Here is a 144,179-nt window from a genome sequence, read left to right as displayed (position 1 = left end):
TTGTATTTTCAAGCTGAAAGTAGTGCAAAATCTGTTTTGATGACTCATGGGGTACTTGTGTCCTTATGTATAATTTTAATATAAACGAAATAGTGTTCTATTTTAGAAAATTATATTTAATTGAAAGACAAGCCAAAACAAATGAAAAAATACAGGACCATATATAAAACAAGATGCCTTGTTACAAGTCAGTTAGGAAATGATCTAACTAGGCATAACCTCTTTATGTGCAGGGTGTTTGATTAGTAGTTAATGACAGACTGACCTTCCTATATACTCTGGCCTGACAGACGTTAACCTGTTGACCATTGGCCAAACCAAACACATGATCTCATGAGAAAACCAACCGGGCAACACCATAACGGCGGTGCCAGGAAAATCCAGTGTTTATAGTCTGGCCACCATTTAAGTGAGGATAACGGAGAGCAGTCCAACCCTACTGAGCCTCAGAATGACATCATCTATTGAAGAGTGGTGAAACGTGTTCAGTAAAGTGCCATCTATCACTTTTGACACTCCATAAGGAGGATGGCTTTAAAACCCTAGAAGTAGATACATTTTCCCTCTTTTGCTTTGTCTAATTTTGGAAAATCTATTCTACTAAAGTCGCTTTCTTACATGGACACAGTTGAACACAGAGGACAAACCATGAGTTTGATTTTATGCAACGCGTCTAAGAAGGTCCTGACCTGCTCAGGCTCTTGAGAGCTGCAAGGCAGGCAACACAGGATAGGAAGGCGCCAACGTGTATGTTTTTCCTATCTAATCACGCCCTCTCTATGATAGAAGAGGAAATGGGGTGAAGGGAGGGTCTCTGCTCAACAAGAACAATTACAGAGGTTCGTGCTGATAGCTCCAGTGTATCCTTAGGAACTGAGCCAACTTTTTCTTGACAGAAAGGTTTACTTGCGGAACTTTGTAAACGGTAATCTGCAAAGTAAACAAGATGTTTTTGAACAAGAACAACAAGAGGCAGCTTGAGTGCAACTGGACTTCAGCAACTGTTAGACTAATGATTGGACTCTTTTGATTGGCTGATCTAGCCATTATGTAAGCAGGGTTGAGAGGATTTGTAAGGACACATTAAAACCCCCAAAGGTCGATGTCCGCGCCCCTGCGGAAATCGAATTAGCATAATTAATAAATCCCCATAAAAATATGTCAGTTTAAGCTAGAGATATGATTTATACAGGACCTCCCGCCCCAACCTACCGTCAACCAATCGTGTCAATGCGGAACTATACCGAGCTACACGGAGCCCTCTGCATTGTTACAAAAGTTGCGAGGCACACGGCATCGTTGTACAGCGCTCGATTTGGCCTCTGGAGGCTCCGCAATTGCATCACATCCTCCATACGGAGCCTTCGGACAGTATTTCCGGATCAAGCATAAATCAGCTATGAGCCTCTCTGGACAAGAGCGTCTGCTAAATTACCAAAATGTAAATGTTAAAACTGAACATTTGCAAAGCACACTGCTATTTGCATTTTGATCAAATCTGGCCTTGTTTTGGGGTGAAGGTCATTAGAATAAAACCCAGCAGTGTGTGTTGCAAGTGTTAATTTTTACATTACATTTACATTTTGGTCATTTAGCAGACACTCTTATCCAGAGCGACTTACAGTCAGCGTATTAAACTAAGGTAAATAAGAATGTACTGTACCACAGTCATAGCAAGTAAACAAATGACATTACCGTTACCGAGAATGTTGCGTGCTACTTGCAAGTATATTTGTATTAGAAAATACAAAATATATGTATTTTGATTGAACTCTTATGAAATAGGCAGTATGAATTATAGTTCAGGCCAGTGAAATACAGATTACAAAATAGGTATAGAAATACCTAGTGATGGGAAACTGAGGCTTTCTGAAGGCTTCGGTGCTTTCACCAAATTGTTCTGGAAAACGGTTAATGACTCTGTGCTTTATTATCTGTTCACAATGCACATTAGTGGTCAGCAATAAATAGCAGCATGTGATTATCAGATGTACGTTTTTTTTCTCCACTGTTTTCATGGAAACTCTGACGCAACGGTAAGTTGTTGGCTTTAGTAGACTATAATCAGTTGGAATACCAGGTTTGCATCTTACATCATGCTTCCCTATTTTGCCTTCAAGTTGACTATTTTTCAAAAACTGAATCTATGGCATTATTTAGGATGCTTAAGAAAGAAACGTACAGTATACTGAATAAAACAAATTATTTGAACAACAGTGCAGAAAGTGTGGATCACATGAAACAATTTTCAAAACAGTGCGTCTTCAATGGGATTCAACCTCATACCCTCAAGACCCTGAATGTTCCGTAGTTCCCTACTCTACTTGCTAAGCTACCTGTCAGGTGAAACTATATGTACAAAATCCTAACTATATTTGTAAGTACGGTGTCCAGTAGAGGTCGGTGTTTGAAAGCAGCTTGGAATCGAAGAAAGCACTGGAACCACGGCGAAATCAGTGGAATCTCGCATTTTGCAACACACGGTTTGAAAAAGCACGTGATCAAACAAAGCTTCGGAAGTCATTGATGACGTCCTTCTGATAAAGGGATACACACATCGGCACACTGCTTTGAAGTTAGCTGCTTAGCGATTTCAAATCATGCCTCGGAGTTCCGGTATCAAACGTAATATCACTACAAATACCTATTTCAAATACATACAACAGAAATACTGCCCGCCGTTGGCACTAGCTAAATCTGCAATATTTTACTAACCACTGTGTTTCCTGTAATGCACTGTAAATTCTAGAAATACAGCATGTTACTGTAGTCAGGTGTTCCAGTAATATGCTGTATATTTGTGTTACAGAACACTTATAGACTTAGCATCGAATGCAGCTGTGAGTCTTATTGGGTAAGGTTTTTCTAACATGTATTGACCCAGGGAGCTGAATACTTATGCTACGACTACATTTGAGTTACTTAATGTCTATTCATCTTTTTATTTTTTATTGAATCTTTCTTCCACTTTGACATTACAGAGTATTTTGTGTAGCTTGTTGACAAGAAATGACAATTAAATCAATTTTTATCTCACTTTGTAACAATAAAATGTGAAGAAATCCAAGGGGTCTGAATACATTTGCAAGGCACTGTAGCTCTCGTGTGTGGGTAACCAGAGGCATGTGTGTGTGTGTGTGTGTGTGTGTGTGTGTGTGTGTGTGTGTGTGTGTGTGTGTGTGTGTGTGTGTGTGTGTGTGTGTGTGTGTGTGTGTGTGTGTGTGTGTGTGTGTGTGTGTGTGTGTGTGCGTGTGTGTGTGTGTGTGTGTGTGTGTGTGTGAGTGTGTGAGTGTGTGTAACTACAGTCTTTGAGATAATGTATGTCCTTGAAATGGATTGCTTGGATTGCTCCCAGCTAAAACCACCCAGTGTCATCAGGAACAGAGCATTGGGTCAATTGAACATTGTGGAAAGAATATCAGATTATTCTTTCTTTTTTGTTCATCCTCTAAAAGGAAAGGGTCATTGAGACAGCCACTGAATGTACGTTGTTGAGTTAAATATGAGCTGAAGTAAAATATGATTTTCCTGGGTTTTATATGTCTTTCCTGAGGTTGGAATAATACTGTGAAATTGTGAAAATTAGCATAATACCATTTTAGTGTAAGAGCTGTTCGAAAAAAACGGTAGTTTTGCATGGGTGGGGTTTTGGACCTCCTGGTGAAGTTAATAGACCAATAACAAAGAGAGTTTCAAACCTCTCTGCCAATAACAGCTAGTTTTCAGGTTAAATACAGAACACTCCCAGACAGTCCTAGTGACATTTTTGTTTGAGAAATTGCTTTTTGCTAAGAAGCAATTTCTGTTTCTTTTTGACCATGTTAATTGAAAGAAATCACATTAATGTACTTCATTGTTACCCAGAAAGGATTTGATATTGAGATAAAAATGGCTGCATTTGACCTATAAGTGTTTCAATTGACCAAGCACATTTCAGTGAGAGAAAAAAACTACTGTGAATTATTTTGTTTAAAGCGAGAGGGATGATCAAAATATTTAAATCCACATTAACTAACATGGGTCATCCCACTTCATTTTACAGAGTTACTGACTCAGTTGTCATATAAGACTTCGCCCGAGGAAATCAGAGAGCTCATTGAGCTTGACACCCAAGGGTCTTGTTCCATTTCTTGCGTCAGTCTTTTTCCAAACAATAATTTGCAGGTCTGCGCCTCTGTGTCAGGCATCTATCGGAATATCTGGATAATCCCCCTTCGGATCTGTCAGCGAATCATATATCATTGTGTGACTTCTTCTCCCTGGGTATGTACACTGAACAAAAATATAAATGCAACATGCAACAATTTCAAAGATTTTACTGAGTTACAGTTCAGGAAATCACTCAATTGAAATAAATTCATTGGGCCCTAATTCATGGATTTCACATGACTGGGAATACAGATATGCATCTGTTGGTCACAGATGCAGTACCCTAAAAGAAAGGTAGGAGAGTGGATCAGAAAACCAGTCAGTATCTGGGTGTGACAACCATTTGCCTCATGCAGCGCGACACATCTCCTTCGCATAGAGTTGATCAGGCTGTTGATTGTAGCCTGTGGAATGTTGTCCCACTCCTCTCCAATGGCTGTGTGAAGTTGCTGGATATTGGCGGGAACTGGAATACGCTGTCGTACACGTTGATCCAGAGCATCCCAAACATGCTCAATAGTTGGTGACATGTCTGGTGAGTATGCAAGAACTGGGACATTTTCAGCTTCCAGGAATTGTGCACAAATCCTTGCGACATGGGGCCGTGAATTACCATGCTGAAACATGAGATGATGGCGGCAGATGAACGGCACGACAAGGGGCCTCTGGATCTCGTCACGGTATCTCTATGCATTCAAATTTCCATGGATTAAAAAAAATCTTTGTCCGTTGCTTATGCCTGCCCATACCTTAACCCCACTGCCACCATGGGGCACTCTGTTCACAATGTTGAAATAAGGAAACCGCTCGCCTACAGCATCTGCCCGGTACAGTTGAAACTGGGATTCATCCGTGAAGAGCACACTTCTCCAGCATGGCAGTGGCCATCAAAGGTGAGCATTTGTCCACTAAAGTCAGGTAAAGACCCTGGTGAGGACGACGAGCAAGCAGATGAGCTTCCCTGAGACGGTTTCTGACAGTTTGTCCAAAAAATTTGGGTTGTACAAACCCACAGTTTTATCAACTGTCTGGGTGGCTGGTCTCAGACGATCCCGCAGGTGAAGAAGCCGGATGTGGAGGTCCTTGGCAGGTGTGGTTACACGTGGTCTGCGGTTGTGAGGCTGGTTGGACGTACAGACAAATTCTCTGAAACAATTTTGGAGGCGGCTTATGGTAGATCAATTAACATTCAATTCTCTGGCAACAGCTCTGGTGGACATTCATGCAGACAGCATGCCAATTGCGCGCTCCCTCAAAACTTGAGATGTCTGTGGCATTGTGTTGTGTGACAAAACTGAACATTTTAGAGAGGCCTTTTATTGTCCCCAGCACAAGGTGCACCTGTGTAATGATCATGCTGTTTAATCAGCTTCTTGATATGCCACACCTGTCAGGTGGATGGATTCTCTTGGCAAAGGAGAAATGCTCACTAACAGGCATGTAAACAAATTTCTGCAGAACATTTTAGATAAATAATATTTGTGTGCAAATGGAACATTTCTGGGATCAACACTTTACATGTTGCGTTTATATTATTGTTCAGTATAAATCTTCAGGGCTTACCTGCACAGACTTGTATGCCTTGATGGGAGTGCCATCAGGTCCTTACTGTATCAGTGCAAAGTAGATTATTCCCTGATAGGTCAGAGAGCATGGTTTATTTGTCAAGTTTCACAAAGACAAGTTAAGCTTTGCTTAAGTGAAATCTATCATCATCCGCCCCTTTGGATTGTATAGTGGCACAGTTTGCAGCAATTACTCTAAGAAAACCAGGGAAGAGTCTGTAGTTGATATGTTTGCAGAGCCAGTAGACTGATGACCACTAACAATGGTAACTACTACTACTAGAGTAACTCCTCTATCAGATTAGGAAATATCTTTTCAGGTCACTCCACACTCTCAAGTAAGAGGGTCAAGAGCACTACATGCAGCCTTCCTGTGATTGTAAGAAATCACCGGCGACAGGGTTTTTGTCTTTACTTGTAGTCATCAGGCTACTTAAGTATGTCCACCCTAGGGACTCCCATAAAGGTCAATAATGTTTTGTGTATTGGCTATAGATAATATAAGCAACTGCTAATGGAAATCGACCCTGATAGAGAGTTGAAAGAGTTTCAGTTCTTCAACTGTCTAATATTGCTTTCCAATGTAATCACGTAGGCATAATCCTGATTTCAGAAGCATGTAATTCAAACTTTCATATAAATCCCAAATCAATAGGATGTGGATTAAGTGAGACCTCCCTTTCTATTGTGCTGTGAAGAGAAACTAGCGCAGTGCTTTGAAGAATTAGTTTAAACTTGGCATGCCAATGCAAATCAAACAATCCATCATTAATCAAATCATTGCTTGGATAAAGTTGGTTTATATTCTATGTTTATAAACCGACAAGTAGACAGCTGATATTTATTTAACTTAAGGTATGTTCCCTTGGACATGCCAACAACAACAAATGGGTCTAATATGCAATCTCGTGCATGTATTTAGATAAGCGCGCTCCATAAACAAGGGAGGGATTATTTACAAATGTCCCCTTGCTCCCCTGCCCTTAGCTCGGAAATTAAGGCAATTAAGATAGTAATATCAGATTAATGGGGATCACAGCGCAAATTGAGAGTGAGACTGCAGCTGTTTGTCTGCATAGAACCCTACCAAGCTTGAGGACAGACCTACCAAGCTGGAGGAGAGACCTACCAAGCTTGAACAATGGAAATTACTGAATAACGCGTCAGTTCACCTTCTCCCATAGGATATTCCAAAGGTCAGATGGTGATGCACCTTGAATCATCTTCCCCTCTAGGAAATGTTTTATGGCTTTCATTAACTTTAGTATTACATCTGATTGTGTAACAATTCCTCAATAATGCTAGAGAGATAGTGATTAACATGAAATGGGAGTCACTCAGCTGGGTTATTTTTGACCCAGCAGTTGGGTCACTTAGTTGGGTTATTGAGCTATGTATTTGAAATACGTATTTTAATTACGTCTGAGTATTTTGTAGTTTGTAATACACTGGGCTGAACTACACTCCAATGTATTTTGTAAGAAGATACTTTCGAAAGCTGTAATTTGTATTTTCAAAATACAAAATACTTTTCTATAGCATTTCTTTATAGTGGTTCACAATTTTGTAGCCTCCTTTCACCCTACACTCACCGGACAGTTTACGAAAATGGATCGCTCCTGCAGACAGTGAGTCACATGGCCGTGGCTTGCTATACAAAGTAGGCAGACAGGCATCGAAGCATTCAGTTACTGTACTGTTCGATTGAACATTAGACTTTGAGCATGGTATGATCTTCGGTGCCATGCGTGCCGGATCCAATATCTCAGAAATGGCCACCCTCCTGGGCTTTTCACACACAACAGTGTCTAGGGTTTACAGAGAACAGTTAGCGGCAGTCCTGTGGGCTAAAACACCTCTTTGATGAGAGAGGTCTAAGAAGAATGGTTACAATAGCTGCAGGCCACAAATCAACCTGGTCTCAGAGCATTTCGTATTATTCTGTATGTAAATCCGGGACCCTCCATTTGGTATGTAATGTTACGTTTCATATTTCATAATGTTACGTTTCCCTGGTTTTCAGGCTCTGTCGTAGCCGGCTGCGACCGGGAGACCCATGGGGCAGCGCACAATTGGCCCAGCGTCGTCTAGGGTAGGGGAGGGAATGGCCGGCAGGGATGTAGCTCAGTTGGTAGAGCATGGCGTTTTGCAACGGCAGGGTTGTGGGTTCGATTCCCACGGGGGGTATGAAAATAAATAAATATGTATGCACTCACTAACTGTAAGTCGCTCTGGATAAGAGCGTCTGCTAAATGACTAAAATGTAATGTAAATGTAAATATGGTATGTATTCATTTGTGGATGTCCATCACCCATTTTATATGATATGTTACAAATTACAATTTGTATATTATATTGCGAATTTGCAAAACGTACAATATGTTACAAATTCTAGCTAGGTGGCTAATGTTAGCTAGCTGGCTAACATTAGCTAGGCTAGGATTTAGAGGTTAGGCTTAAGGTTAGGGGTTCAGTTTTAGGGTTAAGGTTAGGGTTAGGTTTAGGGGAAGTGTTAGCTAAAAGGGTTAAAGTTAGGGTTAGGGGAAGGGTTAGCTGACATGCTAAGTAGTTGCAAAGTAGTTAAAATATATTAAGTAGTTGAAAAGTTGCTAATTAGCTAAAATGTTAAAGTTGTCCATGATCAGATTCAAACTCACAACCTTTTCGTTTGCTAGACGTTCACATTTTGTATGTAGTTCTGTCCTTGAGCTGTTCTTGTCTATTAATGTTCTGTATTATGTCATGTTTCATGTTTTGTGTGGACCTCAGAAAGAGTAGCTGCTGCTTTTGCAACAGCTAATGGGGATCCTAATAAAATACCAAATACCAAAATACGCCCGACCAACAACCCTACTTTTGTTTTTTCTTTTTCTGTATTATGTAACCATACCAAACGTAACATACCAGACAGATTTGAGTTTTATCGAATTTACATTAACTATGTTACGTCTAGTCTATGAGACCAGGCTGCACAAACAGACAAATAATGATCCAGTACAGCAGTGGTGTGCAAAATGGCATGTCGGAACCCTCAACTCTTCGATCCTTGCCAAGGATGGGCTATTGCAGCAGACGATTACACCGTGTTCCACTCCTATCAGCTAAAAACCAAAAAAGCGGCTCCAGTGGGCACGCGATCACTAATGCTGGATAATTGAGGAGTGTAAAAACATCACCTATTCCGACTAATCCCAGATCTTGTTGCATCATGTTGATTGCAGAGTCAAGATTTGGCGTAAGCAGCATGAGTCCATGGACCCATCCTGCCTTGTGTACATTTACATTTAAGTCATTTAGCAGACACTCTTATCCAGAGCGACTTACAAATTGGTGCATTCAATTTAGGATAGCCAGTGGGACAACCACACCCTTTTATTTTTATTTTTTTCTATGGGGGGATGGGGGAGGGGGGTAGAAGGATTACTGTTATACTATTCCAGGTATTCCTTAAAGAGGTAGGGTTTCAAGTGTCTCCGGAAGGTGGTCAGTGACTCCGCTGTCCTGGCGTCGTGGGGGAGCTTGTTCCACCATTGGGGTGCCAGAGCAGCGAATAGTTTTGACTGGGCTGAGCGGGAACTGTGCTTCCGTAGAGGTAGTGGGGCTAGCAGGCCAGAGGTGGATGAATGTAGTGCCCTCGTTTGGGTATAGGGTCTGATCAGAGCCTGAAGGTAAGGAGGTGCCGTTCCCCTCACAGCTCCGTAGGCAAGCACCATGGTTTTGTAGATGCGAGCTTCAACTGGAAGCAAGTGGAATGTGCAGAGGAGCGGGGTGACATGAGAGAACTTGGGAAGGTTGAACACCAGACGGGCTGGAGAGTTCTGGATAAGTTGTAGGGGTTTAATGGCACAGGCAGGGAGCCCAGCCAACAGCGAGTTGCAGTAATCCAGACGGGAGATGACAAGTGCCTGGATTAGGACCTGTGCCGCTTTCTGTGTAAGGTAGGGTCGTACTCTGCGAATGTTGTAGAGCATGAACCTGCAGGATCGGGTCACTGCTTTGATGTTAGCGGAGAACGATAGGGTGTTGTCCAGGGTCACGCCAAGGTTCTTTGCACTCTGGGAGGAGGACACAATGGAGTTGTCAACCGTGATGGTGAGATCATGGAGCGGGCAGTCCTTCCCCGGGAGGAAGAGCAGCTCCATCTTGCCGAGGTTCAGCTTGAGGTGGTGATCCGACATCCACACTGATATGTCTGCCAGACATGCAGAGATGCGATTTGCCACCTGGTTATCAGAAGGGGGAAAGGAGAAAATTAATTGTGTGTCGTCTGCGTAGCAGTAATAGGAGAGACCATGTGAGGATATGACAGAGCCAAGTGACTTGGTATATAGAGAGAATAGGAGAGGGCCTAGAACTGAGCCCTGGGGGACACCAGTGGTGAGAGCACGTGGTTTGGAGACAGATTCTCACCACGCCACCTGGTAGGAGCGACCTGTCAGGTAGGACACAATCCAAGAGTGAGCAGCGCCGGAGATGCCCAACTCGGAGAGGGTGGAGAGGAGGATCTGATGGTTCACAGTATCAAAGGCAGCAGATAGGTCTAGAAGGATAAGAGCAGAGGAGAGAGAGTTAGCTTTAGCAGTGCGGAGAGCCTCCATGACACAGAGAAGAGCAGTCTCAGTTGAATGACCAGTCTTGAAACCTGACTGGTTTGGATCAAGAAGGTCATTCTGAGAGAGATAGGTGGAGAGTTGGCTAGAGACGGCACGCTCAAGAGTTTTGGAGAGAAAAGAAAGAAGGGGTACTGGTCTGTAGTTGTTGACATTGGAGGGATCGAGTGTAGGTTTTTTGAGGAGGGGTGCAACTCTCGCTCTCTTGAAGACGGAAGGGACATAGCCAGCGGTCAGGGATGAGTTGATGAGCGAGGTGAGGTAAGGGAGAAGGTCTCTGGAAATGGTCTGGAGAAGAGAGGAGGGGATAGGTTCAAGCGGGCAGGTTGTTGGGCGGCCGGCCATCACAAGTCGCAAGATTTCATCTGGAGAGAGAGGGGAGAAAGAAGTCAAAGCATAGGGTAGGGCAGTGTGAGCAGGACCAGCGGTGTCATTTGACTTAGTGAATGAGGATCGGATGTCGTCAACCTTCTTTTCAAAATGGTTGACGAAGTCATCCACAGAGAGGGAGGAGGGAGGGGGAGGAGGAGGAGGATTCAGCATGGAGGAGAAGGTGGCAAAGAGCTTCCTAGGGTTAGAGGCAGAGGCTTGACATTTGGAGTGGTAGAAAGTGGCTTTAGCAGCAGAAACAGAGGATGAAAATGTAGAGAGGAGGGAGTGAAAAAATGACAGGTCCGCAGGGAGTCTAGTTTTCCTCCATTTCCGCTCGGCTGCCTGGAGCCCTGTTCTGTGAGCTCACAATGAGTCGTCAAGCCACGGAGCAGGAGGGGAGGACCGAGCCGGCCGGGAGGATAGGGGACATAGAGAGTCAAGAGATGCAGAAAGGGAGGAGAGGAGGGTTGAGGAGGCAGAATCAGGAGATCGGAGGGAGAAGGATTTAGCAGAGGGAAGAGATGATAGGATGGAAGAGGAGAGAGTAGCGGGAGAGAGAGAGCGAAGGTTGCGACGGCACATTACCATCTGAGTAGGGGCAGAGTGAGTTGTGTTGGAGGAGACCGAGAGAGAAAAGGATACAAAGTAGTGGTCGGAGACTTGGAGGGGAATTGCAGTGAGATTAGTAGAAGAACAGCATCTAGTAAACATGAGGTCAAGCGTATTGCCTGCCTTGTGAGTAGGGGGAACGGTGAGAGGGTGAGGTCAAAAGAGGAAAGGAGTGGAAAGAAGGAGGCAGAACTATACAGGCTTTTGTCTTTGGTGTACTGGTGTGGGGAATTTGTCTGACACACATTAAGTCCCTTGATACCAATTGAATGCCACAGGCTATCTGAACATTTTTTTCAGCCCAAACCCAATAGAGCATATTTGGGATGAGATGTAATGGGCTGTTTGAAATCTGCCGCAGCTGCGTGATGCTATCACGTCAGCATTGACCAAAATCCCTGCGGAACGTTTCTGAGCATCCATACACTGAAAAATTCAGGCTGTTCTGGAGGGAAAGGGGGGTACGACCCGGTACTAGATGGGTGTACCTAGTAAACTGTTGGTTGAGTCTACATTGGTATCAACAGTCTGATGGCACTATGGTATGATAAGAGAATCTGCTAAATGAACTAAATGTACATGTAAAAATGAACAATTACAATGCATGCTGAGTATTATTCTAATGAGCTCCGCCCCTAAAGAAAATGATGTTTATATTTTGGTCATTTCAACTAAGGTAGATTTACAACAACAAATCACAGTCATAGCAAATAAGACATTTCTGTAACTTACTGAGAATGTTGTTGCTGTTCGGCCGGCTACTCGCAAATATATTTTTGTATTTTGATACGTTGGTCTATAGGGTATTTTGTCATTGTAATTTGTAATTTATGCCCATCCCTGGCTATGACCCACCGGGTCAGATCAGAAGACTGGAGGCGTGGCCTAGTAAGTGCGTGGAAATGTTGTAGCTTTTATGAGGCTTACACAAGAGTGTGAGTTCCTCAAGTGTCTATGCATATCCCAATGTTGGGAGATTTACTGCTTTGTTATAATATTTAAATAGTAATGTCATTCATTTTATATAACAATATGAAATGTGCCCCAAAAAAATTGAAGGACAATTGAATTATTTTGTGTATGAACTTAACATGAAGAACAGGAATAACGTTTACTGTCACGGGTGGCCAGAAATAACTATCTGAAAGGCCTACTCTACCTTCTAAGCTACCGGTTAGGTGAAACATTGTGTACAAAATCCTAACTATATTGGTAAGTGTGGTGTCCAGTAGATGTCGATGTTTTAAAGCAGCTTGGAATCAAAGAAAGCACCTGAACCATGGCGAAATCAATGGGATCTCGCATTTTGCAACACATGGTTTGAAAAAGCACATGATCAAATGAAGCTTCGGATGTCATTGATGACGTGCTTCTGATAAAGTGGTACACGCATCGGCACACTGTTTCGAAGTTAGCTGCTTAGCGATTTCAAGGCATGCCTCGAAGCTCCAGTATCAAACGTAACATCACTATCAGGTTGACCCAGCAGATGGGTCTTTTTTTAAAGGTCATAAACAGTCAACATCATGTTTTTCATGAAATTTGATGATATTTGAAGGAAACCAGATCAAGTTATGATGACCAAAGTATGAAAAATTACTGTTGCTTCTACATTGATAAAGTTTGATCATAAAGTTACTGGTCCCTTCCCCCATGTCAAATACTTGGATTCATTATTAAGGGGACAAGGTGACATCACCTTAACTCTCATTTTAATGCACCAATGGTAACATGATATCCTCCAACCTAATTTAAATAAGTACCGCATTGTAACCAACGTCAAACCCTTCGCCCCCATTTTGTTCCATGCTGGCTGAAGCCAGTAACTCACTAATACCAGACACAGATGAATGGGGAAACATATAAGTATCTTTGCCATAGATGAAAAGGGTAAACTTTTAACTATATTTGCTGACACCATACAGTAACATTTGGGCACCAGTAAAATAGCTATCTAGCTATATAAACCACGCCCCTCTGCAAACACTTTTACAAGGCGGTACTTATTTTAAGTAAGAGAATATCATGTTACCATTGGTGTATTAAAATGAGAGTTAAGACGTCACCTTGTCCTCTTAATAATGAATCAAAGTGTTTGACATGGGGGAGTAAGTTTATGATCTAACTTTATCAATGTAGAAGCAACAGTCATGTTTCATACTTTGATCTGGTTTCCTTCAAATATCATACGTTTTCATGAAAAACATGATTTTGACTATTCATGACCTTTAAATTAATCCATGTTTGGGCAATCTAAAGGCGTGGCCTATTGGGGGCATGGTTTTAAGATAGTTATTTTTGGAGCAAATGTCATGTACAGTTTGTTCTTTGCAAATCTCAATTTACCAAAATATAGAATGCAGATTACATGTTTTTATGTAAACTGTATAATATTATTATTGAAAGTGGTTACAATTCCAATATTTGAATATGCATAGGCACATAAGACAAACTCTTGTGTAATCTTTTTCAACACTCCATGAGCCTTATTGCTCAACCAGTGTTGACAATACAACAGAACAGATTAACGATTAGTTACCGGAGTGTAACTCCAGTTCTATGAGTGGAGCGGAGCCCCATAGGGGAGCTCTGCTCCTAATGGTTTACCCTCTGCCCTAAGGCAGCAGCAGCCTGAGACAAAATTATGCACACACCTACAGCCAATAGGAGTACAGGTGTCCCTATAAGAGGGGGTGCCTCCCCTCAATCAGCCTCCCGAGATATTTTTCTTCAGCGAGACTAGAGAGGGTCGGCAGGGCCTTAAGTCCTATGGGGATCCGCTCCACTCATAGAACTGGAGTTACACTCCGGTAACTAATCGTTCTATATCGTGGAGCTCCGCCCCCATGGGGAGCTCTGCTCCTAATGGTTTAAGGCGGAGCGTAGCGCTCCCAAATGTACTCCCTGCCGAGCCTAACACTTCCCATCGAAACGAGAAAGTCAAGCCTAGCAATGGCTGCAACCGAGTCCCGCAGTACTGCAACTAAAAACCCCTACGGGCGTCACAATATGCCGCGTCATCGGTTAAAAAACCCGCCCCACCTAGTCCAATGGCAATGCCAATGACTAGTGGGCAGATCACCAGAATAGAAGCCATACTAATCTGTACTAGCAGATAGATGTGCCTCAATATCCTGTGAAAACACTACCGACCACTAATGGAATGACATCAAGTGTCACTCTACATTATGAACGCGGTAGACCGCCTCACTCACTCAATGGAATCCCAGAGATTAGTGGGCAGGAACAAAAACATGAGTCATACTAACTGAACAAGCAGATAGATGACCTCATATTCTGTTAATCAACGCATGCCTCTACTGTACTGATCCTGTCAGTCAGGATTCATGTCACAAAATATGTTTTCTTATCCAAAGCGGACCTGATGGAAACCCAGTCCATAGTCCTGCTTTTCCCTCTCTTCCTAGCTCCAGATCTCCCTTCAGCTATGCTGAGTACAGACCGAGCCAAAGAGTTAGAAAACACATCTGTCAAAAACACGTCTTCCTAACCAAAGCGGACCTGATGGAAACCTGAGTCCACAGTCCTGCTTCTCCTCTCTTTCTTGCTCAAGATCTCCCTTCAGCCACGCTGAGTACAGATCGAGCCAGAGAATTAGAAGACATATCTAAGAGATAGAAATGGATAAATGGAGACGGCGTCGACCAGGATGCTGCTCTACATATATCCTCTACTCCTGTTCCTCTAAAAAGGGCAGTAGAAGCCGCTACTCCACGAGTGGAGTGAGCTCTGATACCCTGAGGCAATTGGCGCCCTGCTACCTCATAAGCTGTCTCAATGCCTTCACAAAGCCAGTGAGACAGCCTCTGTTTTGAAAGTGGTCTACCTAGTGCAGCCGCACCGTGACACACAAACAACTGAGGCGATGACCTAATCGCTGCTGTGCGCTCGACGTAACACGCCAAAGCGCGTACCGGGCACAGGCGATGGAGCTTCTCCTCACTCCTCTCTCTATGAGGAGGAGGAGAAAAAGCCCACAGCTCCACGGTCTGTGACCTATATGAACTCTTAATAACCTTCGGCACAAATGCCGGGTTAGGACGTAACACTGCTCTGCTCAGGTCACCATTGATGGCCAGGCAGTCAGGTCTCGTCGAAAGAGCACACAAATCACTGACCCGCTTAGCTGTAGTCAAAGCGAGCAACAGTGCTGTCTTGATAGACAGCATCTTGAGGGGTATTTGATTCAATGGCTCGAACGGCGACTTACATAGCGCTTCGAGTACCAAAGCCAAATCCCACTGAGGAAGCGTGACTCTAGGTGTTGGCCTAAGTCGCCGCGTTCCTAATAGGAAGCGTTCACTAGAGGGTGACTAAAGACATTGTCTCTGCCAAAACCCTCATGACAAGCTGAAATCGCTGCTGCAAACACTCTAATCGTGGCAGGCGATTTTTGCTTATCAAACATGAGCTGCAGAATAGAGAGAATACTCTCCACCTGACAGCTCATGGGGTCCACACCTTGTGTGACACACCATCGTGAAAACACGTTCCATCTACTGGCATACATCTTAGAAGTGGAACTGGCACGTGAACCCTGTATGGTCCTGATCACTGCATCAGATAACCCACGGCGCTCTAGCCTGTCCCTCTCAGCAGCCAGGCCTTCAGTGGTTGGCCGATTATGGGCAATTTCGCTATCGTGCCAGCCGCCTGAGATAATCGCGTCCCGTCGATGTGGAATTGGCCAAGGTGGCGCAATCAACATCTGACTCATCTCCGCAAACCACAGAGCCCCCGGGCGATCGGGCGCTATCAGTATCACTGACAGCCCCCCTGACCTCACCCTGGCTAGCAGTGGGAGAATGCAGGACAGCGGAGGGAATGCATACAGGAGAACTCTAGGCCACGGTTGGTGCGCAAAGGCGTCCCTTCCCAGTGACGGTTCGTCCTGTTCCCTCAGAGAGAACCACAGAGGACATTGCGCGTTCACGCGTGACGCGAATAGGTCCACTCGGCTCTCCCGAATTGTTCCCAAATCTGGAGAACAATGTCTGGATGCAGACACCACTCGTCGTCTCGAGGACCCCCTCTTGACATGTCTGCTCCTACGTTCAAGTAGCCCGGAATGTGTGCTGCTCTCAATGAGCGAAGGTGCTCGTGAGCCCACAGCCACAATTCCTCTGCCGCCCGATGGAGAGCAGGCGACCTGACTCCACCCTGGTGATTTATGTGGGCTACTGTGGTCCGGTTGTCTGACCAGACCAGCACATCGCGACCCCGAAGGGTAGACGCGAAGTGGGTCAGAACCAGTCGAACCGTTTCCAACTCCAGGAGGTTGATGTGATGACCTGATTGAGGCCACACACCTCCTATCGCTTGTGTCTGACATGTCCCTCCCCATCCCGTCAGGGACGCATCCGTGAATACTGGGATGTGAGAGGACACCTTTCCTATCGGGACTCCGTGCGTGAGAACGCGCGAGTTTCTCCAATAGTTTAGGTCTGCACTGAGCGAGAGGGGAACCACCACCAACCGATGACGTTGACGCAATGGGTCTAGTCTTAGTTGGGCGAACCATCGCTGCGTCCTGCGCATGTGCAGGAGTCCCAGCGGAACCACAGAGTGGGCTGACGACATGAGACCCAAAAGTGACATGATCGACAGCGCCGTCACCGTGTGATTCGGACAACACTTCCTTAGGGCTAGCAACAAGGCTACCCTTCGGGGGTCCGAGATTCGAGCCCTCATCCTCACAGTGTCTAGCTGTATCCCCAGGTAGACAATCTGATGAGTGGGCCAGGGCGCGCTCTTTTTCCAATTCACAGCGAACCCCAGACTTGTGAGATGCATCACTGTCTGTGTTGTGTGAGTGATCGCCAGCTCTGCTGACGGGGCGAGAACCAGTAGGTCGTCCAGGTAGGCTAGTAGCCGTATTCCCTGACGACGCAACGGTTCCAATGCCGCCTCCACACACTTGGAAAATGTGCGAGGTGCCAGGGCGTACCCAAATGGCATCCTCGTGTATTCGTACGCCACCCCTTGAAAGGCGAACCGCAGAAACTTCCTGTGACGCGGCTGAACCGGCACATGAAAGTACGCGTCCTTTAGGTCTATGCTCGTACAAAAGTCCCCTCTCTGGACACATTCCAGCAGACGTTTTGTCGTTAGCATTCGGAAGGGCCGTTTGGTTATGCTCGTTGAGAATGCGTAAATCCAAAATCGGCCTCACTCCCCCGTCTTTTGGGCACTAGGAAATAAGGCGAATATAGCCCTTTGTTCCTTTGCTCCCGGGGAACTACTGTCACCGCCTCCTTCGCCAAAAGTTCCGTAATCTCTGTCATCAGAGCGGCCACTTTGTCTGGCGTTTTCATCACCGTCTCCACCACTCCCCTGAACGGGGTGGGGTCCGTGGGAATTGGAGAGCATAACCCTTCTGCAACGTCTGTTCTAGCCAGCGTGAGAGGGTGCAGCTTCTTCGCCACTGCCAGCAATGCTGAGAAAGTGGCTGGGCGCGAAGCTGTGGTGCATCCAGTAGGAAGGACCTGTATTCCTCTATGGCCCTTACCGCCACTGTTCCCCAACATTGAAGTGGCCTCCCGTGAAAGGGAGAGGAAATGCGTTCTGAGAAAGAAAGAGGAGTAGGGACGTCGGTTAAACCCGTAACCGTCGTATTCCTGCCCTCCTTGAACGCATCGCGGGTCTGAATTGCACTGACCGAGGCCACAGCCTGCGGCAGGGCACCATCCCCAGCAAGCGATTGTGTCATCTTAGGTGACTGCAATTCGCTATCAGAGCCCTTCATTACAGTACTCCTAGAAGTCTGTAGTATGAGGTCTCTATGAGGTAAAACAAGGCGGCGCCTTGATACCTTCTTAACTTTCACCTTCTGTGTGTGTTCAACTCTGCACCCCTGGTGGGTTGATTCACGCTCAGTGTGGTGAGTACTGGCTCGTTCTGTCAGGGGAGCTGATACTTTGGTTATACCCATAACGCTAGTAATCCTGCCCTCCGTGAACGTAGCATGGGTCTGAATCGCATTAACCGAGACCTTGGTCTGCGATAATGCGCCGTCCCCAGATAGCTGCTGTGTTACAATGCCTGGGGGCGCCGATACTCTGGGCACCTTGGTGACCGCGGTAATCGGGCCCTCCGTGAACGCAGCATGGGTCTGGCTCGTACTAGTGGAGACCTTAGTCTGTACTAGTGTGCCATCCCCAAATAGCGGCTGCGTCCTCATGTCAGAATCTGACCGGGACTGCTGCCTTCTATGTAAAGCACTTCTTATACGTGAAGTGTGATGTGACGACCTGATTGAGGTCTTCTGGATACCTACTCTTAGTGCCTGTTCAGCAACGCACCCTCGGTGGGCTGATCGGCTCTTAGAGTGGTAAGGAAGAGAGGGTGAGATTTGAACGCTCTCGGACGTATTATGGAAAAGAGGCTATTTTTTGACAAAGTCAGGTGGAGCCAACTCTTTATTAAACACATCAACAAAAGCATTTACATCAGCACCCGTCCCTTCAACCGAAGGGTGGGGGGGAACAGTGGGCGCATTCGACACCATCGATGCGTCCTCCATCCTCTCCCCCGCATCCCGTCATGTACGCCTCCTCTTGCCTCCCTTGGAGGGCCAGGTCGGCGTCCTCGTCACCTCCCTCGCCGGCTGTAGTGGGGCTACCGTAGCTGCTGGGAGGGCCGAGCCCGCTCCCTTGCTGCTCGTGGCCGCCGGATGACGCCGATTACGCTGCCTCGTCGTAGATCCCGGTCTACTTAGAGGGGCGGAGGTAGATGGCCTTTGGGGAGGAGGGGGGCCGAGTCGTCCTGCCAACGGCAGGTGCTTGGCCAACTGCTTCTTCTCCTCCTCCAACTTCGAAAAGCGCTCCGTCGCCTCTTTGACTGCGACCCCAAAGAGGCCGTCGTCAGAGAGGGGGGCGTTCAAGAGAGACGTCCTGTCTGCCTCTTTCATGGAAATCAAAGACAACCAGAGGTGTCGTTCCCCGACCACCGAAGTGGCCATGGATCTCCCCGCGCAGACTGCGGACGCCTGTGTAAGGTGGAGTATGGTGCCAGAAATTCTGGACGCCTCCTCCACCTCCTCCGGTGCCATCTCTGTCTTACCCGTGGTTAAACGGGACAGAGAGGCCGCCAAGAGGGCAATGTTGTTAGCTGCTGCTACAGCTTGGGCTCCCAGCCCAAAAGACTTCTCTAACAGCGACGCTGTGAGTCGGTCCTTCTGGGATGGCAACGTGGCCTTCTTGGAAGAGGGCCAAGGGCTCGAGCCCGGTACGAGATACGCCGCCATGGCGCTCTCTAACCTGGGGATTCCCTGACCCTGAAGCCTTCCTTCCACTCTCGTGAATGGGAGATACGCTTTTACAGGCGAACGCGCCGCTAAAGGTGCCTCCCACGAGCCTCCAACGTATCTAGCCAAAGAAGGCATGGCAGGAGCCACTGGCTCTGCCGCCTTCCTTGGCCTGGAATAAGGACCGCCCTCCATCATATCAAACTCCGGTGTGGAGGGAAGAGGGGGCAGCTCTATTGCCAGCCATTGAGCAGCTCTCTCAATGAGACCCGGAAAATCCGCTCTCAGAGAGGCTGCAGCGAAAGAGAGAGCTTCTGATCTCTCAGAGCTCGTATCCCCTTCGCTATAGGGACTACAAGCCCTCTCGCTCTCCAAAGGAAAGGGGGGCTTGAAAGTATGAGGGACGGGGTCCGACTGTTCCATTGGAATGCCAGACCCTTCCTCAAAATCCCCATCTTCCCCCGAGTCTGCGCCGTCGGACGACGCCTCTGAAGCAGAGGCTAGTATCGACAACACATCCTCAAGGGGGATGTCCTCCCTGAAAAACGCCCAACGCTGCTTCCTCTCCTTTAAAGAAAGGAGGGCGCAGGAGGCGCAATTCGGGGGACTGCAGATGGCTTCCTTGGCATGCTGGGATCCCAAACACACGAAACATAAGTCGTGGTGGTCACCGGCCGCCATGGAAGTGCATCTGCACTGAGCTCTGAAAAGAGCTTTTGGGGGTGGAAAATCTCCCGGTGTGCTCATTTAGACGACGTTGATGACTGGAATATCAACGGCGTTTTCGTCCTGAGTCTTCGTGCTTCGTCTCTTCTTGGCTCTTCAGTCTAGTCATCCAGTCGCTGATGAAAAAGTGAGGCTAATTGAGGGGAGGCACCCCCTCTTATAGGGACACCTGTACTCCTATTGGCTGTAGGTGTGTGCATAATTTTGTCTCAGGCTGCTGCTGCCTTAGGGCAGAGGGTAAACCATTAGGAGCAGAGCTCCTCTATGGGGCGGAGCTCCATGATATAGAACCAGAATGACATTTACTTTCACGGGTGGCCAAATATAACTATCTGAAAGCCACACCCCTGCAAACCACGCCTCTGGTCTTCTGATATGTCCCAGTGGATCATAGCTTAATAACCCAGTATCAACAACCCAACTTAAAGAAAACTATGGGTTGTTTGTGACCCAACTTGCTGGGTCAAAATAACCAAATTTGTGTACTGTCCAGTATTTAACCAAATTGGGTTGTTTTTAAGCCAGTATTTAGTGTACAATGGGAATGAGTCATAGAAACAATGACTAACCTGGTTTACGAATCCACTTCAAGCTGCAGTCAACACAAGTGGCATAGAATAAGGTTTAAACTAATGCGGTTGGATGAAATGTCTCCCACATTTAGAAGCACTCTTTGTAGATTTTGATGTGTTTCAGAAATAGCTCAACACCAAAAACCCTTATTGAAGTTGAACGCATACACATCTGGAGAAAGGTTCAAACACTTGGTTTTGGCCTTTTAAGTGAAACTGAAGTATCTAAAGTAAAAGTATACATTATAAAAAAAATCCTTATATTAAGCAAACCAGACAGCATTCTTTTCTTGTTTTTTTTAAATGTACTGATAGCCAAGGGCACACTCCAACACTCAGACATAATTTACAAACAAAGCATGTGTGTTTAGTGAGTCCACCAGATCAAAGGCAGTAGGGATACCTGGGATGATCTCTTGATAAGTGCCTGAATTTTCCTGTCCTGTAAAGCATTCAGAATGTAACAAGTAATTTTGGGTGTCAGGGAAAATGTATGGAGTAAAAAGTACATCATTTTCTTTAGGAACGTAGTGAAGTAAAAGTAAAAGTTGTCAAAAATATAAATAGTAGAGTAAAGTACAGATACCCCCAAAAACTACTTAAGTAGTACCTTAAAGTATTGTTACTTAAGTACTTTACACCACTGTGTATTTTTAGAGCACAAGTATTTTGTATAATTGACCTTTTCTGGATCTGTGGCTGGGTGTTGGCTCAACCCTGGACATTGCGTAAGATACAGGATATATTGGATGTTCTTCATAAAATGTAATATAACTGCTGTATAGTTACAGCTTTATATATTTTTTAAAATTTATTTTTATCTATAAAGATATGATTGATTGATTGATGCATCAGATTATATTAATATTAACGCATCATAAAAATATGTTTAAAATACATACAATTATGTGTATTATGTAATTTTCAGTATTTACCTATTGTCATTTTTTATTACTGCATTATAAAACTGTCAGTAAAGGTTAAAAAAACATTACGTCTTTAAACTTTTACATTTGTTGAAAATTACAATTATGCTCAGTGTGAAGATGGGCATCCAACATGACACCCGTACATCGGAGTCAGCATCCACTGGGAGAACTAGATCTGCTAGCTCACTGTGAAGCCTGCCAAAAACCACACATCACTGACGTGGAAGTTCAACAGAGTATACAAAATAAAAAAATGCAACGACGATCCAATCCAGCAGCCTGTGGGATTTGCATCATCACAACTGAGGGATCATAAGAGTTTTATTACCCATTGCATGAAGCACAGTCCCCTGCCAAACTTTTTAAAGGGTGCCGACTGACAGGGTTTCTTTGGTTACCATTACCCAGACTCCTGCTACGGGAGAGTAGAATTTGTGTGTAGCTCAGCAGTTCTTTTCAGTCCCAGGGGTGCACTAGTATCATATTCCCAAGACACTTGGTGTTAAAGGGTAACTTATGAACTGCATCCATAAATATAACATTGATCATCTTTGAGGTAAGTACCTTTTTAAAAGAACAGAGAAAGCAGTTCAAAACAGCAATAGATTATTTTACCTTTTGTCATAATCTCTCTAGCACTGTCCAAACGAGATTGGTTTGCACTGTCATATTAATGGTAACACATCTGTCAAACCCTTTAAATGGCAGTATACTGTATTTTCCACTCATGACAACTGACCATGTCACATTTCCATGCTGCAAAACAGTGACATGTCAACAAAGTACTGTCAATAGTGGCATCTATTTCAGCATCAGACATAAATTATTGATTTCAAGTCTGTGACCTCTGGTTTCATAAGGGAACAGAAATGGCCTTGGTCAAGACCCGGTCTGCTTGACACAGGAGGTTTGTAGCACCTTAATTGGGGAGAATGGGCTCATGGTAGTGACTGGAACAGAATTAGTGGAATGGTATCAAATACATCCAACACATAGTCTCCAAGTGTTTGATGCCATTCGATTTGCTCCGTTTAGGCCATTATTATGAGCCTCCTGTGCTGCTTGAGGATTATATATTTCCGCTCAGGACTGACGTAGAGCATGCATAGGAAAGATTAACCAAGCCCTTGTAAGGCTGCAAAACCTCAGCCACTGTCTCTGCAATCCTCATCAGACCGCAGATAATCAATTATAGTCAATTATGACGCAAAGAACACAAAGTAGCTTCAGCCACTTTTCTATAAAAGTATCGCTGGAAAATGATGCTAGCTAGCCAGCTAACCAATATTGAAGATCTAGGACTCTAGGGAACAATGTATTTACCTTTTTTGCTATAGGAATGGGGTGCTGATGAGTGACATGGCAGGGCAAGAACTCAGAATCTGGGTTGCTATGGCAACCTGCGTTTGGGTGGCACTGCAGGAAGTGTCCGAATCATTATGCCGCAAGGATTCACAGGGCAATAAATTCTAATTATTCCCATTACAGCATGAGATGACATCAACCCTCCTCTTCGCAGCTCCACTGAATGCATGTTTGTCTGAACTCAGGTTGAAAGAGAAGACAATAATCCTTTTCATATTTCTTACAACAATGGATTTACTGTAAGAACTGGGTAATCTAATATGCTGACACTAAAATAAACTTGGCTTGAGCCAGCTGAAATTGTTCCTTTTGACAATATTGTCAGAAAAAATGCATATTATAATTTATTGGTGCAACAACTGCACTACCAGTGCTGTGTAGCCATATCGATATACCCATATTTACTTACATGTTGGTCAAAAGCAAGCAGAGGGTTGCCATAATAGGCAGGTCATGGTCCTGTGTGTTGTTCTGACATTAGAGCTTTATCGGATGAATGGGGAAGTGTATGCTACACTCGTAGAAAAAAAGTTCCTAAAGGGTTCTTCGGCTGTCCCCATAGGATAACCCTTTTTGGTTACAGGTAAAAACACTTTTTGGTTCCAGATAGAATAATTTTGGGTTCCATGTAGAAATCTCTGTGGAAAGAGTTCTACATTGAACGTAAAACGGTTCTACTTGGAACCAAAAGGATTCTACTTGGAACCAACATGGTTCTTCGAAGGGCTCTCCTATGGGGACAGCCGAACAACCCTTTTAAGTTCTAGAGTGAGTGGCAGCCCTGTTCATTTAGGTGTGCCTCTGAAGAAGGTTCCACCTCTAGGAATGAAATGTCACCTTGCTCTGTTTCCTGCCATTGTTCTGCCCCTGCCCAAAACGCCTATCCCCGGGCTCTGGGAAAAGGTGGGATGTGGGAGCACACAGTTTCCTGTCTGGTTGTGGAGTGCCTGCCAAACATCATAGAAAAACCACATTAATTTCCCGTGAACACATGTGAACATTTGTGATCTTGTGTGTCACGATCGTCGTAAGTAGCGGACCAAGGCGCAGCGTGATATGCGTACATTCTTTTAATGAGTACTTTACAAAATTACAAAACAACAAAACGATGCGTGAAGTCCAAGGTTAAACACCAAAACAAACCTTACACAGAACAAGATCCCACAAATGACAAGTGCAAAACAGGCTGCCTAAGTATGGTTCCCAATCAGAGACAACAAGCCACAGCTGCCTCTGATTGGGAACCACCCCGGCCAACATAGAAATACACGAACTAGAACATGAACATAGAAAACACAACACAGACACTACACACCCTGGCTCAACTTTTAAGAGTCCCCAGAGCCAGGGCGTGACATTGTGTGATCTCGTGATCACATGTGATTTAACGTGAAGTTATTGAGATAACATGTGTCAACATGTGAAGCAACATGTGATAACATAAAACTACATGTGAAAACACGATCTCATGTGAAATAAATGTGACAACATAGGGATAAAACATTTCAACATATGATAACATGAAACTTCACGTGCAACATGTGAGCACATATGAAAACATGATCTCATGTGAAATAAATGACAACATGGGGATGCAAAATTTTAACATGTGATACCATGACACTACCATGACAACATTTGAAAACACAGGTGTCAAATGTAATTTAGAATATTTTATTTTGAAAGGCATAATTTATATTAATTCAATTTAAACAGGTATGGTTCCCTGCAGGGTTTGTCTAGTTCCCAGTTTGTTCCAGGGAACTAGACAAAACATTGTGTTATGGTCCCCTGGAGGTTTTTGCCTAGTTGCGGTGAAAATACATGAAATCTACAACTAGTTACTGTATGTTAGAGGACAGAATGCTGTTGCACATTTGGGACTCAACCTCACTTGGGATTTGAATTCTCAACCTATAGGTTGCTAGCTACCTGAAGTTCCTGCTGCACCACCAGGTCTGTGGACATAATGGATATTTGCAATAATACATTTCTTTGACTAAAGTTGCAGTAAAAATAAGTTAAATATATACAACAACTTGGTATTATTTTTATAAAATGACAGTATCCTGCAGTATTCTGATTTCAATTAGTGTAAAAAATATTGTCTAATTTTGTACTGTGACCAAACTTGGGACTCAGCTACACCACCAGATCTGTGAGCGTGAAAGAGATATGGCCACAGACTGCATTTTGCTAAAAGCTGGCCAGAATCAAGTAAATAATTGTCCAATTATCACCACCAACGTAAAATCAACTTAAAACTAGCAGTGCTTAAGGACACTTGACGTGGAGTATATATATAGGCAGAAACTGCTTCTCAAATAGAAATCCCTGATCACACTTGTAGGCGATGTCATGGTGACGTTGGCTAGCTGCGCAGAACCCCGTCATCGGGTCTAACGGTCATCTCGCGCCGAACTGCGCATGTGCAGGCCTTCAAATCAAATGTTTAACTACTTAAGACACTGGCTTGAATCTATGTTGTGCCTTTACATTTTGTTGCCACTAACCTACAGGACACGTCTTGCCATTAACAATCTTGCCAGTAACCTGCTGTGCCTTCACTGACTCTTCTGTTGACAACACGCACATCACTTGCTGATTGGTGGAATACTGTAACAGCAGCAGCCTATCAGAAGATTGCAAGCGTGGCTTATTCGAAGTGTGGCTTTCAGCTGGCTCTTTTTGGTCTCCCATGAGAGGGAATGTCATCCCAGTTAATCTGGTAGGTTCATAAACATTTCACTTTTATACAATGTCAGTTCTGCAGCTCTGATAAAGGCTGATACGTGCATGTGATACTTTAGAACCACAAGGTGTTTCATTTATAGCTAGTAGCAATGTACACTGAACAAACATTTCAATGGAGCACGTGAAGTGTTGGGTCCATGATTCATGAGCTGAAATAAAAGATCCCAGACATATTCCATACTGACAAATAACATATTTCTCTCAAAGTTTGTACACAAATTTGTTTACATCCCTGTTAGTAAGCATTTATCCTTTGCCAAGATAATCCATCGACCTGACAGGTGTGGCATATTAAGAAGCTGATTAAACAGCATGATCATTACACAGGTGCAACTTGTGCTGGGGACAATAAAGGGCCACTAAAATCTGCAGTTTTGTCACACAACATAACACCACAGATGTCTCAAGTTTTGAGGGAGCGGGCAATTGACATGTTGACTGCAGGAATGTCCATCAGAGCTGTTGCCAGAGAATTTAATGTTAATTTAGCCTCCAACGTCATTTTAGAGAATTTGGCAGGACGTCCAACTGGCCTCACAACCGCAGACCACGTGTATGGCATCACGTGGGCGAGTGGTGTGCTGATGTCAACGTTGTGAACAGAGTGCCCTATGTTGGTGGTGGGGTTATGGTATGGGCAGGCATAAGCTACGGACAACAAACACAATTGCATTTTATTCGATGTCAATTTGAATGTTCAGAGATACCGTGATGAGATCCTGAGGCACATTGTCGTGCCACTCATCCGCCACCATCACCTCATGTTTTATCATAATGCACGGCGCCATGGTGCAAGTATCTTTACACAATTCCTGGAAGCTGAACATGTCCCAGTTATTCCATGGCCTGCATACTCACCAGACATGTCACCCATTGAGCGTATTTGGGATGCTCTGGATCAACATGTATGACAGCGTGTTCCAGTTCCCGCCAATATCCAGCAACCTAACACAGCCATTGAAGAGGAGTGGGACAACATTCCACTGGCCACAATCAACAGCCTGATATAATAATATGCCATTTAGCAGACACTTTTATCCAAAGCGACTTACAGTCATGCATGCATCATTTTTTTTTGTGTATGGGTGGTCCCAGGGATCAAACCCACTACCTTGGCATTACAAGCACTGTGCTCTACCAGCTGAGCTACAGAGGACCATCTTGATCAACTCTATGTGAAGAAGGAATGTCGCGCTGCATGAGGCAAATGGTGGTCACACCAGATACTGACTGATCCACACCCCTACCTTTTTTTAAGGTATCTGTGACCAACATATGCATATCTGTATTCCCAGTCATGTGAAATCCATAGATTAGGGCCTAATGAATTTATTTCAATTGACTGATTACCTTATATGAACTGTAACTCAGTAAAAACGTTGAAATGGTTGCATGTTGCGTTTATATTTTTGTTCAGTGTAATTGTAATACTCACTTTCCTACCAGACCATCAGGTCAGTGAGTGTGATGGATTAGCTACAGTAAATTACTGTGAATTTTACAATAACCCACTTGTAACTAGTTCATAACAGCATTTTCTGCACATTATTTATAAAAAGCAATCTATAAATATGGTTCTTGAACTCTATCATTTGTTTACAAGCATGATAGCTGTACTTTTAATTTATAATTGACGCAGCTTGTTGGCTATTAGCCAATTGTCGTTTTCCAACGATTTCAAAGCATGTGAATGCATCAAACTGGTATTTACAACTTGACAACTGGTAGATTCCTACCTCCGACGTGGTTACAAATGCAGCTTTATATTGAATATATTGGGTAGAAAAATGTACCATTATACTGTACTAGATTATCCACATATATACCCTAAAAAGTACCGACCAGTACCATGTGAGTTCCTATGTGCACCTCTGAAGGTACCTTATGTGTACCTTTGACCTTTTTGTGGACCAGGGAATAACACTTTACTGTAACCGTACTCTTATTTATGAGAGTGTGTGGATATATGTTCTTGGTAATATGTTCATTTATGCACACTTGTACTCTTGAAAAAAGGGTTCTATGTGGAGGGATAGGGTTCTACCAATAATTATTTTGATCTGAAGAACCCTTTTTGGAAGACAAGGGTTTTTTGTAAGGCAAAGGGTTCTACCTAGAACTTTTACACTTTTTTGAAAAACTTCACGTGATATCGCTGTTCAGCTAAATTATCCCCTCATCTTGGATTTGAGCTCACAACCTCTGGATTTGAGGTATGCTGAGCTTTTTGCCACGCCACAAAGTCTGTAGCAGTCCCCTAAACATCCATTACCTATAATACATCTCTGCACTGAGCAAACACGCCACCTGCGCTGCTATTTTAGTTATCAGTTATTCAGACTATTCTCTCATCATTGATTTAATTGACTTATTTAAGCAATTTGAGGGTTTTCTGTATAGATTTCTAATGTTGGTGGGTATTGTTTTAGTGTTAATCCTGAATCCCTATTATAAATATAATAGTTTTTTGAGTGTATTTTTGAGAAGTGTAGAAATACAGGTGAAATCAGTTGCTGACACAGACATGGAGGTTGTGTGTTCAAATCCCAGGTAAGGATATTGACTAATAATGACTGTGTAAAGAAACATACACAATGTAGTCAATTGTGTCAAATATATAAGTTGAAAACACTGTATGTTAAAAGCACTGTGTGTATTGTATTGACTCAGTATTGTTTGTAAGGCATCACCTGTGAAAATTTGAATCCACATGTTAAAGGTTATGTGATCACGTGTGAAAATCCCCATGTGAAATATCATCACATTCCAAAAATGTGTTTCCAGTTCAAATATCATCATATGAAGTGTTCCAAAAAAACATGGTTTCACATGTGGAAATGTCACATGTGAAATCATGTTTTTTTTCTGTAAGGGGAGCCAGTGGTGGGGCCCATGAATGAACCTTGACCTCAAGCCTGAAGAGCAATTGTAGATGCTATGTTATTTCTTAGTCCTGGTCCAACCAGAGGTAACACATTAGTCTTCTAAAACATTTTAGATTAGACAGTATTATCTTGATATAATCATATGGATATTACTTCAACCATTATTACAGTTGCAATTGACTGTATGTGAAAATCCAAGGTTATGAAAATTGACATCTCATAACCAGGGCCATAACCAGGGTTTGAGTTCTAATGAGGCCCAGAATGGATTTTGTTTGCATTTTAATTTAGGTCCATAAGGAAATATAGGCCATGTGGAGATGTTCATATTGAAACATATCTTATTTTTTTTAAGTTCCTAACTTGTTTGAAAAGATTAGTACCGATTTTCTCAGGGGACCCCACATGGGGCCCAACCCCAAGTTTGGGAACCACTGTACTAACCTTTCTCTCTGCTTGATTCCTCTCTCTCTCTCTCTCTCTCTCTCCTCTGCTTCCTCCTGCATGCATTACAGCCTGCCTCAGCCTCACCACTGAGTGTCACATCACTGTCTGTCTCAGTAGCCTACTCTCTGTAAAGTTATTATGAAAACTTAGTAGCCTATGTTTTGCTCCTGCTGAGGTAGGCTCCATTTAACTTGAACTTCTTAATTCATCCTTCTAGCAGGCTAAGTAATACTAGCCAGAGCTCAATGTTACTGCAATAGAAGTCTCTGCCGGCAGCTAGCCACCTGACTGACTGACTTATCTATAAGTGACTACTTAGGCTGACTCCAAGCTGGGGTAGTTTGTTTCACAAATCAGTCTCGGCCTGTGCCACGAGCGGGCGGAGTTAGCCGTTTGGGAGAGTGGTGCTAAAAATGCAAAATGGGGACGCAGGCGAACATAAAGAACAAATCACTGTTCATGCAGTAGCGGTGCATGGGTAAAATCACTGGGGAAGCCAAGCCAGAAAAACAAGCCATTTACAACATACACTACATTACCAAAAGTATGTGGACACCTGCTCGTCGAACATCTCATTCCAAAATCATGGGTATTAATATTGAGTTGGTCCCCCCTTTGCTGCTATAACAGCCTCCACTCTTCAAGGGAATGCTTTCCACTAGATGTTGGAACATTGCTGCAGGGACTTGCTTCCATTCAGCCACAAGAGCATTAGTGAGGTCGGGCATTGATGTTGGGAGATTAGGCCTGGCTCGCAGTCGGCGTTCCAATTCATCCCAAAGTTGTTTGATGGAGTTGAAGTCAGGGCTCTGTGCAGGCCAGTCACGGTTTTCCACATCGATCTCGACAAACCATTTCTGTATGGACCTCGCTTTGTGCACGGGGTCATTGTCATGCTGAAACAAGAAAGGGCCTTCCCCAAACTGTTGCCACAAAGTTGAAAGCACAGAATCGTCTAGAATGTCATTGTATGCTGTAATGTAAAAATGTCCCTTCACTGAAACTAAGGGGCCTATCCCGAACCATGAAAAACAGCCCAAGACCATTATTCCTCCTCCACCAAACTTTACAGTTGGCACTATGCATTCGGCCAGGTAGCATTTTCCTGGCATCCGCCAAACCCAGATTCGTCCGTCGCATTGCCAGATGGTGAGGCGTGATTCATTACTCCAGAGAACACATATCCACTGCTCCAGAGTCCAATGGCGGTGAGCTTTACACCACTCCAGCTTACGCTTGGCATTACGCATGGTGATCTTAAGCTTGTGTGCGGCTGCTCGGCCATGGAAACCCATTTCATGAATCTCCCAAAGAACAGTTCTTGTGCTGACATTGCTTCCAGAGGCAGTTTGGAACTCGGTAGTAAGTGTTGCAACCGAGGACAGACGATTTTTACGCGCTACGCAATTCAGCACTCAACGGTCCCGTTCTGTCAGTTTGTGTGGCCTACCACTTCACGGCTGAGCCGTTGTTGCTCCAAGACCTTTCCACTTCACAATAACAGCACTTACAGTTGACCGGGACAGCTACATATTGAACTTCCATCCTCTCAGTCCAGGGGCACAATGTATTTTATGGTTAAAAAATTATAATTGGCCAGTACGGATAATTAAGCAAGACCACAAGTCCAAATCCCTATCTCCATCCATGGCTAATTTAGGAAAGGGACAATTTTAACTAGCTAGCTAGCCACCGGAGGACAACAACACCACGAGATGCAACAATTCTATAGATTATGTATTTCTCTGTGATAGGAGTGAAGCGAAATCCAAACTGGCTTCCCTTGACACTTCTTTTTGGTGCGCCAGGACCATTCTGTCACGCCCTGACTTATGGAACTCTTGTATGTTGAGTCAGGGTGTGGAGATCTATGTTATTATTTCTATGTTTACATTCTAGGTATTGTGTTTCTATGTTTGGCCGGGTGTGATTCCCAATCAGAGGCAGCTGTTGCTCGTTGTCTCTGATTGGGGATCATACTTAAGTAGCCTGTTTGCAATCATTAGTTGTGGGATCTTGTTCCGTGTATAGGCTTGTATGGTGTTTAGCCTGAGGACTTCACATTACGGTGTTTTGTTGTTTTTGTTTGTGTGTTTATTTTATAAAATAAACATGTATGCATTTCACGCTGCGCCTTGGTCTGACCCGTTCTTCAACGAGCGTGACAGAAGATCCCACCAAACACGGACCAAGCAGCGTGCCCAGGAGCAGACATCCTGGACATGGGAGGAGATCCTGGACGGAAAGGGATCTTGGACATGGGAGACGATTCAGGCCGGGATGGATCGCCGTCCTTGGGAGGAGACAGTGGATGCCCGGGTTAGAGAGGAGCAACGGAAACACAGAAGGCGCCGGCCGAGGAGGAAGCCCGAGAGGCAGCCCCAATAATTATTTGGGGGGGGGGCTAAAGGGGTGGTCGGGGAGCAAGAGAGAAGAGCCCCGACCACTGCACCCGGTGGGTTTCCAGGTTGAGTCCCTACGACCATGGGAACAAGAGTGGGAACAGTTTTATACTGAGGAGTCGGAGGATGACGACGACGATGAGTTTCTGTTCCCTAACTCGTGGGAGCTCCTGGAGGAGTCCTCACTGGAGGAGGTTTGGGCGCGGAGAGTAAAGGACTGGTACAGTCGTAGACCTCCAGCGTCGGTTCCCAGTCCGGTAAGATCCGTGCTTGCTCCTCGCACCAAGCCTGTGGTGTTGTTTTGTTGTTTTTGTTTGTGTGTTTATTTTATAAAAATAAACATGTATGCATTTCACGCTGCGCCTTGGTCTGACCCGTTCTTCAACAAGCGTGACACATTCACAGTTGAGCTCACTCAGTTTAGCTCAACTCTGATTGGCTATTATTTTATACTTTTTTTATCAAGGGAGGCCAAATGCTCGCTGGCTTCCCTTGCATTCAATGCTACAAGCGGCAACAATGCTATACTCTTTATGACCAGACTGCATCAGATAGATGGCCTACACTTACAGAGACAGAGGGGTGCTGTTTCGCTTGCTCGGATGCTTTTTCCGGTGAGATACAGTACATTCAGACTCTTGCGAATTTAAAGAAAATTATGAAAATACAGAGAGACAAAGGATACATTATTTTATGTTTTTTTCTTTTTTTCTTGGTAAATTTTTTGGGGAAGCCTGGCTTCCTTTGGCATCCATGAACACACGCCACTGTGTTCATGATTCCACTCGTTTGTAAAGAGGCAGGCATGATTAGAACTCAGTCAGATCAAGCATATACGCGTTCTGAACTTTGATCAATGCTGGGAGCAATATTTAAATGGTGACCCGTATTAGATTTTCTTTATTGTGTACAAAATACATATTTGTATTCTTTTTTTCTGCCCGAGGTCCGAACCTTGGTGTCCTCATATGCAGTTACGGCCCTGCTTATAACTTTATCTGAAATGTTCAATTGCATGTTCAATTGCCTAGAGTGACATGCACTTACTAACACATGGATAGCAGAAAACCATGCCCACTGATTCCATTTTGTAGGCTATTATCAGTGAATGCAGTGGAAACCTGTGCTGAGGACTACTACAAAGGTGAGGTAGGGCGAGGACCAACAGAAAAGTAAACAGCACTGAGGTGGAAAGGCTAGAGTGCTCTGCTGGACAAACACACATTGGCTATGAAAGTGTTCCTGAATCCTGTACACCAAGGGTGTGGTGGCTGGGTGAAGAAGAGTGCCTAGTGTCCTCAAGGAGTTAGCACTTATAAGGGATGGGCAGGAAGGATAAGGCAGGAGTCCAGCGTTGCTGCCAAGCCATCCCGAAGTCATGTGCATAACAGACAGCACCCAGAGGCTGCTGGGATTTGTGCAACATCTGCCCAAGGGTGAGCAGAGAGATTTACAGGATCCTACAGTGCAACAGGAGACTGAGTGATGAGTGACCTGTGGAGCAAGAAAGAGCTGTGTCCCTTCCCTGTTGTAGTATCACAGCAACTGGTGGAGGGGTAGGAAAGGGGATTAATGTTAACCGGAATTAGTCATCCCAGTGGTGTGTGGAGGGAAGGCTCATGGAAACTTACTGCATGTGGCCAGATGAATCTGTCTGTGTCCGGTTGGAACAGATCGACCACTGCCTCCATTTGTCCTTTTTTTCTTAGAACAATGGGTTCAGTGGCGCTCTCATTCGTTCCACTTGGGCTGTCAGTGTCCATGTTATGACAGTTTTTTTTTTAAATGCAGCAAGAGTGAACGTGCCTGCCAATGTGTCAAGATTCGGTCAAGTATGAGAAAGACCTCAGTGAACCTCCCCCCACCACCACCACCACCATCAAATGATGTTATCCTCCACCAATGTTTAAATCCCCCAAGACAGGGCGTTGAGACTAAGAAGTGCAAGAATCTTTAAGCTGCTTGCATTCCCTTCGTTCTCTTTCCACCTTTCCATCTCTTGCCTTATTTTCTTCTCTTGCCTCCTTTATTTTTCTTATCACCTTGTCTCATTTCCATTATCTGGGGTTTGCAATGGATTGCCTTAAGGCATTTTGTCTTGGAAATCATTAAAAGAAAAGAGACAGAGTTGGTCAGAGCAGGGGGAATCTGGAATCAAGCTTTGTGACTAGTCTAGTGACTGTGCAGGGCTAAGCAGCGAGCGAAGGCTTTGTGCCATGCAAAATGAAAGCCAGATACAGAAAGAGCCTCATTAGTAGGCCAGTGATATTTCTAGAAAATTAAGTTGGAGGAGGAGGTCGGCAAATATTGTCCGAGCTGAGATAATAATTGCACAGAGCAGCAGGATCGCACTTCTGATAATTAAAATGTTGTTCGATCTAATGAGACAATGGACTGAACTAGTGCCAGTCCAATATCAATAGCATTCATGAAATTAAAACCTTGACAAATGTTTATTTTGTTACTTACTAAGGCTGCATTTTCTATGTAATAGCCAATTGTTGATGTTTACAGTAATGTGCTGTTAAACCAAAGTTTATTTTGATTTTACGGTAACATACTGTACCTTTACTTACAGTAACTTGCAGGTAACTGGCTGCCAGTAAGTTACCATAAAAACAACAGGATTTTTAAAAAACATTGTGGGTAATAATTGAAAAGGTAAAGATTACAATATTACTGATGGTAGTGTAACAAACCTTGCCTAGGGTTCTACCCCCTCCCCCCAGCCTCAACCCTTAGTTAACCCTTATTGGAGCAGTGGTTATCAGGTCTGCCTACAAGCTCGGAGACCTGGGTTCGGGACGCGCAAGGGGCGTTACTCTGTTGTTGTTTGCTAAAATCACTATTGTATGGGAGTCCAACATCTCCTTCTTTCTCATGTCACCTAAAGACAGCTCATTCAATGGGATTTCCATGCAGCTTTAAAGAAACTGTAAACAGACTTAAATTGCCCTCTGTAATAGTCCCCAAAGATGGCTGCTGGTTTTAGATGACCCAGAGAGGCCCTTCACTTCTTTAAGTATGTTCTCTGATGGTTCTCTATCTGAATGTTTTCCATGATCTTTGGCTATGTTGTCTGAATGTTCTCTATCCAAATGTTTTTCATGATCTTTGGCTATGTTCTCTAAATGTTCTCTATCTGAATGATTTCCATAATCTTTGGCTATGTTTTCTGAATGTTCTCTATCTGAATGTTTTCCATGATCGTTTGCTATGTTTTCTGAATGTTCTCCATTATCTTTGGCTATATTCCTTGAATGTTCTCTATTATCTTTGGATACATTCTCTGAATGTTCTTCATGATCTTTGGCTATGTTTTCTGAACGTTCACTATGATTATTGGCTACGTTCTCAGAATGTTCTCCATGATCTTTGCCTATGTTTTCTGAATGTTCTCTGAATGTTCTCCATGATTTTTGGCTATGAATAACTAACACTTTTCACAGATGTTATCCTAGTTACAACATTGAGTCGCGTCAGGATATTGTGTAAGTCAGTGATATTTGTGACCTTTCACTGCATCACTGCTTCTTGATTTGACAGTTCAGACATCATTGCAAGTGCAGCTGGGAATGTCCTGTTGAAAAACAAATGATAGTCCCACTAAGCGCAAACCAGATGGGATGGCGTATCGCTGCAGAATGCTGTGGTAGCAATGCTGGTTAAGTGTGCCTTGAATTCTAAATAAAATCACAGACAGTGTCACCAGCAAAGCACCCCCACACCATCACACCTCCTCCTCCATGCTTCACGGTGGGAACCACACATGTGGAGATCATCCGTTCATCTACTCTGCGTCTCACAAAGACACGGCGGTTGGAACCAAAAATCTCAAATTTGGACTCATCAGACCAAAGGACAGATTTCCACCAGTCTATTGTCCATCGCTTGTGTTTCTTGGCCCAAGCAAGTCTCTTCTTATTATTGGTGTCATTTAGTAGTGGTTTCTTTGCATCAATTCAACCATGAAGGCCTGATTCACGCAGTCTCCTCTGAACAGTTGATGTTGAGATGTGTCTGTTACTTGAACTCTGTGAAGCATTTATTTGGGCTGCAATCTGAGGTGAAGTTAATTGCTGATTTCTGAGGCTGGCAACTCTAATGAACTTATCCTCTACAGCAGAGGTAACTCTGGGTCTTCCTTTCATGTGGCATATGTACTTCTAAGCAACTCCAAGACATATTATATGTACAAATGGTCTAGTTATTTGAGACAGAACCGATAGTAGGGAGGTTGGTCAGGGAGGATGGGTGGGGGTATACCGCGACCGTCTAGCAATCCAAAGGTTTTGTGTTCGACGTAATGTAATATACTAAATGTAGAGAACAGTTTTACTTACCAAATCCTACGAATTCCCCTGAGACCAGGTTGTGTTGGGATGGTAGAATTCTAGTTGCTCCAAACATTCTCAAATGAACTGTATTGCAGCTCTGGTGCAAATCATTTTTTATGTCGTGTTCTTTTTTTAATCAACTATAGCCACATCCTGTATGCAAATTTGGTGAATGGGTCTTACTTCTAACACTTACTAAGTTAGGAGCGGAGTCTGAATAAAAAGGTCAAAGAGCATCTAGCGCCCGAGGGGTCACTCTTAGTCAGAGCCTGCACATGTCTCAAATCAGGCTAACCCTGTCCAATGGCAGATGAGCAGCCTGTCTATGCCCCCAAAAGCTTATAACTACAAATAATACACTGCTTCTAGCAACGCAATGAACTTGAAAATGCAAGGACACCTAAACTTTAAGGACAGACAGATTGAATTCTTCAAGCAAAAATGATTAAATGCATTTGTTGTGTCTGTTGTGTCTACAAACCCCTTAGCGAAAGCAGTATCATGAACTACCAGACGTAGCACCCCACCAACCAAAGAAGAAACAACGCCATGAGAACAATAGAAATAGAAAGTGTGGAAGTGCTTCCCCCTTCCTTTTTTTTGTAGTGGAGAGAGAGATGGCACTACACTTAAGTGCTTCTGCCTGGGGATAGGGGGATTCATGCCACCAAGTCTTTTTGAAAGCTCAGGAAACTGACGCAGAGAAGGAAATGTTCAAGAATTTTTTGACCTGCCAAAACAACATCTGTCACCAACTCGAGCCAAAGTGCTTTTTCATCTTTAAAAACGGGTAAACAAATAGCATTGTTAATGGGAGATTTGCAAAGGCTTCAATCGCAAAACAACAAGCCAAAAAGAGAGCAAAGAGAAAAACACAGGAAGGAAGTCCTTGTGTGGCTGGCTTTTTTGTTAAAGAAAGCTTATGAAGTGATTTCTTCCCCAAAAATCTTTTTAACCTCTTAAGGATCGGACCCTTTTTTTCAATTTTCGCCTAAAATGACATACCCAAATCTAACTGCCTTTAGCTCAGGACCTGAAGCAAGGACATGCATATTCTTGATACCATTTTAAAGGAAACACTTTGAAGTTCGTGGAAATGCCATTTTGACAGGGGCCTACAGAGGAAACCTTTGGTGTTGATCACTATCTCTATGTGTTTAATTTAGGAATACCAACTCTGATTGGTTAATTGTGTCCACGCTGCTTGAATAACTGGGACTTAAATTCAGATAGGAGTAAATAGCTCATGTCTTAGCTTTAGCGGCTAATGTTAGAGTACATTATACAGTACACTATGGGCATATTGAGACATAAGACTATACATTGAGGATATTTACTCCTCATGGTTACTCTTAGCTGCCTTATTAAGGAGCAGGGCTCAGCTCAATAGGAATCCCATCACTCATGCCTTGCCACAGAACATTTTTCCCTAATAGCTTACATAAGAAGCGCAAGGGTCCTGGAGAATTAGGGTTCTCTTATCAATTACCAGCTCCCAGCTCATATTGAGTACGTTTTGTTCACTGTTCACTTTTTAGGTCTGTGAAAATGACAGACAGCTGGACAGCGAATTTATCTTTTGCTGAAAGGGATAGTTTACTCAAAACAAAAAGTACATGATTCTCCACTTACTTTGGCAAATTCATAGAAAACACTAACAATAAATGTACTTTCTATAGGCTTGACATCTACAGTTGAAGTCGGAAATTTACATACACCTTAGCCAAATACATTTAAACTCAGTTTTTCACAATTCCTGACATTTAATCCTAATAAAAATGCCCTGTCTTAGGACAGTTAGGATCACCACTTTATTTTAAGAATGTGAAATGTCAGAATAATAGTACAGAGAATTATTTATTTCAGCTTTTATTTCTTTCATCACATTCCCAGTGGGTCAGAAGTTTACATACACTCAATTAGTATTTGGTAGCATTGCCTTTAAATTGTTTAACTTGGGTCAAACGTTTCGGGTAGCCTTCCACAAGCTTCCCACAATAGGTTGGGTGAATTTTGGCCCATTCCTCCTGACAGAGCTGGTGTAACTGTGTCAGGTTTGTAGGCCTCCTTGCTCGCATACGCTTTTTCAGTTCTGCCCACAAATGTTCTATAGGATTGAGGTCAGGGCTTTGTGATGGCCACTCCAATACCTTGACTTTGTTGTCCTTAAGCCATTTTGCCACAACTTTGGAAGTATGCTTGGGGTCATTGTCCATTTGGAAGATCTATTTGCGACCAAGCTTTAACTTCCTGACTGATGTCTTGAGATGTTGCTTCAATATATCCACATAATTTTCCTTCCTCATGATGCCATCTATTTTGTGAAGTGCACCTGTCCCTCCTGCAGCAAAGCACCCCAACAGCACGATGCTGCCACCCCCGTGCTTCACGGTTGGGATGGTGTTCTCCTGCTCGCAAGCTGCCCCCTTTTTCCTCCAAACATAACTATGGTCATTATGGCCAAACAGTTCTATTTTTGTTTCATCAGACCAGAGGACATTTCTCCAAAAAGTACGATCTTTGTCCCCATGTGCAGTTGCAAACCGTAGTCTGGCTTTTTTATGGCGGTTTTGGAGCAGTGGCTTCTTACTTGCTGAGCGGCCTTTCAGGTTATGTCGATATAGGACTTGTTTTACTGTGGATATAGATACTTTCGTACCTGTTTCCTCCAGCATCTTCACAAGGTCCTTTGCTGTTGTTCTGGGATTGATTTGCACTTTTAACACCAAAGTACGTTCATCTCTAGGAGACAGAACGCGTCTCCTTCCTGAGCGGTATGACGGCTGCGTGGTCCCATGGTGTTTATACTTGCGTACTATTATTTGTACAGATGAACGTGGTACCTTCAGGCATTTGGGAATTGCTCCTAAGGATGAACCAGACTTGTGGAGGTCTACACATTTTTTTTCGGAGGTTTTGGCTGATTTCTTTTGATTTTCCCATGATGTCAAGCAAAGAGGCACTGAGTTTGAAGGTAGGCCTTGAAATACATCCACAGGTACACCTCCAATTGACTCAAATTATGTCAATTAGCCTATCAGAAGCTTCTAAAGCCATGACATCATTTTCTGGAATTTTCCAAGCTGTTTAAAGGCACAGTCAACTTAGTGTATGTAAACTTCTGACCCACTGGAACTGTGATACAGTGAATTATAAGTGAAATAATCTGTCTGTAAACAATTGTTGGAAAAATTACTTGTGTCTTGCACAAAGTAGATGTCCTAACCGACTTGCCAAAACTATAGTTTGTTAACAAGAAATTTGTGGAGTGGTTGAAAAACAAGTTTTAATGACTCCAACCTAAGTGTTTGTAAACTACCGACTTCAACTGTATGCGCGCAAACTCTAACTTTAGCCAGGATGTTTTAAAAATCTGGGAATTTTGGGAAAGTTACTGGAATTATGCCACCCTACTTGCAGGCCTGATGTAACCTGTAGATCAAGAGTTTCAGGCCACTGTATCAGGGTAAAGACAGCCTCAAAATAAGTTCTAATGAAACATGCACTCTATTGACATAAATAACTTAATTGTAAGGATAACTTTCACTTGGGAACTCATTTGGTGAAGTCCACAGGACTGAGAATGATCAAATTCATCGTTCATGTCTCTGTCACTAACAAATACAGTCATGGGTGGTAACTCTACAACTCACTCGAAAAGGCAAGGCACACTGGGAAATTATATTGGAGGCGTGGCTTAGTGTGGGTGTTACATTTTTTTTTCAACTGATACAATTTAAACATGGACCACCTACAGCAGGACTGCCCAACCCTGTTCCTGGAGAGCTACTGTCCTGTAGGTTTTTGCTCCAACCCTAATCTAGCACACCTGATTCTAATAATTAGCAGGTTGATAAGATGAATCAGGTTAGTAACACCTGGAGTTGGAGCGAAAACCTACAGGAGGGTAGCTCTCCAGAAACAGGGTTGGACAACCCTGCCCTACAGGATCACAGTGACTATCGATTTGAGTAATGACTACAAAATCACTTTAAGTAACCCTGCTCAGATAATATAAGTTTAACAGGTTTCCTCAAAAGTTTTGGGTAATGACAGCACATTGAGGTTTACATTGAGGAGCACTGTAAACCCCAGGGCATTTTTAACTCAAATACTTCTAGTAAGTTGTACTCTAAGTCAATGGAAAGTCATTATTACTTAAAATGTTTAAAGATATAACAAATTAACTTTTTTTCCCAGCTTGCTCTACTGCAGGTATATGTTTTGAAATTGTTTTTAGTATCTGTGTTGTTGCATGTACATTGAGTGATTGATTGACTAAACTAATCCAATCATTGAATTTTTGCAGCCGTTACTGAAATGGTTGTTCCAGTTTAAATAGTTTCCTCCCACTATTCTTAATCCTGGCAGTCATTATTTACATGTTTACATTTTAGTCATTTAGCAGACGCTGTTATCCAGAGCGACTTACAGTTAGTGCATACATTTTTCTATACTGGATGCAGGTTGCGGGTGAATACACATTTCAACTGTTGGCTAGCCTAACACTGGCTACATTCCAATAGAAATTACACTTCACAAGCCAGCATAATGTGATTTACAGTTAGGGTTACACAATTCTGAGAAATTTTCCCAGGTGTTCCAGAAATCCTGGTTGGGAGATTACTGGAATTCTTAGGGGAAAGTCTGTGGAATTTTGCAACCCTAGTTGCAGGCCTGCTGTGGACTGTAAACTATGAGTTTCAGGCTACTGTATAAGGCCTTATGACATATGCATTGGTTCAATTCTAATATTCACCTAGGAACTCACTCAGTAAAGGCTACAAGACTGAAAGTAAAGTAATTCAACGACCATGTCTCTGTCACTAACAAATACAGTCATTGGTGGTAACTCTACAATTCAATCGAAAAGGCAAGGCACACTGGGAAATTATTGGAGGCGTGGTTTAGTGGGTACGTTACATTTAAGTATACCTTCCTAAAGAAAACGGCATTTGTATTACTCAAATGAAGATAGTACTGCTCACTTCAGCTAATTAAGTTCTTAACATAATTTTTTTGGGGTAATCGGTTTCCTCAAAATGTTTGACTAGCCAGAACTTATCCAGTTTTAAATCAAGAGGAACAATTTCAGGAAACATTTTCAGCCCAAAACTTGCTATAATAATGTCTTGGTAATGTCTTTAACTGGTTGTAATGTAATTCATCTGACCAGGCAACTGAAGTATTTCGTAGAAGTCTTGATATTCTCATGAAAAAAACCAAAATTTTCTCACATCTGATATCACTACAACCAGAAAACCATATCAATTAATATAATGCAGCAGGCAATTATTATGCTGAGGCTGAATAAAAAAAGGCTTGTTAGCTTGTGGTGGTAACATTTTCGTTTGCTAAGGAGAGTCAAAGTTGACTGGAGCTCTACTGAAGCTGAAGAGCAGCGAGACACAGCCAATTGAAATTTACTTTTCTGCCATCCCTAAATCACCATGGCGACAGCACCATTTTATGTCTCCCTCACATGCATGTACCAGTGGCGGTCGGTGCCATTTCAGATGAGGGAGGACAATATTTTTTTTAATGAGCATGGCCTTATTTCTCTTACAGCATATTGAATGACTGTCATTCATATTCCATTCACCCAGCTCAATGTAACTACTACATGATACTCAAATTGCCCTATACCCATCATGAGGTTGCTACAACCTAGCCTATGAATTAAAGTTTACAGAGCGACTTACAAATTGGTGCATTCACCTTATAGCCAGTGGGATAACCACTTTACAATATGTATTTTTAAAAAACATTTTTTTTTTTTTTTTTTTTGGGGGTAAGGGGGGTAGAAGGATTACTTTATCCTATCCCAGGTATTCCTTAAAGAGGTGGGGTTTCAAGTGTCTCCGGAAGGTGGTCAGTGACTCCGCTGTCCTGTAGTCGTGAGGGAGCTTGTTCCACCATTGGGGTGCAAGAGCAGCGAACAGTTTTGACTGGGCTGAGCGGGAACTGTGCTTCCGCAGAGGTAGGGGGGCCAGCAGGCCAGAGGTGGATGAACGCAATGCCCTCGTTTGGGTGTAGGGACTGATCAGAGCCTGAAGGTACGGAGGTGCCGTTCCCCTCACAGCTCCGTAGGCAAGCACCATGGTCTTGTAGCAGATGCGAGCTTCAACTGGAAGCCAGTGGAGTGTGCGGAGGAGCGGGGTGACGTGAGAGAACTTGGGAAGGTTGAACACCAGACGGGCTGTGGCATTCTGGATGAGTTGTAGGGCTTTAATGGCACAGGCAGGGAGCCCAGCCAACAGCGAGTTTCAGTCATCCAGATGGGAGATGACAAGTGTCCTGTGTAAGGCCGGGTCGTACTCTCCGAATGTTGTAGAGCATGAACCTACAGGATCGGGTCACCGCCTTGATGTTAGCGGAGAACGACAGGGTGTTGTCCAGGGTCACGCCAAGGCTCTTCGCACTCTGGGAGGAGGACACAACGGAGTTGTCAACCGTGATGGCAAGATCATGGAACGGGCAGTCCTTCCCTGGGAGGAAGAGCAGCTATGTCTTGCCGAGGTTCAGCTTGAGGTGGTGATCCGTCATCCACACTGATATGTCTGCCAGACATGCAGAGATGCGATTCGCCACCTGGTTATCAAAAGGGGGAAAGGAGAAGATTAGTTGTGTCTCGTCTGCGTAGCAATGATAGGAGAGGCCATGTGAGGATATGACAGAGCCAAGTGACTTGGTGTATAGCGAGAATAGGAGAGGGCCTAGAACTGAGCCCTGGGGGACACCAGTGGTGAGAGCACGTTGTGCGGAGACAGATCCTCGCCACGCCACTTGGTAGGAGTGACCGGTCAGGTAGGATGCAATCCAAGAGTGAGCCGCGCCAGAGATGCCCAGCTCGGAGAGGGTGGAGAGGAGGATCTGATGGTTCACAGTATCAAAGGCAGCAGACAGGTCTAGAAGGACAAGAGCAGAGGAGAGAGAGTTAGCTTTAGCAGTGCGGAGAGCCTCTGTGACACAGAGAAGAGCAGTCTCAGTTGAATGACCAGTCTTGAAACCTGACTGGTTTGGATCAAGAAGGTCATTATGAGAGAGATAGCAAGAGAGTTGGCTAAAGACGGAACGCTCAAGAGTTTTGGAGAGAAAAGAAAGAAGGCATACTGGTCTGTAGTTGTTGACATCAGAGGGATCGAGTGTTGGTTTTTTGAGAAGGGGTGCAACTCTCGCTCTCTTGAAAACGGAAGGGACATAGCCAGCGGTCAAGGATGAGTTGATGAGCGAGGTGAGGTAAGGGAGAAGGTCACCGGAGATGGTCTGGAGAAGAGAGGAGGGGAAAGGGTCAAGCGGGCAGATTGTTGGGCAGCCGGCCGTCACAAGTCACAAGATTTTATCTGGAGAGAGAGGGGAGAAAGAAGTCAAAGCATAGGGTAGGGCAGTGTGCGTAGGACCAGCAGTGTCATTTGACTTAACAAACAAGAATCGCATGTCGTCAACCTTCTTTTCAAAATGGTTGACGAAGTCATCCACAGAGAGGGAGTAGGGGGGTGAGGGGGAGGAGGATTCAGCAGGGAGGAGAAGGTGGCAAAGAGCTTCCTAGGGTTAGAGGCAGATGCTTGGAATTTAGAGTGGAAGAAAGTGGCTTTAGCATCAGAATCAGATGAAGAACATGTAGAGAGGAGGGAGTGAATAGATGACAGGTCCGCAGGGAGTCTAGTTTTCCTCGGAGCCCTGTTCTGTGAGCTCGCAATGAGTCATCAAGCCACGGAATAGGAGGGGAGGACTGAGCCGGCCGGGAAGATAGGGGACATAGAGAGTCAAAGGATGCAGAAAGGGAGGAGAGGAGGCAGAATCAGGAGATTGGAGGGAGAAGGATTGAGCAGAGGGAAGAGATGATAGGATGGAAGAGGAGAGAGTAGCGGGAGAGAGAGAGCGAAGGATGCGACAGCGCATTACCATCTGAGTAGGGTTAGAGTGAGTAGTGTTGGAGGAGAGCGAGAGAGAAAAGGATACAAAGTAGTGGTCGGAGACATGGAGGGGAGTTGCAGTGAGATTAGTAGAAGAACAGCATCTAGTAAAGATGAGGTCAAGCGTATTGCCTGCCTTGTGAGTAGGGGGGGACGGTGAGAGGGTGAGGTCAAAAGAGGAGAGGAGTGGAAAGAAGAAGGCAGAGAGAAATGAGTCAAAGGTAGACATAGGGAGGTTGAAGTCACCCAGAACTGTGAGGGGTGAGCCATCCTCAGGAAAGGAACTTATCAAGGCGTCAAGCTCATTGATGAACTCTCCAAGGGAACCTGGAGGGCGATAAATGACAAGGATGTTAAGCTTGAATGGGCTAGTGACTGTGACAGCATGAAATTCAAATGAGGAGATAGACAGATGGGTCAGGGGAAAAAGAGAATGTCCACTTGGGAGAGATGAGGATTCCTGTGCCACCACCCCGCTGACCAGATACTCTCGGGTTATGCGAGAACACATGGTCAGACGAGGAGAGAGCAGTAGGAGTAGCAGTGTTTTCAGTGGTAATCCATGTTTCCGTCAGCGCCAAGAAGTCGAGGGACTGGAGGGTAGCATAGGCTGAGATGAACTCTGCCTTGTTGGCAGCAGAACGGCAGTTCCAGAGGCTGCCTGAGACCTGGAACTCCACGTGGGTGGTGCGTGCAGGGACCACCAGGTTAGAGAGGCAGCAGCCACGCGGTGTGAGGCGTTTGTATAGCCTGTGCGGAGAGGAGAGAACAGGGATAGACAGAGGCATAGTTGACAGGCTACAGAAAATGGCTACAATAATGCAAAGGAGATTGGACTGAAATGAACTAAACATCTGGGAAAGGAGAGAGCGGGGCCTCCCTCACTTACGTTTCACTGAAACACCCAAATATAACTCTCCCAACTTCCACATCAGAAACTATAATTGTTGTAAACAACAGCGGTTCAATGTTTTCTAGGAATAGACTAACTTAGTTTATTCAGCTAGCTAACTTGGTACAGTATTCTTCCGTGAAAATCGTCCAGGGCACCTAGTCATATGACGCCACAGCCAACTAGCATGCCGGACTCCAACAACACGGTTTAGCACCAATACTCGGCCACAACAAACCACCAGTGTGTCAACACGTCAAGCAGATCATTTGTGTCCGTGTCTAACGTTGTGGGTTAGTCCCGACAGCTTGAGCGAGTCCGTCGTCAACTTATTCAGCCAGTTAGTTAGCTAGAATAGTTAGCATACTAGCTAGCCATTGCTTTCAGACAAAGAAGAAACCCCCTCGCCCACGGCACGAACACACAGAGAGAGCCAAGCTAACGTTAACTAGTCACCCATGTCCCGAATTCCCTTGAACGACTCTGGCTACCAGTATGTAAAAACAAAACACAAATGTAGGTTATAACTTACCCCTAGCAGCTACTGTTAGCTGGCCAAGTGCAAAGCTAGCAACTGAATTGACTCAGCCAGTTCGCGTCTGTTCGCTAGGTCGTTCCAGCTATTGTTTAGTAGCTATCCAGGTAGCAACAAGCTAGCTAAATTTCATGCACAGTAGCCACTTACTACCTAACGTTAACGCTTCAGATAATGAGGTTAGAAAAACAGCTGAATGGTAGGCATTATTGTATGTAATTATTGTAGGCAGCTAGCTGGCGTAATTACAGGTACTCTCAGGCGTGAAATAACTATCCACAGTTGCTAATTGTTACCAGTAGCTACCCGCTAGCTAGTCCAGGTAGTGGGTTAGCTAGCTTCGTGCTTCACCGGGCTCAGCCAAATACAATACTAACCTACAATAATGACATACAACAACCCACGATAACTACCTACAATACCTAACTACAATCTAAATACATAGTTTAAGCTTTACTCGACAAAGCCCAAACTATGTATATAAGCCATATAAGCCAAGCTTACCTCCCGCCAGAGAGAGACACAACCTTCTTCGGGTGGTAAGATGGGTTCAGATATACTCTAGCATTTTAATGCACCTGTACACAGCCCATCTGAAATTAGCCCACCCAACTACCTCATCCCTATATTGTTATTTATTTTGCTATTTTGCACCCCAGTATCTCTATTTGCACATAATCTCTTGCACATCTAGCATTCCAGTGTTAATACTAATTGTAATTATTTTGCACTATAGCCTATTTATTGCCTTACCTCCATAACTTGCTACATTTGCACACACTGTATATATATTTTCTGTTGTATTTTTTGACTTTATGTTTTTTTACCCCATATGTAACTCTGTGTTGTTATTTTTATCGCACTGCTTTGCTTTATCTTGGCCAGGTCGCAGTTGTAAATGTGAACTTGTTCTCAACTGGCTTACCTGGTTAAATAAAGGTGAAATAAAATAAATAAAATAAAACATTTACGAATGATTATTCAGGGGCAGTTTTTGTGTATTTCCTAAAAGCAAAGAGTGATACTGTAAAAGCTACTGAGAAGTTTATTGCTGATGTGGCCCCTTATGGGAAAATAAAGTGTGTCAGGTCAGATAATGGCACAGAGTACACAGCCAAAGAGTTCCAGTCACTGCTCAGTAAGAATGCCATAATCTTTTAAGAAGTAAGAATGAGATAATCTTTTGTAATCAAGGTGACAGACAGTGACACATTCAATACCGCCTTGCACACTCTTGCCTGCATCTAGCTGATCTAGGGTGCAATCATTAGTCCAACAGTTGCAAACGAGAGTTTCTATAGCACAAATGCAGGTATATTTATCCCCGTTTCATTCCGTTTGCTTCCGTTTAAGAAACGTTTTTCAACAGAATCGGCAGATTGAAAACACCCATGATCACAGGCAAACACAGTTCACTTTCATAGCAGCCACATACAAACCGCATGATCACTTTGCTCGTTGTAATTCCTTCTCGCATTAACACGCTCTCCTCCTCGCTCACCTTTACCCTTCGCTTGTGGACTTCAGTGCACAACACATCAGCTGTCTGTGACCAGGCGGGAAAAAAAATCAAAGCCAAACCTTCATATCATAACCGCTAACCATTACTCACAGCTTACATTGTTGTCACCATCTAACGTCATAGTCAACATAGCTAATAGAACTAATGCATTAGTAACCCTGCTACAATCATGCAGTACACTGTACAGTCAACAAGCACTTTAGCATTTACACCGGCGGGCCCAGGTGGCAATAAATTAATAAAACCAAAAGCTTACTCTTGCTTCTCCTTCATTTTTTAAGAAATGTATTTGTTCAAAACTGTATACCAACCCTACCTTGTCACAACACAACTGATTGGCTCAAACGCATTAAGAAGGAAATCAATTCTATAAATTCACTTTTAACAAGGCACACCTGTTCATTGAAATGCATTCCAGGTGACTACCTCATGAAGCTGGTTGAGAGAATGCCAAGAGTGTGCAAAGCTGTCATCAAGGCAAAGGGTGGCTATTTGAAGAATCTGAAATATAAAATATATTTTGATTTGTTTAAAACTTTTTTGGTTACTACATGATTCCATATGTGTTATTTCATAGTTTTGATGTCTTCACTATTATGCTACAATGCAGAAAATAGTAAAAATAAAGAAAAACATTTGAATGAGTAGGTGTGTCCAAACATTTGACTGGGACTGTATCTTCTCATTATCTTCCTTCTAGTAGCTTTATTCTTCAGTGGTACAGTGTTCTAATGGGTTACTGTACTCGTCAGAGAGTGGTTCTAGCTTTTTCATGTCCCAGTGATCACCACTTTCCTGTCTTTTGTCATGTTCCCAATTTTTATGTGTTTGTCATTTCAAACAAGAGGGGCAGTTCATTATCAATGGGGTGCAACAGAAACATTTAGTACATGAGTATAGCTGTCCAATCCAAAAGAACATTGAAGAAACAAGGAAGCAACATTGTCAAATGATGGGCAAACGATCACAATTCATGTCAACAGAACAAGTGAACATTAACAGTTTTATACTAACTCACCATTTACCCCACAAAAATATGGATGTGTGGTCTAAATCAATGTCAACACCGGACCCGTGTCACCATGAAGTTACAGTGAGAGGTCCTGCCTCTGAGCGAAGCTATAAAGCCGTGTGTTGACCTTTCAGCGTGAACCCTTGCCATGCTGTTTCCTGTTGGATGCTAGGCTCTGGTATAGGGGGAGCACACGATACGGCCAGTGATAGGTTGGTGGTTGGTGTAAAATATATTCCCTCAAATCCCATTAGAGCAGACCTGGGTTCAAATACTATTTTCAATCTTTCAAATACTTTGAACGTATGCTTGAGCCTGCGTGGAGTGCCAGGTATACTGGGTTTGCAATGTTGGGACTTTTCTATTGGTTACATTACAACAGGCAAGCTCAATCAAGCACAGCTAATGTTTTTGAAATTGTTTCAAATAGATTTTAACCCAGGTCTGCTTCACAGAGAGGAAATGCATGCTGTCACTGTTTCTCTATGGGCTCGAACTTCCAAAAGCTGAAGCATTTTGGAAAGCAAAACTCTGTTTCCCAAAAAATAGGTATGTGAATATTCCAACAGTGTCGATTCAATTAGGATTGCATTACCGTAAATGAAGATCGACTGATAATGGACCATGTCCAGAGTGCATATATCAACTAAAATAAACATGTTTGTCTAATGATCATCAGGAATCAAACATGACCATGAAATTGAAAACATTTCATAACATAACACAAATCCATTTAAAATGATAAATGCCTAGGGAAGGAAGAGACCAGAGTGTTGAAATGAGGAAGAGATGGATGTTTTCCATTTGTGGGTATTAATATGCTTTCCATTTCACTGGTTAGTGTTCAGTAAAGTCAACCCTTTCTGTGTCCAACTGCTTGCTTACTCTGAGACCCCCTAAAGATTTGTACCATCCAGTTTTAACAAGGCCCCAAACAAGCTACGGATCAATGCCACAGGGACACAAAATGCTTTCTTTAGTTAATACACTGAAAAATTGCTGGAATTTGGCTAAATAAGTGTCAGATGGTTTGTCTGTGTGTGGTGATTTTATTCATGTTTTCTATGAATCTGATATTTTTAAGATGTGCACATCACTGAAACTACACTCAAGTAAAAAAAGTCAATCTGCTTGGTTTACAACTGAGGTATTGTAGAGCTAAAAGCTAATCCTAGTCAAGATCAGGAGAAAGCCAGACAAATATGTCTTTCTCCCCATCTCAAATGAACCCTTCACACAGTGATGATAACTTGTGACATGCATGAGAGACCAAGCGGACTTGTTCACAGCTTAAGACATCACAACAAAAGCAGTGTTGGAAGAGTAATGTCATCTAGCATGGCTGTGTAGGACATTAGTTGAAGACTGTATCTATACAGATTGCATGAGGATAGATTCCAGCTTCCATATGTCGAGCAAAACACTGTACAAAGTTGAAAGTGCCCTGAGAATATAGTCTGGAAATGTGAGAAACAGGAGTGGGTCTAATATTTTTGGATACAGTACATGTGTCTGGGTCGTGCACAGAAAATTCTCCACTGTTAAATCAACACTGAAAGAGTGGGACCATATACACATTGGAACCAGCGTTAAATTAAATCAACACTGAGAGTGTTAAATCAACACTGTAAGAGTGGGATCATTCACTGAGTGCACAAAACATTAGGAACACCTGCTCTATCCATGATATAGACTAACCAGGCAAATTCAGGTGAAAGCTATGATCCCTTATTGGTGTCACCTGTTAAATCTAATTCAATCAGTGTAGATGAAGGGGGGAGACAGGTTAAAGAAGGGTTTTTAAGCCTTGAGACAATTGAGACATTCATTTTGTTATTGTGCCATTCATAGGATGAATGGGCAAGACAAAATATTTAAGTGCCTTTGAACGGGGTATGGTAGAAGATGCCAGGCACACCAGTTTGAGTGTGTCAAAACTGCAACGCTTCTGGGTTTTTCACACTCAACAGTTTCCTGTGTATATCAAGAATGTCCACCACCCAAAGGACATCCAGCCAACTTGACACAAATGTGGGAAGCATTGGAGTCAACATGGGCCAGCATCCCTGTGGAACGCTTTCAACAACTTGTAGAGTCCATGCCCCGACAAATGAAGGCTGTTCTGAGGGCAAAAGGGGGTAGAACTACGACAGCTGCCCGGGGCTGTCATAGTTCATGTGGGGTCAAAAGACAGGAGGGCTAGCTCAGAACTGCTGAAAAATTATTGTAAAGAACTGATTCTAGCTCTGAAAGATTCCAAAAAGCTGACAATTATTTCAGGCTCGGTACCATCGCTAGGCCGCGGCTTTGAAAGATTCAGCAGGCTACTGGCATTACACACCTGGCTAAAAGACTGCTGTAGCTCTGTTGGCATAACTTTAATAGATAACTTTGACACTTTTTGGAATTTTCGCATTTCAAGGCAGCGTTGAGACAATGACTTATCAGTGACCCAAGCCCTGCTCAGATAATCCCTACCATTGTGTCGCTGAGTTGTCATGGTGCTGCTGCAATTGTACATTGTCCCAGGGGCGTTGGCAGTCATAATGTAAGTAACCTAATTTATGTCCCTCTAACCCCCCTGAATATCTCTGTCTATCCTACAGCTATTGTATTCAGTAATCATGTGTCTATGAACCTGAGTTATACTGTTAGCACTGAGGCGGTTTGCCCTAATAGGAAGTCCACTGTGTGCAGCTCACCCTGCACTATCAGCTCAAACACAAATATCACTGTCATGTCTACCTATGATAAGCCTCCCAGTAAAGCCATGAAATGATCAAGAATCCCAGAAAAGTGCTAAAAAAAGCATATAAAAATCGTCTGTCCTCGGTTGCAACCACAAAGTTCCAAACTGCCTCTTGAAGCAACGTCAGCACAATAACTGTTCGTCGGGAGCTTCAATAAATGGGTTTCCATGGCCGAGCAACCGCACACAAGCCTAAGATCACCATGCGCAATGCCAAGCATCGGCTGGAGTGGTGTAAAGCTCACCACCATTGGACTCTGGAGCAGCGGAAACGCATTCTCTGGAGTGATGAATCATGCTTCACCATCTGGCAGTCCGACGGACGAGTCTGGGTTTGGCGGATGTCAGGAGAACGCTGCCTGCCCCAATGCATAGTGCCAACTGTAAAGTTTGGTGGAGGAGGAATAATGGTCTGGGGCTGTTTTTCATGGTTCAGGCTAGGCCCCTTCGTTCCAATGAAGGGAAATCTTAACGCTACAGCCTACAATGACATTCTAAATGATTCTGTGCTTCCAACTTTGTGGCAACAGTTTGGGGAAGGCCCTTTACTGTTTCTGTTATGATTTAACTGGATAAGAACCCAAATGCAGACAAGTACACCAAGCCAGAGAAGTTTTAACAGGTTTATTTACAATGTTCAAAGTCCAGGTTTCCAAATATATGGGAAGAGCAAGTCCAGGTACAGGGAGGGTAACAGATCCAGATTAGGGCAGGTGTGGTACCGTAATGTCCTAGTGTCCGTGGTGAGTCCAAAAGAGAGGTCCGGTAATGGAGAGCAGGATGGTGGTGGCAGGAGTGAAGCGGAGGCAGGAGTCAGGTTCCAAATATCTGTGGCACAGGAGAAAAAGTAAATAGAACAGACCAAAAACACAAAGAGCAAAAATAACCAGGTTGAGTCGGCAGCGAGACTAACATGGTCGTCTTGACTATGATCTGACGATGAGTGGTAAGTTTGACCGGGTCTTAAAGGCTGAGGTGATATGGTGAATGAGCTGCAGCTGGAACCCTGACTCCCGCACACCAGACTTCACTCCTGCAATCAAGGACAGACAGAGGGGAGGGAGAGAGCAGAGAGAGCTACCTATCAGCAGTAGGCCTAACAGTACCCCCCTCTACGGACGCCACCTGGCGGCCGACGGGGTTTATCGGGATGTAACCTATGAAACTCTCGGACCAGATCAGGATCCACAATGAAGCTCCTGGGCACCCAGGAACGTTCCTCGGGACCATAACCCTCCCAATCCACCAGGTACTGGAAACCACGACCTCGGCGGCGAACATCCAGAAGTCGCCGGACAGTGTAGACCGGACCCCCACCCACGATCTTGGGCGGAGGAGGGGGACGAGAGGGCGGGCACAAAGGGCTAACCGACACAGGCTTAATCTGGGAAACATGAAAGGTGGAATGAACCCGTAGGGAGGCAGGAAGCTGTAGCTTAACCGCGCAGGGGTTAACAATAGACAGTATCTTGAACGGTCCTATAAAACGAGGCGCCATCTTCTTAGACTCCACCTTCAATGGAAGGACCCGTGACTTCAGCCATACCTCTTGACCAGGAGAGTAACCGGGAGCCTGGGACCGGTGACGGTTGGCTTGCCTCTGCATGTACGCCGAAGCTCGGGACAGAGCTACCCTGGCCTTCCTCCAGACCTTGAAGCAGCGGCGCATGTGGGACTGCACCGAGGGTACCGCAAGTTCCCTCTCTTGGGAAGGGAACAGGGGAGGTTGATAACCCAGAGCACACAGAAAAGGAGACAAACCAGAGGAAGCGTTAGTCAAGGTGTTATGAGCATATTCCACCCAGGGGAGCATGGAGCTCCATGACCCAGGGTTAGACCCAGTGACACAGCGAAGTGCGGTCTCCATCTCCTGGTTCGCTCTCTCGGCTTGCCCGTTGGTCTGGGGGTGATATCCAGAGGACAGGCTAGATGTAATGCCCAAAGCTTTACAGAAAGCTTTCCACACCTGGGAGACAAACTGGGGACCCCTGTCAGAGACAATATCCGTGGGTAGACCATGAGAGCGGAACACATGTTCAACCAAAATATCAGCCGTCTCTCTGGCAGTGGGCAGTTTAGGTAGGGCCAAAAAATGAGCGAACTTAGAAAAACAATCAATCACCGTAAGAATGACAGTCTTACCAGATGAGGGGGGAAGTCCAGTGACAAAATCCATAGCGATATGCGACCAGGGCCGGCTGGGTATAGGTAGAGGTCGTAGATGACCAGCGCTGGCCTGGGTGGAGTTTTTACTTCGTGCACATACCGTACAAGCAGCAATGAAGGCTCGAGTGTCCGCCTCCATCGTGGCCCACCAGAACTTCCGTCGCACAAAGTCAAGGGTCCGCGAAACTCCAGGGTGACAGGTAAGGGGAGACGAGTGAGCCCACTGAAGTACCTGGGAGCGAGCAGACTCAGGGACAAACATCCGGTTAGGAGGACCCCTCCCAGGGTCAGCTTGATGATGTTGAGCCTGTCTAACAATCCCCTCGATGTCACATGTGATGACTGCAATACTGCAGGTAGGAGGCAAAATGGGTTCAGGGTTACTACCAGTATCAACAGCCGAATGAACACGAGACAGGGCGTCAGGCTTGACGTTGCGTGACCCAGGACGGTAAGACAGAGAAAAATTGAATCTCCCAAAAAATAGTGCCCACCTGGCTTGACGGGGGTTGAGCTGCTTCGCTGACTGGAGGTAAGCCAGATTCTTATGATCCGTCCAAACGATGAAGGGTTGTTCCGCCACCTCCAACCAATGTCGCCACTCCTCGAGAGCCAGCTTAACGGCGAGCAGTTCACGATTTCCAACATCATAATTCCTCTCTGCCTGAGAAAGTTTCCTTGAGAGAAAAGCACAGGGATGCAGTTTGTTATCTTCAGGAGAACGTTGTGACAACACTGCACCTACCCCAGTGTCGGATGCATCCACCTCCACGACAAACTGGCGGTCGGGGTCCGGCTGCATCAGAATGGGAGCCGAGGCGAAGCGATGTTTCAGTTCTTCGAACGCTGATTCGGCCCCTTCATTCCAAGCGAACGGTCGTGAGATGGAGGTGAGAGCGGTGAGTGGCGCCGCAATGCGGCTGTAGTCCTTGATGAACCTCCTATAGAAGTTCGCAAACCCCAGGAATCGTTGAAGTTGTTTGCGGGTAGAGGGAGCTGGCCAGTCCGTGACAGCAGAGATCTTAGCTGGGTCCATCCGCAGCTCCCCCTGAGCTATGATGTAACCCAAAAAAGAGGTCTCAGACACATGCAAATTCACATTTCTCCATCTTCACAAACAGTTTGTTCTCCAACAACCTTTGCAACACCTGGCGCACATGCAGTTCATGTTCCTGGGAGGACTCTGAGAAAATCAAGATATCATCCAGATAGACAAAAACAAACCGATTCAACATGTCCCGAAGGACATCATTGACTAGTGCCTGAAAAACAGCAGGGGCATTAGACAACCCAAAAGGCATAACCCGATACTCAAAATGTCCCAAGGGTGTGTTGAAGGCAGTCTTCCATTCATCACCCTTACGAATGCGCACCAGGTGATACGCATTTCGTAGATCCAGTTTCGTAAAGATGGTAGCACCATGAAGGAGGGGAAAAGCAGAATTAATCAAAGGCAGAGAATACTTGTTCTTAATGGTGATGTTGTTAAGTCCACGGTAATCAATACAGGGTCTGAGGGTCTTATCCTTCTTAGCAACAAAAAAGAATCCCGCTCCTACAGGTGACGAGGAAGGACGCATAATACCTGCCGCCAAGGAGTCCCGAATGTAGTTCTCCATAGCCTCCGTCTCCGGCCGGGAGAGATTGTACAGGCGACTGCTGGGGAGCGGGGCTCCTGGCTGGAGGTCAATGGCGCAGTCGTAAGGCCGGTGAGGAGGAAGAGAAGTAGCTCTGTGTTTGCAGAAAACGGATGCCAGGTCATGATACACGTCAGGAACAGCAGAAAGATCCATGGACTCCAGTGGAGGTTGAGGCACAGTACTGGCAGGAGTCTGAGCAGAACACAAACAATTCACATGACAAAATGTGCTCCATGAAACAATGCTACCTGTCACCCAATCAATGTGTGGATTGTGTTTTATGAGCCAGGGGATACCAAGGACCAGGGGAGTCTGTGGGCAGTCGATAATATGGAATTGAATGTTCTCCTGATGATTTCCCGACACTCTAAGACAAACAGGAACAGTCTGATGGGTAATGCGGGTCAACAATTGTCCATTTAGACCCTTAGCCTGCAGCGGACAGTCCATAGGAACAGTCTCCAAATCCATTTGTTGAGCCCACTCTCTATCCAAAAAGCTTTCGTCGGCACCAGAGTCAATCAGCGCACTAACAGAGAAATTCTGGGACTGCCACTGGAGGGATGCCTGGAGCAGAATGCGGGGAGAAGAGGAAGAATCCGCTGCTCGGCTCACCAAAACTTCTCCCATTAATGATGAGCCGGCCCTTTTCCCGGACGAACTGGGCAGGAAGGAACGAAATGACCAGCTTCTCCACAATACAGGCAGACCCGAGCCTGAATACGACGTGCACGCTCCTCTGAGGACAACCGTGCACGACCCACCTCCATGGCTTCGGGTTCAGTGCTCCTCGTATCGACTCGGGAAGACACGGCTCTCTCCGTAGGGACGATGCAGGGAGGAGTTTGTTGATGACAGACAGGTTGCTTGGAACTAACACTCCTCTCCCGGGCGGCGCTCCCGAATCCGATTATCCAACCTGATAGTGAGTGAAATAAGATTATCCAGCGTAGGCGATTCATCATATGACACCAATTCATCTTTTAAGGTCTCAGACAAAGCATTGATGAACACTCCTTGTAATGCCTCGTCATTCCAACCACTCACTGCTGCTAAAGTCCGAAACTCCACTGCCATCTCCGCCACACTACGAGCCCCCCTGCCGAAGAGAAAACAGCCGTTTCGCAGCCTCCTTGCCTCGTACGGGGTGGTCAAAAACCTTCCTCATCTCCGTGGTGAAGGCAACGTAAGCGTTGCAAATGTCCGACTGACTCTCCCAGACCGCGGATCCCCAGGCACGAGCGGAACCGCTAGTAGAGTTGATAAGGTAGGCAATACGGGCTCTTTCTGAGGCGTAGGTGAGGGGCTGTTGTTCAAACACTAACGAGCATTGAGTCAAAAATCGCCACAGGTTCCCATGTTCCCGTCATAGCGCTCTGGAGCAGGAACAAAAGGCTCTCTGATCTGGGCTGAAGGGGTAGTAAGGGCAGATACTTGATTGGAGAGTAATTGAACCTGATTAAGCAGCACCTGACTGTCCTCAGCAATCGTTTTAAACAGGGTATCATGTTGGCCAAGTAAAATGCCCTGATTGGCTATGGCAGTCCAAATTTGAGTGCACTCTGGGGTGGTATCCGAGCTACTGTCTGCTGGGTTCATGTTGGTCAGATCATACTGTTATGATTTAACTGGATAAGAACCCAAATGCAGACAAGTACACCAAGCCAGAGAAGTTTTAACAGGTTTATTTACAATGTTCAAAGTCCAGGTTTCCAAATATATGGGAAGAGCAAGTCCAGGTACAGGGAGGGTAACAGATCCAGATCAGGGCAGGTGTGGTACCGTAATGTCCTAGTGTCCGTGGTGAGTCCAAAAGAGAGGTCCGGTAATGGAGAGCAGGATGGTGGTGGCAGGAGTGAAGCGGAGGCAGGAGTCAGGTTCCAAATATCTGTGGCACAGGAGAAAAAGTAAATAGAACAGACCAAAAACACAAAGAGCAAAAATAACCAGGTTGAGTCGGCAGCGAGACTAACATGGTCGTCTTGACTATGATCTGACGATGAGTGGTAAGTTTGACCGGGTCTTAAAGGCTGAGGTGATATGGTGAATGAGCTGCAGCTGGAACCCTGACTCCCGCACACCAGACTTCATTCCTGCAATCAAGGACAGACAGAGGGGAGGGAGAGAGCAGAGAGAGCTACCTATCAGCAGTAGGCCTAACAGTTTCAGCATGACAATGCCCCCGTGCTCAAAGCAAGGTTCATACAGAAATGGTTTGTCGAGATCGATGTGGAAGAATTTGACTGGCCTGCACAGAGCCCTGACCTCAACCCAATCGAACACCTTTGGAATGAATTGGAACGCCGACTGCGAGCCAGACCTAATCGCTCAACATCAGTGCCCGACCTCACTAATGCTCTTGTGGCTTAATGGAAGCAAAGTCCCCGCAGCAATGTTCCAACATCTAGTGGAAAGCCTTCCCAGAAGAGTGGAGGCTGTTATAGTAGCAAAGGGGGGACCAAGTCCATACTAATGCCCATGATTTTGGAATGAGATGTTTGACGAGCAGGTGTCCACATTTTGGTCATGTAGTGTATCAATGAAACAAGGTTAATAAAATCGATAACTTGCTAGTATCAGATAATATTAATATACTGACTATCTCTGAAACTCACTTACAGTGGCTTGCGAAAGTATTCACCCCCCTTGGCATTTTTCCTGTTTAATTGCCTTACAACCTGGAATTAAAATTGATTTTTTAAAAGTCATGTTTTGCAGAGGGGTCAAATACTTATTTCCCTCATTAAAATGCAAATCAATGTATAACATTTTTGACATGCGTTTTTCTAGATTTTTTGTTGTTATTCTGTCTCTCACTGTTCAAATAAACCTACCATTAAAATTATAGACTGATAATTTCTTTGTCAGTGGGCAAACGTCCAAAATCAGCAGGAGATCAAATACTTTTTTCCCTCACTGTACATTTTCAAAAAAATGTTTCATACTGGTCCCCCGTGGGAAACAAACCCACAACCCTGGCGTTGCAAACACCATGCTCTACCAACTGAGCTACACGGGACTAATTATGTGACTTCTGAAGGTAATTGGTTGCACCAGATCTTATTTAGGGGCTTCATAGCAAAGGGGGTGAATACATACAGTGGGGAAAAAAAGTATTTAGTCAGCCACCAATTGTGCAAGTTCTCCAACTTAAAAAGATGAGAGAGGCCTGTGATTTTCATCATAGGTACACGTCAACTATGACAGACAAATTTTGATTTTTTTTCTCCTATAAATCACATTTTTATGAATTTATTTGCAAATTATGGTGGAAAATAAGTATTTGGTCACCTACAAACAAGCAAGATTTCTGGCTCTCACAGACCTGTAACTTCTTCTTTAAGAGGCTCCTCTGTCCTCCACTCGTTACCTGTATTAATGGCACCTGTTTGAACTTGTTATCAGCATAAAAGACACCTGTCCACAACCTCAAACAGTCAAACTCCAAACTCCACTATGGCCAAGACCAAAGAGCTGTCAAAGGACACCAGAAACAAAATTGTAGACCTGCACCAGGCTGGGAAGACTGAATCTGCAATAGGTAAGCAGCTTGGTTTGAAAAAATCAACTGTGGGAGCAATTATTAGGAAATGGAAGACATACAAGACCACTGATAATCTCCCTCGATCTGGGGCTCCATGCAAGATCTCACCCCGTGGGGTCAAAATGATCACAAGAACGGTGAGCAAAAATCCCAGAACCACACGGGGGGACCTAGTGAATGACCTGCAGAGAGCTGGGACCAAAGTAACAAAGCCTACCATCAGTAACACACTACGCCGCCAGGGACTCAAATCCTGCAGTTACAGATGTGTCCCTCTGCTTAAGCCAGTACATGTCCAGGCCCATCTGAAGTTTGCTAGAGTGCATTTGGCTGATCCAGAAGAAGATTGGGAGAATGTCATATGGTCAGATGAAACCAAAATATAACTTTTTGGTAAAAACTCAACTCGTCGTGTTTGGAGGACAAAGAATGCTGAGTTGCATCCAAAGAACACCATACCTACTGTGAAGCATGGGGGTGGAAATATCGTGCTTTGGGGCTGTTTTTCTGCAAAGGGACCAGGACGACTGATCCGTGTAAAGGAAAGAATGAATGGGGCCATGTATCGTGAGATTTTGAGTGAAAACCTCCTTCCATCAGCAAGGGCATTGAAGATGAAACGTGGCTGGGTCTTTCAGCATGACAATGATCCCAAACACACCGCCCGGGCAACGAAGGAGTGGCTTCGTAAGAAGCATTTCAAGGTCCTGGAGTGGCCTAGCCAGTCTCCAGATCTCAACCCCATAGAAAATCTTTGGAGGGAGTTGAAAGTCCGTGTTGCCCAGCGACAGCCCCAAAACATCACTGCTCTAGAGGAGATCTGCATGGAGGAATGGGCCAAAATACCAGCAACAGTGTGATAAAACCTTGTGAAGACTTACGGAAAACGTTTGACCTGTGTCATTGCCAACAAAGGGTATATAACAAAGTATTGAGAAACTTTTGTTATTGACCAAATACTTATTTTCCACCATAATTTGCAAATAAATTCATTAAAAATCCTACAATGTGATTTTCTGGAAAAAAAAATCTCATTTTGTCTGTCATAGTTGACGTGTACCTATGATGAAAATTACAGGCCTCTCTCATCTTTTTAAGTGGGAGAACTTGCACAATTGGTGGCTGACTAAATACTTTTTTTCCCCACTGTATGCATGCACCACTTTTCCGTTATTTATTTTTTTGAATTTTTTGTAAACATTTCACTTCACCAATTTGGACTATTTTGTGTATGTCCATTACATGAAATCCAAATAAAAATCCATTTAAATTACAGGTTGTAATGCAACAAAATAGGAAAAACGTTAAGGGGGATGAATACTTTTGCAAGGCACTGTAGATAATAGCTTTGATGATACAGTGGTCGCAATATATGGTTTCAACATCATCAGAAGAGACAGGAATGCCAATGGTGGAGGTGTTGCCGTTTATGCTCAGTGTCATATTCCTGTAAAGCTTAGAGAGGATCTCATGTCAAATGCTGTTGAAGTACAGTCCTGTGTAGCTCAGTTGGTAGAGCATGGCGCTTGCAACGCCAGGGTTGTGGGTTCGATTCCCACGGGGGACCAGTATGAGAAAAAAATGTATGCACTCACTAACTGTAAATCGCTCTGGATTAGAGCGTCTGCTAAATGACTAAAATGTAAAGATGTAAGTAATATGGCTACAGGTACACCTGTCTCACCTAAAGCCCATTCTTTGGGGAATCTGCTATAGACCATAAACAGTCAGTATCTAGATAATTTGTGTGAAATGCTTGATCATGTATGTGATATCAACAGAGAGGTATATTTTCTGGGTAAATATTGAATGGCTTTCATCAAGCTGCCCACTCAAGAAAAAGCTTCAAACTGTAACCAGTGCCTGCAACCTAATTCATGTTATCAGTCAACCTACCAGGGTATATACAAACAGCACAAGAATGAAATCATCCACGTGTATTGATCACATCTTTACTAATGCTGCAGAAATCTGCTCTAAAGTAGTATCCAAATCCATCGGAGGTAGTGATCATAATATAGTAGCCATATCTAGGAAAACCAAAGTTCCAAAGGCTGGGCCTAATATATTAGACTGTATAAGTGGTCATACAATAAGTTTTGTAATGATTCCTATGTTGAAGATGTAAATAATATTTGCTGGTCTGTGGTGTGTAATGAGGAACAACCAGATGCAACCAGATGCTGCACAGATGCTGCACTGAAGGTGGTCCTCTGTAGCTCAATTGGTAGAGCATGGCACTTGTAACGCCAGGGTAGTGGGTTCGATCCCCGGGACCACCCATATGTAAAAATGTATGCACACATGACTGTAAGTCGCTTTGGATAAAAGCGTCTGCTAAATGGCATATTATTATTATTACTTTAAGGTCCCCCGGTACCAGTTTAAAACATTTATGGAAGTATACAGTATTTGGAGACTGTTTAGTGACAAAAATAATATGTTGTTCAATGTAGTGAATCTACTATTCAATGTGTTTCTATTGGCTAATAGCAGTAAGGCCAAATAACATTTTCATCAAATATTTTTTTATATATATTTTTGATACTTCAAGGGGTCTTAAAATTCCAAATCAAATAGCTAAAGGATCCTTGGTATGACCTTCTTAAAACAATTCCATATAGCTTAGTAGAACCCCCACCCCCTTCCCGGCTTAGACATGGCTTAGACTGTTTAGTGCAAAAATAAGGGGATAAATACATGCAAAAAAAATATTTAATAAAAATGATTCCTGATCTTTCTTATATCTCTCAGATATAGGCTAGACACTTCAGAACAAACTTCCTTTAGATTTTTTGGGGGGGGACTATCTGTTGTTCCCTGTAGTGAATCTGTAATTCAATGTGTTTGTATGGGCCAATAGCAGTAAGGCCAAATACATTTTCTCTTAAAACAGTTACATATAATTTAGTAGGACCCCCCCCCCCTTCGCCGGCTAAGACAGGGCTTAGACTCTTATGGGTTAATGGACTCAATAGCTCTCCCTTTTTATTTGGTTGTGTCTGAAATGGTATAGAAGAGAGCGAATGGTATAGAACAGAACCCTCCCAAACCAAATCAACGACCAATTGGCTGATAATATGTATTGTTAAGTGTTGGACCATTTGAAGTAAACCAGACAGGGACGGTAACCCTGAACATAATAAGAGAAGTTGCTGTACTCCTAATACATTTACTTTCAAATTACAATCCACCTCACACATTACTGAACAACATCTCTTGGGGGAGGATGGTTTTGTCAATGTAGTTTCCTTGTTATTTCCACCTACTTTATCAATGCAGTTGCAGCAACGTGGCCAGATTCAGCTTCGTTGTCGATCATCATTAGTATAGCCTACTTCAAACCTGCAGTGAGAGACCTCCACAAATATCAGTATACAGTAGATTGCCTTTGGCTTTGACATTGAGACAAAGGGAACCAAAGGCAGTAAAACTGCTTACCTCAAGGGTTTGTCGCGACATTGGTTCTCACACAAGCGTTTCCCTGCTGCTTTGTGATAGCAGTTCAGCTTGAGGAGCTGTCAAAATAATATAGGAGAAACTGAGGAAAGACAGGATCTATGGTGAAGAATAGAATGGCTGTTAAAGCACTGTTCATGACCTCATGTATTATAGTGTTTTACATTCTCCTCAGCCAATGGAAAACAGGTTATATGTTTCATATTTCTTATTAAAGCAAATTGAGTGCAAGTTAATAGTGACCAAATTACAGTTGAAGTCGGAAGTTTACATACACTTAGGTTGGAGTCATTAAAACTGATTTTCAACCACTCCACAAATCTCTTGTTAACAAACTATAGTTTTGGCAAGTCGGTTAGGACATCTACTTTGTGCATGACACAAGTGATTTTTCCAACAATTGTTTACAGACAGATTATTTCACTTATAATTCACTGTATCACAATTCCAGTGGGTCAGAAGTTTACATACACTAAGTTGACTGTGCCTTTAAACAGCTTGGAAAATTCCAGAAAATGATGTCATGGCTTTAGAAGCCTCTGATAGGCTAATTGACATCATTTGAGTCAATTGGAGGTGTACCTGTGGATGTATTTCAAGGCCTACCTTCAAACTCAGTGCCTCTTTGCTTGACATCATGGGAAAATCAAAAGAAATCAGCCAAGACCTCAGATTTATTTTTTTTGACCTCCACAAGTCTGGTTCATCCTTGGGAGCAATTTCCAAACGTCTGAAGGTACCACGTTCATCTGTACAAACAAGAGTACGCAAGTATAAACACCATGGGACCATGCAGCCATCATACCGCTCAGGAAGGAGACGTGTTCTGTCTCCTAGAGATTAACGTACTTTGGTGCGAAAAGTGCAAATCAATCCCAGAACAACAGCAAAGGACCTTGTGAAGATGCTGGAATAAACAGGTACAAAAGTATCTATATCCACAGTAAAACAAGTTCTATATCGACATTACCTGAAAGGCCGCTCAGCAAGGAAGAAGCCACTGCTCCAAAACCGCAATAAAAAAGACAGACTACAGTTTGCAACTGCACATGGGGACAAAGATCATACTTTTTGGAGAAATGTCCTCTGGTCTGATGAAACAAAAATAGAACTGTTTGGCCATAATGACCATCATTAGGTTTGGAGGAAAAAGGGGGCTGCTTGCAAGCCGAAGAACACCATCCCAACCGTGAAGCACGGGGGTGGCAGCATCATGCTGTGGGGGTGCTTTGCTGCAGGAGGGACAGGTGCACTTCACGAAATAGATTGCATCATGAGGAAGGAACATTATGTGGATATATTGAAGCAACATCTCAAGACATCAGTCAGGAAGTTAAAGCTTGGTCACAAATGGGTCTTCCAAATGGACAATGACCCCGAGCATACAAAATGGCTTAAGGACAACAAAGTCAAGGTATTGGAGTGGCCATCACAAAGCCCTGACCTCAATCCTATAGAACATTTGTGGGCAGAACTGAAAAAGCGTGTGCGAGCAAGGAGGCCTACAAACCTGACTCAGTTACACCAGCTCTGTCAGGAGGAATGGGCCAAAATTCACCCAACTTATTGTGGGAAGCTTGTGGAAGGCTACCTGAAACGTTTGACCCAAGTTAAACAATTTAAAGGCAATGCTACCAAATACTAATTGAGTGTATGTAAACCTCTGACCCACTGGGAATGTGATGAAAGAAATAAAAGCTGAAATAAATCACTCTCTACTATTATTCTGACATTTCACATTCTTAAAATAAAGTGGTGATCCTAACTGACCTAAGACAGGGAATTTTTACTAGGATTAAATGTCAGGAATTATGAAAAACTGAGTTTAAATGTATTTGGCTAAGGTGTATGTAAATTTCTGACTTCAACTGTATGAAGGGATCACATTACTCTATGGAGAATGTCTCAAAATGGTCACCACTAACTACAGCATGGAAAATAACGGTCATACCATTGAGACAATGGTATGAGACTTCCCCAACTGAAAATTTGAATTATTATGAGCCATGTACATTTTAAAGTTTAGTTATTTAGCAGACGCTCTTATCCAGAGCGACTTACAGTTAGTGAGTGCATACATTTTCATACTGGCCCCCCGTGGGAAACGAACCCACAACCCTGGCGTTGCAAGCGCCATGCTCTACCAACTGAGCTACAGGGGACTTGAAACCTTGTTTTCACACCATACCATGGACACTTAGGACTTGGAGAACAGTTAAGAATTATACCAATCTGTGACCTAACTACGGGTAAACTCCAACCAGACTGAGGAAAGCCTTTGACTGCTCATTAATCGTTCCCTCTTAATAATGCATTAATAAGCACATTTATATCTCCTTATGAAGTATTCATAATGCATTATAATGCACAACATGTGTGAATAGCTGCACATAACTACACTACCGGTCAAAAGTTTTAGAACACCTACTCAATCAAGGGTTTTTCTTTATTTTTACTATTTTCTACATTGTAGAATAATAGTGAAGACATCGAAAATATTAAATAACACATATGAAGTAACCAAAGAAGTGTTAAACAAATCAAAATATATTTTAGATTTGAGATTCTTCAAATAGCCACCCTTTGCCTTGATGACTGCTTTGCACACTCTTGGTATTCTCAAAACCACCTTCACCAGGAATGCTTTTCCAACCGTCTTGAAGGAGTTCCCACATATGCTGAGCACTTGTTGGCTGCTTTTCCTTCACTCTGCGGTCCGACTCATCCCAAACCATCTCAATTTGGTTGAGGTCGGGGGATTGTGGAGGCCAGGTCAGCACTCCATCACTCTCCTTCTTGGTAAATTAGCCCTTACACAGCCTGGAGGTGTGTTGGGTCATTGTCCTGTTGAAAAACAAATGATAATCCCACTAAACCCAAAACAGATGGGATGGCAAATCGCTGCAGAATGCTGTGGTAGCCATGCTGGTTAAGTGTGCCTTTAATTCTAAATAAATCACAGACCGTGTCACCAGCAAAGCACCCCCACACCATAACACCTTCTCCTCAATGCTTTATGATGGGAACTACACATGCAGAGATCATCTGTTCATCCACACCACGTCTCACAAAGACACGGCGGTTGGAACCAAAAATCTCCAATTTGGACTCCAGACCAAAGGACACATTTCCACCGGTCTAATGTCCATTGCTCGTGTTTCTTTACCCAAGCAAGTCTCTTCTTCTTATTGGTGTCCTTTAGTAGTGGTTTCTTTGCAGCAATTCGACCATGAAGACCTGATTCACACAGTCTCCTCTGAACAGTTGATGTTGAGATGTGTCTGTTACTTGAACTCTGTGAAGCATTTATTTGGGCTGCAATTTCTGAGACTGGTAACTCTAATTAACTTATCCTCTGCAGCAGAGGTAACTCTGGGTCTTCCATTCCTGTGGCGGTCCTCTTGAGAGCCAGTTTCATCGTAGCGCTGATGGTTTTTGCGACTGCACTTGAAGAAACTTCTAAAGTTCTTGAAATTGTCCATATTGACTGACCTTCATGTCTTAAAGTAATGATGGACTGTCATTTCTCTTTGCTTATTTGAGCTGTTCTTGCCATAATATGGACTTGGTCTTTTCCCAAATAGGGCTATCTTTTGTATACCCCCCTACCTCATCACAACACAACTGATTGGCTCAAATGCATTAACAAGGAAAGACATTCCACAAATTAACTTTTAAGAAGGCACACCTGTTAATTGAAATGCATTCCAGGTGACTATCTCATGAAGCTGATTGAGAGAATGCCAAGAGCGTGCAAAGAGTGTGCAAAGCTGTCATCAAGGCAAAGGGTGGCTATCAATATATATTGATTTGTTCAACACTTTTTTGGTTACTACATGATTCCATGTGTGTTATTTCATAGTTTTGATGTCTTCACTATTATTCTACAATGTAGAAAATAGTAAAAATAAAGAAAAACACTTGAATGAGTAGGTGTTCTAAAACTTTTGACCGGTAGTGTACATTGTTTTCTTTCTATACTCGGCAGACAGGGGTGCACTTTTGATACCCTGTAAGACCCTATTCCTTTATCGTTGGTCAAAATCAATTTCTCTTCTCAAATAGCTATTTGGTCTAATTGGGAGCCATTAAAAGAAGCAGACATGTACAGATGTAGGACCTTAATTTTATCACTCTTTTGTTGTTGAGAATTTTCCTGCACATCAGGAAATGAAAACATGTAGTGTATTTTTGTTTTTAAAAGGCTTCTAAAGTTTGTCATTTCCACTTTGACATTTCAGACTTCATTTGTCCTAACGAAAAATGTACTAACCCCTACAAAAATGTCCCTTAATTATAATCCACATAATAATTCAGATTTCCTCTTGCTGCAAGATTATTTTCCTGCTGTAGCAAACTGGCTAAAATTAAGTGGCTACATCTGTATTTACCGTTGCATTGCCATGTCAGGGCATGCCCTTCCCGAAGTGTAAAGTTAGTAATGTACATCCAATTGTATAGCTTTTGACAAGGTGAAATTAAGTGTTGATTGGTATAGTGTGCAGTGAATAGGAGAATTTGCTTTGGAAAATATATATTTATATCACTGAACAAAAATATAAATGCAACAAGCGTTGGTCCCATGTTTCATGAGCAAAAAAATTCTAATCCCAGAAATTTCCGTACGCACAAAAAGCTTATTTCTCTCAAATTTTGTGCACACATTTGTTTACATCCCTGTAAATGAGCATTTCTCATTTGCCAAGATAATCCATCCACCTGACAGGTATGGCATATCAAGTAGCTGAGTAAACAGCATGATCATTGCACAGGTGCACCTTGTGCTGGGGACAAAAGGCCACTTTAAAATGTGCAGTTTTGTCAAACAACACAATGCCACAGATGTCTCAAGTTTTGAGGGAGCGTGCAATTGGCATGCTGACTACAGAAATGTCCACCAGAGCTGTTGCCATATAATATTACGTTCATTTCTGTACCATAAGCTGCCTCCAACATCGTTTTAGAGAATTTGAAATACATCTGTTATGGAAATTACCACCAGGGAAACCTGAAGTCAATATTAAATTAATTATTCTTTATTATCAGCAAGCTGGAGAGGTTCCAACAAACTTAATGCACCATAGTACACATCGGTCGGAAGCTCAGCCAGGGCAGTCCTGTTAGTTCTCTTATATACTGCTTACACAGACTGTGATGAGTGTGATTAGAAGGAGTCAGGCGCAGGAGGGTAAATCACCGAATACAGAGTTTATTCCGTCGTACACAGTTGCGCTGGATAGCGACAACAGAATACAGGCACAGGGGAACAATCTACCCCGGCAATACAAGGTACGGGTAGCTCCAACAAAATACAGGCACAGGGGAAATAATATACCCCGGCAATAGAAGGTACGAGTAGCTCCACCGAGCTACACTCAACTCACATAAAACAATCACCCACAAGGACAAGGGGGCAGAGGGAACACTTATACACGGACTAATGAGGGGATATGAACCAGGTGTGTATAATTGACAAGACAAGACAAATGGAATGATGATATATGGAGCGGCAGTGGCTAGTAAGCCGGTGACAGCGAACGCCGAAGCCTGCCCGAACAAGGAGGGGAGGCAGCCACGGTGAAAGTCGTGACAGTACCCCCCCTTGACGCGCAGCTCTAGCAGCGCGCCGACCCCGGCCTCGAGGACGGCCAGGAGGACGCGGAGCAGGGCGAGCCGGATGGTGACGGTGGAAATCCCGCAACAGAGAGGGATTGAGGATATCACTGACCGGGACCTAGCAACGTTCCTCCGGACCGTACCCCTCCCACTCCACGAGGTACTGAAGGCCCCCCACCCGACGCCTCGAATCTAGGATGGAACGGACAGAGTACGCCGGGGCCCCCTCGATGTACAGAGGAGGTGGAGGAACCTCCCGCAGCTCAGACTCCTGGAGCGGACCAGCCACCACCGGCCTGAGGAGAGACATATGAAACAAAGGGTTAATACGGTAAACAGGGGGAAGTAATAACCTATAGGTGACCTCGTTGATTCTCCTCAGGACTTTGAATGGCACCACAAACTGCGGGCTCAGCTTCAGGCAGGGCAGTCGAGAGCCAGACCCGATCCCCCGGTACGAAGACCGGGGCCTCACTGCGGTGGCAGTCAGCGTTGGCCTTCTGACGACACACGGCGCGTTGGAGGTGAACGTGGGCAGCGTCCCACGTCTCCTCCGTGCGCTAAAACCAGTCATCCACCGCAGGAGCCTCGGCCTGGCTCTGGTGCCACGGTGCCAGAACCGGTTGGTAACCTAAAACACATTGGAATGGTGTTAGGTTAGTAGAGGAGTGGCGGAGAGAGTTCTGGGCATATTCTGCCCATGGCAAGAACACCGACCACTCCCCCGGCCGGTCCTGGCAGTAGGACCGCAGGAACCTACCCACATCCTGATTTACCCGTTCCACCTGCCCATTAGACTCGGGGTGGAACCCAGAGGTCAGGCTGACCGAGACCCCCAGACGTTCCATGAATGCCTTCCAGACCTCGGATGTGAACTTGGGACCTCGGTCAGACACTATATCCTCTGGTACCCCATAGTGCCGGAAGATGTGTGTAAACAGGGCCTCCGCAGTTTGCAGAGCCGTGGGGAGACCGGGCAGACGAAGGAGGCGGCAGGCCTTGGAAAAGCGGTCCACAACGACCAGGATGGTGGTGTTACCTTGGGAGAGGGGAAGATCAGTCAGGAAATCAACACTTAAGTGAGACCATGGTCGTTGTGGAACTGGTAACGGTTGTAACTTACCCGCTGGGAGGTGCCCAGGTGCCTTACTCTGGGCGCACACCGAGCAGGAGGAGACATACACCCTCACGTCCTTAGCTAAGGTAGGCCACCAGTACTTTCCGGTCAGGCAGCACACTCTATGACCGATACCTGGGTGACCAGAGGAGGGTGACGTGTGTGCCCAGTAGATCAGCCGATCACGGATAAGAGCAGCCCAGCTGGACACTGAGGTGGAGATGGATCTGTGCGTAGTGCCTGCTCTATATCCGCGTCCATCGGCCATACTACCGGCGCCACAATGCAGGAGGCCGGAGTATGGAGGTGTTGTCTCTGGGCCTCTCCTCTGTGTCATACAGCCGTGACAATGTGTCTGCCTTCACATTCTTCATACCCAGGATGTATGACAGTGTAAAATCGAACCGGGTGAAGAATAGGGCCCACCTGGCCTGGCAATGATTCAGCCTCCTCGCTGCCCGGATGTACTCCAGGTTATGGTGGTCCGTCCAGACGAGAAAAGAGTGTTTCGCCCCTTCGAACCAATGCCTCCACACGGTCAAGGCTTGGACAACAGCCAACAGCTCCTGATCACCAATGTTGTAGTTCTGCTCCGCCGGGCTGAGCTTCTTAGAGAAGAAGGCACAGGGGCGGAGCTTGGGTGGCGTGCCCAAGCGTTGAGACAGGACAGCGCCTATCCCTACCTCGGACGCATCCACCTCCACTACGAACGGTAGTGATGGATCGGGGTGAGCCAGTACCGGGGCTGAGGTGAACAGACCCCACAGTTTGCTGAAGGCCAGGTCAACCTCAGCAGACCAGCGGAGCCGGGACGGCCCACCCTTCAACAGCGATGTAATGGGAGCTGCGACCTTGCCAAAGCCCCGGATAAACCTCCGATAGTAGTTGGCGAAGCCAAGAAAGCGCTGCACCTCCTTAACCGTGGTTGGAGTCGGCCAATTATGCACGGCTGAAATGCGATCTCCCTCCATCTCCACACCTGAGGTGGTAATGCTGTATCCGAGGAAGGAGACGGACTGCTGGGAAAACATACACTCCTCTGCCTTGGCATAAAGATCATTTTGCGAACCAGGGACACATGCTCGGCGCGCGTAGCAGAATACACCAGAATGTCATCGATGTAGACCACTACACCGCGACCAAGCGTCCCAAAACACCTAATTCACAAAGGACTGGAAGACGGATGGAGCATTCATCAAACCATAGGGCATCACCAGGTATTCATAATGCCCCGTGGTTGTGCTGACTGCTGTCTTCCACTCATCCCCCTCTCGGATAGGCACCAGGTTGTACGCACTCCTGAGATCTAATTTGGTGAAGAAGCGCGCCCCATGCATTGACTCGATCACTGACGGAATGAGGGGGAGAGGATAACTAAATCTGATCGTCTCCTTGTTCAGTGGTCGATAGTCAATGCACGGGCACAGACCGACGTCTTTCTTCTTCACAAAGAAAGTGGAGGGACGTATATACCCCTGGCGCAGGGACTCGGTGACGTATGTTTCCATAGCGAGGTATTCGGGGAGAATGCGCACGGTGGAGGTACTGTCTGGACTTTCCACCATGGTTGCACCAACGCAAACATCTAGAAACCTACCCTGACACTCTCGCGACCACCCCGTGAGAACCCTCTGTGGCCATGAGAAGGTGGGGTTGTGGAGTGCTAACCACGGGATACCTAATACCACAGGGAAAGTAGGGGACTCAATAATAAAAAAAGAGATCTGCTCACAATGAGTCTCCTGGGTAATCATGGTGACTGGTGCAGTAACTTCCTGAACAAACCTGGTCCCTAATGGTCAACTATCAAGTGCTCTGATGGGGAGTGGAATGGATAGGGGAACCAATGAAATGCCTAGACGGCGTGAGAATGCCCTGTCCATAAAGTTCCCAGCTGCGCCTGAATCGACTAGCGCCTTACACTGGGGAACTACCATGTGATCGGGAAAGTAGATGGGTAGGGTACAGTGCGCAGCAGAGGGCTCTGAACGAGTGTGGGTGTTCAATACCTGGAGTGATGCGAGAGTGCCCTGCCTGCCGCCTCCAGACCCAAAAGAGCGTTTACGACAACGTGTGGTGTACTGTCCCTTCGTGCCACCAGAGTGCACTGTCGCTGTCGTCCTCCTCTCTCTCGGACGGCGGCTCCACCCAGCTCCATCAGCTCGGGATCCGAGTCAGACCGGGGTGGGAATGGGCAGACCCCTTCCAGGACATTCTCTGGCTGCCAGTAGGTTGTCCAAACGGATGGCCATGTCCACCAGTTGCATGAATGACAACATGGTGTCCCGGCAGGCTAGCTCCCGTCGGACGTCCTCCCGCAGATGGCAGCGGAAATGGTCGATCAGGGCCCGCTCGTTCCACCTGGACCCCGCTGCAAGAGTCCGAAACTCCAAAGCGAAGTCCTGCGCGGTCCTCGTCCCCTGCCTCAGGTGGACCAGCCGCTCGCCCGCCTCTCGACTTTCGGGCGGGTGATCGAAGACAGCCTGAAAGAGGCGAGCGAACTCCCCATAGTTCTCCAACGCGGCTCCTCCTTCGTTCCAAACCGCATTGGCCCACTCCAGGGCTTTCCCCAAAAGGCAGGAAACGAGGACGGACACCTTCTCCCGCTCCGATGGGGCCGGCCTGATGCTGGAGAAGTAGAGCTCCAGTTGGAGGAGGAATCCTTGGCAGAGTGCCGCCGTCCCGTCGAACTCCCGTGGTCGGGAAATCTGGATCCCTCCGGGTGCTGGGGTGTGGGTGGCTGGATCCGGTTGGCCAGCTGGTCTCGACAGTTCAGGTCCTCTCCTCTCCAGGCGTTGGACGACCTGAAGAACCCGATCCATCGCTTCCCCCAAGCTGGACAGCATCATGGAATGCTCCTGGACCCGGGCCACGACTCCAGGCATGCGCTCCTCTCCTGCTGACTCCATAGCGGGTGGGTGATTCTGTGATGAGTGTGCTTAGAAGGAGTCAGGCGCAGGAGGGTAAATCACCAAATACAGAGTTTATTCCTTCATACACAGTTGCGCTGGATAGCGACAACAACATACATGTACAGGGGAACAATCTACCCCAGCAATACAAGGTACGGGTAGCTCCAACAAAATACAGGCACAGGGGAAATAATCTACCCCGGCAATACAAGGTACGAGTAGCTCCACCGAGCTACACTCAACTCACATAAAACAATCACCCACAAGGACAAGGGTGGAGGGAACACTTATACATGGACTAATGAGGGGCTATGAACCAGGTGTGTATAATTGACAAGACAAGACAAATGGAATGATGATATATGAAGTGGCAGTGGCTAGTAAGCCAGTGACGACGAACGCCGAAGCCTGCCCAAACAAGGAGGGGAGGCAGCCTCGGCGGAAGTCGTGACACAGACAAGTTATATTTGCATGATTTAGCTTATTCATTATTCATAATTAATTCATCATTAATGTTTGGTTCATGGACGTGACCGACCAATACCTCACAAGGCTTCTTCTCTCCAACCTGAGACCTTGAAATTGAGACACCCCTTTCGGTTCTCAAAACAATGTTCTGGGCATACTGCCAAATTGCTTATACTGATAGTGAGGATTCCTCCCAGGCACGATCAATCAGTCCCTTGCATGAACCAGTCGAGTTGGTTATTAGAAAAGTACAAACATTTTTCTTCACACATCCAACCGACCTCACAACCACGTGTAACCACCCCAGCCCAGGACCTCCACATCCGGCTTCTTCACCTGCGGAATCGTCTGAGGAGGGGTGGGAAGGGTGCATCTGTCTGTAATAAAGCCCTTTTGTGGGGAACACTCATTCTGATTGGCTGGGCATGACTTTGCAGTGGGTGGGCACATCCCCTCCCAGGCCTACCCATGGCTGCACCCCTGCCCAGTCATGTGAAATCCATAGATTAGGGCCTAATGAATGTCTTTCAATAGACTGATTTCCTTATATGAATTGTAACTCAGTAAAATCTTTGAAATTCCATGTTTATATTTTTGTTGAGTAATATCTATATCAAAGTCACACTCTTAGAAAAGGTGCTAAATATCTAGGGTTCTTCGGTTTGTCCCCATAGGGGAACCCTTTTTGGTGCTAGCTAGAACCCTTTGCAAAGGGTTCTACCTAGAACGCTCTATGTAGGGTCCTTCATAGAACCCTCTTTATATGGTTCTACCTAGAACCCTCTATACAGGGTTCTACCAATAACTATTTTATCTTTGGAGGATTCTTCCTAGAACCGTCTATGAACAATTCCACCAGCCTTATTAGCCTTTAAAATAAAATGATTTATGACAATAATTACATTTACAGTATCATACAGTAAGACCTTTCTTTGAAGGCCTAGTTATACCCTAACACAGTGGTGTTAGGAAACGCCTGGTTTACCGGCCACATCAGACCTGCAAGTCACATTAAGCTGGCATTCAAAGTGATGTGTAATTCCTATTGGAATCCAGCCAGAGTTAGGATATCCAACAAGTGGAATTTGTAATCACCCTCAACCTGCATTCAGAACGACTGCCGGGGTAGGGAAGTTTGACTACTGAGACTACCTCAACCATCTAAACTGAAACAACCATCGAAGTAACGAGAGCAATAAGTCAAAATGAAATAAAATAAAATGTAATTTGCCACATGCGCCGAATACAACAGGTGTAGACCTTACAGTGAAATGCTTACTTACAAGCCCTTAACTAACAATGCAGTTTTAAGAAAATAAATATAGCAAATAATTAATGTAAATAAAATAACAGTAGGGAGGCTATATACAGGGGGTACCGGTACAGAGTCAATGTGCGGGGGCACCAGTTAGTCGAGGCAATTGAGGTAATACAGTGGGGGGGGGGAGTATTTAGTCAGCCACCAATTGTGCAAGTTCTCCCACTTAAAAAGATGAGAGAGGCCTGTAATTTTCATCATAGGTACCCGTCAACTATGACAGACAAAATGAGAAAAAAAATCCAGAAAATCACATTGTAGGATTTTTTATGAATTTATTTGCAAATTATGGTGGAAAATAAGTATTTGGTCAATAACAAAAGTTTCTCAATACTTTGTTATATACCCTTTGTTGAAAATGACACAGGTCAAACATTTTGTGTAAGTCTTCACAAGGTTTTCACACACTGTTGCTGGTATTTTGGCCCATTCCTCCATGCAGATCTCCTCTAGAGCAGTGATGTTTTGGGGCTGTCGCTGGGCAACACGGACTTTCAACTCCCTCCAAAGATTTTCTATGGGGTTGAGATCTGGAGACTGGCTAGGCCACTCCAGGACCTTGAAATGCTTCTTACGAAGCCACTCCTTCGTTGCCCGGGCGGTGTGTTTGGGATCATTGTCATGCTCTAAGACCCAGCCACGTTTCATCTTCAATGCCCTTGCTGATGGAAGGAGGTTTTCACTCAAAATCTCACGATACATGGCCCCATTCATTCTTTCCTTTACACGGATCAGTCGTCCTGGTCCCTTTGCAGAAAAACAGCCCCAAAGCATGATGTTTCCACCCCCATGCTTCACAGTAGGTATGGTGTTCTTTGGATGCAACTCAGCATTCTTTGTCCTCCAAACACGACGAGTTGAGTTTTTACCAAAAAGTTCTATTTTGGTTTCATCTGACCATATTCTCCCAATCCTCTTCTGGATCATCCAAATGCACTCTAGCAAACTTCAGACGGGCCTGGACATGTACTGGCTTAAGCAGAGGGACACGTCTGGCACTGCAGGATTTGAGTCCCTGGCGGCGTAGTGTCTTACTGATGGTAGGCTTTGTTACTTTGGTCCCAGCTCTCTGCAGGTCATTCACTAGGCCCCCCTGTGTGGTTCTGGGATTTTTGCTCACCGTTCTTGTGATCATTTTGACCCCACGGGGTGAGATCTTGCGTGGAGCCCCAGATCGAGGGAGATTATCAGTGGTCTTGTATGTCTTCCATTTCCTTATAATTGCTCCCACAGTTAATTTTTCAAACCAAGCTGCTTACCTATTGCAGATTCAGTCTTCCCAGCCTGGTGCAGGTCTACAATTTTGTTTCTGGTGTCCTTTGACAGCTCTTTGGTCTTGGCCATAGTGGAGTTTGGAGTGTGACTGTTTGAGGTTGTGGACAGGTGTCTTTTACACTGATAACAAGTTCAAACAGGTGCCATTAATACAGGTAACGAGTAGAGGACAGAGGAGCCTCTTAAAGAAGAAGTTACAGGTCTGTGAGAGCCAGAAATCTTGCTTGTTTGTAGGTGACCAAATACTTATTTTCCACCATAATTTGCAAATAAATTCATTAAAAATCCTACAATGTGATTTTCTGGAAAAAAAATTCTCCATTTGTCTGTCATAGTTGACGTGTACCTATGATGAAAATGACAGGCCTCTCTCATCTTTTTAAGTGGGAGAACTTGCACAATTGGTGGCTGACTAAATACTTTTTTTCCCCACTGTATGTACATGTGGGTAGAGTGACTATACATAGATAATAAACAGATGAGCAGCAGTGTAAAAGAGGGGGTGTGGGGGACTTGGCGCTCCGGTACCGCTTGCCGTGCGGTAGCAGAGAGAACAGTCTATGACTAGGGTGGCTGGAGTCTTTGACAATTTTTAGAGCCTTTTTCTGACACCGCCTGGTATAGAGGTCCTGGATGGCAGGAAGCTTGGCCCCAGTGATGTACTGGGCCGTACGCACTACCCTCTGTAGTGCCTTGCGGTCGGAGGCCGAGCAGTTGCCATACCAGGCGGTGATGCAACCAGTCAGGATGCTCTCGATGGTGCAGCTGTATAACCTTTTGTGGATCTGAGGACCCATGCCAAATCTTTTCAGTCTCCCGGGGGGAATAGGCTTTGTCGTGCCCTCTTCACGACTGTCTTGGTGTGTTTGAACCATGATAGTTTGTTGGTGATGTGGACCCCAAAGAACTTGAAGCGCTCAACCTGTTCCACTACAGCCCCGTCGATGAGAATGGGGGCGTGCTCAGTCATCTTTTTTTTTCCTGTAGTCCACAATCATCTCCTTTCTCTTGATCACGATGAGGGAGAGGTTGTTATACTGGCACCATACGGCCAGGTCTCTGACCTCCTCCCTATAGGCTGTCTCATCGTTGTCGGTGATCAGGCCTACCACTGTTGTGTCGTTGGCAAACTTAATGATGGCGTTGGAGTCGTGCCTGGCCATGCAGTCATGGGTGAACAGGGAGTACAGGAGGGGACTGAGCACACACCCCTGGGGGCCCCCGTGTTGAGGATCAGCGTGGCAGATATGTTGTTACCTACCCTTACCACCTGGGGGCGGCCCATCAGGAAATCCAGGATCCAGTTGCAGAGGGAGGTGTTTAGTCCCAGGATCCTTAGCTTAGTGATGAGCTATGAGGGCACTATGGTGTTGAACGCTGAGCTATAGTCAGTGAATAGCATTCTCACGTAGGTGTTCCTCTTGTCCAGGTGGGAAAGGGCAGTGAGGAGTGCAATAGAGATTGCATCATCGGTGGATCTGTTGGGGCAGTATGTAAATTGGAGTGGGTCTAGGGTTTCTGGGATAATGGTGTTGATGTAAGCCATGACCAGCCTTTCAAATCACTTCATGGCTACAGACATGAGTGCTACAGGTCGGTAGTCATTTAGGCAGGTTACATTAGTGTTCTTGGGCACAGGGACTATGGTGGTCTGCTTGAAACATGTTGGTATTACAGACTCAGTCAGGGACATCTTGAAAATGTCAGTGAAGAAACTTGCTAGTTGGTCAGCGCATGCTCGGAGTACACGTCCTGGTAATCCGTCTGGCCCTGCGGCCTTGTGAATGTTGACCTGCTTAAAAGTCTTACTCACATCGGCTACGGAAAATGTGATCACATAGTCATCCAGAACAGCTGATGCTCTCATGCATATTTCAGTGTTGCTTGCCTCAAAGCGAGCATAGAAGTGATATAGCTCATCTGGTAGGCTTGTGTCACTGGGTAGCTTGCGGCTGTGCTTCCCTTTGTAGTCTGTAATAGTTTGCATGCCCCGCCACATCCGACGAGCGTCGGAGTCAGTGTAGCACGATTCAATCTTAGTCCTGTATTGACTCTTTGCCTGTTTGATGGTTCGTCGGTGGGCATAGCGGGATTTCTTATAAGCATCCGGGTTAGTGTCCCGCTCCTTGAAAGCGGCAGCTCCACCCTTTAGCTCAGTGCGGATGTTGCCTGTAATCCATGGCTTCTGGTTAAAGGTATGTACGTACGGTCACTATGGGGACGACGTCATCGATGCACTTATTGATAAAGCCAGTGACTGATGTGGTGTACTCCTCAATGCTATTGGAAGAATCCCAGAACATATTCCAGTCTGTGCTAGCAAAACAGTCCTGTAGCTTAGCATCTGCGTCATCTGACCACTTCCTTATTAACCGAGTCACTGGTGCTTCCTGCTTTAGTTTTTGCTCATAAGCAGGAATCAGGAGGATAGCGTAATGGTCAGCTTTGCCAAATGGAGGGTGAGGGAGAGCTTTGTATGCGTCTCTGTGTGTGGTGTAAAGGTGGTCTAGAGTTATTTTTCCTCTGGTTGCACATTTAACATGCTGGTAGAAATTAGGTAGAACGGATTTAAGTTTCCCTGCATTAAAGTCCCCGGCCACTAGGAGCGCTGCCTCTGGATGAGCATTTTCCTGTTTTCTTATGGCAATATACAGCTCATTGAGTGCAATCTTAGAGCCAGCATCGGTTTGTGGTGGTAAATAGACAGCTACGAAAAATATACATGAAAACTCTCTTGGTAATTAGTGTGGGCCCCGTGTAGCTCAGTTGGTAGAGCATGGCGCTTGCAACGCCAGGGTTGTAAGTCGCTCTGGATAAGAGCGTCTGCTAAATTACTAAAATATAAATGTAAATGTCTACAGCTTATCATGAGATACTCTACCTCAGGCGAGCAAAACCTTGAGACTTCCTTAGTATTACATTTTATGCAACCACTAACAGATTGGATTACTTCAGATCAATTACTTGCAGCACAGTAGCCAGCAGGTTATTGTAGATTTACAGGACCTTAACTGAAACACAAATTTACAGCATATTACTGGAACACCTGACTACAGCAACATGCTGTACTTCTAGAATGTACAGTGCATTACTGGAAGCACAGTGGTTAGTAAACTGTTGCAGATTTACAGTGCAGGTAGCTAGTGCCAACAACAGGCAGTATTTCTGTTACATGTATTTGATATTCAGTACCAGTCAAAAGTTTGGACACACCTACTCATTCAAGGGTTTTTCTTTATTTTTAGTATTTTTTACATTGTAGAATAATAGTGAAGACATCAAAACTATGAAATAACACATATGGAATCATGTAGTAACCAAAAAAGTGTTAAAGAAATCAATATATATATTTTATATTTGAGATTCTTCAAATAGCCACCCTTTGCATTACCTCCCGAGTGGCGCAGTGGTCTAAGGCACTGCATCACAGTGCTAGCTGTGCCACTAGAGATCCTGGTTTGAATCCAGGCTCTGTCGTGGCCGGCCGCGACCGGGAGACGCATGGGGCGGTGCACAATTGGCCCTGCGTCGTCCAGGGTAGGGGAGGGAATGGCCGGCAGGGATGTAGCTCAGTTGGTAGAGCATGGTGTTTGCAACGCCAGGGTTGTGGGTTTGATTCCCACGGGGGGCCAGTATGAAAAATAATAATGTATGTACTCACTAACTGTAAGTCGCTCTGGATAAGAGCGTCTGCTAAATGACAAAAAAATGACGGCTTTGCACTCTTCTGGCATTCGCTCAACCATCTTCACCAGGAATGCTTTTCCAACAGTCTTGAAGGAGTTCCCACATATGCTGAGCACTTGTTGGCTGCTTTTCCTTCACTCTGCGGTCCGACTCAGCCCAAACCATCTCAATTGGGTTGTGGAGGCCAGGTCATCTGATGCAGCACTCCATCACGCTCCTTCTTGGTAAAATAGCCCTTACACAGCCTGGAGGTGTGTTGGGTCATTGTCCTGTTGAAAAACAAATGATAGTCCCACTAAGCCCAAACCAGATGGGATGGCGTATCGCTGCAGAATGCTGTGGTAGCCATGCTGGTTAAGTGTGCCTTGAATTCTAAATAAATCACTGCCAGTGTCACCAGAAAAGCACCCCCACACCATAACACTTCCTCCTCCATGCGTGGGAAATACACATGCGGAGATCATCTGTTCACCCACACCGCGTCCCACAAAGACACGCCGGTTGGAACCAAAAATCGCCAATTTGGACTCCAGACCAAAGGACACATTTCCACCAGTCTAATGTCCATCACTCGTGTTTCTTGGCCCAAGCAAGTCTCTTCTTCTTATTGGTGTCCTTCTTCTTAGTAGTGGTTTCTTTGCAGCAATTCGACCATGAAGGCCTGATTCACACAGTCCCCTCTGAACAGTTGATGTTGAGATGTGTCTGTTACTTGAACTCTGTGAAGCATTTATTTGGGCTGCAATTTCTGAGGCTGGTAACTCTATTGAACTTATCCTCTGCAGCAGAGGTAACTCTGGGTCTTCCATTCCTGTGGCGGTCCTCATGAGAGCCAGTTTCATCATAGCGCTTGATGGTTTTTGCGACTGCACTTGAAGAAACATGGGAAATTGCTGAGTTTATAAAAGAGAGAGAAACAAACAGGTGCATGAAGCCCACAATTATGCACCTTTTAATAATTATTTCCAGCTCTTTGTTGGACAATTATATCAAAATGAATTCATTAACTGATTCCCACAGATGAATGTACAAGAGATGTAGGTAGGCCAACTGAACATGGTGAAAGCGCCGAAGCCTTCAAAAAGCCTCTGTTTCCCATCACTAGTTATAGGCCTACATCTGTTTGCATTTATTTCAATTGAGAATTATATGTCGAGTTGAATGAATGTATCTCTTTAATTTACTATAATGATGCCTAATGCCTAAATAATCAAATTTATTTCATTCTCAATTTACACAGTGATGGCAAGTGCTTTTTATATAGTTTTTCTCTTGTTATTGACCCTGAGTGGGATAACATTCATTTCCTTTGGCTTAAAACAAAACAAGAGGTAGGCCTATCACACTGGCCAGGACAAATTATCAATGTACACTTTAGAAGGGAGGCGCATGTGTGTACCGATATAACTCATAGGGAGTGAGTACAGTCGTGGTCAAAAGTTTTGAGAATGACACAAATACTAATTTTCACAAAGTCTGCTGCCTCAGTTTTGATGATGGCAATTTGCATAAACTCCAGAATGTCATGAAGAGTGATCAGATGAATTGCAATGAATTGCAAAGTCCTTCTTTGCCATAAAAATGAACTTAATCCCCCAAAAACATTTCCACTGCATTTCAGCCCTGCCACAAAAGGACCAGCTGCCATCATGTCAGTGATTCTCTCGTTAACACAGGTGAGAGTGTTGACGAAGGACAAGGCTGGAGATCACTCTGTCATGCTAATTGAGTTAGAATAACAGACTAGAAGCTTTAAAAGGAGGGTGGTGCTTGAAATCATTGTTCTTCCTCTGTTAACCATGGTTACCTGCAAGGAAACACGTGCCGTCATCATTGATTTGCACAAAAAGGGCTTCACAGGCAAGGATATTGCTGCTAGTAAGATTGCACCTAAATCAACCATTTATCGGATCATCAAGAACTTCAAGGAGAGAGGTTCAATTGTTGTGAAGAAGGCGTCAGGGTGCCCAAGAAAGTCCAGCAAGCGCCAGGACCGTCTCCTAAAGTTGATTCAGCTGCGGGATCAGGGCACCACCAGTGCAGAGCTTGCTCAGGAATGGCAGCAGGCAGATGTGAGTGCATCTGCACGCACAGTGAGGCAAATACTTTATGAGGATGGCCTGGTGTCAAGAAGGGCAGCAAAGAAGCCACTTCTCTCCAGGAAAAACATCAGGGACAGACTGATATTCTGCAAAAGGTACAGGGATTGGACTGTAGTCATTTTCTCTGATTAATCCCCTTTCCGATTGTTTGGGGCATCCGGAAAACACCTTGTCTGGAGAAGACAAGGTGAGCGCTACCATCAGTCCTGTGTCATGCCAACAGTAAAGCATCCTGAGACCATTCATGTGTGGGGTTGCTTCTCAGCCAAGGGAGTGGGCTCACTCACAATTTTGCCTAAGAACACAGCCTTGAATAAATAATGGTACCAACACATCCTCCGAGAGCAACTTCTCCCAACCATCCAAGAACAGTTTGGTGACGACCAATGCCTTTTCCAGCATGATGGAGCACCTTGCCATAAGGCAAAAGTGATAACTAAGTGGCTCGGGGAACAAAACATCAACATTTTGGGTCCATGGCCAGGAAACTCCCCAGACCTTAATCCCATTGATAAACAAAAACCCACAAATTCTGACAAACTCCAAGCATTGATTATGCAAGAATGGGCTGCCATCAGTCAGGATGTGGCCCAGAAGTTAATTGACAGCATGCCAGGGCGGATTGCAGAGGTCTTGAAAAAGAAAGGTCAACACTGCAAATATTGACTCTATGCATAAACTTAATGTGATTGTCAATAAAAGCCTTTGACACTTATGGAATTCTTGTAATTATACTTCAGTATACCATAGTAACATCTGACATAAATATCTCATAACACTGAAGCAGCGAACTTTGTGAAGACCAATACTTGTGTCATTCTCAAAAATGTTGACCACGACTGTAGATCTGTTTTGTATCGTCAAAACTGTGATTATATGTAGAAGCCAAACAACAATTAAGCCTTAAAAATTGATAGATCAATATATCCACAAGCAACTGGGAGAGAGTGAGCAGTCAGATATACATAACATCGAACCAATCTGTGAGTAAAGCGACGGTGAGACTCGAACCCAACAAGCCATGGCTTCTCTTAGAGGAAAAGATAAAGAACAACTTGGAGATGCAAATGAGAGCAATGAACAGCTAAAGGTTATCCAGGAAAACATAGCTAAAATGCTCTTAATGCTCACCAAAACAAACAAACTGTTTCAATCTGTTGTTAAAAAAGTAGATTTCCTTGAAAGGAAAGTAAAGTCTATCGTGTCAGATATGCATATACAGGACAACAAAATTGGCCTTCTGGAAACAAAGGTGCAAGCTTTAGAAGATTAACTGGACCAGCAAGAAAACACAATGAGACAAAACAGCATGAGAATATTGTCCCTACCGGAAGAGGAGGAAAAAGGAGACCTTTCCAGCTACGTGATCAAGCTGATATCGGAAGAGCTTGGCGTGGATGTATCACCGGAGGATGTGGAGCGATGCCATCGGATCTAAATACCCTTGCATGGTAATCTTTAAGCTGTGGAACTATCTGACCAAAGTCAACATTCTGAAGGCACAGGGGGATCAAAATCCATGGCCAGTCCATTTGATTCGTCCAGGACCTGTCTGCTAAAATGAGGAATAAACGCAATAAATTAATTCCAATCAGACAGTCACTGGAGGAAAAAGTCTCAACTCCGATTCCCAGCAGTGCTGTGGGTATGGAAGGGAACACAGAGGATGGAGCACTGAACAGGCTGCAGGAAACCTTTCCAGTTGAAAGAGACCCCAATGCCCTGAGGAGAGGATGAAGCAGGAAAAAGCGATAAGCACATTAGGCTACATACAGTGGTGTGAAAAAGTGTTTTTCCCCTTCCTGATTTGTTATTTGTTTGCATGTTTGTCACACTTAAATGTTTCAGATCATCAAACAAATTTAAATATTAGTCAAAGATAACACAAGTAAACACAAAATGCAGTTTTGAAATGAAGGTTGTTATTATCATAAGGTGAATGCACCAATTTGTAAGTCGCTCTGGATAAGAGCGTCTGCTAAATGACGAAAATGAAAATGTAAATGTTAAATTATTAAGGGAAAACAAAATCCAAACCTACATGGCCCTGTGTGAAAAAGTGTTTGCCCCCCCTGTTATAACACAACTCAACTGTGGTTTATCACACCTGAGTTCAATTCCTCTAGCCACACCCAGGCCTGATTACTGCCACACCTGTTCTCAATCAAGGAATCACGTAAATAGGACCTGCCTGACAAAGTGAAGTAGACCAAAAGATCCTCAAAAGCTAGATGTCATGCCGAGATCCAAAGAAATTCAGGAACAAATGAGAAAGAAAGTAATTGAGATCCATCAGTCTGGAAAAGGTTATAAAGCCATTTCTAAAGCTTTGGGACTCCAGCGAACCACAGTGAGAGCCATTATCCACAAATGGCGAAAACATGGAACAGTGGTGAACCTTCCCAGGAGTGGCCGGCCGACCAAAATTACACCAAGAGTGCAGCGACGACTCATCCAAGAGGTCACAAAACCCCCCCAACAACATCCAAAGAGCTGCAGGCCTCACTTGCCTCAGTTAAGGTCAGTGGTCATGACTCCACCATAAGAAAGAGACTGGGCAAAAATGGCCTGCATGGCAGAGTTCCAAGACGAAAACCACTGCTGAGCAAAAATAACATTAAGGCTCATCTCATTTTTGCCAGAAAACATCTTGATGATCCCCAAGACCTTTGGGAAAATACTCTGTGGACTGACGAGACAAAAGTTGAACTTTTTGGAAGGTGTGTGTCCCATTACATCTGGAGTAAAAGTAACACCGCATTTAAGAAAAAGAATATCATACCAACAGTAAAATATGGTGGTGGTAGTGTGATAGTCTGGGCCTGTTTTGCTGCTTCAGGACCTGGAAGACTTGCTGTGATAAATGGAACCATGAATTCTGCTGTCTACCAAAAAATCCTGAAGGAGAATGTCCGGCCATCCGTTCGTGACCTCAAGCTGAAGCGAACTTGGGATCTGCAGCAGGACAATGATCCAAAACACACCATAAAGTTCACCTCTGAATGGCTAAAGAAAAACAAAATGAAGACTTTGGAGTGGCCTAGTCAAAGTCCTGACCTGAATCCTATTGAGATGCTGTGGCATGACCTTAAAAAGGCAATTCATGCTTGAAAACCCTCAAATGTGGCTGAATTACAACAATTCTGCAAAGATGAGTGGGCCAAAATTCCTCCACAGCACTGTGGAGGAATTTTATCGCAAACTTTGACTAATCTAGTGAGGGAAAAAAGTATTTGATCCCCTGCTGATTTTGTACATTTGCCCACTGACAAAGACATGATCAGTCTATAATTTTAATGGTAGGTTTATTTGAACAGTGAGAGACAGAATAACAACAAAAAAATCAAGAAAAATGCATGAAAAAATGTTATAAATTGATTTGCATTTTAATGAGGGAAATAAGTATTTGACCCCTCTGCAAAACATGATTTAGTACTTGGTGGCAAAACCCTTGTTGGAATTACAGAGGTCAGTCCCACTCCTCTTTGCAGATCTTCTCCAAGTCATTAAGGTTTGAGGCTGACGTTTGGCAACTCAAACCTTCAGCTCCCTCCACAGATTTTCTATGGGATTAAGGTCTGGAGACTGGCTAGGCCACTCCAGGACATTAAGGTGCTTCTTCTTGAGCCACTCCTTTGTTGCCTTGGCCGTGTGTTTTGGGTCATTGTCATGCTGGAATACCCATCCACGACCCATTTTCAATGCCCTGGCTGAGGGAAGGAGGTTCTCACCCAAGATTTGACGGTACATGACCCCGTCCATCGTCCCTTTGATGCGGTGAAGTTGTCCTGTCCCCTTAGCAGAAAAACACCCCCAAAGCATAATGTTTCCACCTCCATGTTTGCGGTGGGGATGGTGTTCTTGGGGTCATAGGCAGCATTCCTCCTCCTCCAAACACGGCGAGTTGAGTTTCTGCCAAAGAGCTCGATTTTGGTCTCATCTGACCACAACACTTTCACCCAGTTCTCCTCTGAATCATTCAGATGTTCATTGGCAAACTTCATACAGGGCTGTATATGTGCTTTCTTGAGTAGAGGGACCTTGCGGGCGCTGCAGGATTTCAGTCCTTCACGGCGTAGTATGTTACCAATTGTTTTCTTGGTGACTATGGTCCCAGCTGCCTTGAGATCATTGACAAGATCCTCCCGTGTAGTTCTGGGCTGATTCCTCACCGTTTTCATGATCATTGCAACTCCACGAGGTGAGATCTTGCATGGAGCCCCAGGCCGAGGGAGATTGACAGTTCTTTTGTGTTTCTTCCATTTGCGAATAATCGCACCAACTGTTGTCACCTCACCAAGCTGCTTGGCGATGGTCTTGTAGCCCATTCCAGCCTTGTGTAGGTCTACAATCTTTTCCATGACATCCTTGGAGGGCTCTTTGGTCTTGGCCATGGTGGAGAGTTTGGAATCTGATTGATTGCTTCTGTGGACAGGTGTCTTTTATACAGGTAACAAGCTGAGATTAGGAGCACTCCCTTTAAGAGTGTGCTCCTAATCTCAGCTCGTTACCTGTATAAAAGACACCTGGGAGCCAGAAATCTTTCTGATTGAGAGGGGGTAAAATACTTATTTCCCTCATTAAAATGCAAAACAATTTATTACATTTTTGACATGTGTTTTTCTTGATTTTGTTGTTGTTATTCTGTCTCTCACTGTACAAATAAACCTACCATTAAAATTATAGACTGATCATGTCTTTGTCAGTGGGCAAACTTACAAAATCAGCAGGGGATCAAATACTTTTTTCCCTCACTGTAACAGCAAACTGACAATATTAAAATGTCCATGTTAGGTATGCTTAGCTAGACAGTCTAATAGAGATCAATACAATTAGTGGGGTGGTTAAATTGTGTATTGTTCTGTGTTTTCTTGTAGGTGGTACAGAATCTGATTCCACCAACATGGGCTTCCAACCCCTAGCTCTGAACAAGGTAAAGGTAAGTTGGCCAAAATATTTACAAGCTGATGGCTAAGATAGCTCAATTTACAATAAGCATGGTATAGACATGAATTGGGTAGTGTATGTATGGTTTGTGTTAAGGGGTTACAGGTGGTTAGATGTAGCCTGAGGACCACAGACTACCTTCCAGACCATGTAATCAATTTAGTCTATCCCTCTTCTCTTTTGACATTTTCTTTTTGTAAAACTCAGGTTATCTGGTGTCATTCCACAGTGCCCTGATGAAAAATACCCCAAAGCGTGGGCATTTTAAGTACACAAGCATGAGGGAGGGGACACACTTTGCAGTTATGGAGCACAAGAAGATTGGGTAGCATAAACCAGCAAGGGATACTGAAAGGTATCAAATCAAGACTACAACAGTAATGACACAACCACCTCATTCTTCTCTCAGCAGATTCTCAAAACACAATACAAAGACATGTCTAAAAAAATTCCCCTGCAAAGGGTAACTATTAACAAGAATGATCTGTCAAAGTCAATGTTTACAGACAGTACTTTGAGATGAGGTTGGTTGTGCAGGGTTGTGCTTACACAGTTAATGTATTGTTGTCTATGAGAGCAATTGAGGTGAAATCTTTCCTCAATCTCCCATACAAAACCATTCATACTGTGTAAGAAATGCCTTCCTAAGACTTTTCACACCTTATTTAGCCCCTTCCAGCCCATTCACATTGTTGACTGATATTTCCTCTCAAAAGCAGCTCCCAATGTCCCCTCATTCTCCCTATACAATACGCTAGCGGGTCCCATTCGGTTGATACCTTTACCAACAAAGGCGTGTTGCCCTACATCCCTTCCACAAAAAGTATAAAATGCTAACACGACAACCATGTTTTTCCAGGAGACGTGCAATAGCAGCACATCACTTTCGGCAGAGTCTTATCCAGCTGGCCGTTTAGGGACTACTTGTAAACAGGACAGGACGACTGCACCGTATTGAGGGGAGGATGGATGGGGCCATGTATCGCGAGATCTTGGCCAACAACCTCCTTCCCTCAGTAAGAGCATTGAAGATGGGTCGTGGCTGGGTCTTCCAGCATGACAACGACCCGAAACACACAGCCAGGGCAACTAAGGAGTGGTTCCGTAAGAAGCATCTCAAGGTCCTGGAGTGGCCTAGCCAGTCTTCAGACCTGAACCCAATAGAACATCTTTGGAGGGAGCTGAAAGTCCGTATTGCCCAGCGACAGCCCCGAAACCTGAAGGATCTGGAGAAGGTCTGTATGGAGGAGTGGGCCAAAATCCCTGCTGCAGTGTGTGCAAACCTGGTCAAGAACTACAGGAAACGTATGATCTCTGTAATTGCAAACACAGGTTTCTGTACCAAATATTAAGTTCTGCTTTTCTGATGTATCAAATACTTATGTCATGCAATAAAATGCAAATTAATTACTTAAAAATCATACAATGTGATTCTCTGGATTTTTGTTTTAGATTCCGTCTCTCACAGTTGAAGTGTACCTATGATAAATATTACAGACCTCTACATGGTTTGTAAGTAGGAAAACCTGCAAAATCGGCAGTGTATCAAATACTTGTTCTCCCACCTATATAAACTGTACAGGGCTCTGTAGCATAAAACAGATACTAGACATTCAGATATCCAAAGAATGTTTGTTTATTTGTCTAATTCTAAAATACAGGGGAGGGAACACTATTTAATGCTAACTCAAGAGAATTGGGTATTCAACAAGAATGTTATATGGTAAAAGTAACATTAAAATGTTTTTGTATGAACAGTGTAGTACAGTTCAATGTATCCGAGTGTGTCTCAGGTGTAGAGACACACAAGTGCAGAGAACTGTAGCTACAGATTGTTACACCAGATAATTTGATTTACCCAAAGATTTTTGCAGACATCTTGTCTATTTCAAGTCTTCTCTCATTGATTGAAACAGGTGGCTGTCCAACCCAAAGTGCTGCATGTCATGATGACAGAGACCTGTCTCGATCAATGAGTGAGAGGACTTGAAATAGACATGACGGCGGCACACATACTGTTGGATTAAATAACGGAGCATTTTCGAAATTCACACTGACCCCCTGCAACTGGACACTGACATTTTATGAGACTCCTGTTTCCCTGAATCGAGGACGAAAACAGCATCACTAAGGTTGGTCGAAAATTCTCTGTGCTACACCAAACAGTACCCATCCTGTAACTCCCAGTAACGGATACCAAAAATCTTTGGTTAAATCACATTATCTGGTGTAACAATCTGTAGCTAAGAGAACTGGTGATCAGCAGATGATGGGAGAGGTGGTCATGATGAAATTGCCATTCCAAAGAAACATACAGTAAGTTTAGGGACTACTTGTAAAGCTGTGGGATAAGTATTGTCATGATCCAACTGCCATTCAGCTCCTCATGAGTCATCTGCTTGAAGTACAGCATAATGTCTAATCCCTCGAAAGGGATACAGTGTACAGGATATAGTTCTGCTACAATGACCTACGCAGGCAAAGGAATTCTGTTTCTGTATATAGAATCCACTCCAGGAAGAAGTCCAGGCACCACACAGTCCTATCTGTAAAAAATATATATAAATATATATATATATATATATACACTACAGGTCAAAAGTTTTAGAACACCTACTCATTCAAGGGTTTTTCTTTATTTTTACTATTTTCTACATTGTAGAATAATAGTAAGACATCAAAACTATGAAATAACACATATAGAATTATGTAGTAACCAAAAAATTGTTAAACAAATTAAAATATAGTTTATATTTGAGATTCTTCAAATAGCCACCCTTTGCCTTGATGACAGTTTTGCACACTCTTGGCATTCTCTCAACCAGCTTCACCTGGAATGCTTTTCCAACAGTCTTGAAGGAGTTCCCACATATGCTGAGCACTTGTTGGCTGCTTTTCCTTCACTCTGCCATCCGACTCATCCCAAACCATCACAATTTGGTTGAGGTCGGGGAATTGTGGAGGCCAGGTCATCTGATCACTCTCCTTCTTGGTAAAATAGCCCTTACACAGCCTGGATGTGTGTTGGGTCATTGTCCTGTTAAATAACAAATGATAGTCCAACTAAGCCCAAAACAGATGGGATGACGTATCACTGCAGAATGCTGTGGTAGATATGCTGGTTAAGTGTGCCTTGAATTCTAAATAAATCACAGACAGTGTCACCAGCAAAGCACCCCCACACCACAACACCTCCTCCTCCATGCTTTATGGTGTGAAATACACATGCGGAGATCATCCGTTCACCCATACTGCTTCTCACAAAGACACAGATGTTGGAACCAAAAATCTCCAATTTGGACTCCAGACCAAATAATGTCCATTGCTCGTGTTTCTTGGCCCAAGCAAGTCTCTTCTTCTTATTGGTGTCCTTTAGTAGTGGTTTCTTTGCAGCAATTCGACCACGAAGGCCTGATTCACACATTCTCCTCTGAACAGTTGATGTTGAGATGTGTCTGTTACTTCAACTCTGTAAAGCATTTATTTGGGCTGCAATTTCTGAGGCTGGTAACTCTAATGAACTTATCCTCTGCAGCAGAGGTAACTCTGGGTCTTCCATTCCTGTGGCGGTCCTCATGAGAGTCAGTTTCATCATAGCGCTTGATGGTTTTTGCGACTGCACTTGGAGAAACTTTAGAAGTTCTTGAAATGTTCTGTATTGACTGACCTTCGTGTCTTAACCTCCTAAGGATTGGACCCTTTTTTTCAATTTTCGCCTAAAATTACATACCCAAATTGTCAAGGGGTGCTGAAGGTGGGTGTGGTGCATGAATCAAGCGCAGGACGCAGAAGCTCAGTCCAAAATACTTTAGTGCAATATTCACATAAAAAATAAGCACAATAAGCCCGAAGGCGAAATAACGGCGCACACAGGCGTCAATCAAACGGCGCACTAACATGTGCGAAAAACCTCTCCAAAACACTGGAGGGAAGTACGTAGCTCCAACACGAAACAGAAGAGCAATCACACACAAAGACAAACACACACAACGAGAACTAAATAGGACACTAACGAGGACTAACAAGACACAGGTGTACAACATCAAGACAAAACCAAACGAACATGAAACATCGGTGGCAGCTAGTACTCCGGGGGGGACGACCGCCGAAGCCTGCCCGAACCAGGAGGAGGAGCAGCCTCGGCCGAAACCGTGACAGTACCCCCCCCCCCCCGACGCGCGGCTCCAGCCGTGCGCCGACCCCGGCCTCGGGGACGACCAGGAGGACGCGGAGCAGGGCGCGCGGGATGGTCCCGGTGGAACTCCGACAGGAGAGATGGGTCTAGGATGTCCCTCCGCGGCACCCAGCACCGCTCCTCCGGGCCGTACCTCTCCCACTCCACGAGATACTGGAGACCCCCCATCCGGCGTCTTGAGTCCAAGATGGACCGAACGGTGTACGCCGGAGCCACCTCGATGTCCAGTGGGGGCGGAGGAGTCTCCCCTATCTCATTGTCCTGGAGTGGACCAGCTACCACCGGCCTGAGAAGAGACACATGGAACGAGGGGTTAATATTCTTATACTCAACAGGTAGATGTAACCTATAACACACCTCGTTCAATCTTCTCAGGACTTTAAAGGGCCCCACAAACCGCCGACCCAGCTTCCGGCAGGGCAGGCGGAGGGGTAGGTTTCTGGTAGAGAGCCAGACTCGATCTCCGGGTGCGTACACCGGCCCCTCACTGCGGTGGAGATCGGCGCTCGCCTTGTGACGAAGGACGGCCCGCTGCAGGTGGACGTGGGCAGCGTTCCACGTCTCTTCCGAGCGCCTCATCCAATCATCCACCGCAGGGGCCTCGATCTGGCTCTGCTGCCAAGGTGCCAGAACCGGCTGGTAACCTAACACACATTGGAAGGGGGTTAGGTTGGTAGAGGAGTGGCGGAGAGAGTTCTTGGCCATCTCGGCCCAGGGAATGTACCGTGCCCACTCCTCCGGCCGGCCCTGGCAATATGACCTCAGAAACCTACCCACATCCTGGTTGACACGTTCTACCTGCCCGTTACTCTCCCGGGTGGTACCCTGAGGTAAGGCTAACCGAGACCCCCAAACGCTCCATGAACGCTCTCCAAACACGGGAGGTAAACTGGGGGCCTCGATCAGACACTATATCCTCGGGTACCCCGTAATGCCGGAAGACGTGGGTAAATAGGGCCTCAGCGGTCTGTAGGGCAGTAGGAAGACCCGACATAGGGAGAAGACGACAGGCCTTAGAGAACCGGTCCACAACGACCAGGATGGTGGTATTCCCCTGAGAGAGGGGAAGGTCTGTCACAAAATCCACCGAGAGGTGGGACCATGGTCGTTGTGGAACGGGCAGGGGTTGTAACTTACCCCTGGGCAGATGTCGGGGCGCCTTACACTGGGCGCACACCGAGCAGGAGGAGACATAAACCCTCACATCCCTAGCCAAAGTGGGCCACCAGTATTTAGTGCTAAGGCAATGCACTGTCCGGCCAATACCCGGATGTCCAGAGGAGGGTGACGTGTGAGCCCAGTAAATGAGTCGATCCCGAATCTCGAGCGGAACGTACTTCCGACCCTCAGGACACTGTGGAGGGCTGGGGTCGGTACGCAACGCTCGCTCGATTTCGGCATCGACCTCCCACACCACCGGTGCCACAAGGCAAGACTCCGGTAGTATGGGAGTAGGCTCAACGGACCTCTCCTCCGTGTCATACCGCCGGGACAGCGCATCTGCCTTACCATTCTGGGACCCAGGGATGTACGTGATTTTAAATACGAACCTGGTGAGAAACATACTCCATCGAGCCTGGCGAGGGTTCAGTCTCCTCGCTGCCCGGATGTACTCCAGGTTCCGATGGTCAGTCAAAATGAGGAAAGGGTGTTGAGCCCCCTCAAGCCAATGCCTCCACACCTTAAGGGCTTGAACTACAGCTAACAGCTCCCTGTCCCCAACGTCATAGTTACGCTCCGCCGGGCTGAGCTTTTTTGAGTAAAAAGCACAGGGGCGGAGTTTAGGTGGCGTGCCGGACCGTTGAGAGAGAACGGCCCCTATACCAGCCTCAGACGCGTCTACCTCAACCTGAAAGGGTAATGCGGGATCCGGATGCGCCAGCACCGGAGCAGACGTAAACAGGTCCTTCAGTCTCCTAAAGGCCCTGTCCGCATCAGCTGACCACTGCAGGCGCACCGGACCCCCTTTCAGAAGGGACGTGATGGGAGCTGCCACCTGTCCAAAACCCCGGATAAACCTCCGGTAGTAATTCGCAAAGCCCAAGAACTGCTGCACCTCTTTTACAGTGGTTGGAGTTTGCCAATTACGCACAGCGGACACACGATCCACCTCCATTCTCACCCCTGACGCGGACAACCGATAACCCAAAAAGGAGACCGACTCCTGGAAAAACAGACATTTCTCTGCCTTGACATATAGGTCGTGCTCCAACAGCCTCCTCAATACACGACGCACCAGGGTTATATGCTCGGCTCGGGTAGACGAGTACACCAGAATGTCATCAATGTACACGACCACCCCCTTGTCCCTGCATATCCCGGAAAATGTCATCTACGAAGGATTGGAAGACTGATGGAGCATTCATCAACCCATATGGCATGACGAGATATTCGAAATGACCTGACGTGGTACTAAACGCTGTCTTCCATTCGTCGCCCTCCCTAATGCGCACCAAGTTATACGCGCTCCTGAGATCCAATTTTGTGAAAAACCGCGCTCCATGCAATGACTCTGTCATGGTCGCAATCAGAGGGAGTGGATAACTGTATTTCACAGTAATCTGATTGAGACCACGGTAATCAATGCACGGGCGCAACCCTCCATCTTTCTTCTTCACAAAAAAGAAACTCGAGGAGGCGGGAGAAGTGGAGGGCCGAATGTATCCCTGTCTCAAAGATTTGGCTATGTAAGTCTCCATAGCTTTTCTCTCCTCTTGAGACAAAGGATACACGTGGCTCCGTTGGAGCGCTGCTCCTGCCTGGAGATCAATCGCACAATCCCCCTGTCTATGAGGAGGCAACTGCGTCGCCCTAGTTTTACTAAACACGAGAGCTAAATCCCCATATTCAGGCGGAAGGTGCAGTGCGGGCACTTGGTTTGGACTTTCCACCGAAGTCGCCCCCACGGAAACACCCAGACATCGCCCCTCGCACTGAGCAGACCACCCATCGAGAGCCCTCTGTTGCCACGAAATAGCAGGGTTATGGGTGCTTAACCAGGGAATTCCCAGCACCACTGGGTACGCAGGAGAGTCGATCAGATACAGCTGTATAGTCTCTTCATGACCCCCCTGCGCACACATCCTAAGTGGTGCTGTGATCTCCCTAATCAACCCCGACCCCCAACGGGCGGCTATCTAAGGCATGAACGGGAAAAGGTTTGTCAACAGGTAGGAGAGGGATCCCTAAATCTAAACAAAACTTCCGATCAACAAAATTCCCAGCTGCGCCTGAATCTACTAGCGCCTTATGCTGGGAATGAGGTGCAACCTGTGGAAAACACACAGGTATACAAAAGTGCGCAACAGAAAGCTCTGGGTAAGTGGGACGTCTACACACCTGGGAGGCCCCCCCCAGTGCGTGGCCTGTTGTCTTCTCCCCCGGAGAACCCTCCCCAGCACCTGGCCGCAGTGTGCCCTCCACGACCGCACTTGGTGCAGGAGACAGGCCCCCCTCGGGCTCCTCCTCCTCCTTTCTCTAGCGCCGGCACCCCCGAGCTCCATAGGGCTCGGCTCGGAGGTGCCGGAGGGCGGAATGGACGGACCCCCTCGGGACGTCCACGGGTGGCCAGCAGGGTGTCCAGACAGATGGACATATCGACCAACTGGTCGAAGGTGAGATGGGTATCCCTGCAGGCCAACTCACGTTGAACGTCCTCCCGTAGGCTACATCGAAAATGGTCGATGAGGGCCCGTTCATTCCACCCCTGCGTCCGCCGCTAGAGTCCGGAACTCTAGAGCAAACGCCTGTGCGCTCCTCCTCCCCTGTCTCAGGTGGACTAGACGCTCCCCGCCGCTTTGCCCTCAGGTGGATGGTCGAACACGGCCTTGAAGCGGCGGGAGAACTCGGCATAGGAGATGGTGTTGGCGTCCATCTTCCTCCACTCGGCGTTAGCCCACTCCAACGCCTTGCCCGTGAGACAGGAGATGAGGGCGGAAACGCTCTCGTGTCCCGAGGGCACCGGGTGTACAGTGGCCAGGTAGAGCTCCACCTGCAGGAGGAACCCCTGACACCCGGCAGCTGTTCCGTCATACGCCCTCGGGAGCGAGAGCCGAATCCCCCTGTGTTCCGGACCTGGGACTGGTGGACCGGCCGATGGGGTTGGCAGGGTAGGTGGAGGTGTGGGTACCCCGCTGGCCTCCCATCGGTGCAGGGTGTTGATGACGTCCTGTAGAGCGGTCCCCAGTTGTCGTATCTGGTCATCTTGGCCGCGAACATGCTCTTCGAGCGACTCAGGTGTAACTGCAGATCCTGCTGATTCCATTTTGGTGTGTGATTCTGTCAAGGTGTGCTGAAGGTGGGTGTGGTGCATGAATCAAGCGCAGGACGCAGAAGCTCAGTCCAAAAGACTTTAGTGCAATATTCACGTAAAAAATAAGCACAATAAGCCCGAAGGCGAAATAACGGCGCACACAGGCGTCAATCAAACGGCGCACTAACATGTGCGAAAAACCTCTCCAAAACACTGGAGGGAAGTACGTAGCTCCAACACGAAACAGAAGAGCAATCACACACAAAGACAAACACACACAACAAGAACTAAATAGGACACTAACGAGGACTAACAAGACACAGGTGTACAACATCAAGACAAAACCAAACGAACATGAAACATAGATCGGTGGCAGCTAGTACTCCGGGGACGACGACCGCCGAAGCCTGCCCGAACCAGGAGGAGGAGCAGCCTCGGCCGAAACCGTGACACAAATCTAACTGCCTGTAGCTCACTATTTGAAAGGAAACACAAGTTTGTGGAAATGTGAAATTAATGTAGGACAATATAACACATTAGATCTGGTTAAAGATAACACAAACAAAAAAACCTGTGTTTTCTTTTTTTATCATCTTTGAAATGCAAGAGAATGGCCACAATATAATATTGCAGTTTAGGCACAATTTAGATTTAGCAGCAGTGTGTGTGCAAAATTTCAGATTGATCCAGTGAAGCGTTGCAATACTGGACTATTTTGTATCAAGTCTGCCCAAATGTGCCGAATTGGTCAATTGATACATACACTATAGAGAACATACAAAAATGATATGGTAATACAAAATGTAAGTTTACACACTCCCAGGAATGTCCTACATGATGGATCAATAGCTTATACACTAACTTTCACACATCTAGATGGCCGGGCGGGGTGCGTGTGGAGCCAGAGACAGCAGGGGTTCAAACTGTAGAACCAAGTTCCTACATTTGAATATAAAAATTGATTTTATCAAACAAAACTATGCTTCATTTTATCTCTGGGACCATTAGGATGACAAATCAGAGCAAGATTACTAAATGTAATTACATTATTTACCTTCAGAGGTTAATGTATCAAACCAATTGCCGTGATACGTTTTTTGTTGTTGTGCACTCTCATTTTCACCTTAATAGCTACTGTAAATTGAACAGTGCAGTTAGATTAACAAGAATTAAAAATGTCTGCCCATATAAGACATGTCTATGTCCTGGAAAGTTTGCTGTTCACATTATGCTAATCATGCTAATCACATTAGTGCACGTTAGCTCAACAGGCCCGTATACGGGACATCAATCCCGTAGAGGTTAAAGAAATGATGAACTGTCATTTCTCTTTGCTTTTTTGAGCTGTTCTTGCCGTAATATGGACTTGGTCTTTTACTAAATAGGGCTATCTTCTGTATACCCCCCTTACCTTGTCATAACACAACTGATTGGCTCAAACGCATTAAGAAGGAAAGAAATTCCACAAATTAACTTTTAACAAGGCACACCTGTTAATTGAAATGGATTCCAGGTGACTACCTCATGCAGCTGGTTGAGAGAATGCCAAGAGTGTGCAAAGCTGTCATCAAGGCAAAGGGTGGCTATTTGAAGAATCTCAAATGTAAAATATACTTTGATTTTTTTAACACTTTTTTGGTTATGGCATGATTCCATATGTGTTATTTTATAGTGTTGATTTCTTCACTATTATTCTACAATGTAGAAAATAGCAAAAATAAAGAAAAACCCTTGAATGAGTAGGTGTTCTAAAACTTTTGACCGGTAGTGTATATATACTCTATTGTACAGTTGAACCATGCCAGCATAACATCAACATCAGGATAGACTAGTTGAACATGCATACATGTGCACAGTCACAGAGATTACATTTATAACGATATCTAGCCAAATAGAAAGAAATATGGCATAACCCTCAACCTTTGCACAGTGACCAGACCGTACAAATGAGCATAGGTACAGTGCCTTCGGAAACTATACAGACCCTTTGACTTTTTCCACATTTTGTTACGTTACAGACTTATTCTACAATTGATTAAATCGTTTTTTTCCCCTCATCAATCTACACACATTACCCCATAATTACAAATAAAAAACTGAAATATCACATTTACATAAGTATTCAGACCCTTTACTCAGTACTTTGTTGAAGCACCTTTGACAGCGATTACAGCCTAGAGTATTTTTGGGTGTGACGCTACAAGCTTGGCACACCTGTATTTGGGGAGTTTCTCCCATTCTTCACTGCAGATCCTCTCAAGCTCTTTTAGGTTGGATGGGGAGCGTTGCTGCACAGCTATTTTATGGTCTTTCCAGAGATGTTAGATCGGGTTCAAGTCCGGGCTCTGTCTGGGCCACTCAAGGACATTCAGAGACTTGTCCCGAAGCCACTCCTGTGTTGTCTTGGCTGTGTACTTAGAGTTGTTGTCCTGTTGGAAGGTGAACCTTCGCCCCAGTCTAAGGTCCTGAGCGCTCTGGAGCAGGTTTTCATCAAGGATCTCTCTGTACTTTGCTCTGTTCATCTTTGCCTCAATCCTGACTAGTCTCCCAGTCCCTGCCACTGAAAAGCATTCCCACAGCATGATGCTGCCACCACCATGCTTCACTGTAGGGATGGTGTCTGGTTTCCTCCAGACGTGACGCTTGGCATTCAGGCCAGAGTTCAATATTGGTTTCATCAGACCAGATAATATTTTCCTCATGGTCTGAGTCTTTAGGTGCCTTTTGGCAAACTCCAAGCGGGCTGTCATGTACCTTTTACTGAGGAGTGGCTTCCGTCTGGCCACTCTACCATAAAGGCCTAATTGGTGGAGTGCTGCAGAGATGGTTGTCCTTCTGGAAGGTTCTCCCATCTCCACAGAGGAACTCTAGAGCTCTGTCCGAGTGACCATCGGGCTCTTGGTCACCTCCCTGACCTAGGTCCTTCACCCCCGATTGCTCAGTTTGGCTGGGCAGCCAGCTCTAGGAAGAGTCTCTTGTTGGTTCCAAACTTCTTCCATTTATGAATCATGGAGGCCACTGTGTTCTTGGGGACCTTCAATGTTGTAGATATGTTTTGGTACCCTTCCCCAGATCTGTGCTTCGACACAATCCTGTCTCAGAGCTCTATGGACAATTCCTTCAACCTCATGGCTTGGTTTTTGCTCTGACATGCACTGTCAACTGTGGGACCTTATATAGACAGGTGTGTGCCTTTCCAAATCATGTCCAATCAATTGAATTTCCCACAGGTGGACTCCAATCAATTTGTAGAAACATCTCAAGGATGCTCAATGGAAACAGGATGCACCTGAGCTCAATTTTGAGTCTCATAGCAAAGGGTCTGAATACTTATGTAAATAAGGTATTTCCGGTTATTTTTTTGTGCAAAAATTTCTAAACTTTTTTCACTTTGTCATTATGGGGTATTTTGTGTAGATTGATGAGGGGAAAAAATATTTTAATCCATTTTAGAATAAGGCTGTAACATAACAAAATGTGGAAAAAGTCATTGGGTCTGAACACTTTCCGAAGGCACTGTAGGTAGGCAGACAATATCTACCTGCAGACATGTCTATCAGGCATGCTTAGGCAAATATTTTTATATTAAAACCATCTTCAGTTTTAGAGATTTACAACAGTAAATTGTTGGATTATTGTTTCTCCTCTCTGTTTGCTAGTAAACTTAGCTAGCTATCTAACTTGCTGGATATGCAATACTTGTTATTTACATCTGTTTTGAATCCTATCTTGCGTCATGCCTATAATTCTGTGAGATTGAAATGCATCCACGGTCATAATCATAACCAATGACAACCCTCGTCAATTATGTTATGTAGATAGCTAGTAAAATGATTTACAGTTGCTGATATCACACATGATTGCTAACAAATTACAAATGCGAAGCGTGGCGCATAACAAGTTAGCAGGCGCCAGGCTAACTAGCTAGCCAACTCCAGTCATGTGCTAGCGTTTGCTGGTAAACTTAGCTGTAGGTGGCTGGTTGTAATGTTGTAGCTTGCTGTTTATTAGCTAACCATATCTACAACTAAAAAGTGAAGAGGTTTTACAATCGAGATACAAAAGATCTTCTATTTTTAGTCATAGATATGGCTACCGGTAGTTGTTTAGCTAGCTAACTTATAAATATTTTATAATTATTAGATGATGCTAACCCAGACACTTGTCTAAATTTATGGGTCATGTCAAAGAAATGCTATAACCTCCCCTCAGCCCCATCTAGCTAAGTGGATGGGTCTCTATTGTCTAGACACGTACACATGTTCATGAAATACAATAGATGGCCGTAATCACCCCCAGACACACCTGGCTAACTTGAAGGGTAATTTAATCATTCTCTTGCTAAGTGGAGTATTTTGTTTAGACATGTAGCTAGCTAGCTAAACAAAGAACCATAATCCCAACCCATAGCTACAGTAAAAACGGATTGTCATATATAGCCACCATGCATGAAATGCTGGATTATGAATCTGCAGGTAGCTAAAGCTAACCAACTAGGTTCAATGTTAGCTAGCTAGCTAACATTAGGCTATAACTAGTAACGCAAATGGATTTCTGAGATACAAATAATATTACTACACAGATCATACACGTAACATTAGCTAGCAAGCCAGCAAGCTAACGTTCGCTAGCTAGCGAACAGTACGTTTGTAATGAAAATGACTTTCTGACTAAATTTAGAAATGTATAATAATGTAGCTAGACTCATATGATGTCAGTGCAAGATAGGGTCAATGCAGATAGTCCATGTAAACGTTTAATTAATTATTTAGCAGTCTTATGGCTATTTAGCTATTAAGTGCACATGAAAAGAAACAGGCACAACTTTTCCAGGCCAAATAAGAACCTCTGAACACCCACAACTGCTCTATGGAAGCCAATTACCCATATTACTGACCACTTTCTCCCTGGCCTGCTATTTAACCTGGTTATCCTCCTGTTTTCAAAGGGCAGAGGGGTTCACAGCGGACAAAAAAATTGACTTTGTTATCGTCTCTATCCAGATGGCCACCTTCTGCTACAGACAATGCTGTATTTATTGCTCCTTGTTTGGGGGACCTAACAACATTATTTGGCTCAACGAAACTGACATTTGAAAATCTGCCTATGTCCCACTTCATCCGATTTAGAGATGAAAAGAGCACAATCTGCACTCACACAAAATTAGACACCAAATGGCAATTTAGCTTCCAGTGGTGTGTATTCATGGATGCCAAGGGAAGCCAGGCTTCCCCAAAAAAATTACCAAGAAAAAAACATTAATCTTTCATCTCTCTGTGTTTCATACATTTTCTTCAATTCGCAAGAGGCTGAATGTATCTCACCTAGAGAAAGCATCCAAGTGAATGAAAAAACGCCTTTCTGGCTCTGTATGTGTAGCCCATCTATGCTGTCTGGTCAAAAAGAGTATGACATTGTTGCCACCCATAGCATTGAATGCAAGGGAAGCCAGCAAGCATTTGGCTTCCCTTTATATTTAAAAAAATTTAATAATAGTCAATCAGTGTTGAGCTAAACTGAGTGAGCTCAGCTGTGAATGGTCCTGGTGCACCCACATTTTTTTTCAAGGGAAGCCAGTTTGTATTTTGCTTCAAACCAATCAAACCAAACATAATTGACAGAAAACTTGAATTGTTGCATCCCGTTATGTTGTTGTCCTCTGGTGGCTAGCTAGCTAAAATGGTCCCTATCCTAAATCAGCCATGGATGGAGATAGGGATATGTACTTGGGGTTTTACTTAAATCTCCGTACAAGCCAATAATTATAACAGCGATTCTGATCCAACCATACATTCATACATTGTACTCCTGGCCTGAGATGATGGAAGTTCAACATGATGTACTACAGCTAACTACATAAGCATAAGGGATTAGATGATGTTGAAATGTTAAAGTTGAAATGGTGCTGGAATAGTGGGTGCTGGAATAGTGGAGGCAGCGCCTGTTTTCTTTGCGACTTACGGTAACTCTAAATCAATACTTAACTTGCTTGACAGTGCAAGTAACTGTTTGTTACATGCAATATGTTTCATGGACTTCACCGGACAGATGTTGCTCTCTGGTTTTATGATGAAACAAAGGTGTGGTTGAATTTATACAGCCACTGTGTCTTCTTATTATCTCGGCCTTAGGCCTATATATCATGGTGGCAAGGCATATGAACTAACAGGTTATAGAGCAAACAACGAAATTATCACAACACATACAGTAAGTTGTAATATGGCTTTTTTTTCCTGGCTTGGCTTCCCCGGGGATTTTACCCACACACCTCTACTGTTAGCTTCATCTTTGTGCTGGAGCCTGAAGAAGAAAGAACTGCTAGGACCAGAGGTGGGGAAACACTGTCTGTCTGTCATAATACAGTGCATTTGGAAAGTATTCAGACCCCTTGACTTTTTCCACATTTTGTTCCGTTACAGCCTTATTCTAAAATTGATTAAATAAATAAAAATCCACATCAATCTACACACAATATCCCATAATGACAAAGCAAAAACAGGTTTTTAGAAAATGTGGCACATTTATTACATCTTAAAAACAGAAATACCTTATTTACGTAAGTATTCAGTCCCTTTGCTATGAGACTCAATTGATTGGACATGATTTGGAAAGGCACACACCTGTCTATATAAAGTCCCACAGTTGACAGAGCATGTCAGAGCAAAAACCAAGCCATTAGGTCGAAGGAACTGTCCGTAGAGCTCCGAGACAGGATTGTGTCGAGGCACATTGATGGTCCCCAAGGACACAGTGGTCTCCATTGTTCTTAAATGGAAGAAGTTTGGAACCACCAAGACTCTTCCTAGAGCTGGACACCCGGCCAAACTGAGCAATCAGGGGAGAAAGGCCTTGGTCAGGGAGGTGACCAAGAACCCGATGGTCACTCTGGCAGAGCTCCAAACTTCCTCTCTGGAGATGGGAGAACCTTCCAGAAGGACAACCATCTCTGCAGCACTCCACCAATCAGGCCTTTATGGTAGAGTGGCCAGACGGAAGCCACTCCTTAGTAAAAGGTACATGCCAGCCCACTTGGAGTTTGCCAAAAGGCACTTAAAGGACTCTCAGACCATGAGAAACAAGATTCTCTGGTCTGATGAAACCAAGATTGAACTCTTTGGTCTGAATGCCAAGCGTCACGTCTGGAGGAAACCAGTCACCATCCCTACGGTGAAGCATGGTGGTGGCAGTATCATGCTGTGGGGATGTGTTTCAGTGGCAGGGACTGGGAGACTAGTCAGGATTGAGGGAAATATGAACGGAGTAAAGAGATCCTTGATGAAAACCTGCTCCAGAGCGCTCAGGACCTCAGACTGCGGTGAAAGTTCACCTTATAACAAGCCACGACCCTAAGCACACAGCCAAGACAACGCAGGAGTGGCTTCGGAACAAGTGTCTGAATGTCCTTGAGTGGCCCAGACAGAGCAGGACTTGAACCTGATCGAACATCTCTGGAGAGACCATTAAATAGCTGTGCAGCAACGATCCCCATCCAACCTAACAGAGCTTGGGAGGATCTGCAGAGAGGAATGTGAGAAACTCCCCAAATACAGGTGTGCCAAACTTGTAGCGTCATACCCAAGACTTGAGACTGTAATCGCTGCCAAAGGTTTTTCAACAAAGTACTGAGTAAAGGGTCTGAATACTTATGTAAATGTGATATTTCATTGTTTGTTTGTTTTTATGTGCAAAAATGTATAAAAACCAGTTTTTGCTTAATCATGATGGGGTATTGTGTGTAGATTGATGAGGGGAAAAAACTACGTAATCCATTTCAGAATATGGCTGTAACGTAACAAAATGTGGAAAAAGGGAAGGGGTCTGAATACTTTCCGAATGCACGGTATACTGATTGCTCATAATGTTATATAATATGTAATTCTTCTTAAGAGGTGGATTAAGTAATGTTTCAAACTCTATTGTAAGTAAGGAACTAATAAGTATAGTACAATAATGAGTGGAGCTTTAAAGTGCAAAGTGTCAATAACAAGGCAGTTCAACCCAGTTCTAAGGGCAGCTCTGCTTTATGGGCAGAAATGTGATTGGCTACATTTAGGCAAGTAATTACAATTGGTTAAGGTTGGTTGAGTTTAAGAAATGTGATTAGTTACATTTAGAGTTAAGGATTGGGGTGAGATTCGAACCAGCAAACCTTTGTATGGCAATCTGCATGTTAGCCTTTAATTTATTTCACTCTCACTGGGCGCTCCTCATATGATAGCCTGCTGTTGGTGGACTATCCTCCTGACCTGCTCTCTACTTGCCCTGTGAGCAGACTAGGTCTGATCCTTCTAGCCAGTTTGGTGGTAACATTTAAACTGGCATTTGTTCAGTTGCCTCCAACTCAAAGTGAAAGCTTATTGTAGCCACCTCTGGTCTGCTTTTTGTGATCTGTCAAATCAATCAAAGGGTTTGGCTTTCTAGTTTTAGTAGTACAGAACATGAATGAACCAAAGACTGGATATGTGACAACACTGGATAGCAACATATAATGTGATATGAAAAGGTCCACAATGCTGAGTTTATATGGATACACATTTAGCCAAAACGGCACTCAGCTTGTATCATATTTTGTTTTAATCAGTCATCAGCCAGAAGTTTTGTTTATTTTTTGTGTCAAATCCAGATTCAGCTCTGCTTTTTTGTCCCTTATCTGACTCCGTACAGGTGTGAAACTGCAAACATGGCAACCTAAACGCATCATCACAGCAGGAGAGCGTTTCCCTTTATTTGAACAGCTGAAGATCCAACCCAAGGTACCGCAGCGATAGACTTGCGTTGCAGAAGAGATGAGTGGTTTCCATGAGAAAGTCAGACTAAGCAAACAGGGCATAGTCTAGGGGCTTGACCTGCTGAAGTTATACCAGGTGCACCACTGTACAGTATCTCTGGCAGAGAGATGTAGGCTGTTATGGTTTCATACTCCGCTCGGCTGTCGCTGATGCCACACATGACATTTCCCATGACTCTATCACCTCCCTCAGGGCAAGACTCTGTTTATTCTGTCGTTTTAAGTAGGCCTGGCTTATTCAGTGTATTTTAGACTAAACAGAAGGGCATACCAGCTGCAAAAATGAGGAATGTGAGAGATACATGTGAGAGATACATTTGTGACCAGGCTGGAACTTGAATGTCAAAGAGAATGCAAAAAAACAAACATAATTTACATCAAATAAATAATACAAATGACAATGACAGATGTTCATGGCTTTAAGTGGAAGTAAGAGATCCTTCAAGCAACTTGTTCTATTCATGAAAAGCCTTGACTTCCATATGTATGCTTTTAATGATGGTACCAAATAATAGAAAACACACATAAACAACTGAGATCTGAACATCGTGTGATTGTAACGATCTGGAACAAGTGAAACAAGCCGAGTCACAAAACATCCCCATCATCAAAACGCCTTGCCGTTTACGGGAAGCCAGTGACCATTTTAATCACCATTTCTCTGCGAGACAGATTAAAGAAAGTAAAACCACTTGTAGCTCTATGGAGAGAGGGGGTGCAGAACCAGTGAACCTAAAACTGGAGATCTTGTTTTGCTAGCATTTAACCCAACCCCTGCATGAGAACATCTGCGCTGCATTTCTTTCCCAGGCTGTGTAAATATTGGAGCGCATTCTGAAAATGTGAAAAGACACCCGGGCAACATTTGTGTGTTCTAGCCATGCATGTGAGGATATTATTTGTATGTTAGTCAGCTGTAACGTGTTGAAATCAGATGATGGCCAGACCATAAATTACATTGGCTTCTTTTGAAGGCAACTTTGATCCTCCCTGTCTGCTAGACATATGCCCCGTTGTTCTCTTTGTTCAGTATGGACAGTCTATCGAAGGGTTCCCCAACTGGCTTTTTTGTTATTGTTGTTCTACATAAAAGACTGTAAAAACACCAGGAAATCAGCTCCAACTGATTTTAATTCAGGAAATCTGTTCCCAAGTATTCCCACACATAATAGAGAGACATATGTGATAGTATCCCAATCTAATCAAGGTTTGAAATGGTTGGCCTCAATGCAACGAAGATGCGGAACGGGTTACCTGCAGGTTACCCCTGGATTTTTTAACACGCTACTAATGGGAGATTACATGGAGCTCTAAGGTAAAATAACCCTGGGTGCAATGAAAAAACAGTGGAATAAAACTACTGGACCAGCTGATCTGACTCTGTTACAGTTTTAAGCCGGCTTAATACTAGACAGTGGAAATGGCATGGGAAATGATCATTGTCTTCGTTTACTACTCCCGCCCCAATTAAGAAACATCCTATCAAAATCAACTAAATCGGAATATGACAAAGATAAATGGAATAGTCTGACATATTACAACTGAAATGAAATGATTAGACTGGAAATGGAGCCTATGTCAATTTAAATATTATAAAACAAAAACTTTTGCATCTGTTTTTTTGGATAACAACTTACAAATAATAAGACATTACTCTCACTACCACATTTCTTTCCAATTCAGACATTGTTTCTTCAATGAATTACAATATGCCATAATAGGTTTACTGGCCTAACTAGTGTAGCCCTGTATGAAATTATAAAGGTTCACTATTTTGTGTTATCATGTATATAAATAAAGAAATAATCTCTGCTATCCGCACAATATTAGAATAAAATATCATTTGATTCAAAACACAACACAATCATGATTTACTTTCAAATATCAAATGTGTAGCCTACAGTTCAGGATGATTTCCTTTTCCCCTCTTGATAAGAAATGGCCATATTCGATTCAGATAAGTAAATTATTAATGGATTACATAAATTTGAGAAAAAATAATGTATCCTACACTATAATTTTTCCATTCATAAAATGCGTAGAGTATAGGCTACGTTGCCATAGCAGATTTGTCGTGGAAAACAAGTAAATTATGTTCAAATAGATACATCCGTTTGTCAGTTAAAGTTGCAAGATCAAATTGTTCCAATGACAGTACCCACCAGAAGGCGAAATCGACTTGAAAAATGTTGGTTGCAATCAGGACTAAAAGATAGCCCCGACGTCCGAGTTATGGCGCTGTAAATCGGTGACGGATGATGGTTGCAATTGAGATCAGCTGTGCAGGTGATTTTCAACACACTATCACAAATTATGGTGAAATAGACACAAATTACTTTTTCAAAATCCATGATAGGCACACAAAAAAGTAATTTGATTTTTAATGCATTCGTGTCCAGCACACCATTTTTTTGTTGAGGCTAACGTTAAACTGGCTAGGGGTTAGGGTTTGCGTTCGGGGTTAAGGTTAGGTATGATGGTTAAGGTTAGGGGTTAAGGTTATGGGTAGGGTTAGGTAACATGCTAGCTAAGTACACTGCTCAAAAAAATAAAGGGAACACTTAAACAACACATCCTAGATCTGAATGAATGAAATAATCTTATTAAATACTTTTTTCTTTACATAGTTGAATGTGCTGACAACAAAATCACACGAAAATTATCAATGGAAATCAAATTTATCAACCCATGGAGGTCTGGATTTGGAGTCACCGTCAAAATTAAAGTGGAAAACCACACTACAGGCTAGTCCAACTTTGATGTGATGTCCTTAAAACAAGTCAAAATGAGGCTCAGTAGTGTGTGTGGCCTCCACATGCCTGTATGACCTCCCTACAACACCTGGGCATGCTCCTGATGAGGTGGCGGATGGTCTCCTGAGGGATCTCCTCCCAGACCTGGACTAAACCATCCGCCAACTCCTGGACAGTCTGTGGTGCAACGTGGCGTTGGTGGATGGAGCGAGACATGATGTCCCAGATGTGCTCAATTGGATTCAGGTCTGGGCAACGGGCGGGCCAGTCCATAGCATCAATGCCTTCCTCTTGCAGGAACTGCTGACACAGTCCAGCCACATGAGGTCTAGCATTGTCTTGCATTAGGAGGAACCCAGGGCCAACCGCACCAGCATATGGTCTCACAAGGGGTCTGAGGATCTCATCTCGGTACCTAATGGCAGTCAGGCTACCTCTGGCGAGCACATGGAGGGCTGTGCGGCCCCCCAAAGAAATGCCACCCCACACCATGACTGACCCACCGCCAAACCGGTCATGCTGGAGGATGTTGCAGGCAGCAGAACGTTTTCCACGGCGTCTCCAGACACTGTCACGTCTGTCACATGTGCTCAGTGTGAACCTGCTTTCATCTGTGAAGAGCACAGGGCGCCAGTAGCGAATTTGCCAATCTTGGTGTTCTCTGGCAAATGCCAAACGTCCTGCACAGTGTTGGGCTGTAAGCACAACCCCCACCTGTGGACGTCGGGCCCTCATACCACCCTCATGGCGTCTGTTTCTGACCGTTTGAGCAGACACATGTACATTTGTGGCCTGCTGGAGGTCATTTTGCAGGGCTCTGGCAGTGCTCCTCCTGCTCCTCCTTGCACAAAGGCGGAGGTAGCGGTCCTGCTGCTGGGTTGTTTCCCTCCTACGGCCTCCTCCACGTCTCCTGATGTACTGGCCTGTCTCCTGGTAGTGCCTCCATGCTCTGGACACTACGCTGACAGACACAGCAAACCTTCTTGCCACAACTCGCATTGATGTCCCATCCTGGATGAGCTGCACTACCTGAGCCACTTGTGTGGGTTGTAGACTCCGTCTCATGCTACCACTAGAGTGAAAGCACCGCCAGCATTCAAAAGTGACCAAAACATCAGCCAGGAAGCATAGGAACTGAGAAGTGGTCTGTGGTCACCACCTGCAGAACCACTTCTTTATTGGGGGTGTCTTGCTAATTGCCTATAATTTCCACCTGTTGTCTATTCCATTTGCACAACAGCATGTGAAATGTATTGTCAATCAGTGTTGCTTCCTAAGTGGACAGTTTGATTTCACAGAAGTGTGATTGACTTGGAGTTACATTGTGTTGTTTAAGTGTTCCCTTTATTTTTTTGAGCAGTGTATTAATGAATAGCCTCTTAGATGTTAAGTCCCTCATATGGGGGACTTTGAGCGGTTCTGGACTGATTCCGATTGACATTTTGGTGTACAAAGCATTCAGTGAACGCCAAAAAGCCCCATGTGTTTTCTCTCTGTTTCCACTCTCTAAGCAGAGCTGACTTGAAGTGTCAGGTTTCAGACACCACATTTGCATAGGGAGTGATGTGTCACATTTTCTGGCCTATCCAGACAAAGAATGTATTATCTCTTCCTTTAAGTGAGGGAGCTCAGTGATAATCTAGAGAGTCCAGCAGTGGAGGCTCCTCAGAGAAGGAAGGGGAGGACCATCCTCCTCAGTGAATTTCATAAAAATTAAAATAGTGAAACATTAAAAAAGTTATCCTTTTTAGATAAAACTGTACTAAATATATTCACGTCATCAAATAATTGATTAAAACACACTGTTTTGCAATGAAGGTCTACCGTAGCCACAGCAGCACTCTGTAGGGTAGCACTATTTTGTAGCCGGAGGACAGCTAGCGTCTGTCCTCCTCTGGGTACACTGACTTCAATACAAAACCTAGGAGTCTCATGGTTCTAGACTTTGTATTTGTATTTATTAGGGATCCCCATTAGATGCTGCCAAGGCAGCAGCTACTCTTCCTGGGGTCCAAACATATTAAAGCACTTACATTACATATAAAACAAAATATAAAACAGTACATCATTTGACATTATTACACCATTACCTATCTACAATACGAAATGTTTAATAGCACCATACAACAATATCACAATGGGTGCGTATGCATGTGTATATACCCTTGTGTGTGTCTCTTCACAGTCCCCACTCTTCCATACGGTGTATTTTTACCTGTTTTATTGAATTTGATTCTACTGCTTGCATCAGTTACCTGATATGGAATAGTATGTAATAATGTAGTCATGGCTCTATATAGTACTGTGCACCTCCCATAGTCTGTTCTGGACTGTTCTGGTGGCATGTCTTGTGGGGTATGCATGGGTGTCCGAGCTTTGTGCCAGTATTCCAAACAGACAGCTCAGTACATTCAGCTTGTCAACACCTCTTACAAAAACAAGCAGTGATGAAGTAAATCTCTCTTCCACTCTGAGCCAGGAGAGACTGACATGCATGTCATTAATGTAAGCTCTCCATGTACATTTAAGGGCCAGCCATGCTGCCCTGTTCTGAGCCAATTGTAATTTTCCGAGGTCCCTCTTTGTGGTACCTGACCACACGACTGAACAGTAGTCCAGGTGCAACAAAACTAGAGCCTGTAGGACCTGCCTTGTTGAAAGTGTTGTTAAAAAGGCAGAGCAGCGCTTTATTATTATGGTGGTCCTCTGTAGCTCAATTGGTAGAGCATGGTGCTTGTAACGCCAGGGTAGTGGGTTCGATCCCCGGGACCACCCATATGTAAAAATGTATGCAAACATGACTGTAAGTCGCTTTGGATAAAAGCGTCTGCTAAATGGCTTATTATATTATTTATGGACAGACTTCTCCCCATCTTAGCTACTGTTGTATCAACATGTTTTGACCATGACAGTTTACAATCCAGGGTTACTCCAAGCAGTTTAGTCACCTCAACTTGCTCAATTTCCACATTATTATTACAATATTTAGTTTTGGTTTATGGTTTAGTGAATGATTTGTCCCAAATGTAATGCTTTTAGTTTTTGAAATATTTAGGACTAACTTATTCCTTGCCACCCATTCATACAGTTTTGCCCAGCTGTATGTAATGATACAAAACACTTTCTGAGCAAATAATGTAAAAAATAATACATAAAAAATAAAAAATACCGCAAAGTTTCCTAAGAGCTAGTCGCGAGGTCGCCATCTTCGTCGGCGCCAGGATCCAGTGACAGATCATGTTACACTTAGATTGCACACAGGTAGACTTTATTTAACTAATTATGTGATTTCTGAAGGTAATTGGTTGCACGAGATCTTATTTAGGGGCTTCATAGCAAAGGGGGTGAATACATATGCACACACCACTTTTTCGTTATTTTTATTTTTATTTTATTTTTTTAACAAGTAATTTTTTTCATTTCACTTCACCAATTTGGACTATTTTGTGTATGTCCATTACATGAAATCCAAATAAAAATCCATTTAAATTACAGGTTGTTATGCTACAAAATAGGAAATACATCCTAATTTAATATTGTGTATATATATATATTACTGTAGATATTGATCACATTCCTTGTGTATGATCATATATTTTGATATATTGAATGTTAATATTATGAACCTATGTTATATATTTTTACCTCCTGTTTCAGGAAGTGATGTCACTGAGCACTGCCCCTATATATAGGACCTTCCACTCCCACCTGGGATGCCTGATGAAGACCAAAGAGTCGAAACGTTGTTACAAATAAAATCACCTGGGAGCATGAGCAGCAGTGTGTGGCGTTTTCCTTTCTGTTTTCCATGAGTTTGCCTACAACTCCAGCACCTGCGGAAAGTACCTGGATGTGCCTATTTACTTCAGCTTTTGTACATCTTTCATTTCAGCTCATGAAACATGGGACCAACACTTCACATGTTGGGTTTACATTTTTGTTCAATGTAATTATTTGTAATTATTTTCCGGCCCTCCAACCGTCCGCTCAATAAAATAATTAGCTAGCGGCTGAATGTAGTTGGAGACCCCTGGTCTATCATGTTCAAAAAGGGTTGGAACTAGTACAAATGGAAATCAGATAATATGTTTTCAGTAGACGTTCCATCATCCTGTAAGTCTACTACGTTCAGCAAAGTCATGTCTGACCCTACACTGTTAGCCTTTTTTGTATTTTATCAGTAACTTACTGTATTAATCAACAGTATGATACTGTATGAACTGAATACAGTAGATTACCATAGAATGCACAGTTAAATACCGTACATTTGTTTTACAGCACACTAAGACCTTTCTGTAATTTCAACAGTAAGACACTGTAGAATGCACAGCAAAATACTGTAAATGTGTTTTACAATATTAATGATGTTGCATTGTGGGAAAATATTGTGGGCGGGGAAAGAGTCTCCGGCTCATTAACATATTTTGAGGCGTCTTGTAAGCAGCTATATTTGTTGCACCCATTAGTGAGAGTACTGTGCCAATTTCAGTGATATGTGTTAGCAATTACATTTATATAGGGAACAGATTACAGTAGCAGCAGGTTGCTGCTACAGACCCAGATCCTGACCAGGCCCTGTTTTCCTCAGCACCAGCCAAGCACCAAACCCTGGTTTCCAGCCCTGGTACCAGCACGTTTTTCAGCCCTGGCCCCAACACCAGCACAAACCTAGGTTTTCCCTGTCCCAGCCACAATACCAGCCCCAACCCTGGACACAGCACTGACCAACCACAACTGCCTCCTCCATCCAGCGACTTCCAGCCCAGACCCCACCCCTTCTCCTCCCCCAACACAAAGTCACAAACACATTGTCAATAGTGATGGGTAAACAAAGCTTCCTGAAGCGTTGATGCTTTCCAGCCAATTGTGTCGAAAATACGTTAATTACACAAGATTTTGATCAACACAGTGTACACTAGTGGCACCTGCTGGTCAAAATAATGTAGAGCAGCCAAGTTATTATAGATGATGTCCCACACGCTGTAGCGCGTGTGCAGCGTAGCCTTTTTGTCTTCTACCGAAACCAATACCAAACCAAGCAGGTGGTTGTTCAATTAAATGAAGCTTTGGACGTCATTGATCACGTGCTTCTGATAAAGTGATACAGGCATCGGTACACTGCTTAGAAGTACACTGCTTAGCGATTTCGATGTATGCCTTTGGAGCTCCGGTATCAAATGTAACATCACTAACTATCAACCACTTGTCACGAGAATTTCTATCTCTAATAGTTAAACTCAACTGTTACTCAAGCTTTGAATAATTCCCAGAGGTTGTAAGACTGTAGTTAATAATGAATTAAACAAAGTCCCACTTCTGCAATGAATCAGTTTCTTTATTCATGAGAGCTCTCCCGCTAAAAACACACACAGCCTTTTTATATGTGTTCACACAAAGGAACTTGCTCCGCCCACCTTTAGGCGGCCTGTGACTTTCCACAGTATAGAATGTTTAAGTTCGACAGTTTCTAGGTCTCCTTTCCCCTGGAATGTTTGTCTCCAGCTGTTTCTACCCCTCTTCTCTGTTAGTGGGTTTATTGTCTTATAACTCTAACACAGTTTACACAGTTATACAGTATCGGGGTGGAATTATTTTTGTTCATTACTCTAAACATACAAATGCTTCTATCACCACTCCTCAAAGAAACAGTGAAATGAAACAATCAAATTGTGGAATGACTGTCTAATTGATGTACTGATTATTGTTACCTTTTTTTAATGCATATCATTATTTTTGATAAGCTTCAGTTGGATTGATTACTTATTGTTTGAATTGTGTATTATTTAGAATTTTAACTAAATTGATTGAAAATTGTAACCCCAAAAAATTACCTGTAATGGTTGACCCCCAGTTTGGAAGCCTTTGTTTAGGCCTGTAGAAGGGCAAGTAATATAAACTCCTAGTATTCATTAATATGCTATAATATGCAAATGCCTACAGCCAACCTGCTAAATGGACAAAATGTAAATGTAAAAATGAAAACTTGCGAAGAACACTTGGTAATCTGTTGCTACCTGGGTAATTCCAGTAATATACTTAAGCAATAAGGCCCGAAGGGGTGTGGTATATGGCCAATATAGCACGGCTAAGGTCTGTTCTTACGCACAACGCAACGCAGAGTGCCTGGATATAGCCCTCAGCCGTGGTATATTGGCCATATATCACAAACCCCAGAGGTGCCTTATTGCTATTATAAACTGCTTACCAACGTAATTAGAGCAGTAAAAATAAACGTTTTGTCATACCCGTTGTATACGATCTGATATACCATGGCTTTCAGCCAATCAGCATTCAGGGATCGAACCACCCAGTTTATAATGTAAATTAGATTAAGGATGGCTCGAAATTTACAGAATGGTTACCTGGAGGGAAATGGGGGAGGGTCATGCTTTTTCAATTTAATTCAAAGAGAGGGTTTAGTATTTTTTAAATCTAGTCCAGGGGAGGGTCATGTGATTTGTAATTGATGAATGTTTTAGAATGAATTGCTTAGGTTATATACAGTGGGGGAAAAAAGTATTTAGTCAGCCACCAATTGTGCAAGTTCTCCCACTTAAAAAGATGAGAGAGGCCTGTAATTTTCATCATAGGTACACGTCAACTATGACAGACAAAATGAGAAAAATAATTCCAGAAAATCACATTGTAGGATTTTTTATGAATTTATATTGTGGAAAATAAGTATTTGGTCAATAACAAAAGTTTCTCAATACTTTGTTATATACCCTTTGTTGGCAATGACACAGGTCAAACGTTTTCTGTAAGTCTTCACAAGGTTTTCACACACTGTTGCTGGTATTTTGGCCCATTCCTCCATGCAGATCTCCTCTAGAGCAGTGATGTTTTGGGGCTGTCGCTGGGCAACACGGACTTTCAACTCCCTCCAAAGATTTTCTATGGGGTTGAGATCTGGAGACTGGCTAGGCCACTCCAGGACCTTGAAATGCTTCTTACGAAGCCACTCCTTCGTTGCCCGGGCGGTGTGTTTGGGATCATTGTCATGCTGAAAGACCCAGCCACGTTTCATCTTCAATGCCCTTGCTGATGGAAGGAGGTTTTCACTCAAAATCTCACGGTACATGGCCCCATTCATTCTTTCCTTTACACGGATCAGTCGTCCTGGTCCCTTTGCAGAAAAACTGCCCCAAAGCATGATGTTTCCACCCCCATGCTTCACAGTAGGTATGGTGTTCTTTGGATGCAACTCAGCATTCTTTGTCCTCCAAACACGACGAGTTGAGTTTTTACCAAAAAGTTCTATTTTGGTTTCATCTGACCATATGACATTCTCCCAATCTTCTTCTGGATCATCCAAATGCACTCTAGCAAACTTCAGATGGGCCTGGACATGTACTGGCTTAAGCAGGGGGATTTGAGTCCCTGGCGGCGTAGTGTTTTACTGATGGTAGGCTTTGTTACTTTGGTCCCAGCTCTCTGCAGGTCATTCACTAGGTCCCCCCGTGTGGTTCTGGGATTGTTGCTCACCGTTCTTGTGATCATTTTGACCCCACGGGGTGAGATCTTGCGTGGAGCCCCAGATCGAGGGAGATTATCAGTGGTCTTGTATGTCTTCCATTTCCTAATAATTGCTCCCAGAGTTGATTTCTTCAAACCAAGCTGCTTACCTATTGCAGATTCAGTCTTCCCAGCCTGGTGCAGGTCTACAATTTTGTTTCTGGTGTCCTTTGACAGCTCTTTGGTCTTGGCCATAGTGGAGTTTGGAGTGTGACTGTTTGAGGTTGTGGACAGGTGTCTTTTATACTAATAACAAGTTCAAACAGGTACCATTAATACAGGTAACGAGTTGAGGACAGAGGAGCCTCTTAAAGAAGAAGTTACAGGTCTGTGAGAGCCAGAAATCTTGCTTGTTTGTAGGTGACCAAATACTTATTTTCCACCATAATTTGCACATAAATTCATTAAAAATCCTACAATGTGATTTTCTGGATTTTCTTTTCTCAATTTGTCTGTCATAGTTGACGTGTACCTATGATGAAAATTACAGGCCTCTCTCATCTTTTTAAGTGGGAGAACTTGCACAATTGGTGGCTGACTAAATACTTTTTCCCCCCACTATATCAATGTGTGCCTGATGCCGCCCCTCATCTCTGATTCTCCACTGGGCTGCAATGTCAATTGCTTCTATAGGCTATTTAGTGTGGTCTCAATCAAATGATCCATAGCCTATGATAGGCTAGAAAGTGCATGCTCTGAGAAGAAAAGAGCAAAGTTATATTTCTAAGATAGCTGCTGGGATGGTGTAAATAAAACTAGGCTGCAATACATACTGCAATGGATATTCCAACACCGAGCCCCGGCCTGCTCTGATCTTGCAGATCAAAAACTTTTTTATGTGCTGCTTAACCAATGGCTGTGCTGTGCTGTGCAGGGCTATGGTAGCAGTTCAGAGGATTAGGCCTAGTCCAAATAATTCACTATCTTGCACACAGACTAGCCTATAGCCTATGTTCTGTTCAGTTTGAGAAGGAGAGCACGAAGTTGAGGAGGACCGGAGGTCAACTTTGATAGCTTGCTACTACTATAATCGATTTAATTAAAAACAATATGTTTCTTGCCCATGATGTATTTATCAGAGTTATTGACCTCAAAATAAGCTAGATTCGAGTAATTTACAATGTGGTGCTGAAACTTGAAGCATCAGCTGCGGCACAATCAATCGGAAATGGACAGCTCACGGTGCTGAAAGTAGGCAAATTTGAGTAGGCATAATTCATTTAAACCGTCTTCATTTTAATTAGACTTCACTAACAACAATAGGGCTTTGTGTTGGAGCCTATTTCTTCCTATTTAAGAAATAACAGATAGGCCTACCTGTTTGACAGACGAAATTAGGCTATATATCCATAGATTTCCTCCACCCACCATTCACTCTTTAAATAGCCTACCTCCATGTCAGTGAAGGGCTGTAAGTTAAAACCAAGACTCTAATTGGTTTTAGGGGTGGGTCACTTTTTTTTTTAAAGCGTTCAGGGAGGGTTTAGGTAAAATATATTTTGCTGAAAGGAGGGCCATCCATTTTAATTTCAGAGAGCTCAGATTTTCTACATGTAACCTTTATTATAAATAACGTTCACTCCCGTACAGTAACATTTTTGGTCCAGTAAAATGGATTACCATAAAATGGACTACAGTAGCTGTACTGTAAAATAAATATCAGCAACTTACTGACCAATTGCTGAAGATGAATGAAAGGAGTCCCTATCAGTGAGTGTCCTGTATTTGTGATAAGTTGAGCTGAGACAAGCTCCTGACTTCCTGAATGACATGGTCACAACACACATCCAGACCTCAGCGTAGTCGCCTAGGAGACAGTGACCCACAGACATTGGTTAAAAAAGTATAAAAGTTCAAATAGTTTGCTTGGCCGGAGTGCCAGGTGGGCAGGGTTTGCACTTTGGGGGCCAGTCCATTGGTTCCATTGCGCCAGACAAGTATTTTTAAATACTGTTTAAAATACAGGGGTATACGGTGAGGGAAAAAAGTATTTGATCCCCTGCTGATTTTTTACGTTTGCCCACTGACAAAGACATGATCAGTCTATAATTTTAATGGTAGGTTTATTTGAACAGTGAGAGACAGAATAACAACAAAAAAATCCAGAAAAATGCATGTCAAAAATGTTATAAATTGATTTGCATTTTAATGAGGGAAATAAGAATTTGACCCCTCTGCAAAACATGACTTAGTACTTGGTGGCAAAACCCTTGTTGGCAATCACAGAGGTCAGACGTTTCTTGTAGTTGGCCACCAGGTTTGCACACATCTCAGGAGGGATTTTGTCCCACTCCTCTTTGCAGATCTTCTCCACGTCATTAAGGTTTCGAGGCTGACGTTTGGCAACTCGATCCTTCAGCTCCCTCCACAGATTTTCTATGGGATTAAGGTCTGGAGACTGGCTAGGCCACTCCAGGACCTTAATGTGCTTCTTCTTGAGCCACTCCTTTGTTGCCTTGGCCGTGTGTTTTGGGTCATTGTCATGCTGGAGTAGTTCTGGGCTGATTCCTCACCGTTCTCATGATCATTGCAACTCCACGAGGTGAGATCTTGCATGGAGCCCCAGGCCGAGGAAGATTGACAGTTCTTTTGTGTTTCTTCCATTTGCGAATAATCGCACCAACTGTTGTCACCTTCTCACCAAGCTGCTTGGCGATGGTCTTGTAGCCCATTCCAGCCTTGTGTAGGTCTACAATCTTGTCCCTGACATCCTTGGAGAGCTCTTTGGTCTTGGCCATGGTGGAGAGTTTGGAATCTGATTGATTGATTGCTTCTGTGGACAGGTGTCTTTTATACAGGTAACAAGCTGAGATTAGGAGCACTCCGTTTAAGAGTGTGCTCCTAATCTCAGCTCGTTACCTGTATAAAAGACACCTGGGAGCCAGAAATCTTTCTGATTGAGAGGGGGTCAAATACTTATTTCCCTCATTAGAATGCAAATCAATTTATAACATTTTTGACATGCGTTTTTCTGGATTTCTGTGTTGTTATTCTGTCTCTCACTGTTCAAATAAATCTACCATTAAAATTATAGACTGATCATTTCTTTGTCAGTGGGCAAACGTACAAAATCAGCAGGGGATCAAATACTTTTTTCCCTCACTGTATTTGCCAAACTAAAAAGGTCTGAGTGTCATCCACGGTTTAAAATGGCTATTACAGGGGTGATGACGAAGTCTACAAATATTTATAATACAGGCCTAGTTCACGGTCCTTCACACCAGAGGACTGACATCCTCTACCAGAGCTTCCTGTCTATGCCATAACTCTATGACCAGGTTGTTGAGGAGTAAATGCAATTTACCAACAGATGCAGTTATTTCCATAGCTGCCCTGGACAGAGGCTCGCAGTTAAGTCAGTATAGCAGCTCCGATTCTGGCATGGAAAGAATATAGGAAGTGAGTTGACATCTGAAACCGGGCTCTCCAGTGTTTCCTGATCACCCCCACTTTCAAGCGAGAACTATTTTGGAGCCCTACTAAGCCCGGCGATTCTATTTAAAGGGCTCGACAAGTTCTGGGAAGCATCATTAAGATGCTGCAATTCACGCGAGGCATACCCATTTTAAATTCCATGGAATCTAAAACTGTGCAGCCGACACTCTCTCCTTCTTTCCTTCTCTCCTCTCCTGCAGCCTCTTGTCTGAGAATAGCAGCCTCTTGGCTATGAATAAGAAGAGTCATATTAAACAGTAATGAAGCACTGTTGTGTCCTGAATTGTTTTGAAAATGTTGTCACGAATAATTTTTTTAGGACGTTTTCTCAGCAACCACAACAAAGGATGTTTGGAACATCTTCTCTTACTGAGTAGCCTCAGGCCCTTGTTGATTCTCCCCTCACACATCTGAACGGACTGGATAAGTGGAAGCTTAACAGGCTGAATCTCCACCTAATCTGCACAGCGCACTTCCCCGTTGATTAGAAATGAGGAGCAGTGTACATACTGCTGAAATAGATCTATCTAGATAACAGCAGCTACAGACCCCCAGACTGAGTTCTCTCTCTCTCTCTCTCTCTCTCTCTCTCTCTCTCTCTCTCTCTCTCTCTCTCTCTCTCTCTCTCTCTCTCTCTCTCTCTCTCTCTCTCTCTCTCTCTCTTCCAGATTGAGAGGTCATACCGCTCTCAATTAGTAATGCCCATCCTACTGCCGTCAAAACAACTGCACATGGTATGTTTTGCTATTAGGGTAGAATGTTATTTAACAGTTGCCTATTTCGCTGATATTTTTAAAAAAACATTTCATAATAATTAATACCCAATATTACTGCCAAATAATTGTTGTTTGATTTGTTTTCATAGGAATTAATTGAAAGACGCAGCATTGAGTCAGCTAATACACTCAAAAAATGCTGGGTTGTTTGGATGACCCAACTGCTGGGTTGCAAGCATTGGGTCACTTTAAAAACTGCTGGGTTATTGATAACAGGTGCTGGGTTATTGATGCTGGGTTAGTGAGATATGACCCAGTGGGGCAGATCAGAAGACTGGAGGCAAGGCTTAGTAGGGGCATGGCTTTCAAATAGTTATTTTTGGCAACCCGTGACATAAAATGCCATTCCGGTTAATTTGTTATGTTGAATTGTTACCGCATGTTAAAGGTCATGAACAGTCAAAATTGTGTTTTTCATTCAATTTGACAATATTAGAATGGAACCAGTTCAAAGGAGAATGACACTTCTGTAGCTTTAATGCTGGTTAAACAAGCGTGTGAGTTCCTCAAGAGCCTACACACTTCTCAATCTTGGGATATGTAAATAATAATGGACATACCCACTCATTCAAGGGTTTTTCTGTATTTTTACTATTTTCTGCATTGTAGAATAATAGTGAAGACATCAAAACTATGAAATAACACATATGGAATCATGTAGTAACCAAAAAAGTGTTAATCAAATCAAAATATATTTTACATCTGAGATTCTTCAAATAGCCACCCTTTGCATTGATGACAGCTTTGCACACTCTTGGCATTCTCTCAACCAGCTTCACCTGGAATGCTTTTCCAACAGTCTTGAAGGAGTTCTCACATATGTTGAGCACTTGGGATTGTGGAAGCCAGGTCATCTGATGCAGCACTCCATCACTCTCCTTCTTGGTAAAATAGCCCAAAGTGTGATGACCAAAGTATTACAAATTACTGTTGCTTCTACATTGATAAAGTTTGATCATAAAGTTACTGGTCCCCTTCCCCACGTCAAACACTTGGATTCAATCTTAAGGGAACAAGGTGACATCACCGTAACTCTCATTTTAATACACCAATTTTTTATTTATTTTTTTACCTATATTTAACCAGGTAAGCCAGTTGAGAACAAGTTCTCATTTACAACTGCGACCTGGCCAAGATAAAGCAAAGCAGTGCGATAAAAACAACAACACAGAGTTACATATGGGGTAAAACTAAACATAAAGTCAAAAATATAACAGAAAATATATATACAGTGTGTGCAAATGTAGCAAGTTATGGAGGTAAGGCAATAAATAGGCTATAGTGCAAAATAATTACAATTAGTATTAACACTGGAATGATAGATGTGCAAGAGATTATGTGCAAATAGAGATACTGGGGTGCAAATGAGCAAAATAAATAACAATATAGGGATGAGGTAGTTGGGCGGGCTAATTTCAGATGGGCTGTGTACAGGTGCAGTGATCGGTAAGGTGCTCTGACAACTGATGCTTAAAGTTAGTGAGGGAGATAAGAGTCTCCAGCTTCAGAGATTTTTGCAATTAGTTCCAGTCATTGGCAGCAGAGAACTGGAAGGAATGGCGGCCAAAGGAGGTGTTGGCTTTGGGGATGACAAGTGAGATATACCTGCTGGAGCGCATACTACAGGTGGGCGTTGCTATGGTGACCAATGTGCTAAGATAAGTCGGGGATTTGCCTAGCAGTGATTTATAGATGGCCTGGAGCCAGTGGGTTTGACGACGAACATGTAATGAGGACCAGCCAACAAGAGCGTACAGGTCACAGTGGTGGGTAGTGTATGGGGCTTTGGAGACAAACCGGATGGCACTGTGATAGACTACATCCAATTTGCTGAGTAGATTGTTGGAGGCTATTTTGTAAATGACATCGCCGAAGTCAAGGATCGGTAGGATAGTTTTACGAGGGCATGTTTGGCAGCATGAGTGAAGGAGGCTTTGTTGCGAAATAGGAAGCCGATTCTGGATTTAACTTTGGATTGGAGATTCTTAATGTGAGTCTGGAAGGAGAGTTTACAGTCTAACCAGACACCTAGGTATTTGTAGTTGTCCACATACTCTAGGTCAGACCCGTCGAGAGTAGTGATTCTAGTCGGGTGGGCGGGTGCCAACAGCGTTCGATTGAAGAGCATGCATTTAGTTTTACTAGAGTTTAAGAGCAGTTGGAGGCTACTGAAGGAGTGTTGTATGGCATTGAAGCTCGTTTGGAGGTTTGTTAACACAGTGTCCAATGAAGGGCCAGATGTATACAAAATGGTTTCGTCTGCGTAGAGGTGGATCTGAGAGTCACCAGCAGCAAGAGCGACATCATTGATATACACGGAGAAAAGAGTTGTCCCAAGAATTGAACCCTGTGGCACCCCCATAGAGACTGCCATAGGTCCAGACAACAGGTCCTCCGATTTGACACATTGAACTCTATCTGAGAAGTAGTTGGTGAACCAGGCGAGGCAGTCATTTGAGAAACCAAGGCTATTTAGTCTGCCAATAAGAATGCGGTGGTTGACAGAGTCGAAAGCCTTGGCCAGGTCGATGAAGACGGCTGCACAGTACTGTCTATTATCGATCGTGGTTATAATATCGTTTACGACCTTGAGCGTGGCTGAAGTGCACCCATATCCAGCTCGGAAACAGGATTGCATAGCGGAGAAGGTACGGTGGGATTCGAAATGGTCGGTGATCTGTTTGTTAACTTGGCTTTCAAAGTTGTGTTATGGGTGGAAGATGGCACAATGATGCCATCTGTTGGTAAATGTTAATTACTGCAACTCCAGTGTTTTACCGGTGTACTTGAGATACCCGGATGTATTGCAATATACTGAACAAGACTGGTTACTCGCGTCAATGCCTCTGCCTCGTCATTTAACATCCAAACATGGTGTCAGAGTCGGATAACTAACCATGCTTTCCGCAAATTAGAGTCACCTGTCCTGGTTTTAAAAAATTAAAAAAAGAAGCTTAGTTGAGTAAAACTTCTCCGGAATTGTCCTTAGCTAGATTGAGTTTGCTGGTTAGCTTCAGTGTTGTTAGCACCGTTTAGACATGGCAGCGAACATTTCCCCTCCCGCCGTTATGAAGCTCAGCGGAGATTGGAGCACAAACTGGGATACGTTTAGAGGTGAATGGGAGGACTATGCACTAGCAACGGGACTTCGGGAAAAGGAAGATGAGGTAGTGGCTGCCACTTTGAGGACTATAATGGGAACCTAACAGCAGCTCAGCAAGGTAACGCTACAGCTATTCTTGATGCTCTCAAACTTTACTTTAAGCCAGCAAAGAACGTTATCTATGAGCGTTATGTTTTCGGTTGTTGCAAACAGGAGGACGGGGAGTCCATTGACAGCTTTGTCACTAAGCTAAGGGAAAAGGCAGCTACATGTGACTATGGTGCTTTAAGAGATGAACTGATCAGAGACAAGATAGTGCTTGGCATAACTGATGAGGGCACCCGCAGACGTTTGCTGAGAGAACGTGACCTGACACTGGTCTTGGCAGTGGAGACATACCGTGCAGCAGAGCTTACGGATATACAGATAAGGTCCATGGAGCTAGAAAGGCAACATATGGACAATGTCAATGCTACATTCAGGCAGCCAGTAAAGAAATTCCCTTTTGCCACAGCTAATGCTAATACTACAGCCAACTCTGCAGTAGACAACCCCAATGCATGCCGATATTGTGGCATTTCTCATGGACGAGGAAAAGAACACTGCCCAGCCTATGGAAAAATATGCAAATCCTGTGGTACAGCTAATCACTTCGCAAGGGCCTGCATGAAAAGCAAGAGAAAGGAGGGTAAAGTGCACTCCATTGAAATAAACACAGATGAAGGGAACAACAGCACAGAGGATGTATATGCTAGCAAGTAAGGGCAAAAGGAAAAAAATGGTTTGTCACTCTGCTACTTAATAATAAACCACAGCAATGCCAGCTATATTCAGGGGCCACATGTAATGTTATGAGCCTTAAAGATAAAAGGAGGCTCGCGCCCAGAGACAAACTCACACAGAGTAGCACCAAGCTGAAACTGTATTCAGGCCAGTTCATGACCTCTTTAGGCCTGTTTGTGACAGTGTGTTTTACGTGGCCAGAAACACACTCTTGAGTTTGAAATAGTTGAGGCTAGTCAACAGCCATTACTGTCAGGTTCTACATGCGAGCGCCTTGGGCTTATTAACTCCACCATCCCAGCTGATCTTAACATTATAGACAAAGTCCAGGCTGGGCCCCTGAGCAAGGAGACTCTCCTAAGCAAGTACCATGATGTCTTCAACGCACCGGTCGAGTCAGTTCCCGGCGAAGTCCACTTTGAGTTGGATGCAGCAATCCGGCCTGTCCAGTGTGCACCCCGCAATGTACCAGTGGCCATGAAAGCAGCTACGAAGGCTCAGCTTGACAAATACGAAGCAGATGGCCACATCATATCCGTCACTGAGCCTACAGACTGGATAAGTAATATGGTTATCGTCAAGAAACCAGACAAGCTACAGATATGCATGGATCCTAAACACCTCAACCGGGCTCTGAGACGTTCACATTACATTATGCCCATGTTGGAGGATGTTCTTTACAAGCTCCCAAAGGCCAGAGTCTTCACGCTCGTGGACGCCAGAGATGCCTTCCTGCAGTGCAAGCTTGACGAGCCCAGCAGCTACATGACCACCTTTTGGACACCCTGGGGCAGGAAGAGGTGGTTGAAGCTCCCGTTTGGTGTCTCCGTGGCTCCAGAGGTGTATCAGCGGAAACAGCACGAGCTGTTGATGGGACTCAGCGGCGTGGAACCCATAGCAGATGAAATCCTCGTAGTGGGCTGTGGGGACAGTGATGAGGAGGCAGAATGTGACCATGACGCCAAGCTGCTGGCCCTGATGGTCAGATGCAGACAGGTCAAGCTAAGGCTAAGCATAAAAAAGCTTCAGTTTAAAGTGCCAGAGGTTCGCTTTCATGGGCACATCTTGTCCTCCACCGGATTGAAGGCGGATCCAGAAAAAGTGAAGGCTGTCTTGGATATGCCCCACCCATCTGACGTGAAGGCAGTGCAGCGCTTCGTCGGATTCGTCACCTACCTGGCCAAGTTCCTACCGCGGCTCTCTGAAGTGTGTGAACCACTAAGGAGGCTCATGGACAAGGACACCATCTGGCATTGGCTCCCAAAACATGACACAGCGGTGAGGGAAATAAAACAACTGGTCACCCAGACACCTGTACTGCGATACTACGATGTGTCAAAACCTGTCACGATTCAGAGTGACTCAAGCCAGTATGGACTGGGCTGTTGCCTCATGCAAGAGGGCCAGCCTGTGGCATTCGCCTCTAGGGCACTCACTCCAACAGAGCAGAACTATGCCCAGATAGAGAAGGAGTGCCTCAGCATTGTGTTTGCATGCCATCGCTTCCACCACTACCTGTACGGGTGAGACAATATTACCGCAGAGACAGATCACAAGCCCCTTATTGCTATATTCAGCAAGCCTCTCCTGAATGCCCCGAAACGACTGCAGAGCATGCTACTGGCCCTACAAAACTACAACCTCAAGGTGGTGTATAAGCTAGGGCCAGAGATGTATGTGAGTGACATGCTCAGCAGGGCTACTGCATCAGGCACTAACACACACTCCATGCATGAACAACACGCAGTGTGCAGCTTACAAACAGAGCAAGTGGATGTTGAACACATCAACCAGGCTGACTACCTCAATGTTACGGATCAGCGCCTTATACAAATCAGACAGCACACAGACATGGACGAGCAACTCCAGGCATTGAGGTCTGTGATTCTGATGGGCTGGCCCGACTGCAAGGAAGAAACTGCTTTAGCCATCAGAGAATATTGGCCAGTCAAAGAAGAGCTCAGTGTTCAAAACTGAGTAATATTCAAGGGTCAGAGAGTCATTATTCCCCGGTCTCTGCGCCATGAGATGTTGGCGCGCGTGCACTCAAGTCACATAGGAGGTGAGGCCTGTTACAGACAAGCACGTGACACACTGTATTGGCCAGGAATGCAGAGTGAAATCAAAGACTATTTCAGTTAATGCACAATCTGCAATGAATATGCCATTGAGCAACAGAGAGAGACGATGATGTCCTACGAGCTACCAATGCGCCCCTGGCAGATAGTAAGTCTAGATCTCTTCCAGCACAGTGGCAAAGACTTTCTGCTGGTAGTTGATCATTACTCAGACTTCTGGGAGATTTACCTCCTCCCCGACCTCTCAGCAGAGACAACGATCAAACGCTGCAAGGCTCAGTTTGCCCGCTATGGCCAGCCAGATACGGTAATTTCAGATAATGGACCCCAATTCTCCAGATGTGAGTTCCGAAAATTTGCTGCAGAATGGGAATTCGAGCACGCCACTTCATCACCACGACACCCAAAAGTTAATGGGAAGGCTGAGTCGGCAGTCAAAATCGCAAAGAACCTCTGCAAAAAAGCTCTGCGAGAGGGCAAAGATGCCTGGAAAGCAATCCTGCAATGGCGCAATACCCCGACAGAAGGCATGGATAGCAGCCCAGCCCAGCGCCTCATGGCACGGCGTTTAAAAGCAGCTCTGCCAGTAGCAAGCACTCTCCTGGAGCCATATGTGGTGACAGACGTGCTGGTGAAGCTACGTCACAGAAGACAGGTCTCCAAGTTCATCTACGACAAATCAGCAAAAGACTTACCTGAGCTCAGGGTGGGTGAAACGGTGCGAATGAAGCCACTACCAGGGGACCGGACGGGCCTCTGGAGACTCGGATCCTGTGTACAGAAAGTGGCACCACGCTCCTACTTGGTCGAAGTGAATGGATCACTGTACCGTCGTAACAGGGTTGACCTTTGGATTGCTGAGCCAGCATCTACTCAGAACTCTGATGGTCATAGGGGTCGCATGACAAAAGACGGAACCCCAGCAAGTCACATGGGGCCTGAGGCACTGGGCGAAGAGCCAGGGGATCACAGGTCGGCCACTCCCTCGCCCATCAATACTCCCCTTAGACAGTCAGGTGACACGCCTGTGCGGGAGCCCGCAGTCCACGCAGACAAGCCCCCTGTCTTTTCACGCTGCGGGCGTCTGTTCCAGCCACCAAAAATACTTAATCTGTAGGTTTCCCATTAGGGATTGTTGACAGACAGAGATAAAAGTGAAGAGAGTATCAAAATGTGTTAAGTGGTTAACAAAAAAATATATATAATAATACTTAACGGTTCATGTTGGAAATTACTACTAGGTTTGTTTTGTTAGTGAATTGACAGCTCCTGTCCTATTTTATAAAAGGGAAGATGTTATGGGTGGAAGATGGCACAATGATGCCATCTGTTGGTAAATGTTAATTACTGCAACTCGCATCAATGCCTCTGCCTCGTCATTTAACATTCAAACAAGTTGACAGTGCATGTCAGAGCAAAAACCAAGGCATGAGGTCGAAGGAATTGTGCGTAGAGCTCCGAGACAGGATTGTGTCTAGGCACAGATCTGGGGAAGGGTACCAAGAAATGTCTGCAGATTTGAAGGTCCCCAAAACCACAGTGGTCTCCATCATTCTTAAATGGAATAAGTTTGGAACCACCAAGACTCTTCCTAGAGCTGGCCGCCCAGCCTAACTAAGCAATAGGGGGAGAATAGCCTTGGTCAGGGAGGTGACCAAGAACCTGATGGTCATTTACATTTACATTTATATTTTAGTCATTTAGCAGACGCTCTTATCCAGAGCGACTTACAGTTAGTGAGTGCATACATTTTTCATACTAGTCACTCTGACAGAGTTCCTCTGTGGAGATGGGAGAACTTTCCAGAAGGACAACCATCTCTGCAGCACTCCACCAATCAGGCCTTTATGGTAGAGTGGCCAGACGGAAGCCACTCCTCGGTAAAAGGCACATGACAGCCCGCTTGGAGTTTGCCAAATGGCACCTAAAGACACTCAGACCATGAGAAACATGATTCTCAAGTCTGATGACCCTTTGGCCGGAATGCCAAGCATCACATCTGGAGGAAACCTGGCACCATCCCTACAGTGAAGCATGGTGGTGGCAGCATCATGATGTGGGGATGTTTTTCAGCATCAGGGACTGGGAGACTAGTCAGGATCAAGGTAAAGATGAACGGAGCAAAGTACAGGATGATCCTTGATAAAAATCTGCTCCAGAGCGCTCAGGACCTCAGACAGGGGCAAAGGTTCACCTTCCAACAGGACAACGACCCTAAGCACACAGCCAAGACAACGTAGTAGTGGCTTCCGGACAAGTGTCTGAATGTCCTTGAGTGGCTCAGCCACAGCCCGGACTTGAACCCGATCTAAAATATCTAGAGAGACCTAAAAATAGCTGTGCAGCAACGCTCCCCATCCAACCTGACAGAGCTTGAGAGGATCTGCAGAGAAGAATGGGAGAAACTCCCCAAATACAGGTGTGCCAAGCTTGTAGTGTCATACCCAAGAAGACTCGAGGCAGTAAGCCAAAGGTGCTTCAACAAAGTACTGAGTAAAGGGTCTGAATACTTATGTAAATGTGATATTTTATTTTATTTTTTCTGCAAAAATTTTGAAAAACCTGTATTTGCTTTGTCATTATGGGGTATTGTGTGTAGATTTTAGAATAAGGCATGACAAAATGTGGAAAAAGTCAAGGGGTCTGAATACTTTCCGAATGCGCTGTAGCTAGATAGCTTCTCTACTGGTGCCAAAGTTTGACTGTAGGGTGTCAACAAATGTAATTAAACGTTTACCCTATTCATCTATGGCAAATATACTTATATGTTTTCCCTTTCATCTGTGTCTGGTGTTAGCTAGTTACTGGCTAGCTAGGTCTTCATCCAGCATGGCGCAAAAGGGGGGGAAGGGTCGTTCAAAACTCAGACGCAGTTGTCAAGTCAACACATCCGTCAGTTCTGCTATAAACCGCATCACAACAGACTTGCCAAACGTGAGATGTATGCTGAACAAAAATATGAACGCAACATATAAAGGGTTGGTCCCATGTGTCATGAACTGAAATGAAAAGATGCACAAAAAGCGTATTTCTCAAAAATGTTGTGGACAAATTTGTTTACATTCCTGTTAGTGAACATTTCTCGTTTGACAAGATAATCCATTCACCTGACAGGTGGCCATATCAAGAAGCAGAATAAAACAGCATGATCATTACACAGGTGCACATTGTGCTGGGGACAATTTTAGGCCACTCTAAAATGTGCAGTTTTGTCTCACAACACAATGCCACAGATGTCTGAAGTTTTGAGGGAGCGTGCAATTGGCATGTTGACTGCAGGAATGTCCACCAGAACTGTTGCCTGACAACTGAATCTTCATTTCTCTACCATAAGCCGCCTCCAACGTGGTTTTAGAGAATTTGGCAGTACGTCCAACCGGCCTCACAACCGCAGACCACGTGTAACCACGCCAGCCCAGGACCTCCACATCCGGCTTCTTCACCTGCAGGATCGTCTGAACCCAGCCTATTGGACAGCTGATGAAACTGTGGGTTTGCACAACCAAAGATTTTCTGCACAAACTGTCAGAAACTGTCTCAGGGAAGCTCATCAGAGTGTTCGTCGTCCTCACTAGGGTCTTGACCTGACTGCAGTTCGGCGTCGTAACCGACTTCAGTGGCTAAACACTCACCTTTGATCCCTACTGGCACACTGGAGAAGTGTGCTCTTCGCGGATTAATCCTGGTTTCAACCGTAACAGGCAGATGGCAGAGCATGTATGGTGTCGTATGGGAGAGCGGTTTGCTGATGTCAACATTTTTAACAGAGTGTCCCATAGTGGCAGTGGGGTTATGGTATGGGCAGGCATAAGCTACGGGAAACAAACACAGTAGTATTTTAACGATGGCAATTTGAATGCACAGAGATATCGTGACGAGATCCTGAGGCCCATTGTCGTGCCATTCATCTGCCGCCATCATGAGCATGGCCTTATTTCTATTACAGCATATTGGATGTCTCTCATTCGTATTTCATTCACCCAGTTCAATGTAAGCGATAGGTTTAGGCTACTACATTTACATTTTAGTCATTTAGCAGACGCTCTTATCCAGAGCGACTTACATGCTCGAATTTTCCCTGTACCCATCATGAGGTTGCTACAATCTAGCCTATTAATTAAAGTTTACAACGTAGCTGCACACAGGTCGAGAGACAAATTTGAGGTGACAGACAGTGACACATGGACAGACAGTGACATTCAATAGCGCCTTGCACACTCTTTCCTGCATCTAGCTGATATAGGGTGTAATCATTAGTCCAACAGTTGCAAACGAGAGTTTCTATTGGACAAATTCAGGTATGTTTATCCCCGTTTTGTTCCGTTTGCTTCCGTTTAAGAAACGTTTTTCAACAGAATCGGTGGAATGAATACACCCCTGATCACGCGTTAAGACAGTTCACTTTCATAGCAGCCACGTTGTATTCCTTCTCACATCTCTCCTCCTCTCACCTCTTCCCTTCGCTTATGGACTTCAATGCACAACACATCAGCTGTATGTGACCAGGCGAAAAAACCTTTCCAAGCCAAACCGCTACACACAGCCTACATCGTTGTCACCATATTAGCTAAAGTAACGTCATAGTCAGCATAGCTAATACAATTAGTAATAGAACTAACGCGTTAGTTAACCCGCTACAATCATACAATAACGTTACAGTGTACCATGAGTAAGCAGTTACACCGGCGGGCCCCGGTGGCAAGAAATTTGTAAAACCAAAAGCTTACCTTTACTTGGAAGACTTCCAGTGTTGTGTTGAGCAGGGTGTTTCACTAGGCTAAACTAGCTAGCTGCATTTGCTAGCTAAGTAAGTGAAACTGAAACTGAAAAAAAATGAGGAAATGTCTCTATTACTCTCTTGCTTCTCCTTCATTTTGGAAGAAATTAATTTATTCAACATTGTTAAACTATTGTCTTTCTCTCTCTTTGAGTCAACTACTCACCACATTTTATGCACTGCAGTGCTAGCTAGCTGTAGCTTATGCTTTCAGTGCTAGATTCATTCTCTGATCCTTTGATTGGGTGGACAACATGTCAGTTCATGTTGCAAGAGCTCTGATAGATTGGAGGACGTCCTCCGGAAGTTGTCATACTTACTGTGTAAGTCTAAGGAAGGGGGTGAGAACCATGAGCCTCCTAGGTTTTGTATTGAAATCAACGTATCCAGAGGAGGACAGAAGCTAGCTGTCCTCCGGCTACACCATGGTGCTACCCTACAGAGTGCTGTTGAGGCTACTGTAGACCTTCTTTGCAAAAAAGTGTGTTTTAATCAATTATTTGGTAACGTGATTATATTTAGTATAGTTTTATCTAAAAAGTAGAACTTTTTAATGTTTTACCATTTTTATTTTTATGAAATTCACTGAGGAGGATGGTCCTCTCCTTCCTCCTCTGAGGATCCTCCACTGCTGTACACAATTCCTGGAAGCTGAAAATGGCCCAGTTCTTCATGGCCTGCATACTCACCTGACATGTTACCCATTGAGCCTGTTTGCTCACGTACGACAGCGTGTTCCAGTTCCTGCCAATATTCAGCAACTTTGCACAGCCATTGAAGAAGAGTGGGACAACATTCCACAGGCCACAATCAACATTATATGATAAACTATATGTGAAGGAGATGTGTCGCGCTGCATGAGGCAAATGGTGGTCACACCAGATACTGACTGGTTTTCTGATCCATGCCCCTACCTTTTTTTTAAGGTATCTGTATTCCCAGTCATGTGAAATCCATAGATTAGGGCCTAATGAATTCATTTCAATTGACTGATTTCCTTATATGAACTTAAATTCAGTAAAATTTTTGAAAAGGTTGCATGTTGAATTTCAATGTTTTAGTTGCTTTGTGTATCACCAAATTTGCTTGAAATGATTTTACTGCAACACTGCTCACTGCGTCCAAGTTGTTGACATAGGCATTTTAAAGAGCTGTCAGTCCAGGAGAGCTCATGGATATACAGTGAGGGAAAAAAGTATTTGATCCCCTGCTGATTTTGTACCTGTGCCCACTGACAAAGACATGATCAGTCTATAATTTTAATGGTAGGTTTATTTGAACAGTGAGAGACAGAAGAACAACAAAAAATCCAGAAAAACGCAGGTCAAAAATGTTATAAATTGATTTGCATTTTAATGAGGGAAATAAGTATTTGACCCCTCTGCAAAACATGACTTAGTACTTTGTGGCAAAACCCTTGTTGGCAATCACAGAGGTCAGACGTTTCTTGTAGTTGGCCACCAGGTTTGCACACATCTCAGGAGGGATTTTGTTCCACTCCTCTTTGCAGATCTTCTCCAAGTCATTAAGGTTTCGAGGCTGACGTTTGGCAACTCGACCCTTCAGCTCCCTCCACAGATTTTCTACGGGATTAAGGTCTGGAGACTGGCTAGGCCACTCCAGGACCTTAATGTGCTTCTTCTTGAGCCACTCCTTTGTTGCCTTGGCCGTGTGTTTTGGGTCATTGTCATGCTGGAATACCCATCCACGACCCATTTTCAATGCCCTGGCTGAGGGATGGAGGTTCTCACCCAAGATTTGACGGTACATGGCCCCATCCATCGTCCCTTTGATGCGGTGAACTTGTCATGTCCCCTTAGCAGAAAAACACCCCCAAAGCATAATGTTTCCACCTCCATGTTTGACGGTAGGGATGGTGTTCTTGGGATCGTAGGCAGCATTCCTTCTCCTCCAAACATGGCGAGTTGAGTTGATGCCAAAGAGCTCGATTTTGGTCTCATCTGACCACAACACTTTCACCCAGTTGTCCTCTGAATCATTCAGATGTTCATTGGCAAACTTCAGACGGGCCTGTATATGTGCTTCTTGAGCAGGGGGACCTTGCGGGCGCTGCAGGATTTCAGTCCTTCACAGCGTAGTGTGTTACCAATTGTTTTCTTGGTGACTATGGTCCCAGCTGCCTTGAGATCATTGACAAGATCCTCCCGTGTAGTTCTGGGCTGATTCCTCACCATTCTCATGATCATTGCAACTCCACAAGGTGAGATCTTGCATTGAGCCCCAGGCCGAGGGAGATTGACAGTACTTTTGTGTTTCTTTCATTTGCGAATAATCGCACCAACTATTGTCACCTTCTCACCAAGCTGCTTGGCGATGGTTTTATAGCCCATTCCAGCCTTGTGTAGGTCTACAATCTTGTCCCTGACATCCTTGGAGAGCTCTTTGGTCTTGGCCATGGTGGAGAGTTTGGAATCTGATTGATTAATTGCTTCTGTGGACAGGTGTCTTTTATACAGGTAACAAGCTGAGATTAGGAGCACTCCCTTTAAGAGTGTGCTCCTAATCTCAGCTCGTTACCTGTATAAAAGACACCTGGGAGCCAGAAATCTTTCTGATTGAGAGGGGGTCAAATACTTATTTCCCTCATTAAAATGCAAATCAATTTATAAAATGTCTGACATGCGTTTTTCTGGATTTTTGTTGTTGTTATTCTGTCTCTCACTGTTCAAATAAACCTACCATTAAAATTATAGACTGATCTTTTCTTTGTCAGTGGGCAAACGTACAAAATCAGCAGGGGATCAAATACTTTTTTCCCTCACTGTAATCCCCACTCAACCTGTCTTTTCCAACTTCCTTGTAGTTAGAAAAAGTATTTTTCAGAATAACTGTTAGGGAACTTTAATGAGGCTTACACAAATTGAGTTCCTCAAGTGCGTATGCATATCCCAATGTTGGGATAGTTTTCACTTTCTTATAAAATTCAAATAAAAAGGATGTTATTTATTGTATAAAAAAACATGTATTGTTGAAAGGAACGTGAATTTGCAGTGCACAAACATAACATAATGAACAGGAATGACATTTACTCTCACGGTTTGCCAAAAAGACCTATCTGCAAGCCATGCTCCCCAAAAGGTCACACCTCCTGAACATAACCTATGGCAGGGTTCTTCAATTCCGGTCCTGGAGGGCCGAAACACCTCTGTTTTTCATCCTCTCCTTCTAATCAGGGGCTAATTCAGACCTGGGACACCAGGTGAGTGCAATTAACTACCAGGTAGAAATAAAAAACAGAAGTGTTTCGGCCCTCCAGGACCGGAATTGAAGAACCCTGTCCTATGGATTACATTAAAAAAAGACCCATCTTCTGGGTCAACCCTTCATGAAAGTGAATAAAAACCCAACTGATGGTTAAATTAACCCATGTTTGTGCAATATAAAGGCATGGCCTATTGGGGGCCATGATAGTTATTTTTGCCCACCCGTGAGAGTAAATGTCATTCGTACGCTGCAAATTTAATTGTTTCTTCACTATTTTTACATATCACATATTTTAATATGAAATATTTCAATATTATAATAAATAATTAACTAGCCCAACATTGGGATATTCATAGGAACTCATACTTTTGTGTACACTTTAGTAAAGCTACAAAAGTGTCAGCACAGAAAATATTAACCGGAATGACATTTACTCTCATGGGTGGCTAACAATAACTATCTGAAAGCCAAGCCCTACTAAGCCATGCCTCCAGTCTTCTGATCCATCCCGGTGGATCATAGCTCAATAACCCAGCATCAACAACCCAACTTAACGAAAACGATGGGTTGTTTTGTGACCCAACTGGCTGGGTCAAAATAACCCAATGTGTGTTCTGTCCAATATTTACCCAAATTGGGTTGTTTTTAACCAAGCATTTTTCAGAGTGTGGGTTACCAAATAACCCAAATTGGGTTGTTTTTAGCCCATCATTTTTGTGTGAACAGTATAAAGAATCAAGTTTTGTTTAAATTACTTGAAATCGATGCCAGAGACTCCCATTTGTTATTAAATACCACCTTAAATCCATCCATTCCCCCACGGTACAAACTGAATGTTGATTCTTAAAGGAAAATCCACTCAAAAACGATATAAAAAAAAAAAGTAATTAGTCCACTGTATCAACAGTCAAGTTTCAAGATATTGGACTTTCAAGAAGCAAATGCAGCGTTCGAAACAACTGGGAACTGTGACTTCCGACTTCAGTGCGTTGAAGACAACTGGGGAATCAGAAAAAACCTAGCTCCGACTGGGAAAAATCATTTTGAACGGTCATCCAACTCAGCATTCCAAGTCAGAAACTCTGGCATCTTTCTAGAGCTCCGACTTTCCGACCTGAAGAACCCTGACATCATGACTTTGACCTCGTTTTTTTTCTTCGAATTCCCTGTTGTCTTGAAAGCACCAAAAGTGTCGCTTGCAACATCATCATGATATTGCAAAATGCATCTTATAATGCAAAACGCATCATCATGATGATGTGGCAAGTGACACTTTGCTTCTTGAAAATCCTATATCTTGAAAACTTGACTGCTGACATGCAAAACATTTTGGGCCTGTATAAAAACAATAGTGAATATAGTTTTTGAGTGGATTTTCAGACTCAACACTCTCTGTCTTTGTGACTACACACAGAGGTTTTGGTCAGCAGGGCGCGAAAGAGAACCGCGAGCTGCCAGTCAATGATCCAACTCCAGCTGTGATAACATCATCAGATGAGGTCCACAGCATCCCTCAGTGCAGCACTGTGCGGCGTGGCGTGGCATGGCGTGGCGAGGGAGTCAGAGGACAAACAGGTCCCTGAGGAAGGACAGTCCATCCAGACAGGCAGCTAGAGAATGGTGCAAGTACAGGCCCTCTTCAGTGAGATGTTCTCCACATGACAAGTAGAAATTGTTCAGAAATATCTCTCATGACATGGTGCTCTTCTTCAAGTTGGTTTGTTGAAGACACAAACGGTCACATTGTTTACATAAAGATGAGTAAAGGGAGGTATAGTGAGTATTTGTTTTACAGTTCAAATACCCTCTCTAATATTGAGCTAATATAGTGTTTGGTAATGTGGGTAGTAATCAAACACAATTAACACCAATATGTTAATTATGTCACAGAATAAAATAATTAGTGGAAAGTATTAGGCGTACAATTATTATTTTCCTTGTTAAAGAACTATTAAGAAGCACCCATCCCGTTTCATTACTTTTTTGTCAACCTGCTTTACACTACATCTACCATCTAAAAATACTGGCATCATTGAGCAATTTTTGGAAATAGAACTGTCTGCAACCCATGTTGAAGGGAGCTGTGTCTTGCCATTGCCATCTAAATTATGCAAGCATTTGGTTGTCTGCATCCAACAAAGTCATCCCTGGATGGCTCAGTATGCTGTCAAAGAATCTGACGGAATAATTTCTAGCATGCTCCCAGATCTGTTTCTGCTTTTTTGCCAACTCATTGGCATGACAATGACCATAGTATGTTGCACAAACAGATCTGGAACCAGGCTAGAGAATATCACAAAATGTGTCCGGGAGTGAGTGGAAGGACTAATGTCACCCCATGCTGCTCCTATTACAGAATGAGATGTTAAAATATTCAAAAAGTCACAAGGGTTAGGGTTTAGCAGTCTGGAGAGCAGCAATAGGAAATTATTTTTTTCCAAGTCAAACTTAAAGGAATTCTTCAATATACCTGAGGGTTTACGTTAGCTTAAGTGAAATGTATGATTTGTAGAGCCCTATGATACAATGCATCCCACATTAATAGTAAAAGGGAGACTTTTACTAAAGCTCTCAATAATACGTTTATGATTAATCAGTTCAATAATAGTGTAGCAATCCTCACAATATGAGCCACGTTACAATTTCCACCAAGTGGATTACCATACTTGCGTGATGTGTAGAGTGTTACTTTTTAGTTCTATCAGACCACAGGGCAGCACATTCCAGACATACCAATCAAGCAAGATTAATGGGTGCCTTTGTGAGCGTCCCTTGGTGAGCAGCAGAACAGCAGCAGACAGGATGGCAACAGGATAAGTTAAGATGATTGATAAGACTGGTAGGATCTTACAGAACGGATGCCATGATGTGAAAGGGGAGGGTTCTCTGAGGTCATATCATAACCCTTCGTGGCTTCCACAATAAGACGGGCAACAAGGGAGAAGAGTTTCATTTTTGGGGAACTTTTATAAAGTAGGCTTTATTGTATGTAGTTGTGTTATGTTACATCACAGACATAAGCACTGGAATGTGTGTGCATGCGTGCGCACTTGCATGCAAGCGTGCTTGAATGTTTGTGTGTGGCGTCTGCATGAATGTGTGGTTTCATTTCAGCATAGATTTTGACATTTGATCCCAGGGGTAAAAATAAGTTACAGACTGCACCTTCATGCTGTCAATATGCCCCTGAACTACCCTTTCCAACCTCCCTGGTCTCATGCCCTTTGCCCAGGCTAGTGACACAGTCCGGTCTTTGTGAACACTTCCAACCTTGCATGTTTATGGCCTCTCCAACCACTAATGGCAGTCAATGTACTGTCCTGCCTGTGCCCTCACATGCAATCTCAATCACCCCATCTTGGACTTGACTCCCTCTTTCCTTCTCAGTCAGGAATTAGAAAATAGTAAAATACCACATAGCAGGTAAAACCCTGGTAAATGCATTCACCTGTTAAATCACTGTTAACTTGTTTTCCTTACAGATCTAATCAACTGTATTACACAGCAGCCTCTTGACTTTCAATACTGATATGATAGAATTTAATTCCCTCTTGAATTCAAAGGAACGCGCAGGGGGACTTGGAGGTGACAGTTGACAGTAGCTAGCTACTCAAACACCCTGCTCAAACAGAGGGATGCTATGTTAGCTAGCTGGTTATGACTATCTAACACAACACTGGAACTCTTCCAAGTCAAGGTAAGCTTTTGGTTTTACTAATTTATTACCACCGGGCCCGCCAGTGTAACTGCTAAAATGCATACTGACTATACACTGTAACGTTAATGCATGATTGTAGCGGGTTTACTAACGCATTAGTTATATTAGCTATGTTGACTATGACGTTACTTTGGCTAATATGGTGACAACGATATAGGCTGTGTGTAGCGGTTATGATATGGTTTGTAAAGTTTTTTTTCTTGCTTGATCACATACAGCTAGAGAGGCATCAAGGCCTGTAACATACTTTGTTTCACGGAAACATGGCTCTCTTGGGATATTCTGTCGAAATCGGTCCAGCCGGAGGGGTTCTCAGTTCATCGCGCAGACAATAATAAATATCTCTCCGGGAAGCAGAAGGGCGGAGGTGTGTGTTTCATGATTAACGACTCATGGTGTAATTGTAGTAACATACAGGAACTCGAGTCCTTTTGTTCACCCGACCTAGAATATCTCACAATCAAATGCTGACCGTATCTCCCAAGACAATTTTCTTCAGTTATAGTCACGGCCGTGTATATCACCCCTCAAGCCGATACCACGACGGCCCTCAAAGAACTTCACTGGACTTTATGCAAACTGGAAACCACATATCCTGAGGCTGCATTTATTGTAGCCGGGGATTTTAACAAAGCAAATTTGAGGACTAGGCTGCCAAAGTTCTACCAACATATCGACTGTTGTACTCGCGCTGCCAAAATCCTCGTGCTATTCGAACTTCTGGGATGGTTATAAGGCCATCCCCCGCCCTCCTTTTGGCAAATCTGACCACGACTCCATTTTGATCCTCCCTTCCTATAGGCAGAAACTCAAACAGTAAACACCTGTGCTAAGGACTATTCAACACTGGACAATCGGAATCCACGCTTCAAGATTGTTTTGATCACGCTGATTGGGATATGTTCCGGGTAGCTTCCGAAAATAATTTAGACGAATACACTGAAACGGACCTGACTTTATCAGGAAGTGTATAGGTGATGTTGTGCCCATTGTGACTATTAAAACCTACCCAAACCAGAAACCGTGGATAGATGGCAGAATTCGCGCCAATCTGAAAGCGCGAACCATCGCATTCAATCATGGCAAGGTGACTAGGAATATGGCAGAATACAAACAGTGTAGCTACTCACTCCGCAAGGCAAATAAACTGGCAAAACATCAGTATAGAGACAAAGTGGAGTCGCAATTCAACGGCTCAGACACAATACTAATTTTGCAGGGTCTACAGACAATCACAGACTACAAAAGGAAAATCAGCCACGTCGCCGACACCGACGTCTCGCTTCCAGACAAGCTAAACACCTTCTTCGCCCGCTTTGAGGATAACACAGTGCCACCGATGAGGCCCACTACCAAGGACTGTGGCCTCTCCTTCTACATGGCCGACGTGATTAAGACATTTAAGCATGTTTACCCCCACAAGGCTGCCGGCCCAGACGACATCCCTAGCCGCGTCCTCAGAGCATGCGCAGACCAGCTGGCTGGTGTGTTTATGGACATATTCAATCTCTCCCTTTCCCAGTCTGCTGTTCCCACATGCTTCAAGATGGCCACCATTGTTCTTGTACCCAAGAAAGTAAAGGTAACTGAACTAAATGACTATCGCCCTGTAGCACTCACTTCTGTCATCATGAAGTGCTTTGAGAGACTAGTCAAGGATCATATCACCTCTACCTTACCTGTCACCCTAGACCCACTTCAATTTGCTTACTGCCCCAATAGACCCACAGACGATGCAATCGCCATCACACTGCACACTGCCCTATCCCATCTGGACAAGAGGAATACCTATGTAAGAATGCTGTTCATTGACTATAGCTCAGCATTCATCGCCATAGTCCACTCCAAGCTCATCATCAAGCTTGAGGCCCTGGGTCTGAACCCCGCCCTGTGCAACTGGGTCCTGGACTTCCTGACGGGCCGCCCCCAGGTGGTGAAGGTAGGAAACAACCTCTCCACTTCGCTGATCCTCAACACTGGGGCCCCACAAGGGTGCGTGCTCAGCCCCCTCCTGTACTCCCTGTTCACCCATGACTGTGTGGCCAAGCACGCCTTCAACTCAATCATCAAGTTTGCAGACAACAAAACAGTAGTAGGCTTGATTACCAACAATGACGAGACCGCCTACAGGGAGGAGGTGAGGGCTCTGGGAGTGTGGTGCCAGGAAAATAACCTCTCACTCAACGTCAACAAAACAAAGGAGATGATCAGGAATCAGCAGAGGGTGCAACCCCCTATCCACATCGACGGGACCGCAGTGGAGAAGGTGGAAAGCTTCAAGTTCCTTGGCGTACACATCACCGACAAACTGAAATGGTCCACCCATGCAGATAGTGCGGTGAAGAAGGCGCAACAGAGCCTCTTCAACCTCAGGAGGCTGAAGAAATTCGTCTTGGCACCTAAAACCCTCACAAACTTTTACAGATGCACAATTGAGAGCATCCTGACAGGCTGTATCACCACCTGGTATGGCAGCTGCACCGCCAGCAACCGCAGGGCTCTCCAGAGGGTGGTTCGGTCTGCCGAACGCATTATCGAGGGCAATCTACCTGCCCTCCAAGACACCCACAGCACCCGATGTCACAGGAAGGCCAAAAAGATCATCAAGGACATCAACCACCCGAGCCACTGCCTGTTCACCCCGCTATCATCCAGAAGGCATGAGTACAGGTGCATCAAAGCTGGGACCGAGAAAATGAAAAACAGCTTCTATCTCAAGGCCATCAGACTGTTAAATAGCCATCACTAGCACATTAGAGGCTGCTGCTGCCTATTGAAATCACTGGCCACTTTAAGAAATTGAACACTAGTCACTTTAATAATGTTTACAGTCACTTTAATAATGTTTACATATCTTGCACTACTCATCTCATATGTATATACTGCATTCAATTCTATAATATTCTACTGTATCTTAGTCCATGCCGCTCTGTCATTGCTTGTCTATATGTGTATATTTTCTTAAATTCCATTCCTTACTAGTTTTGTGTGTATTAGGTATATGTTGTAAAATTGTTAGATATTACTTGTTAGATATTACTGCACTGTCGGAGCTAAAGCACAAGCATTTCGCTACACCCGCTATAACATCTGCTAAACACGTGTATGTGACAAATACAATTTGATTTGATTTGATTTGAGCTGATATGTTGTGCATTGAAGTCCACAAACGAGAGGGAGAGCGCATAGATGCGCATAAATCCGAGAAGGAATACAAAGTGGCTGCTATGAAAGTGTTTACGCGTGATCAGGGGTGTATTCATTCCGCTGATTCTGTTGAAAAATATTTCTTAAACGGAAGCAAATGGAACAATGGGGATAAACATACCTGAATTTGTCCAATAGAAACTATCATTTGCAACTGTTGGACTAATGATTACACCCAAGATCAGCTATATGCAGGCAAGAGTGTGCAAGGTGGTATTGAATGCGTCACTGTCTGTCACCTCAAATCTTTCTATCAACCTGTTTGCATCTACGTTGTAAACGTTCATTCATAGGCTAGGTTGTAGCAACCTCATGATGGTTATAGGGAAAATCTGAGTATCATGTAGTAGCCTAAACCTATTGATGTTACATTGAACTGAGTGAATGAAATATGAATGACAATCATCCAATATGCTGTAATGGAAATAAGGCCATGCTCATGGAAAAAAATAATCGTCCTCCCTCATCTGAAACGTCACCGACCGCCACTGCAAGGTAGTACCTACTGTACAGTACTTTCCTCCTCTGTGTCAATTTTTGTAAATTTCAAAATAGAGGTAAGTGGTAAACACTACAGTATGCAACTACCAGGGGCCTGTTGCACAAAACTAGGATAAGGGATTAAGCCAGGATATCTTGGTGATCCTGGCTCAACTGATCCGTAATCCGGTTGCACTAAAGATGGATAGGGGGCAGGAGGATATGTTATGGTATAAATTACCATGGAGATTTATTCTGTGGAGCTAGCCTGCTCCAGACCAGGCTAAATTCCAGGATCTATTTAATCTCATCCCTAATGTCAGTCAGCAGTCACCACAAATGGAAACCAATAGTTATTTCACTGCTCACTATACATTGTTATCACATATAACTAGACCCACTGTCATTATTTAAACGTTTGTGATCATTAATTTCAATGATTTTGGATAAAAAATGATTTTTAGATGATGTTGCTATCATTAGATAATTTACAGTTTCCCATAGACTATAAGGCTATATATAAAATGATAGAATATTAGGGCCACAGAGGGGAAAAAAACACAAGTCATAATATTGTAACCAGTTGTTTTAAAGGAGGACAGTTGTTAAAATGACAGATGTGGGGCATTTCGTGAAATTGTACTTCAGTATGGTTTCATAAACAAAGACATGCTGATGTGCCAGAATATTAAGTATCACATTGTCATAAGTATCAAAACTGTAAAAACAATATGTAGCTTTTCTGCAGAAAGAACCAGCCTCATAAATTTATGACTTTATCCTTTTTCTTCAGTGTGGCCCTAGTACTCTGTCATATAAACAAATACACATTCCATATGAATATAAAAACACAATGTGTAACATTATGTTCCTTTATTGAATAAGGACAAAACAAAGCAGGTAAACCATCAGCTCCTTTCGAAACTGAAGTCACAGTGACTCTACAAGATGGAAAGCACAGAATCCAAGCATATTATACAAAATGATACATACACATTCAAAGGTCTGTATATAACACACCCTGCATGTCTGCACACTAAAATAAATGCAGGACAAATCCATACACATCAACTGAACAGACAAATGAATGGATGCAGTAGCCTCCCTGCAGCCTTGTATTACACACAGTATACCGCACAAACATCATAAGAGGCCAAATTCGTAAAAAACGAACCCAAAAAAACCCCAAATTCCTCTGCCACCGCAGGACATATTTAACCAAAATTGAAAGCACACATACTAACTAAAATAATTCAACACATATTGGTCCCTCAGCAGCCGACCACTGTCGTCATCAGGGAAGATTGCCGGATTGTCCCAGTCCATGGCTGGTGGCACTCTGGGGGCCCTCTCCTTCCTCAGGCAGGCCACATTGTGGAGGACAGCACAAGCCACAGTAATATCACATGCCCTAACAGGGCTGACCCTTAATTTGTGAAGGCAGTGAAAGCGTGCCTTCAGGAGGCCAAAGGTCATTTCAACTCTGGCCCTGGTCCTGGCATGGGCATGGTTGTAGGCCTGCTGTGCTTCCTGGGGGTCTGTGAAAGGTGTCAGGAGAAAAGGCTGGCAGCCATACCCCCTGTCTCCCAGCAACACACCAGAGAATTCACCTGTCAACACAAAATCTCATCATTACTACCTCATAAACACAGTGATATTCTTGACACAGCCATGATGGTTATAAATAGGGGTTGTGTGGCTTACCTTGTGATAGGCACTGATAGATTTCAGAGGCCCGAAAGATTCTGGAGTCATGGACTGAGCCAGGCCATTTTGCCACAACATTGCTGATCACACAGTCAGCATTGCAGACCATCTGAAATCATAAGATGAGGAATATTACACCAATCAATGCACATCACTGGCAATGCAGAGTGTTCGTCAATGGACAATATCAAAAAGTTATGTTCACCTGAACATTAATGCTGTGAAAGGATTTCCTATTCACAAAATCGGCCTCATGGGCACCTGAGGGGGCTTTTATCCTTATGTGTGTGCAGTCCACTGCACCAATGACATTGGGGAAACCTGTCACACAAAGTAATGAGTATCCTACTATGTGTTAACAGTTGTCCTGTAATTTGTAGATCCTCTTACCTGCAATCCTATAGAACTCCTCTTTGATGTCACAGAGTCTTCTGTGGCCAGGGAAGGAGATGAAGACATCTGCTAATGCTTTGATAGCCAGACACACACTCCTTATTGTGCGGCAAATTGTGGCCTTGTTCAGCTGTTCTGCATCCCCCACTGAGTACAGGAAGGCTCCACTAGCAAAAAAGCGCAAGGCCACACAAACCATTTGCTCCACACTCAGTGCATGGCTCCGTGCAGTGCGGTGCTTAATCCTGGGACCCAGTAGTCTGCATAGATACCTGATGCCATCTGCAGAAAACCTGTATCTTTCATATAGATGGTCATCAGGGAAGGCCAGTGGGTCCAACCGGTCCCTGAAGACCCTTTCTCGCCTGAAGGCTCTCCTCAGCACAAGTGCTTCTTCATCCACCACATCTCGCACGAATGGGCATGCCATTGTCAGAGCAGAAAGGAACACACAATTTTGGGCCTTCATATAGGCTAGTGGCCACACCTGGTGCTGGGGGGTGGGCAAAGAGGGCGATGCCTTATAACGATGACTTGGTTGTACTGATTGCTGGGAAAATAAAAAAACCTTAGAAAGATGCCACCGTCCTGTGTGCTCACAATAAGAGCTCATATGTCATGGCTCACTTGACTTTACGAGAATATACCTAATTTTTATTTTGAGCTGTGTCATCTTCTTGGAGCTGGGGGAGGAAAGAAAAATAATGATTAATACATTTGTGTTACAGTTAGCATACAGTGTACATTGAAGGCATATCTCACCTCCCTCTCAAGTTTTTTTATTTCAAGGTCCAGTTTCCTAATTGTCCTCTTTTTTATTTCGGACTCCAGTGCAAGATTTTCCATCTTTTTCTTCTTGTACTGAATGTCTATGTCTGCCAGTTCTATTTGGCGCCGGAGGTGGTTGCCATACAACTTTCTGATAGCTTGTGAGCTCTGTGAACACAATACAATTAGCGCAGCTGGAATTTGGCAGGATGTGGTGTCCTTTTATTAATACGCACTATGTTGCCAGGCTGGTTTTCCCACTGTATAGCATCTGGGTCCTGTAAAAGAAATTAGATTTTTTTGATTTTGATGAGGACTCCTCACCATTGTAGAGTAAATAGTACTTTCACAGTCTTAACATGATACCTCATGCCTTCTGGAATCCAGAGAGATGGTCTCCTCCTCATCATCGTCTCCATCATGTGCTGTTGCTGCTGCACTGGGGCCTTCACCCTATCACATTTAATCGGATTCATATTGAAGCTAGTAGACAAGACATGCCAGGCCTACAGTATGCCTTTGATGGAGTACTCACTGGATCAGCATCGTCTGGTGCTTGTGCTGGTGGCTCTAACAGGAACACAGTGCTGCCAGACACTGCAAGGCAATAGGTAAACCAAAGTCAGACAGTCCAAATTGATTCAATATGAATGTGGTTGTATCCCATGTAGAGATGGAAGGACATACCTTGAATGAAGCGGGTGGCATCTTGGGAGGAACCTATGCTCGTCTCTTTCCCCCCAGGGATCCCCTCTAAGACGGGCCTGCCTTTATTTAGCTCCAAGGCCATGTCCTCTGCTGGGGTAAGGTCAGCCTTTGGTGACCCACCACCCGTGCCTTGTCTGTGGGTATTCTTTTTCACTGCTAAAACAGTACAGACAATGTGTGAGCAGGCACCTTCTGGGTACAATATATGCTTGTGCTTTGTTAAATATTAGTCAGGGACCATACCATTCTGCAGAATGTTCTTGTATTTGATTTTGACCTGCTGCCATGTCCGTTTTGGCCCGTTCATGTTTAATCTACACACACACACACACACACACACACACAATTTAATGGAGTCACACTGCAAAAAATTACTTGGTATTTTTGTCTTGTTTTCAGTAAAAATATCAAAAAATTTATCATAGCTTTATACAGTGTGATGGAGTTACTTTACACAATTTCACTCATATCTGCAGTGCATTTCAATTAAAAATTTAACCGTTTCATAATTACAGTACAACTGCATTTTTGGAGATGTGAATTAAATATTTGAATTGTAATTGTGATGTTTCAGCGGAGCGGTGAGTGTGTAATTGTGCACTACTTACGCATTCAGGCGGTCTGCAATACTTTGCCACGCTTTTTCTCTTTGCTTTATCACTGTGGCGGTGTTGCCTTTCTTCTTAATTATATCTTTTACCTCCTCGTATGCCTCCATGAGGATTTGTGCTTCCGACGGGGAAAAGTACGCGGCTCTAGTTGCCATGGTAAATCAGTTAATCTGTGATCTGTGGCGGGGTCTATTTGAGTGAGCCGTGAGCGCGCACCTATCCAGGATTGGTTTCACCTGGCTTAATGAATCCGTGTCTGCTCATCCTGGCTTGGTCTTTGTGCAACCAATTAAGCCTGGACGCACATGTTTTGGCTTCATTGAGCTCAGCTGAGTCATTTATCCCGGATGTCTTAATTCTACTTTTGTGCAACAGGCCCCTGATCTTATTCTCTTGGAATTACTTTGAAATAATAATGACTATGTATAGTGTTGGCAATGGATATCAAATGCAATATCATGTTTTAGAGACCCAGAAAAGTTATTTCTTACAATACATTTTCTGAATATGGGGTCATTATTTAAGGGCCATCATCGGTCACTGAATATCGGTCCACACTATAAATGTTTTGATCACAATTAAATACGCTTTTCACAACAAGATCTTATGAACTTTCTTTGTATTTCTTATGAAATGCAAAGCAAACGTTTGACTCTAAGGACCTCTAGTGGTAAAAACCATTCACACCACAACAAAATCTCAATGTGTATTTTGATTGACTCTTTTCTGTGTTGTTTGTATTTAAGTCACCTTACTAAAGCTAAAAAACTTTTTTATGCAGGGGTTTGCCAGTAAAGATAAAACAACTCATAGTCATGCTTTCACATGATCTAAAGCAGCTGCATAAATGTAGAGTATTTGGCGTTGAAAAAAGGATGAGCTGTTGATGTGTGAGTCATTGTGGTTCTGCAGTCATGCAAGAAAGCTAGTGGTACTGAGTGACTAGACTTCTAATCACTTCATCTCCGAAGAATGCATTGGAGTACCAAACCTTGAGCCTTTGTAATAAACTGCCATTTACCGTAAACGTTTGCAGGCATAATCTTACACTAGGTTTTCATTCTATGGATAATATTATTATATAGCATTCTGCCACACTGCTGTATAATTACAGCAATTGCTGTATATAAAAAAAAGATTTTACAGTAAAGCATTATATTATCTATCTACTAACCTTTACCCGAACCCTAACATTAACCCTTATCCTAACCCTAAACTTAACCCTAACCCTAACCCTAACTGTAACCTTAGCAAGCAGTTGCTTATCAAAATATAGTCTGTTGATAGTAAGCCCATATATAGATCATCTATATGGGACTATCCAAATAAAGTGTGACCATAGGTGCAAGCTTTAAGATTATAGGACATACACTAAGTCAATAATTAAATCATGAAAATGTACACAGCAAATTCCCCAGTGTTATATTAACACTGAAAGTGTGGACCTGTATAGACACTGAACAGTGTTGAATTAACACACTGCTTAGTGTAAAGCTATATATACATATTTCCCAGAGTGCCTTGCCTTTCGAGTGAATTGTAGAGTTACCACCCAAGACTGAATTTGTTAGTGCCAGAGACTTTCTTGTTGCATTCATCCATGTTCAATCCTAAGGACTTGTTATCATTAAAATCTCACTATAATTATACAATTTAATAATACTGGGTTGTTTGAATCACCCATCTGCTGGGTAGCAGGCTGGGTTGTTATTTAAAGACTTGAAAAAGTCCTGAAAAGCTGAAATGTGGTTGAGGCAAATGTGTGCTATACTGAATTTTGTAGACAAAACTATTTCCTTACGTAACTATGTTTATCCAACAGTCAAACAGCTTCAGTGAAAGCGAAAGAAAAGACTTGAGTGACGTGCTGGCAAGGGTACGGCCTAAGATGACCATTGAGGAGTAGTATTTACATGCTCTACATTACATGTACTGCAACACCTGTAGGCATTGTGATCATACAGTGGCTTGCGAAAGTATTCACACCCCTTGGCATTTTTCCTATTTTGTTGCCTTACAACCCGGAATTAAAATGGATTTTG

The sequence above is a fragment of the Coregonus clupeaformis genome, chromosome 4 (assembly GCF_020615455.1).
Source record: "Coregonus clupeaformis isolate EN_2021a chromosome 4, ASM2061545v1, whole genome shotgun sequence".
NCBI classification, from domain to species: domain Eukaryota; kingdom Metazoa; phylum Chordata; class Actinopteri; order Salmoniformes; family Salmonidae; genus Coregonus; species Coregonus clupeaformis.
Note: the sequence above shows the minus strand (reverse complement) of the source record.